General features: G+C 39.7%; 1 protein-coding gene and 1 pseudogene across 1 annotated transcript; one reads left to right on the forward strand and one right to left on the reverse strand.

Annotated features, from left to right (window-relative positions):
• Positions 1 to 11790: 11790 nt before the first annotated feature.
• On the forward strand, positions 11791 to 68527 carry HNRNPLL (heterogeneous nuclear ribonucleoprotein L like). The gene is made up of 13 exons (XM_027865490.1): positions 11791 to 12037; positions 27397 to 27515; positions 35098 to 35335; positions 44764 to 44849; positions 46545 to 46641; positions 46727 to 46799; positions 50548 to 50619; positions 60954 to 61171; positions 63052 to 63173; positions 63853 to 64054; positions 64627 to 64684; positions 64771 to 64869; positions 65418 to 68527. Exons 1-13 carry the CDS (start codon positions 11858 to 11860, stop codon positions 65471 to 65473), a joined length of 1620 nt encoding a protein of 539 aa, XP_027721291.1. The 5' UTR covers positions 11791 to 11857; the 3' UTR covers positions 65474 to 68527.
• A 38987-nt stretch (positions 68528 to 107514) lies between these two features.
• On the reverse strand, positions 107515 to 109137 carry LOC114045176 (annotated as a pseudogene).
• Positions 109138 to 144179: the final 35042 nt, after the last annotated feature.

The following is a 144179-nucleotide window of genomic DNA, read 5'->3' on the forward strand; positions in this document are numbered from 1 at the left end:
TAGTGGAAGTCTGGAGGCTATACAACTCACCGAATCTTTTCCTACTGACTATACATGTTTCTATATGAAGATGAGGGAAGTGGAGTCTACTGAAGCTAAACACTTTGTACCTTGTTGAATATCCTTGCTATGTTAGGGTGAAGTAAACTCTCCTTTTGTTAACTGTTTAGTATCTGTGAGTGCCTCATTTCATCCTGACATTGAACCTGAACTAATAGGGTGCAGATATCAGCCCTGCCACTACAAGCAGAGGTAAGTTGTAGCATATTTCTGATAATAACCTATGTTCAAGAAATGACACAAGGAATATCATTGTGGAAGTAGATGACTGGAAAGGGAAGTGGGGCCAGTTATGTGGCATGAGCAAAGGACAACAAATGAGACATTTTATTTATAATGTAAAATTCTTAATGGCAGGAAGTATTCTAGTTTTGTCTTTGTATCCCCTGTACCTATCACAGTGTGAGCACATAGTGGGCACCTAATAAATGCTTGTTGAATTGAATAGAACTGAATTGGTACCTTTGGAATGGAAAAACAGCTTTTAGGAAAGATGCTAACATGTAAGGTGCACCAACTCTCCCTCCACTTTAGTGTTGGCTTACAGCCTTTTCTACTTAATGAATTAACTATCAGTGCAGTAGCTGACCTCGATGCTGTTTTTGTCCTTATTGAAGGCATCTGACAACATAATGGAAACATAATGCTAAAAAGCAAGGGAGCAAGCACTTAGCCCTGCTTGACTCCTTTGTTGACTGGGAAAGAGCATCATCCATTATCCAAAACCCGGCACAAACATGCCATCATGGAACTGGCATATAATACTGATGAATTTCTCTGGACAACTAAATTTTGCCATGATCTTCCATAAGTCCTCACAACTGATAGTTTCAAATGCCTTGGTCAGGTCGATGAATCTTGTATATTGAACTCTGTTCTGCTCCTGGCATTTCTTTTGGAGTTGTCAGGCAGGAAACACCATATTGACCATTCCTCGGCCCTTTTAGAAGCTGCACTGGCTTTCAGGTAGATGACCTATGAAGAATCAACCTAGTAAGGAGGACTCTGGCAAGACTCTTGCTGGCAGTGACTAAGAGAGAGCGAGCCTCCTGTGATTGTCACAGGACAACCTATTTCCTTTTCCTTTATAGAGATGGACAATGGAAGCATCCTTGAATTTCTGGGGGATAACCTCCTCATGCCATATAACCCAGAAAATTTCAGTCAACTTTTGTATGAGCAGTGAATCCCCTGTCTTGTAAATCTCAGCTGGAATAGAATCAGCACCACATGCTTTGCCACAGGAGAGGAGCCTAATGGCATTCAAAACGTCTTCTTCAGTTGTAAGTTCAGCTAGAGAGAGATTGACTTCAACCTGATGTACATGGTCAATACCTTCAGCATTGGTTGATGGTAGTCTGTTGAGAATGCTATGTAAGTGTTTAGCTCATCTCTCCAGGATCATGTCCTTATCACTAATCAATGTGGCTCTATCAGCACTGAGTAGTTGAGATGAACCATAGGTCTTTGGCCCATAAATAGCCTTCAGGGCATCATAAAAGTGCTTTGGATTGTTAGCATCAGTGTCAAACTGAATTTCATCTGCCTTCTTACTGGGCCAAGAATCCTGCATCTCTCTAAGCTTTGCATGCACTTTCCTTTTGATAGAGATTTAACTCCTTAGCTGCCTTCTTAGAGACAGACAAACTATCCTGCTTGTAAACCCTGTGGAGTTCTCACTCTTCATTTAGTAGCTTCTGAATTTCCCCATCATTTTCATTAAACCATTCCTGATGTTTGCAAATGTTCTGGCCCAGATGAGTAAATGTAGTACTGTATGCCAAATCTCTGAAAGCTGTCCACTCCTTTTCTGCTCCACTGTTGCCAGCTGTTGGTTCAGCTTTCCTTCCAAGTCAGTAACAAACTGTTCACACACAGAGAAATGCTCTAATCTATTGACATTAAGTCTTCTGGTAGTTGTCTTGCCTGCCATTTTTGTTTTATGCAAATGTTTGTCTTGGAGAGGATAAGTCTATGATCAGTCCAGCAGTCTGAACCACACACTGCATTCATCACTCTCACATCCTGTCTGTCTCTTCTCCTTACAACAACATAGTCTATTAAATGCCAATGTTAGGTGCATCCACAAAATTTTATTGCATTTAGGTAAATGGAAGACATTGTAGGTGATGTTCTGAAGGTCATAAGATGCACAAGTCTTCAGGAAATAGTGACAATTGTTCTTATTTTTTCTGACTCCATTCCTCCCAAGGACTGTCTGATGAGTCTGATAGTCTGTGCCTACTCTTGTCCTCTTTGAATACATTGATGATGAGTATCTACATGTCTTTATAAAATTTTCCTTTGACCTCATCAGGGTTTGTCATGGTGGGATCATATGTACTGATGATGGTGGCATGATGCTTTCCTGCATGTGGCAATCACGTTGTCATGAGCCTGTCATTCACTCCTTTCAGGAGGTATACAAACTTGCTGATTAGATTAGTTTTGATTGTGAAACCTATGCCAGCTTCATGGCCCCATCACTGTAACCACTCCAGAAAATGTGTATTCAACTCTGACTTTAAGTTGACCTTCATTTGCCAGCTTTGTTTCACTCAGGGCTTCTATTTGTATGCCATACCTACTGAATTCTCTCACAAGAAGAGTTGTTCATCTTTCAGGTAAATTGGATTTCATGTTATACGTAAATGTGTGCATATTCCATATACCAATGATGAGTAGAATCATCTTTGCAAAAGCCTTTGTACATTTTTTTGTGTTTCATCCACAGGGTAGGATCTTTGCCTGTCATGGTAAGCAGGTCAGGGTTAGGTTAGTTGAAGTAGACAATTTTTAGGACATGTATTCTAGTGACCCTTTCTCACATCAGGAGATAAGCAATGTAGTACTTAAAAAAGACTACTCAGGGGGCAGGTAGGTGGCGCAGTAGATAGAGTACTGGAGTCTGGAGGACCTGAGTTCAAATCCAGACTCAAACAACACAATACTCACTAGCTGTGTGACCCTCAAGTCACTTAACCCCACTGCCTAGCAAAAAAAAAAAAAAAAAGCTACTCAGACACCGAAGGGGCTGAAGAATCCCACTGCTACTTCAGTCTAGTGAGAAGACACCCTATAGACTGGGCCACCTGTGTGCAGGGTTGTGACTACTACACCTCCTGCTTCATCACTTGCCTGTCACCACAGGACTTTGAAGTGATAAAAATGGCAGAATGGTATGGGCAATGTCTTTTGACTCACCTATATATTGGATATAAGTGAGGCAGAGTTACACAAAGTTGCCAGCCTCACTGTCTCTTCCAGAATCACTGGAGTCCATTGGAGACAAAAATCAAGATGATTGGCCATGACTTGGGATGCAGTGGATGAGCTTGGTGTCTTCAAGGTCTAATCAATCTCTAAGTGCTCCACAGTGCTTGCTCCTGCCACTTTCATGGCTGTTACAAAATTTTCTCATCTGCCCATTCTGCCAGAGAAGTCTTCACATGCTTGGGGTAGACACCCCCCTAACTTACCAATGGGTTTGAAGGTCCTTGTTACCCTCAACCTAGTTTAGCTTATCTGTCACCATGGTTCACTGGAGTGTGGCAGCTGCACATGCTACAACTTCTTGGAGCCACAGGTGACAGTTGGGTGTAGGTAGACACCAAAGGTAGAAAGCAGCCCTGAAAAGGGTTCAGCATCCCTCACATCAGAGGACTGGTCTTGCCCAAACTGCCTACCAAATTGAAGGTCTACAGAGCCATTGTGCTGTTCTCATTGCTGTATGCTTGTGAAACCTGGCCAGTAATACCAGCAGGTTGCCAGGAAACTGAATTTCTTCCATTTGAGTTGTCTCAGGAAGATTCTGAAGATCGCCTGGCAAGATGAGGTTCCAGACATTGAGATCCTTTCTCAAATTAAACTGCCAAGCATTCAAACTCTACTGTAGAGAACACAACTCCAAAGGGTTGGACATATTAATGCAAGCTTGCCTAAAAGACTATTTTAAAGAGAACTCACACAAGGCAAGCACTCACATGGAGATCACAAGCAGCGATACAAGGACACTCTCAAAGTCTCTCTGAAGAACTTTAGAATTAAATATGAGATGTGGGAGACACTGGCAAAGGACCACTCAGTGTGGTGTGCCCACATCAAAGAAGGCACTTGCTGTAAAATGAGGTAGAATTGCAGTAGCTCAAAAGAAACACGAGATGTGCAAATTTAGAGACATCTCCATTCCAAATGTTCATGTGGACTATTTGTGCCCGACCTGTGGTAGCACATTCTGAGTTCATATTGGTCTGATCAGTCACAGTAAGACACGCTGTACCTTGACCCTGACATATGATGTTATTTGGTCCTCTTCTAGCAGGAAGGATGATAACTAACTAGCACGTAAGGTGTATATATACATACCTACATGTATACATATTGTTTTGAGTAGAGAGCAGAACATGGACGTGACTCACAAAGGATGAAAAGGTATGGCTAGAATGAATTTTACATTGATGGAGTAATACCCACATGGATGGGATCCCAGATTCACTGAAGTATAACCCTAATGTCTGGCATAGTGCCTTGCACATAGTAGCACACAATTTTTCTTCAATAAAATTTATTTTAACATATATTTTTATTTTCTAGTATATGTATTAATTTGCAAACTGGACAATGAGAAGTAAATAAAAAACCCTAGTTAAGGAATAGTCATAAAAACCTGGTCAGTTTCTCTAATTAACCAGAAGTTCTTCAATAAGTATTTCAACACTTTGTGTGAAATGTGTCATTGTTAATATGCTGCATTTGCTTCATGCCCACCACACAGCTTTTCATTCCCCTTTGGGTGATCAGTAACCACTCTACAATTTCTTAGTCTGCTCTCACTCAAATCTTTCTCACTGCAAATTAGGTCATTGTCCTCTAGCTCCACTCTCAGAAGTTGGTTGGTTGGTTGTTCTTTGTTCTGGAAGAGGACCAAATAACATCATATGTCAGGGTCAAAGTACAGCGTGTCCTACTGTGTCTGATCAGACCAATATGAACTCAGAAGGTGCTACCACAGGTTGGGCACAAATAGTCCACATAAACATTTGGAATGGAGAGGTCTCTAAATTTGCACATCTCATGTTTCTTTTGAGCTACTGCAATTCTGCTTCACTCACAGAGCAAGTTCCTTCTTTGATGTGGGCACACCATGCTGGGTGGTCCTTTGCCAGGGTGTCTCACATCTCACATTTGATCCCAAAGTTCTTCAGAGGGACCTTGAGAGTGTCCTTGTATTGCTGTTTCTGAACTCCATGTGAGTGCTTGCCTTGTGTGAATTCCCTTTAAAATAGTCCTTCAGGCAAGCTTACATTCGGTATTTGAACGATGTGTCCAACCCTTTGGAAATGTGTTCTCTACAGCAGAGTTTGAATGCTTGGCAGTTCAGCTTGAGAAAGAACCTCAGTGTCTGGTACCTTATCTTGCCTGGTGATCTTCAGAATCTCCCTGAGACAATTCAAATGGAAGCAATTCAGTTTTCTGGCATGGCACTGGTATACATCCAGGTTTCACAGGCATACAATGAGATCAGCACAATGGCTCTGTAGACCTTCAGTTTGGTAGTCAGTCTAATACCTCTTCTCTCCCACACTTTCTTTCAGAGCTTCTCAAACACTGAGCTAGCTTTGGCAATGTATGCGTCAACCATATCATCTATGTGTATGTCCCTGGAAAGTATGCTGCCAAGGTTAAGTGAACTTATCCATGGTATTAACATTTCTGCATTTGCTTTAACTGATGATTCCATGTATGGATGGTGTGGTACTGGCTAGGGGAGAACCTGTGTTTTCTTGGTGTTGATTGTTAAGCCAAAATTAGCACAAGTAGCAGAGGACTGATCCATACTTTGTTGCATCTCAGCCTTAGAGGCTGCATTGAGTGCCCAATCATCTGTGAACAAAAAAGTCATGCACCAACACTCCATCTACTTTAGTCTTGGCTTGTAGCCTGTCCAAGTTAAATAATTTACTGTCAGTGTAGAAACTGATCTCAATGCCGTTTTCATCCTTGTTGAAGGCATCTGACAACATAATTGAAAACATCACAAAAAAAGCATGGGAGCAGGCACACAGCCTTGCTTCACCTCACGGCTGACTGTGAAAGCTTGAGAGCATCATCCATTATTCAGAACCCATGCAGGCATGCAATCATGAAATTGATGTACAATACTGATAAACTTCTCTGGGCAAATTTTGAGGAGAGAGAAGGCAGCTAACTAGCTACCATATTCCTTATTCTCTGGTGTTCTACAGGGAAGCTGCTAGCAAAAATGACAAGAATTAGGATCTCACTCCCAGCTAGTATAGAAAATAGAGAGAATTTTCAATGACCTGAATAGGGTCTATAATGGTTGTAGATTCACAGTGGCCAACTGACTGTTATCTATACTTAACATGCAGATTGGTTTCCTTCATAGAAAAGAGGGTAGAAGGGCTAAGAATGGCCACTCTAGTTTTCAGGTTATAGGAGAGAATGAAGTGTTTCTTCAGAAAAGGAAGAAAGTCCATTTCACAAAGAAATGATAAAGAAGGCAAAGGGCAAACCTGATTTCTGTCAGGAAGTTGGAGGTTAGAATAACTTCACAAGGGAGTAGAGAAGGAATACTTAAATTGAATACTTAAGACAACAGCATTTATTATGCACCTGTTAAGTATGTATAAGGCACTGTGCTAGGTGTCTTTTTAAAAAAAGTAAAAAGTTAGTCAATAAGCGTTTGTCAAATGCTTACTATCTTCCAAGTAGTGTGGCTAAACCTGAAGTTACAAAGAAGGGCCAAAAAAAAAAGTCTCAGTTTTCAAGGAGTTCACAGTCTAATGAGGAAGAGAATATGTAAACAACTAAGTACAAAAAGATATTTACAGGATAAATCAAAGATTATTGACAAAGGGAAGACAATGGCACTAAGAGAGATTGGGAAAGGCTTCTTGTAGGAGGGATTTTAGCTGGGATTTAATGGAAGACAAAAAGGCGAGGACATGGAGATGAGGAAGAAGAAAATTAAACGTCTGGGGAAAGCCAGTTAAAAGGTACATAGGCGATGGAGTATCCTGTTTGAAGAATAGGACATTTGAAAGAGGCCAGTATCATTCAGTAGATTATAAAGTATATCAGGGTGAGCCAGTTTGTAAGAAGACTGAAAAAGTAGGAGGGGGTCAGGTTATGGAGGGCTTTGAACTCCAAATAGAGCATTTTATATTTGATCTTGGAGGACAGAGGGAGCCATTGGTTTATTGAATTGGATGGGGTGAGGTGACATGGTCATTCCTGTGCTTTAGGAAAATCAATAAGACAGTTGAGTGGAGGATGAACTGAACAGAGGAAAGATGAGACAAGGAGATCAACCAGCAGGCTATTGCAATAGTCCAGGTGTGAGGTGATGAGGGCCTGGACCAGGGTGCTGAAGAGGACACAGTATCAGAGGAGGGAAAGGGAAAGAAAAGGAGATTTTACGAAGTAAAATTAATATGACTTGGTAACAGATTGGACAAAGAGATTACATTATATTGGATGGAAGCAACCTGTATGCAAAATATTAAATACAAAATATATACAAAGTAATTTATGGAAGGAACTGGGGACGTTGGGATGGGCTTCATGTAGGAGGTGGCATCTTAGCTGAGCTTTGAAGAAAGCCAGAGAAGAGGTGAAGGTGGGGAGGGAGTACATCCCAGCTTTAGTAATATCAATTTTTCAGACACGTGGAATAAAGAAGATTCAGGGAGCAAAGTAGAAGTTATTGCAGTAGTCCAAGTAAGAGGTGATAAGAGCCTGAATCAGGGTGGTGATGATGATGTGAGTAGAGAGAAGGGGATAGACTCAGTGTGAAAGTAAAATTGACAAGACTTGGCAAGTGATTGAGTATGAGGGGCGAGGATGAGTGGAAAGTGGAAATATCTCTGAGGTTTTGAACCCAAGTGGCTGGAAGAATAGTGGTATACTCAACAGAAGCAGACAAGTTAGGAAGAGAGGCGGACTGGGGTGGGGTGGGGTGGGGGTGGGGGAAAGAGAAGACAATGAGCTATGTTTTGGACATGTTGAGTTTGAGATATCCACTTGAAAATATCCAGTTAGCAGATGGTGATGCAGGATTGGAGTTCAAGAGAGATACTAAAACTAGATATATAGACCTGGGAGTTTCTACAGAGAGGTAATAGTTGAACCCATGGGAATGGAAGCAAGAGAGGAGGGGCTGGGGTAGAGCTGTGTGGTCAACTCACACATACCAGATGGGATATGGATGATGATCTAGCAAAGTAGACTGAAAGCAAGCAAATAGACATATAGGAGGATAACCAAGAGAGAGTAATACCAGGAAAACCCCGGGAAGACAATTTCTAGATCTAGGAGGAGGAAGTAGTCAATAGTGTCAGATGCCTTAGAGGAAGCAAGAGGAATAAGAACTGAGAAAAGGCTTTCATATTTGGTAAGATAGGTGGTTACATTGGGTTCCCACTACTTTAAGGTCTTTACGCAAAAGCTTCATGACCACTTTTCAGGCATTTTGCAAGAAGGAATTTTGTTCAGGGATGGTTTGGACTTCTAAGGTCCTTTCCAACTCATAGAGCTGTGCTTCTGATTACAAAGTATATGACCATTTATAGGTCCTTCAAAAAAAAAAAAGTGTTTGCTGAGTTTTGACTTTATAATATGTTCATTTTTGGTGTTAGTTTTTCATCCTTGGAGTGTTTTTGAATTTATAGATTTGGCTTATACTTCTGATTTGTTGCTTGTATAGTAAACAAAGTACAATACTCTAATTCTTATCAAATAATATGAGTTACATTTTACCTAGGTAATAATCCACTCACTGAATCGGGGGTTTGAAAATGCTCTTCATTTCAAAGGAAGGAAAGATCACTTCTGCTTGAGAGAAAGGGAAGTTTTCATGGAGGATTTCCAATATGAATTGAACCTTGAAGGACAGGCAGGATTTATAGGTGGTAGGACTTGTGAATAGGGAATTCCAGGTATGTATATATGGGTAAGTTTGGGAAATACTTTCACCATGATAAGAAATATTTTGAATTTAACTACTATTCATTATCCTAACTGTACCGATTTGCCAATGACATTTCCTCATGTATGGTTTTCTCTTTATATGTAATTTAGCTCTTAAAAAAAACTCCTTGTCCTTCTCTTGTCCAGTTTCTTTCATCTTGTTTTTATATCAAAAGCTTAATTGCTTCCTGTGTCCCTTGTCAGTGTGCACCTGCAGTCTCATGAAAATGATTATAGTTGTGTAGTGTTGTATAAAGAGTATATGATTGGATTTAAATATGATAGGCAATGGAAATTATAAAGCACAGAACAATTTATAGCAAAACATTGTCAACAGTGAGGGAGACATCTTTTTCAGTGGAAAGGAACTGCTTTGAAAAAGAACAGAAATATAGGCTGTGGGAGAAAACACCTAAAAACATAGTCCAATTAGTCCGAGAAATTGGAACTAGAAACCCACATTTTAGGGAAGAAATTGAGGGGCAATGACAAAGAGTCCTGATAAGACTCATTTTTGTACCTGTGATATTCCCCTAGTGAAAGACTGTTTCCTTTTTTGTTTCTGTAACCATAGCTCAAGGCCCAACACTGGGATCATAAATGTGTGTTTAATTGCTGCTGTTGGTGCAACTGTATCTTCTGTTGTTGAGGTACAAACAATTTCTCCCTTGGCTCTTGTGATATTTCTTTAATTCCTACCAGTGCCAGGCACTGGACCAGGAATTAAAAGGCATACAATGGAATAGCACTCCTAGTACCCCATACTTTATAGGACCTAACTAAATTACAGGCAAAATCAACTTCAGTCAATAAACATTTATTTAGCCCCTACTACGTACCAGGCACTGTGCTAAGCACCGGGGATACAAAATGAGCCACAGACACTTCCTGCCCTCAAGGAGTTTACAATCTGATGGATTTATAAGATTCTTTTGGTATTTCACTAACTAAAAGTCTTTGGATAGAATCTAAGATGAATCCTCTTTGCATCAAATTCCCCTTGAAAAGGGGATTGATCGTGCCTCTTTTCAGTGATTCTGGTAAGCGGTGGAAGGTAGGTGTTGGAAATGTCAAACAGGATCTCAGATCTATTACCATTTTGGAGGGTAACTATAAGAAAGTTCCTCCAGTACTTGAAGATCGGTAATTTCATTGGTGTGGGCCCCTCCTCTCCCCTTAGAACCACAGCCCCTGCATAATTTTATAGCTTGTCTTCAAAAATTACTCCTGCCAAAGCATTCATCACCTTGCAGCTGGCCAGGTTTAGGTAGGCGGTCCACTGTCAGCCGATCTTGCTCCAAAGTCCTTCCAGTCTGGTAGCTGGAGCCCCTATTGACCTTTAAGAATCCAGGGTCGACTCCATGAAAGACAAAAAAAAAAATCAAGGAAAGAGGCTATAAAAACACTTAAAGCCAGTTGCTGATTAGGTGAGTTGTGGCTAAAGGAGTCGAGCCAAAGAGAATTTTTTCTCCGATTAAGAAAAAGAAAGAAAGAAAAAAAAACAACCACTTGATGTCTGGGGTTGATTACTGAATTTGAATTTTGTCTCAGACATTTACTATCTGGGTGACACTGGCCCAGCAAGTCAATTTAACGTCTCCGCCTGCCTCAGTTTCCTCGTCTGTAAAATGGGGGTGATCATTGACCCCTCCCTCCCAGGGTTGTGAAGATCAGAGGAGTTGACATCAGTAGATAGGAGCTCTGTAACCTTAAAGCCCCACGGACATTCCATTAGCAATCGCCGCCAGTCTAGAGCAAAGCCCCAAGTGAAGTCAGGCGGATCGGGTCGGAAAGGAAGATGCTTTGTAATCCCACGCAGGAGGCGCGGACGGGCGGGAGGGACACAGACAGCCCCGGGGCGCAGAGGATGTGGCTTCATGAAAGGAGCACCTGGCATCCGACAGGCGGAACCTTCCGTTTTAGGAATCCTCGGGAGTGGGGGGGGCGCGAAAGGCGCTGAGTGGGTTTCCTCGCCCTTCTTTGAAGGCAAAGAAGCCCTCAGAACCCTTATTTAAATAAGCGGGAGAGGCGGTTAACCGCCACCATCCTCGCTCCTCGCTCCTCTCCCCGCCTCCCTTCGCATGGTAGGCGCAGCTCCCGCCCGCGGGGTCGGCGCCCCGAGAAGGGCCCGCGCGCTCGGGCACCCGGGGACCCAGGGACCCGGGGACTCCGAAGCAGTGTCACCATTGCGATGCCAAGGTTTCCGCGCCCGGGGAGAAGGATGCGGGGAGGGCAGAGGGGAACGGGATGGAAAAGGGAGGCTTTGGACAAACAGTCCGGCGAGCCAATAGAAGGACAGGTCTGTCACCACGCCGGCCAATAGGAGCAGGGATCCCAGCAGGAGGCGTGGCCGGTAAGGCCGGGGCTAGATTAGGATCCCCGGCGGGTGGCTGCTGGGATTCAGAGTCCCGAGGGCGGGGGAGGAGGGAAGACCGGAAGCTGTTGTCTCCAAGTCACCCCCCCCCCACCCCAAGTCCCGTCGCGTCCCCTAGGGCTAGGAGAGGAGGAGGAGGCCGCTCGGGTCCGTTGGCGCCGGTAACCAGGGGGAGCGGCCTCTCCGGAGGGAGACTCCTCCCGGGGCGTCCCCCTCCCTCTCTCCGCCCCTACCCCTCTCCATCCTCCGGCCGGCCGCTCGCTCGCTCGCTCCCTTTGCCGCCCTCTCGTGCGGATCATTTTAGGCTGCGCGCTTCGACGGCAGCGGCGGCGGCGGCGGCGGCGAGAGGCCGGAGCGGAGAAGCCCGGGGGCGGCGGCGGCCTGCCTAGCCCGGCCCAGCCGGTCCTTTAGTCCCTCGGCCCTGCCGTCGCCATGTCCTCCTCGTCCTCATCTCCAGGAGAGTCGTACGAGGAGCGAGAGTACGAGAGCCAGGCCAAGCGCCTCAAGACGGAGGAGGGCGAGATCGACTACTCGGCTGAGGAAGGCGAGAGCCGCCGGGAGCCCGGGCCCCGGGGCGGGGGCGAGGGAGGCGGCCGGAGCTACTCTCAGCCGGTAACAAAGCGCGGCGCCCCGACCCTCCCGCCCTGCCTCCCTTCCCTTCCCTCTCGCTCTTGCGCTTCACTCCTCCCGCCCCCCAAAACGGACCCTCCCCGCGCCCCCCTCCCCCCCCAAACCCTCCCGGAGCTCAAAAGTGCACCAGGCCGAGCCGGAGCAAGTGCTGTGGGTACGGGTGTCTATCCCCCTCCCCCCACGGGCCGGTGCTGTCTGACCTCGGGATAGGGACTTCAGTGCCGTCATTAATTAATTTATTTTTGGTGTTACCCAGTGGGGGAATGGGTGAGACCGAGGGGGGTGAAGCCTTTGTTAGGCTCCTCCGGATCTCTCTGCCGTAACAATAAGGGAGACAGTCCTCTCCCTTCTGCTCTTCTATCCGCACGATTCATTCTGGGGGTGGAGTGTGTGTGTGTGTTTGGGGGAGGGGGAAGAGAATGTGTTTGCGTACAACCGCCTCTTTGGTCGAGGTTGGAAAAATGGTTTGCGTGTTGTTGTTGTTGTTGTTGTTGTTGACGACTGTCGAGTGGCCTAATTGCTTTGGTCCTTAGCTGAGGCCTGTATCTAAATGGAAGATCTTGGGCTGGTCTTTTCTCTTCCACTTTCATTGAGGGGTTCTTACTTTCTTGCGTTAATAACTAGCAACCAGTGCCACAGCTTGTTATTGCCGAGTAGAGCCGCCCGCAGTTTGGGGTTTTGTTAAACGTTTTAGAGCTTAAGGATAGCAATAAAAACTGGTGCTGGTGGAGACTCTTTTTAAGTGCATCCTTACCCTAAAGTGAAAGGAGACTCCAAGGCGTTTTAATAACTAGCATCAGTTGCCACGGTTTATTATTGCCGGATAGAGCCGTCCACAGTTTGGGATTTGGTAAAGGTTCTAAAGCATAAGGATAGTAATAACTGGTTCTGGTAGAGTCTCTTTTTATGTATATCCTTAAAGTCAAAGGAAACTAAACCATCTGAGTTTGACTGTTTCCAAATTTTGCCCCAAAGGAGCTGAGTTTGATTTGTAGGGTAGTGATGAGGGATTCCAGTGGTAATCAGCTTTTATGCTAGATTCCTCTTTTTCTTTTTGGCGGAAAAAAAAGAAAGAAAAGAAGAAAGAAAAAAAAAGAAAAAGGAAAAAAAGGCAGTTATTGGAAGAATGAAATCTAAAACGTTTTGGAGACAAATGGTTACTTAGGAATGTGAGAGAGTATTTTGAGATGTGTGTAAGAATGATATCTGTTTAATAAAGGAACCATCTTCACCTCATTTTTAAATTGTCTTTTGCTATTTTGGACTTAATAATCTGCTTTAAAAACGTCCAGCAGCTTCTTAAATTTTGAATTATTTTTAGCCTCAGACCAAAATATTTGACAGTAAAGTTCCTTTTATGGCATATTTACAATAAATAATTGAAAATCTTTCGTATTTATTAGCACTTTTGTGTGGAAAACATTTCGGTCAAATAGGCCCTTCCACAGCATCCTCCAACTCTAGTTCACAAATAATGTACATTAACATTTACCTGTTAAAGTCATAGCTGCTTTAACTGTGTATCATTCCGCCCCCACAAACCCTTCATGCCAGAAAAGGTGGTACCGTCCAGTTAAAACAAAACTTGTATTTTGTGCTGTAATTTTCCAAGTTAAATGCAAATATGAATAAAGAAAATGTGAGAGGAAATTGATATTTTAAAGTGTTTCAACTTAAAGACAGCTCCTTTGTCTTTGTAGTGTTCTTTGTTTTCATAATCTTTTAGGTAGTTATTTAGGTATATTAGATCACCAGTGTAGCTTTTAGCAAAAGTCTTACTTAGATTATGCTGTAGCAGAATCAGACTTTTTTTTGGAACCCTTTGCAAGAATGATACTCTAAGTGAACTTTTCTTGTGGTTAAAAAACTTTAGCAACTGTTGTAAAAAGACCTATTTAATCATAAAACAGCATTTTAAATAGCCATTCCTCTCTGTATATATGAAGTAGGAAAGAGTAAGTGTTAATTTATTATACTGCCTATATATTTTATATGTATATATTTTTTTGAGGAGAGGGCAAACTGACTTTATTTTTGTAGGCAGGTAGACACTCCTTTATGTGGTTGTGGCAGAGCCACATTCAATTAAACACATAGGAACTGATTTTTCTTAGTACTGTATTTAAATTTTCCCCAGATTTCAAAAAAGATCAAAATGAAATTACATCTGTGGAGAGGAAAAATAGTCATTAAAAATGTATTACTGTGAATTGTATTTCCTTTTTTTTTTTAAAGTTGTCTGTTGCTTCATTATTTAGAATTATTGTACCTTCAATTTAAGGGAAGTATGTATGATGAAACCTTATATTTAAAGTATTCAGTATAAAGGAGAGAAACCTATGTAGTAAGCCCTTTAAAATAAATAAACATGAAAAAAGGCCTTTATGGATAATTATAGTTTCCTATGGAATTTACAAGTTTAAAAATTAGAAAGGGGAAGAATTTGTATTTTTGTTTAGTAATACTTGTTAATGAAACAAAATATGATACCTTTTTAAGGACAGTTTGGTGGTTTTTGTGTTGCTGTGCAAAACGGTCCATTCAGTAAATATTGATAGTGAATTGATTATCTTGAATGGTGATGAGAGTTTAAAGTGTGGTTGTAATATAACATTAAGGACAATTGTGGTATGTGTGAGATTGATTGTGACATTAGCTGTACTGTATGTTTCAATTTTGTGATGTATCTTCTGGCACCTAGTCTGAAGTGTCAGAGATTCCTGGATTGTTTAGTTTCACTTGGCTGCTATTGGCTATTGTTGCAAAAATTTACTATTCAGTAGGATAGAGTTATAATCTTTTCTGCAAGATTCTATTCTGGGGCAAAAAAGCTTAATTCATATTTGATTTAAAACTTTGAAATTCTTAATTTAGATTTAAAGTAAATAGTTGAAGATAGAAATATGACTTTAGGTTCTTAACTTCTTAAGGAAGCTTCACAGATTTACTTTGAATTTAGGAACCAGCCCCCAAAGTCAGGAGTCAGAGGAACTTTCCAGTTTTCAAGGAAAGAAAAACAAAGGGAGGGGAAAGAGAAAGGGCACCATGTTGTCATAGTTTGTTATTTCCCAATGTCAGGGACTCAGTTAGGAACATAGGGTGGTTTACTGAAGGACTTCTGAAGAGCCTTGGAAAAGATTCAGAAGCAGCACAGAATAGCTGGCCTTCCTGGGCCAGATACTGACCGGGTAAAGCCCTGTTGGCAGAACCCAAGCTGGAGATGAAGTGGATATGATAGAGTGTGACTGACCAGCTTGGTCCTCATGATCCCTGAATCCAAGGATTTATGGATTGCTTTCCAAGTTGTGATTGAAAAATATGCAGGAAACTGGATAGCACTTAAGCTTGTAAGAAAGCAGTCTCACTAACAGCATGTGAATACTTTACTGTAACATATTGTTTGAGCATCCTCAATGGGTTGATGGGGTTTTCGGGAAGAGATTTGAAGGTTTTTGACTATTCTTATCAGACAAAATTTAGAGAATAATTTTTCTTTTCCTCTTGTATTGGACAGTTAGTAAGCAAAAGAATCACTAAATATAGTTAATAGTTTATTGAAGTTATAAAATTAATTAGTGTGAAAACTTGTTTCTTAACTCTTTATATATATATATATATACACACATATATGTAGATCTATACACATATATACTTAAAAGAGAACAGACAAGATAAAGATCCATAATTTCAAATATGGGAATTCACCTTATATAGAATATGTCACTGCTTGGATTCAGAGTGTCTGGTACACTCGAATAGGCCTAGGTTGACATAGACATTTACTGCTAGTTGAGATGACAAAGCAGGCCAAGAAATCTGGATAAGGTATGGAACAGAGATGTTAGTAGAGTTCGTTTTGTTAACCCAGATCTTATTTTTTTTTTTTATTGACAGATTTTTTTTTTTTTGAGAGGCAGTTGGGATTAAGTGACTTGCCCAGGGTCACATAGCTAGTAAGTGTCAAGTGTCTGGTCTGAGACTGGATTTGAACTCAGATCCTCTTGACTCCAGGGCCAGTGCTCTATCCACTGAACCACCTAGCTGCCCTAACCTAGATCTTGTTGTAAAAGTGCAAAGCCACAGAAACCCTCAACAACTGTGTTTCTGGAAATCCTCCTAGACTGAGGAGTAATTGTTCATCAATGAGGCCTAATCTGGTTGAGAGTTGGCAGCCTCAGGACTGAATCAGCATTGCTCTTCCATGGATGAACTGTATTATTGACTGAAGATTACATACCTTTTGAAGAAACAGATAAGAGGTGGTAGCTTACATAGTTTTGAATTTTAGGATCATTATAGATTGTTTAGTGCTTTTTGTGGGAAAAAAAATACTTATTTTGAAGAAGTGACTCAACTGCCTTACCTGCTTTTTTTCCCCTTTTAGTTCTTGTGCTATTTGAGGTCAAATATGTCTAAAGCCCTTGGCAAAGAAATTAAGACTATGTTTTGTCATAGATCGGCTATATTGCTCTTTAAAATCAGCAGGCAGAATAGAATTTGAGTAGCTTCTAATCCTCAATTAAGATATTTCATTCAGTTTAACAAATGTAAGCCTAATGACAAATGTGTGGATTTGTTTTGCCTTATTATGCTTATTTGTTGCAAGGATTGTGTTTTTCTTTTATTATTTGAAGGTGGAAAGAGGAGAGCTAGCAGTAGAGTTGCCTCCCAAAAAATTAGAAAAGAAAGAGAAGTGGGCCTTTGAAGCATTTTAAAAAATGTATATAAGAGAACTGAAGGAAGTTTAGAAGGGAACAGATTAAGTAGGATAGCTTTGAAGTAACATGTTAAACTTATATAATTAAAAAAAAGAAAAGCTGTGCCAAGAGATTCACATTTTCACGTATCATCTTTTTCTTTTCTATAGGAATGCTCTTTTTTTTCTATGGGAATGTTCTTTTTTTGGTTTCATTAAATTTTGAATACTTTTTTTCAAAAAACCCCAAATATAGGCTTACCCTGTCTAACTTGGTTCATTGGGACTAGAAAAACACTTTAGGGGAAGTGTTTCATAGAGAAAATATAATAAATGTTGATAGACGAAATGATGTTATATCAGGGTTTTGTGAGTTTGCATTTATACTTAAAGGAGGCAAAGTAAAGAATGTATACTCTTTGCTACATGGTAGTAGCAATCATCTGTCAGGTTAGAATTTGAGTCCATATTCCATATTGCTGCAGCTGGTTAGTCCTTAGCAGAGTGGGTTGGGGCAGAGGCCAGAGGTAGCAAGACTGGTATTGGTAGTTAACACAGTCTTTGAAGGTGGAGGGTTGAAAGGAAGAGGGAGGAAGCTTGGGCTAGAGGTGATCCTAGAAACTGTGGTGGTTGTTATGAGCACTACATCCTCCACATTTTTTTTGTCCATAGTCACTAATGCTTGCTGAAGCATTCTTTAAAAACAGAACAAAACAACAAACTTGTATTTCACTTTTTCCTCCAGTTAACAAACACTTATTTTACTTTCCCCCCATTTAACAAAACATTTCTTCCTCCCATGCCTCTCCGGCAGGGGGAAAAAAAAGGAAAACAAAACCTGTGTAACCAAATATTCATAGTCAGGTGAAACAGATTCACACATTAAACATGTCCAAAAATGTATGTCTCTTTCTTCATCCTGAATCCATTACTTCTCTCTCAGGAGGAGGGTAGCGTACTTCATCATCTTGCTCTGAAGCATTGTAAAGACTTGTGGGTTTTTGTGGATGATACTTTGCTGATACTTTGGGTTGGATTTATGTGGGAAATCATGCAGTAATTTCAGTGATTCTAATCTGCTGTCTAATACAGTACTCCATTTTTCATGTGTGTGTGTTAATGACTTCCTCTTGATTTGAGGGCCTCAGATATACTTTATTTTTTTAAATGAAAATTTTTATATGTATTTTTTCAGTTAGATGTAATAAAAATTTTTGACATTGGGTGACCCAGTAGCTAGAGAATTGGGCTTCTTGGAATCAGGAAGACTCATCTTCCTGAGTTCAAATCAGGCCTCAGACACTAGCTATGTGACTCTGGGCAGATCACTTAACCCTGTTTGCCTCAGTTTCCTCTTCTGTAAAATGAGCTGGAGAAGGTAATGACCAGTCACTCCAGTATCTTTGCCAAGAAAATTCCCCAAAAGGGGTCATGAAGAGTCGGACATGACTGAAACAACAACAGTTTTTAAAACCTTGAGTTCCAAATTCTCTCCCTCACTTCCTTACCTCCCCACTCCTTGAAAAGGCAAGTAATTCGATATGAGTTATACATGTGCACTCATGCAAAACATTTCCATGTTAGCTATGTTGTGAAAGAAAACACAAAAAAAACCAAAACCCAAACCCAAACAACTGCATTTAGACTCCATTAGTTCTTTAGCATTTTTCATCACAAGTACTTCAGAATTATCTTGGATCATTATGTTGCTGAAAATATCTAAGTCATTGAGTGATTTTGTTGTTACCGTATATAATGTTCTGGTTCTGCTCACTTCACTTTGCATCAGTACATATAAATTTTCCCAGGAGTAACCCATTTTTCTAATGTCAGTATTCTTTTGGTGATATTATATGGCTGTGGGTCTTGGAACATAGTCAGTCTCTGAAGAATCAAAACTATAGGCGACTCAAGAGCAATGGAGAGAGATGCATGCTAAGCCAAAATAATAATAATAATAATAATAATAACTGATATTTACTTAGTGCTTTAGTGTTATCACCACATTTGTATCACAGAATAATCCTGTGAAATAGGTACTATGGGTATTTTTATAGCCATTTTACAGATGAGGAACTGAAGCTTGAAAGTTATTTGACTTGTTTGTATGTAGTATCAGATGTGTGAAGTCTAGGTCTTTCTGACTTCACATTAAACACACTATTTACTACACGGTGGTGCTGTTGTATATTGCTAGTGATCAGTTGTGTGTTAGGAGTGATGTAAAAGATATCTAGGGAATTGTACCTGAAAAGACTCTAGCATTTTGGGTAGATTTCCCTTTGAGGACTTGTGGGAAGACACAGAGAAGAATTATACTGGATAAGATAGTTATGTATGGGTTATAATTGGAAGAGTGGGAGTAACCTCCCTTGAAGAAATGTCAGAGGAAGTTTTAGACAGCAGGTGGTAAGAATTTGGTAAATAGGATTGTACAAGTGAAAATTACTCTCAATTTGAGAGAAATTGCTTAAGAATAGATTCACTGAAGGTTATTAAGGGAAACTTACTATTAGGTAATTAAGGGAAATTAATTAAGGTAATTAGATTATTAAGGGAAACTGAGCTATTTGGAACTGTTATCTCTTTAACTTCTCAAGCTGATATTAAAGAGGATACCATTCCCTCATACAGGAGCATCTTTATATACTGATGTCAGAAAATACTGGTTTGATGGATTATGGGCATGACTGAAATGGCATTTCTAGTATTCTTTTGTCAGCTCTGATTTGTCCAGCCTAAGTAAGTTGTCAACTTTCCCTTTTCTAGAAATATAGTTTTTAATGGAATAACTGTGGTTCTAGCTTATCCTATTAAACAAGAAACTCCAGATTAAAAATCAGATTTCATGAGACCTTTAATTGGTTCTAGAATCCATTTCTTTGTGAGAGGATTTATTTTGATCTAAAATTATATTTCCTTTATGATGCTGGAAATTATAGTGTTAGTATCACTAAAAAATTTCTAGCAATAGTACTTAAGTATGACTCATTCAGGTAATAGGAGATAATTGACTAGTTTTCTAAGATTCTATCTTAAGTTTTAATTTTCAAATTATTTTAGAATAAAATTTATTATATTTGAAATATAAACTCTAAGGCTAGTGCTACTTTATGCTTTTCCAGTGGCCTTATTTTAAAAAAATAATAATTTTGTTCTTTCAAAGATTAATGGTGATAGTATGAACTTGGTTTTAGCTGACTGGTTAAGAATGGGTTTGGATAAGTAACTGGAATTGACTTGTTTATACAAAGTGAGGAAAATTGGGGACTTTTATGTAAAAGCTTAAACAAAATCTGTTTATTATGTTTTAGTTATCAAGATGTAGAAAATATTTTTTTACATATAATAGCATTAGAAATAAACTTCAGACATTATTAAGAAACTTTGTTGGAAAAAAATTTATTTTCCCTCCCTATGTATGTGTATATATAGGAAAAAATCTGTATTACATATACACACCTTCATTTACATACATTTGCTCTCATTTGTGTATATGTGTGTATCTATGTATGTCATTGTATATACACATATACATACACACATAGATAGGTGTTTTGTGGTTTTCAGTCATGTCTGACTCTTCGTGAGCCCACTTAAGGTTTTTTTTTGGCAAAGATACTGGAGTGTTTTGCCATTTCCTTCTCCATATATGTATGTATTTATGTACAATACACACAGGCATTCTTAACCTGTGTGATTCTTGCCCATGTCCTCCTGTAAATCCTCCATAGGGGATTTTCACCTTATGTTGGAGCCATTTCATCTACTTTCCTGAATATGTCTTTTATACTTCTTACACATAACCCATTCTTGGCAACATGCTATAGCATTGTGGCAGAAGAGGTAGCATGCTAGACTTGGAGTCAGGATGTATTCCTTGCTTTGTAACATAAAGCTCTGTGTTTGTAAAATATTTTGACCTGTTATATTTGATTTCAAACATATAGAGTTCATTTAATTATAGTGGAATATATTATTAATGATCCTGGACGTATGTTCTCATTTATACATTCAATTTCTACTTAGTATATAGCAAAGCTTAGATGAGTTGTAGTAAGAAAAGACAGGTATGACTTCAGGTTTTATAACAAATAACTTTTTTTTAATTATAGGAGCCATTAATCAATATAAAGTTAAGAAAATCTAAGAAGAAAGAAACTCTAGTCAGAATTATCATTTAGAAAGGCCTGAGTTTTAAAGTATACACTTTAAAATTTTATAAATAAAGTGGTAGCCATGACTGGCTTTTTAAGGGTTTGAAGCAGTTGCTTCTGTTAAAATTTGATAGAATTTTTAATCTGGATCTTTCCTCTTCATTTGGCAATAGAGTCTATCAGATCTCTTAAAATAACTATATAGAGATTGAATTTTGCTAAATTGAGTTAAAAGGTTAGTAGATTGTGGAATCATAGATTTAGAGTTGGAAGAGACTTTTCTTGTTCACTCATTTCAGTTGTATCCAACTCTTTGTGACCCCATTTAGGGTTTTCTTGGCAAAGATACTAGAGTGACTTGTCATTTTATAGGTGAGGAACTGAGGCAGAGTTAAGTGACTTGCCCAGGGGCACATAGCTAGTGTCTGATGCCAGGTTTGAATTTAGGAAGATGTCTTCCAAGGACTCTATCCACTGTGCCACCTAGCTGCCCTGGAAGAGACTTTTAGAGGTCCCCAAATCCACCTTCTTAATTTTGTAGTGAGGAAATTGAAGTTTGGAGAGTTTCAGAGAGCCCAGAATTACATAGCTCTTCAGACTTTAAGCTGGGGATTCCACTCCAACTCTCAGGCTGCCCCTGATGCTTTCAGAAGAGTTAAAGGAAGATCAACAGAACTTAAAAATTGCTTTAGAAGAGACTTAAACTTCAAATCAGAAAAGTATAAGTAATTGATTGGAACTGATTTACTGAATATCTCGATCCAGTAAGGATCTTCTGTAGACAAAAAATAATTAGAGGAGGTGTAATTCTCACACAAGCCTGGGAGGAAACCCAAGACAGTGTCCTGGAACTTCCCTAGAAAAACTTAGGATCCTTTAAGAAAGAATGTTTTTGCAGAATGCTAGTAGCTTTGGGATGTAGAATATTTACTCAATGAATCAGCAATCATTTATTTAGTTCTCACTGTATTGCCCAGCATGTGCTGGGTTCAGGGGACAGGTTAGTAGGCAGGGAACTTCCAGTTGAATGAGCAAGTAGGTACAGCATATACTTCTAACATGAGGAAGATTGTGGGAAATGTGCTAAATTAGGTGATAATGACCATCCAAATCCAGTCTCAGGCACTTCCTAGGTGTGAGACCCTGGACAAGTCACTTAACTCTGTTTGCCTCCGTTTGCTCATCTGTAAAATGATCTGGAGAAGGAAATGGCCAAACACTTCAATATCTCTGTCAAGAAAACCCCCAATGGGCTCATGAAAAGTCAGACATCATTGAAAAATGACTAAACAATAACCGTGACCAAGTGCCATAATACCATATTTTGAGACATGTGTAGGCAAGGTGGGGGGTATTTGGAAGAAGTTGACCAGGATGGAAGAAGGACATACCACATGAGGATCAGTTGAAGGAATTGGGTATGATTAGCTGGGAGAAGAGAAGACCTAAAGAGGATGTGTAGATGTACTTAAGTATTTGAGGATGTCTCTTGGAAAAGGAATTGAACTTGTTCTGCTTCGCCCTGTTGTAGAGCTAGAAGCAGCAATGGTTGGAAGCTGCAAAGGCCAATTATTCTGGGAAAAAAAATAGTAAAACAAACTTCCTAACAGGTAGAGCTGTTCAAAAGTAGGAGATAGGAGATTCCTGGCTCATTGGAGAAAGCATAGATTAGATGATTATTTGAGAGGTGTTACAAAGAGAATTCTTGAATAGATATGGATTAGAATAGATGATCTTTAAGGTGCTGTGGTCTAGCTCTTAGATTCTATGATTGACAGTAGTTTAAGTGCCCTTTGTTGTTGCTATCATCAGATGAGTAAAAAGAAAAAAAGGCTACAGAAGGGAGAGAGGAGATTCTTCTCCCTTCTCCGCAGACTTTCAGACGTTACTTTTCAGACCCCATTTTTAAAAAAAGTGCTGCTAGAAACGTTTTTGTAAACTTGGGCCCTTTCCTGCTTTCTTTTGACCTTTTTGCAGTATATGCCTGGTATTGCTGGGTCAAAGGATGCGTGTAATTAATGATTTGGGGGGTATAATTCTACATAGTTTTCCAGAATGGTTGGGCCAGTTCATAGGTCTTCTAACTACCTTTTCTCTTCTGACTGCCTCCATACTAGTACAGGTCCTCATCATCTCATCCCTGGATTATTGCAATAGCCTGATGGTAGGTCTGCCTGCCTCAAGTCTCTCCCCATCCTAGATTCAGCCACTAAAGTAATTTTCCTAAAAGGCAGTTTGGATCACATCAGACCTGCCCTCCACCCTCCTCCCTCCTCCCCCCTCACCCCCAGTAGCTTCCTATTGCCTCCAGGAGCAAATACAAAATGTTCTGTTAGGCATTCAAAGCTCTTGAATGCCTAGTTCCCTCCTACCTTTACACCTCTCCCCACCCCTCGCCCCTTCAATGTACTCTTTGATCCAGTAACATGGCCTCCTGGCTGTTACATGAACAAGACACTCCATCTCTTAGCTCTGGGTGTTTTCTCTGACTGCCTGCCCCTAAGCCTGGAATGCTGTCTCTCTTCAATTCCAACTACCAACCTCCCTTTCTTCCTTTAAGTCCCAACAGGAAGTCTTCCCCTCTTAATTCCAATATCTTTCCTCTGTTAATTATCTCCTTTTTATCCTGTCTGTAGCTTGCTTGGTGTATGTGTTTGCATGTTGTCTCCCCCATTAGACTGTAAGCTCCTTGAGGGCAGGGACTGTCTTTTGCCTCTTTTTGTATTCCTAGCACTTAGCATAGTGCCTGGCACATAGTAGGTACTTAATCAATTTTTATTGATTGATTGATTCCTTGATCTTTGCTAGAGTGGTTTTACATGAAAACGGGACTACCAACACTGTTTCTTCTCCTTTACTTTCTGCAACATTCTGCACCTAAAGGCTATTTCACTCTCTACTGAGAGAAGTAAAGTGAGCTTCATTATCTATTTTCTGGAACCAGTTTAGTAATTGCAATTAATCAGTTTGTCTGACTTTTAGTATTTTCATTTATGTTATGTTATTTTCATTTATGTCATATGTGTGTGTGTACATATATACCAAGTTTTGCTTTACAATAGTTAATAATTCTTTTAATGTTTTTCTGAATTTCTCATGTTCTTTATGGTACAATAATACTTTGACAGTCCTCTATCATAATCTATCCATATCTTTGTTTGCAGGTTTTTTTTTTTGCTACCATAAAATTTTATCAAGTTACTACTTAGTTTTCTGATGTATCATCCTATAAAACCCAGCTCATGCTACCTTCTAAAGGATTTTTTTTCAGATCACATCTGCTAGTGGATCTTTTTCTTTCCCTTCCTCTCCAATATCTCATATTACTTTGTATATATTTAGCAACAATGCTTGGAACATAGTAAGTGCTTAGTAAATGCTTATTGACATGTAGTTAAATATGTGTGTTTCTCTCATGAAACAGCACTTAGTAGTTAGTTAATAAATGCTTGGTTAATTGTTAGTCTCATTTTCCTAACTAGATGATACATTCTTTGAAAGCATAACCATATCTTTTTAAAAAAATTTAGTTCCAGATTCTCTCCTTCTCTTCAATCCTGCCCCCACACATTGAGAAGGCAAGAAATATGTTACCCATTATACATATGAAGTTAAAACATGACCATATCTATATACTTCTTTTGTATTCTCACACTGGCTAACAGTACTGAGCTCATAGTATTTATTAAATAATTATTTGTTGGTTTATTAATGCAGTTAGTCATCTGGTTTGGAGGGGGGTGGAATACACATCACAGCAGGGCAGATGGCATGATGTCCAGGGTCGATGTTTGGATGGGATATGTTGCATGGCCTGGGCTAGCTCCATGCTGTATGCTGGGATAGGTAAATTTATACTCATTCACTAATCCAAACTACTAAACTCAGTTGAGTAGATTCATTCTCCCAGTGCAGGTGGGGCATGGTCAATGAAGCTGGGTCTAGAGTGTGATGTTCTAAGTGAGGAAAAGGGGGCAGTGATAGCAAGATACTTAGAGTTGCAAAGATAGCAAGATACCTGTTGATGATTAAATGAATATTTTAGTATATATAGAACTTTTCTGTCTTATTTATATATGTTATATTTATATATATATACACACACACACACATGTTATTGGACTTTTATCAACAATGAAAATGAGACCCAAGTCTTATTAATTCTACCTCCACATAGACTCAAATCCATTCTCTTTTTTCCACTTGCACCACCCTAATTCAGGCTCTTTTTAACAATTTCTGGACTACTGTAATAACCTTTGAATTGATCTCCCTTCCTCCACTTTCTCCCTTCTCTAGTACATTCTCCACATACCTGCTAAAGTGATTGATGTTCCTAAAATATATGTCTGAATATGTCATTCCCTTGCTAGAGTTTGGAGGTCTACTGACTTGCTGTTGCCTCCAGGATAAAATATTCTGCTTGGCATTTAGAACTTTTCACAATCTGCCTTTAGTCTGTATTTTTAGTCTTATTACTCATTATTTTTCACACAGTCTAATCCAGCAATACTGGTCTCTGTGCTGTATCTCCTGTACAGCATGACATTTCCCATTCTCCTTGCCTTTGCGCAGATTGTCTCCCATTCCTGGAATGTCCTAATCTCCTCTTAGAATCCTTAGCTCTCTTCATGTCTCAACTTAAATGAAATGTTCTGTATGAAACCTTTTTTGATGCTCTTCCCTCCATCTGCTAGTACCTACTTTGAAAATACTTTGTATTTACATTGTGTATATTTTGCTTTTAGTTATGTACCTGTTTCCCCTGATAGAATTGAAGCATCTTAAGGGCACGAACTGTTTCATTTTTGTCTTTGTGTCTCTAACATCTGGCACATACTCAGTGTGCTACTGCTTTTGCTCCTGGTTCTTTTCTACTCACTTTCACAGACCCACTTTACTATTTTGTAACCAGTACCAAGTTGATTTATAATATAGTTGAGATTTTTTGGTACTGAGTATTTTTTTAAGGGCCAAATGAATGGGAAAGACAAAGTTCTGAATCAGATCAGAGGAGGATCACTGATAACTGGGGTGATCAGCAACAGGTATCATCCAGAAGGTGGGATGGGACCATATTTAGAGACTAGGACTTAGTTAAGCAGAAAGGAAAGAGATAGGTCTTCTAGCTAATGGGGAATGTGTGAGCTAAGGAAAAGAGATGTCAATGTGCAGTCTATTAGAACAGAAGTTTCATGTAATGGAGTAGTTGAAGACACAGTAAACAGATTTGATAATGGTTGTTTCCTGGGTATCAAAATATTTTCTTACAATCTGCTTCATAGTTTCATTAAAGTCATCTGTTTTTAAAGCATTTTTCATAGATGAAGATGCTGCATGGTATGTATAGATAGAAAGAATGCTGGGTTTAGAATCAAAGGACCTGGGTTCAGATTCAACTGTGTACTGTTGGTCAAGTCTTTTTTTTTTTTTTTTTAATGTCCCATAGTCCTAATTTCCCAATTTGTAGAATGACCAGTTGGAGTAGATTGCTACTAGAGTCTTTTCTTTGTCTAGTGTCTGTAATTTACTTTACATTCAGCATTTTTGAAACTCCTTATTTATATTTAAATAGTTTGTATTCAAAGATTCATAGTATCCCTGCTAGGCGAAGGATATATTTTCATAGAGGAATCAACCGGGAGTATTCGGGGCTGCATGCTACAGTATAAAGAGTATTTGACTGAGAATAAGAACTTGGACCTATATTGCTAATTTGTGTACCATGCACAAATCATTTATTTTATAAATGCTTAACTCCTTCCCATTTCCCTCTTTCCCCTCTAGACCTTAGTTTCCTTATCTATCAAGTGAGAGGGTTGAACTAGATAATTTTTTTAAGGTACTTTACAGCTCAAATATTTTATGATTCCTTTCCATTGACTAGCAGGTTTGAGTATTTAATACTCCTCAGGAAAGATAGAAACATGAAATTATAGGTTGTCATGCAAATTGGTCCCTAAGTGAGCTATTTCCCAAATTGTAATGGGACCAGATTATTCCCTAGTTAATTGATTAATGATAATGATAAATACATTACTACTATAGGAGAAAAACAACTGAGAAAGTATGTTGTCAACATCTTGAGTGGTACAGTATTATTTGGTTAATGCCATCCAGGACAAAAATGGGATTTTTGATACCAAAGGTTATTTAGAATTTGGGTTTTGAAGGAAATAGAATGAAGGTAAATAGTGAGATGTAGCCACAGTCAAGTTATATCAAGATATCTACTTGAAATAGTATCTGTGACTGTAGGCAGAGTTGAATTCTGAAGTAATTTTGTTTTGCTTTCAAGTCGAGATAGAAAGTTATTTGAGAACTTTTGAAAACCCAATGTTTAACTGAATAATTTTCTCTTAAGTAGTCTTACTAATCCTTCATTTGGGGATATGATCTAAGTTTTTAAAAGCAGAAATTAAATTTGCAAAAAGTATGATATTTAGACTTTAAAAGATATAACCAGAAATTTATTTTTCCCTTGCTAGGAGGCAGGTGGAAGTCATCATAAAGTTTCTGTTTCTCCTGTTGTTCATGTTCGAGGGCTGTGTGAATCAGTTGTGGAAGCAGACCTTGTGGAGGCTCTTGAAAAATTTGGAACAATATGGTATGTACAATTGACAATAACTGCAACTTACTTGAAATATTGGGATGGGTCTGTAGTGCCCTAACATAATAGATGGTAAGTTTGGGAGTGACGTAGTTTCAGAGTCCTTTAAACCAATGCTTTTGGGGTTTTGTGTGCACATTTTGTTTTCCTTCCCTCTGAAGCTTATGTAGGCATCTTTCATCCAGCACAGATTTAGAGCTGGAAGGGATGTGAAGGGCCACAGAAATTACAAGATCTGAAAAGCTGAAAGGGATGTCAGAGGCCATCTAGCCTCACTTATAACTGAACGTCCTCTGTATAGAATATCCTCAAAATAGTCATCCAGCCTTTGCTTGAAGACCTCCAGTGGGGGCTACTGGCGGGAAGAGAATCAGATTGGGGCCAGCCCATTCCACTCTTTAAAAGCTTTGATTGTTAGGAAGTTTTTTCTTAAATGAAGATTAAATTTGCCTTTTTGCAATTTCTACTTGTTCCTGGTTCCTAATTTTGGAGCAAAGGAGAACATGTTTAGTCCCCTTTCCACTGACAGCTCTTTTAAAAACTTGAAGACAGCTATAATGTTCCCCCTAAGTTTTCCAGAATAATTATCCTCAGTTCCTTCAGTTAATCCTCACATGACTTGAATTTGTCCTTTACCTTCCCAGTGGCTGTCCTCTGGACATATTCTAGTTTATCAGTGTCCTTTCTAAAGTGTTCCCAGGACTAAACATAGGTACTTCAGTTTTCATCTGACCCAGGCAGAATACAGCAATCCTTCACTCATCCTCATCTTAGATATTGCACATCTTTTAATACACCCTAAGATTATATTAGATTTTCTGGTCACCACAACACAGTGTTGACTTCTGCTGAGCTTACAGTCCATGAAAACTCCTCTGACTCTTTAAGATAAATTTATACCTAACCATGCCTTCCTCTTTTTGTACTTGTGAAGTTGACTTTTTTGGAGCCAAATGTTGGACATTTTTTGGGGGGGGTGAACCGGTACATGATATTTAGATGTTATCTTTTGTCCCTCGAAAAATAACATTATAGATGAAAGAAAAACTGAACTTGTATTGATTATTTACCCTGATAACAGTATGGGCTGTAAAATCAATTTTGGTAAAATTAATAGGAAACTCTTAGTCTCCATTAGGACCTTTAAAGAAGAATGGAGAAAATAGTATTTATTTTTCTCAAATGTGAAACCCTGCTTAAGGCTTTTATAATTCCCCCCCTGAGAAATGAATTTTGTTAGGAAAAGATGTTTGTATTTTTAAAAATCCATTAAAAACTGAAGTTCAGGTTAGTTTATAGTGCCACTGCTACCTCAGTATATTTTAGCTCTTCAGCCTTTTTTTCCTCTTTTCACATACTCTTCATAGGTCATTTAAAAAAATTAAGTATTTGTTTTCTTTTTTACCTTCCCCTCAATGAAAAGCAAAAGAAAAGAAAAACAAATTCATGTAACAAATAGGTATTGTCAAGCAAAACAAATTACCACATTGGCTATGTAAAAGTATATTGTCTCATTCTGTAACTTGAGTCTATCATCTCTCTCAGGAGATGGGTAGCATTTTTCAATATCAGTACTTTGGAATTGTGTTTATTCATAACGTTGATTAGCATTCTTAAGTCTTTCAAAATTATTTCTTTGTAATGCTGTTTATATTGTTATCATCTGCTCACTTTACTCTGCATTAGTTCATACATCTCAGTTTCTATGAAACCATCACTTTTATATTTTCTTGTGGCATAATAGTATTTGTTTTATTACATTCATAGGATAGAATTTGTTTAGTCATTCCCCAGTTGATAGACACTCTTTGGATTCTAGTTCTTTGTCACCACAAAAAGAGCTGCTGCAAATATTTTTGTTTATATGGGTTCTTTTCTTCTCTGTGATGTCTTTTGGGAGTATAGGTCTAGTAGTGGTGTTGCTGGGTCAGAGGATAAGCACAATTAAGTAACTTTTGGGCGATGGTTCCAAATGGCTTTCCAGAATGATTGTATCAATCCACAGCTCCACTAGCTGTAAATTGATGTGCCTGTTTTCTTGCAGTCCTTCCGGCATTTCTAATTTTTTAGGTGTAAGACTTTACATCTATCTCTATTAAATTTCATGATAGATTAGGCCCAGTATTCTAGCCTGCCAAGATTATTTTGAATTCTGACCAATTACAATTTGTTAATTATCTTTACCAGCTTTTTGTCATCTGCAAACAAAGTAAGTGTGTCATTTACATCTTTATTCAAAGTCACTGACAGAAATATAAAACAGCATAGGGCCAAGCACATATTCCTAGGGCATTGCAATGGAGATGACCTTTGAAGTTGACATCAATCCATTGATGATTATGCCTTGAGTCTGGCCATTGAACCAGTTCAGAGTGGTTAAGTGGTTAATTGTACTATCATCTGGCCCACATCTTCATCTTTCCACAAGAATATCACAAGAAAATTTATCAAATGCTTTGTTAAAATCTAAACTTTATCTACACCAGTCTCTTGAATTTGCTTACTCTGTCAAATAAAGAACATGGGATTAGTCTAGCATGAACTCTTCTTGACGACGATGCACTGGCTCCTTGGATCACTACTTCACTTTCAAATGTTCGCTACGCATCACCGTAAATAATGTTTCAGAATTTTTCTAGGTATTCCAGTGGGTAAAATTTGTTAGGTTGTAGTTTATAGACTTCTTTTTCCCCATTTTTTGAAAATTGGGACATTTGTCTTTTCCATTCCCACCGTGTTTCTCTCTAATCCTTCACAGCCTTTCATATATCACTGACAATGACTCAATGATCACATTTGCCAATATTTACGGTATGCTAGCATATAGTTCATTTGGGCCAGGAACTTGCAAAAATCGTCCCAGCCCAGTCATCTCATTTTATAGATGAGCATTCTGAGATCCAGAGATGTAGCATGACTTGCCCAAAGACACATACCTAATAAGTTGCAGAACTGATTGCTAGTTTGTGTAGATTTTTATGTATATTAGAAGTGGTCATGGGTTAAAAAAAACTTGGCATATAAGGATTGTTTTCTAGGAAGGTATCAAGGATATTAGGTTTGTAGGATCTTAAGTCCTATGATGATGATTTTGAGGATGTGAACATATTTGTGTGTGTTCAAGGCAGAGTAGAGTTGCAGATCATGAGAGTTAAGGAGTTAATGATGACCTGGGAAAGGCTAGAAGATACCTTAGAGGCTATCTAGTCTCTGTCTGTGTCTCTGTCTCTGTCTCTGTCTCTTTGCAAGGCAGTCAGGGTTAAGTGATTTGTCCAGGGTTGCACAGCTAACACGTGTCTGAGGCTGAATTTGAACTCAGGTCCTCCTGACTCCAGGGCCAGTGCTCTATCCACTGCACCACCTAGCTGTCCCTGTTATCCCTCTCATTTTGCAGATGAGTAAACTGAGGCCTAGGGAGGTTAAGTGACTTGCTCAAGGTCACAGACTAGATTTCAACCCAGGTTCTCTAACTACATAGTCTTCTCAACTGTAGCAGCCCTCTCCTTGATGAATTATTAGTCATCCATGGGTAGATTCTGTGTAACCATTTTTCAGTCCTACAGTTCCTGGCTCTTCACTGTATTGTAGTAGAAAGAGTCTAGATAGGGAACCAGAAGGTTCCTGGGAACCATTTCTAGTTCTGGCTTTGTAACTTAATAGTTATATAACTCAGACAAAACATTCCTCATTGACCCTTATTTTCCTCATTTTTAGAATGAAATCAATAATACTTTTTAATACTTTACAAGATTCTTTTGAGAAAATTGTTTTGTGAACGATAAAGTGCTATGTAAATGGATTGTTAATTGAAACAGAACAGTGAATCTTTGCCAAAACATTCACCTTCTGGGTCTCAGTTTCTTCATCTGTAAAATGAAGAGATTGGAATAGATGTCTTCTAGGGTCCCCTTTGCCTTTAAATCTATCCTTTTACCTTTAAATCTGTGTTCCTATATACTGTATTCCAAAGCTGTGTAATAAATTATGTTTTAATATTTGTCACTATTCTTAATATGGTCAATTGAAAGTTGAGTTGATTATATTTATTTTTTGACAAAACCCTTATTTTCTAGTTTGTAGGCATCTGAGATGTAAACCAAGCTGAAAATAATATTTGATATTTATAATAGCCCATTATGGTTCACCAAACCCTTTATGTACATTGTCGTTTGATCCTTATGACAACCCTGTGAGATAGGTGCTATTAGTATTCCTTTTACAGATGAGGAGATAGCTCAGAGAAGGTAAGGGACTTGCCTAGCTTCACAGAACTCAGAGTGTCTGAAGTACAATTCAAACTCGGGTTTTGTGTTCTTTCCACTATGCCACATTGCTCCTCATAAAACGGCAGATTCAGTAGAAAAATTTTAGCATAATTTGTGCTTTTCTTGCTTTGAACAGTAAAGGTTTCTGGGAAGTAAGTGGACATTCAGAGTATGTCGATGGCATTAAAAATAGCTAATGAGTGCTCAGAAGGTATCTAGCAGTAATAGGTTCCTTTTTGAAGGAAGTGGCCAAACAGAATGAGGTTGAGCCTTTTATTATGCAATAGTAGCACGTTATGAAAGTTGAATACCTGAGAAAGTGTTATTCTCTTCTCCCCCCTCTACTCTGAAGTCTGTTATGGCTCTGTTTCAGTACTGATGGTTCAAGTTGAAACCAACGAAAGCCAAGGGCAGTTTTCTTATGTTTAGAATAGGTGCCAGGAGCTTCATGTCAGTTTCGACCTTTTGGAGTTCAGATAGAGTAACTGTTAGGAAGGTAGAATTGTTCCATGATTGAAATAGTCACTTGGGCCTATTCTGAGGAGACTCTGGATCGAAGCAGATGTCTGGTCATAGCAGATAGTAGACTTGAATGCAAGTAAAATGTAAACATCCCTCCTAGAAGGCAAGACAATTTCTTTTTCATCAGGGCCTGCCATAGTACTGGCACTTGGCATTAATAAATTCTTTTTTGAATTGAAACCTTGGTGTTGGCATTGGACTGTGGGAATCAGCTGGCCAATGTGTTGATAGTGCATTCTCATCAAGCAGCTGCAAGAAGCAGGCAGCTTTGCATATTTCTCTCATCCTTGGTATGTGAGCCTCTCTTTGTAGCTGTTTATCGCTAAGAAATGTTAGAGCTGTTGTCTAGAGATAAGGTGTTGGGAAAATTAAATGTGAAAACTTTGAAAACAAAAATTGAGTTTGATATTGGAATGATTGTAACATCATGAAATGTAGGAAGCTAGAAGAGCAGGACCAATTGTGCACAGTTGTTCAGTGCTAGGTTATTGTAGAGCCATTTGGGGGGAAATATCCATCAGTTCTGTAGCTAATTACGGCAAATTCTTGCCATCTAGACATCAGTCAGGAAATATCTGTTGAGCACCACTTTGAGGATTCTAAAGTTCTGCCCTCAAGATAGTTGTAATCTTGGAGACAAGACACATATTAAACAGAATAAATCAGTATAACAAAGAGCTAAATTGTATGGTACAGATGAAGATATTTTGTTATGATACCCTGACAAGAAAGAAGAAAGTTTATTTTTCTTTCTACTCTTAAAAGTAGGCATTAGATTATAAAGTTGTTCATTCCAGTTTAAATCTATTTTTGTTTCTTCTGGTCTGAGTAATAGAAAGCAAAAGTCAGTAAGGCCAGGTGTATAATAGGCCTATGAAGAATTCATCACTTAGCCCTTTAGCTTATTTGGTTCTTTTGTCCAAAGAAGCAAAAGATGTTATTTGTATGTTATTACTAACGTGGTAGGATTAATATTAAAGGATATAAAGTCAATCCAGATAGGTAGATAGGGGTAGGAGGTTAATTTTCCTCAGTCTTTTTTTCTTGGCAGAGCTCTGAGTCCAGGGTGCTATATAAATTCTTGTACACTCTTTCTTCTTGAAGGCTCTCCTTTTCTAGAAAATCATCTTTTTGTTTCTTCTGAAGATTTGTATTCTGCCTTTATGTTTAGTCACTCTTTAAATGCACTGCCTTACTTTCTCCAGATTCCATTGTCTTTTTAGATTAGGATGGCCAGAGTAAATAGGACCTCATTCCTAGCATATAGTAAGCACTTAATAAATATTATTGTTGATACAGTGGAAAGAATATTGGCTCTGGAGTCAGAAGATCTGGGTTCAGATTATGGCACTGACATCATCTGTGTGATATTGGGCATGTCCCTGGGCTTCAGTTTATTCACCTGTAAAGTGAGAAAGTGGGACTAGCTGAGTTTTGAGGACCCTTCCTTAGACCCCTTCTCTGAAAGCCTTTTTCCTTGTTGTGTGTAGGGGACTCTGGGTTCTTAAAAGCTTTGCCATCAAAGAGTATAAACTCTTGCAAGTCCTGCCGGTTTGCAAAGTCTTGGAGTTTGAGACTGGTGATGGATTTTATGTTTATTGTACAAGGACAAACCTGACTTCAGAAAAGCTCATCACCAGAGGTTGGCTCCAGGGTGATGAATATTTCAGCCACATCAACTCTCAAAGACAACTTATATTGTAAATGTGTTGTGATATTTATTGGTAGAGGGAGTACCCACACTAATGAAATCAGACCCTTAAAGTATTGATTGAAGTCATCCTTCCACATAATAAAGGAAAAAAAATTTTTTTTATCTTGTTTGCCCTGTGCCCCTTAATTTCTTGTAGTGATACCAGGATGCCCTGGTAACCTGAGTGTGAACCATGGCTAATAGTGTACCAAGAGTGAGAATCATGTTTTTAAACATACTGGCTTTTTCTAGGTACCAGGCTGAACAATGGATGCATCTTATAAAATAGGGTTTTTTAGTGTAATTTAAAAAATTTTTTTAAGGGGGAAGACAGTAGTAAATATTTAAGAGAATGCTATACTTTAACATCAAAAATTTGATCATTCCACAGTGACTCATTTTGACCTTGCCAAACATTTTGGAAATGTATGTTATTATTATCAACAACAAAATTACCATGTTGAGTCTTAATATAAGGAGTTCCTGATGCTAAAATTCCCTTTACCAATGCATATTTGACTATTGTTTTGCAACTTTTAGTTTAGAGAGTTACCTGGGTCACTGTGAGGTTGAGGATGTTATTACTACCTACCTGATATGTAATAACCTACCTGGTATTGAAGGCTATTAGGTCAACCCAGATAAGGCAGGGAGAGGAGGTTGATTTTCCTCAGGATGATATCAGTCTGTTTTTCTTTGTATAACTTTGACTTCAGGGTCAGGTTAGGTTTCCATATTAGGGTGCTATCTGCTATTATTGTCTGAGAGTGGCATTCTTTCCTTTGCCTGTTAGTGAAGAATATCCTATTAGGTCCATCACCTAGTTAGGACTTTCCTTGTGAATGTGACCATAATTCTGACCCAGGGAGGTAGCAGAAAACATTTCTAGGAATAGGATAACTCAGAGAAGTAAGTGCCTAAATAAACACTTCATCTTCGGTGTATGTGATTAATTCTACAGTAGATTAATGTTGAGTAAAGATAGTCAAGGTTGTGATCTGATGTTTTACTAAAGAAAAACTATTAGTACTTGTTCTGATGTAAAAGAGTCTGGAAACTGCACATGAACTCACACTTTTCTTTCTTTTTTTGAAACTAGCTATGTGATGATGATGCCATTTAAGCGCCAGGCTCTAGTGGAATTTGAAAACATAGATAGTGCCAAAGAGTGTGTCACCTTTGCTGCTGATGAACCAGTTTATATAGCTGGCCAACAAGCCTTTTTCAACTACTCTACAAGTAAAAGGATCACTCGGCCGGGAAATACTGATGATCCCTCAGGGGGCAACAAAGTTCTTCTTTTATCCATTCAGAACCCCCTCTACCCAATCACAGTGGTACGTATGTATGGATGTATGTGTATATGTTTTCAACATCGCAAATCTCACTGATCCATGCTTCTGGATTTTTAAGTTTCCCTCTAAAGCAGAGGTTCCAAAACTTTTGTCCTACTGCCCCCTTTAAAAAAAAAATTACTCGGCACCCCCCTGGAAATCTACTTTCTTTAACCCTTTAACAGTTTATTTTTTTAAAAATTGTGTCATTTCAAAAAAAAATATATTAAGAAAAAATCTTAAATTTAATAATCTATTGTAAATTTGTGATTTTTTTCTGCATTGAAATTTTGAGGATGCAGTATTGCATCATGTAACCAGATAGTATTGTATTTTAAACAAGTCATTACATGTACATATTCCTGCTGATGCATGCGGGACTTTTTGACAATGCGCCACATACTCAGTTACCAACACTTGCTTGTTAAGACCTGTCAGCAAACTTGACCACTGATAGGTTATAACTTGCATTTTGTGTGTTTATTTGGAAAATAATATAATCACTATGACTTTAACTCTGTTACACAACGGATGAAACATGTATGAACAGTTTTTCAAAATTTTCTTATCTTCTCTTCTTTTCTTATGCTTCCACCCCCCCCCCACTCCCTACTTATTTTTATTTTTATTCAACACTCCCCAGTTGCACCCAAGGCTACTGCCATATCCTTGGATCATTCTAGCACCTCCCAGGGGGCAGTGGGAACCTGTGCTCCAAAGTGAGGATGGAAAGGTTCTCTTCAGTTTGTTTATGTAATTGTAAAATTTAAGAAAAAAATCTTAATAATGGCAGGCAAGAAAAACTTAGGTAAATAAAACAAGTTATTTGATAAATGCTATTGATCATCACTGTTGTCAGCTCAGTTTTTGAGAATAAGAGAGAAAACCAAAGGGCAGGGAATATAAGGCAGAGAATGCTTTGAAGACTGTTAGGCTATCTCAGATGTTACCTTATGAGGGAAGAACCTCACAATGGAGAAGGCAGAATGTTTGCTTAGGTCAGCCACACAATTCACCATGTTGAAAGTTGAAAATGATTTAAACAGCCTGTTAAAATAATTTCAAAACTAGTTTTATTGAAAACTTTAAATTTTATCTTTCTTGTTTTCTTCTAATTCACTTGAGTTTTCATTGAAGCCTAAGAAATAAGCTTTTCATATTTTGGTTTTATATAAAATTAGGATTTTTATAGAGACAGCATTAATATTATTAACAACAATATTATTAATTATAAATTATTCATATTATTGGGAAAAATCCTAGTAGTTAGAATTATTATAACTAAGGTTTGCAAAACACTTTACAAATACTGTCTCATTTTATCCTCACAATCCTCCTGGGACATGGATATATATACCAATTATATATAATGGGTTATGCCTATTTTCTATATGAGGGAACTGAGGCAGACAAAGGTTAATAAGTTACATGCCCGGTTTACATAGCTAGTAAGTATTTAAGACCAGATTTGACTTTGAGTCTTCCTCACTCCAGGTCTAGTACACTGTGCCATCTAACTGCCTTTTATACATTAAATTAAAAAAGGAACTGTTTAGAGACAAGCAAGTGAAAGAAACACTTGAGTTTGACTAGACTAATAATATAGAGTAAGGGAAGTCTAAGTTAGTATAGCTTTCTACCTTAAATCTCAGGGCTTCATGGTAGTTCACATCACATTGACATTTCTTTATTCAAGTTCTTTAACATTTTAGCGTTATTAATTTGGTACTAGACTCTGCTGAGGTATCTAACTTACCTAACTTTAAGGTCATCTTTTTTTTTCCCCTGAGTATGACCTTTTCCTCCACTAGATGGCAGGTTGAAGTTTAATTGTTTGGTAGTTGGAGGAATAACCATGATCCAACTTAGTTATTTTCTTTATGACGGCTTGTAATTTCTAGGCTTTGCATCTTGAGAATTCCAGAGAATCACAGTTATGCTACTTTTTAATCAAACAATTATTTCTTGACCTAAGTATTTATAAAATTATACATTACAGAGAATGTTTGAAAAATTTAAATATGTACTGATGCATTATAATATAAAACCATATATTGAATATGAATTATAACAGATTTAATTATTATCTCTATGCAGATGAATCTCACATTTGTTTTAGCCCTAACCTGTCTTCTGACTTCCAGTCTCTCATATACAACTGCCTATTTGATATCTCATATTGAACATCCATAGACTTCTTAAATTCAGTATGTCTGAAATTGAATTCATTCTCTGTCTCTCCAAATCCTTACCTCTTTCTAACTTCCCTATTACGACTATTAAGAGTACCACAATCCTTCCTAATCATCTAGATTCACAGCCTGTCATCCTCAACTCCTTACTTCTTTCTCACCCCCTCATGTCTAATCTCTTGCCAAGACCTGCCATTTCTACCTTCACAGTGATCTTTTAAATATGCTTCCTTCTCTTTTCTCTGGCACTGCCATTTCTCTGGTATAGGCCTTCGTTATCTCACACTTGGACTATTACAATAGCCTTCTTTCTAGTTGGTCTCTCTGCTTCAAGTCTCTCCCTACTCCACTCTATCTACCACAACTGGCAAAATGGTCTCTGTCCCTCAGTCATCTTATGTCTTACACCCTTCACTGTACATGTGTCTTCAATCCACTGATACTGGCCTCTTTACTGTTCCTTGTACTTGACACTCCATTTCCCAACTGCAAGTGTTTTCGTTGGCTATCTCTCATGGTTGGAATGCTCTTCCTCCTTACCTCCATCTCTTGGTTTCCCTGGTTTTCTTCAGATAGCAGCTAAATTCTCACCTTCTGTAAGAAGCCTTTCTTTATCTTTCTTAACATTCGTGTCATTCCTCTGAGGTTATTTCCAACTTACTCTGTATATGCCTTGTTTATACACAGTTGTTTGCTTGTTGTCTCCTCCCACTAGAATGTGCTTCCTTTGAGGGCAGGAATTCTTTTTGCCTTTATATATATCCCCAGTATTTAGCACAGTACCTGGCACATCGTTGGCATTTAATAAATGCTTGTTGACTTAAATATAATACATTATTCTAATAAGGTTATAATATTGCACTATTAATATACTGTAGGATCCTTTTCTAGTACCTGCTTGCCCGAAATCTCAGATAATGGGCCACTTAGGGACCTCTTTCAAATGTGATCAGATAACTAGCCCTACTCTAATGGATACTTAGAATCTCAATTAGGCAGTTTGAAAACTTAATAGATAGAACTTTGGAATTGTGTGATTTGGTTTGGGTTGTGTGACATGGGAGACACTGGCATAGGTGTGCTCTCATCAGAGAAGGTGCTGTGCTCAGTGAGCACAGCAGAAATGAAGTAGCTCAAAAGAAATGTGAGATGCACAAATTTAGAGGCTGCACCCAAAATGTTCACATGGACTAATTGTGCCCGACCTGTGGTAGAGCATTCCGAGCTCGTGTTGGTCTGATCAGCTACAGTTGGACACACTGTAACTTGACTCTAACATAGTGATATCATTTTGGTCCTCTTTGAGAACGGACAATAACCAACCAACTATTATCTTGCGGTAACTTTAAAGAGCTTTACTTGCCATAATTAGTCATTCATTCTTTGATTCAGTATTTGAATCTTTACTATGTAACCATCACAGCTAAAATTTCTGTCTTCCTATCTTTGAGTCTAACCACAGACTGCTTCCCTTTCTGTAAATATGGTTTCCTTAGGCCCTGTGACTCACTTTTTCCCAGTCTAGTTTTTTTGACTGATTATCAGTTCATTTCAACAAGTATTTATTAGAGCATGTATAAGTGAATCCAAAACAAAATAGAAACAATTGAATGTCACTGATAACTGTGGGAATTAGCAGAGGCACCTGCTGGGAGAGTTGAGTTGGGAAGAGAACTAGGTCTTCCAAGAGGCAGAGGTAAAGAAGGAAAGTGTTTTGGGTATAGGAAACAACCTACACAAAGACAGAGGTGGGAACTGGGATGTCATTTATGGAGCATAACAAGGACATCAGTTTGGCTAGTGCAGAGTGCTAGGAGGAAGAGTGAAATCAGCTGGAGTAGGATTGTGAAGGACTTTAAATGCTAAGCAGAGGGATTTGTATTTTATCGTAGAGGCAATAGGTAGCCATGGAGAGTGGCATGGTAAGACCTGTGCTTTTTGGCAACCAGGTGGAAGAAGGATTGGAGAGGGAAGAGGCGAGTGAGAGGGAAGCCATTTAGAGGGTTATTGCAGTAGTCCAGGTAAGGTAATGAGGGTCTGAATCATGGTGGTTGTGGTGTGAGTGGAGAGAATACAACAGACTTGAAAGATATTATGGTAGAATGGGCACGATTTGGCAGATGATTGAATATGGGGTCTGGAGAAAGGAAGAAAGAGGAATTTAGGATGGCTTTGAGGTTGCAAACTTCTACCTCCTCCACTTTCACTCTTTTCTGAACCCTATGCACTCTGATTTCTGACCTCATTAATCAACAGAAACTACACTCTCCAGTATTACCAATAGTCTCTTAATTGTCAGCTTTTTGATGGCTTTTTCTTGGTCCTCATCCTTGACTTCTTGGCAGTATTTTACATTGTCGTTGACACTGTCCTAGATATTCTCTTCTTTCTATGTTTCCATGATATCGTTCTTATTTCTTCTACCTGTGTGATTGTTCCTTCTCAATCTCATTTCTTGGATCTTCATTCCTATCCTACCCTCTAACCATAGGCATCCCTTTAGGTTTTGTTCTGAACCCGCTTCCTCTTTTTTCCTCTATACTCTCTCTCGGTGATCTCAGGAGCTCCCTTGAATTCATTTGTCATCTCTATGCAGGTGACTGCAAGATCTGTGTATTTATCCTGAGCTGTAGTCCTATATCATAAACTGCATGTTGGACATTTTAAACTGGATATCTCAGGGGCATCTCAACATGTCCAAAATAGAACTCATCATTTTCCCATTTTTCTTTTGAATTTTGCTATTACTGTTAAGAGCATCACTATCTTTCTAGTTACACAGATTCATGACCTCAGTGTGTTCCTCAGTTCTTTACTTTCACTCTTGCAGCGTGTCTCATCAAATCTTGACGTTTCTATCTCCAGAAGACTTCTGTCATACGTCCTCTTCTATACACTCACATAGTCACAACCCTAGTGTAACGCTTCTCATCTGGATTACTGCTTTAGCCTCCTAAATGATCTCCCTGCCTCAAGTCCCTTCCTACTCCAAACCATCCTTTAGAGAGCTGCCAGATGGATTTTCCTCAAGTTCTAGTCTGACCATGTCATCAGCCTACTCAGTAAATGCTAGTGGTTTCCAGTTACCTCTAAAATCAAGTACTTTGGCATTTAAAGGTCTTTGCAACTTGACTCTTTTCTGTGGTTTTAGTCTTATTACATGTACTTTATGTTCGACCATATTGAGCTTATTTGTTGTTCCTCACATAAATTGCTCCATCTTGTATCTGCCGTGTATTTGCCCTGTCTTGCATGCCTAACATGCACTTCATCCTCATCTCTGCCTCTTAGAATCCCTGGCATCATTCAAGACTTAGTGATACCTGCTGCAGGAAGTCTTTCCTGATATCCCAGGCTGATAGTGCTATCTCTGTAAAGTTGCCTTGTATTTACTCAGAATATATCTTTTATATACCAGTTTCTGTTATGTGTTGTCTCTTCTATTCAAATACAAACTCTTGGAGGATAGGGATTGCCTGTTTTTTTTTTATCTTGATGTTAAATGCTTAATGAATGCTTGATTTACTGATTAGAAGAATGGTAATATTCTTTTTTTTTTTTTAAGGCAATTGGGGTCAAGTGACTTGCCCAGGGTCACACAGCTAGTGTCAAGTGTTTGGTCTGAGGCCAGATTTGAACTCAGGTCCTGCTGACTTCAGGGCCCGTGCTCTATCCACTGCGCCACCTAGCTGTCCCTTGTATTCTGAATAGAAGTTGGGAAGTTAGGATGAAGAGTGTGTACAAGGGGAAAGAAAAGTAAATTTGATTTGCCTCTGGCTGTTGGCAGTATGGGACTATAACTCAGAAGAGATGTGCTTGGAATATTCTCCTTTCTTATTCGTTACCTTTTTGAAATCCCTAGTTCTTTCCAAGACTCAGCTGGGGTGACCTCTGCTACAATATAACCTGGGAAATCAAGGAAGGGTGGAGTGACTATAGGTTGAAGTAGGGAGAGAGAATAGGTTTAGGGGGACATAAGGGACAGAGTCAGAGGGAAAATGAAAGGATAGGGAAGATCTGGGTCAGATGCCAGGTGAATTTGAATTGTAGATTTTGATTCTGGAGGTGATTTCCTGTGGGTGATGATGAACTCAGAGGCATGATCATCCCTGTGTATGACTGAGGTGAAGTGAAGATACAGACCATAAGAGTTGAGGTTGATGAACTGGGAAATGAGGGTGTTGGAAAAGAGCAGAAGTATTAAAGTTGAAGTCCTCAGAGATAAAGGGTAGTATTTAGGTTGGAGATGTATATTTTAGGTTCCATTCAGCTTTGTTTCAGTGTGTGGTAGTACTGCATTAAATATCATATGGCTTTTCCTATTCATTTCTGAAAGCTATCAGTTTTCACAAAAGCTCTGGATAACAAGGTCTAGGTAGTTAGGGAGGTTCATGTTATTATTACTCTGGATTTCCCCCCAGAATAATAACCTCTGATTTTTGTAATGGACTTTAATGGACCAACTGCATTAGCTTGATATACAAATTTTGGAATAAAGGAGATATGATCTTATTGCGCTTGTTAGGGATATTATGGAGAGGATGCTTGTTCAGATGCAGATTGAACTAGGTGACTTCTGAGTTTCTTCTAAGTGTAAGCCAGGTACTAAATTCCTTCAGAAAGGAGAGAGAATGACCCAAGGCCAATAGATAACTGCCACTAGGCTCTGGATTACCAGGCTCAGATTGTGTCTGGATGGAGTGAATATCAAAGGAGCCAAAGTTACTGAATGGCACTGGTAGGAGGAGTGTCTTCCTCTTTGGCCAAATGTGTTGAGGTCATCATCATCATCTTCAGTAACTATTTATTAAGGATTTACTGTGTGCCAGCCATTGGGCTAAGTGCTGGGAATGCAAAGAAAAGCAAAAAGGAGTAAGCAGCTCACATTCTAATGGGAGAGAATGTGCCAGCAACTCTGTATGTACAAGATAGAGACAATGTAAATGGGAAGTAATCTCAGAGGGAAGGCATTAGTAGTAGTGGGGAGGAGGGAACAAGAAAGTACATCCAGATGGCCAGGGACACAAGCCAGGTTTTCATGATTGCAGTAAGGTGGAGTGATCATGAGAGGAAAGTGTCTAATATGAAGGCAGTTTTAAAACAATAGAACAGGGGTTTGTCATTAGGTATAGGGAAAGGTAAGGGTACAGCTGACCTGGATGGGCATTAGAGTCAGGGAGTGGTAGTAGGGAAGGCAGGATAGACTCAATAAATCCCAGGGATTCTGAGTTGAGGATAATTTGCTAGCCATGGGAAAAATTGTCACACCCCTTCCGAGGAATGATTGTTGAACCTCAAGTCTTTGCCTAAAGTTGATTTGATTAACATTTCCCAATGTCAGAGATACTGCTCTTCCTTAGGAGTATGGGATAGGTTTTCCCTCATTGTGGCAGCTCTCCTCCCTTTCTTCAGTAAAATTTACCAGAACTATTCTGATTGCTGGACAGGTAGGCTAGGAGCTTGACTTAAAATTAAGTATAATATTTTAACAGTTTAACTTTAGTACATTCATTATGTTTTTATTCACAGACATGAAAATCCCATTCCTTTCTATTATGATCCTGTGTCTCTCATGTAAGGATTTGTTTTTGTCCTATAAGGATTCCCTTCTAGAAGTAAAGAAAAACTAGTGGGGAAGAGAGAGTTAACTTAAATTAGGCTCTTTGCAAAGTTGCTTCAGAATTGAGGGAAAAGATATTTTATGGTAGTTAATTTTGTACAGTAGTTACATATTTGTAATATTTACATTGTTAATATCTGTAACTTTAGGCTACTTGCTGTCCCCTGTATAGGACATACCATCTCCTGTTTCTCTTTTGAACAGACTGTCCCTAAGGCCCAGAATTCTTTCCTTCCTCAAAACTTTTGGAATCTCTGGTTCCTTTCAAGGCTCAACAGAGGAGCCCTACAAGAGACTTCTCCAGAGTTCCTACAATTTTTAGTGCTTCCCCTCCCTCAAACACTCACTCCACTAATCTGAGTACACGTAAGCTTCATGAAGGCAAGGACTGGTTAGGGTTTGTCTTTGTGTCCCTGGTGCCTATCACATAAGATGTGCTTAATAAATACTGGTTGAGTTGAATTGTTGAACAAGGGGTTGGGGGTAAGCCATACCTTATTATCATTAAGGCAATGGTTTTGATTGCCTGCTACCATATCCCACAGTGTTGATTAAAGCTTCAGCAGCTCTCAGGCATATAAAGGAGACCAAGAGAAGTAGCATTAGGCACACTATTTACCAAGTTTACAAATCTGTTGTAATATGAGTTCAGTGCTCCATATTTTACTCTTAAGGGACACAACTCTTCCACACCACTCTTTGCTTACCATTTGCCTCTGGAGTATAGTTAGTAGATATCTTAAGCAATTGGTAGTTTGTCTTCCTGAGTAATTAAAGATAAAAGATCATCACTATGCACATCTTAATATTAACTTATTCTCTATAACATTTGAATATCCTTTTAAGTAAGATCCTGGACACAGACTACTATACTAGCTGTCCTTTGTAGATGGTGACCTGGTTGATGTGCTATTATAACTCGTACTTTTAAGTTTTGCTGGCAGTAATGGTAGATTTGTATTACTTTGTCTACCCTCAGCTCTTGTTACAAAGGCCATGTATTTTCAGACTATCTGGGCAGACAGGTCAGTCTGTAGCCATGAAACAAAGCAAAGTGAATTTGTCTATCTGAACCTCAAACCAGGGATGTTCTCTTAACAGTGAAAGTACCATGGATACAGCAATTCAAAGAATCTCTAGTCCTTATCTTAACAGAGTTGACATTTTGAAGAAGAAATAAGTGGATAAATGCATAGCATATTTGACATTATTTTTTCTGTACAACATTTGTTACTTCAATTTTGTTTGACAGAAATACCCATTTGGATCTCATGACCTTATTAATTACATATCCTTATTGCCTATACTTTGTTTATTTTCTCTTAACAGTAATTTTAGTTGAATGTACTCTTTTGACAATATTTGGAATGACAAGAAACATGGCTGTGTTTGTATTTAGAGACATTTTTGTATATCAGATTCATCTAAAAATTTTAAAATACTTTTGTAATTTAGAAAATTGGTATTCCATGTATTGTCAGTAGAAGTAATTGGTTTTGTTATTATTTTTAAGGGATAGTAGGGCTATTCTAATTTCCTTTTAATTATAATAATAATCTAACTGAATTTTATAGCATGAATACTTTGATAAATCCAAAGTTTTTTTTTTTCCTTCTTAGGATGTTTTATATACAGTATGCAATCCTGTTGGAAAAGTGCAACGGATTGTCATATTCAAGAGAAATGGAATACAAGCAATGGTTGAATATCCTTTATTTTATACTTGTACTCATTTGTAATTTGTAACTCTGAGTGTCTCATCCAGATGTTCATCGTAGTTTTACTTGCTTCAGTACTTATTAAAACAGTTTGATATTTCCTGTTTTGTTTCAGAAAAGTTTACATATAGCATACTTTTTTAAAAAAAAAAAGCACAAATTTTAGATTTTGTGACTTTAATACAGGGTGCTTAATTAATTGTAAGATTCTAATAGTAACTTTAAAATAAATCTCTTATATTTTAAATTTTTAATTTTTTCCAATTATAGGATTTCTTTTTATAATAATTAGATAATCTGTATACTGTCCTCCCTTGAAGTTCACTGTAAATTAACTTTATTTTAAGGCCTTTGGAATCAGTAGTAAACAACCTACCAATATGACTTATTCAGCATTGAGCAGCCTACTTTGTGACCAGAGAAATTAAAGCAGGATCTCTATCTCACTGGGTTGATGTGACTGTCTAGTGAGATAAGGTGTGTCAAGTACTTCACAAATCTTAAAGCTCTGGATCAGTGTAAATTATTATTATTATTTGTTTAGGCCTTCACCACTTCTCTTAGACTTTTATAATAGCCTCCTAGCTGGTTTCCCTGCTTTTAGTTAGTTTTCTCTAATATAACCTTCACACCACTGCTAAAATATTCCTTACGTGTAGGTTTGACTATGTCACTCTCCTGCTCAGTTTTCAGTGACTTCCATTATTTATCTAGTAAAATGTAAATTTTTTGGCTTGGAAATTCAAAACCCACCACAACTTTATTCTAAACCTGTCTTAGTTGTCACACATTACTTCCTTTTATACTGTGGAGTAGAGTGCCATTTCAAAATCTCATCCTGCCCCAATTTCCTTATCACAGTTTGATTTGAATTGGTTCTCTGTCTGCCTCTGTGTATTGCCCATGTCTGGAATGGCCTTATGTTTTCACCCTTTAACCTCAGCTCTGAAATCCTTCCCTTCCAAGTCAGGTATAAATTTGATTTTTCTCCTGTCCTTCCAATTAAATAGTTTTCCCCACCTTGAGTTTCTTAATACCACTTTGTTTAGATCTCTTAACTAATTGTAATTTGTATTGTATTCACCTATGTGTTTATAAGAGTTAGAGTTGGAAAGACCTGTCTCATTCTTTTTACTAGATAGCAAATTATATGAGGGTACTGATTGTGTATTGCTTTATTTTTGTATCCTTAGTGCCTTGATACTTTAACAAATGATTGTTGGATTTAACTGAAGCACATAAGCATATTGTAATCCATATTTTTAAAAAAAATCCTTTTGGTTGTTTTTCTTTTAGTATTTTCTATCTGGAAACCATGCTTTACATACTCTAGTAAGATTTTAGAAACTTTAAATTAGTCACAGGTTTTATCTGTATAATTCTTCTTATGTTATATCTCCATACAATTCTATAAATACTTTCATTGATGATTTTTGTTGTTGCTGTTTTAAATTGGAATTAGAAGAATAGATGGGAAATTAGGTTGCCTCCTTTGTGTTTTGGGACTCCATACATTAAAAAACAACAACAACAACAAAAATTTCCTTTTAAACCTTTTCTAGCCACTTTTGCTTAGTGAAACATTTCCCATATATGTGAGAGATTTCAGATTTTGTTGTGCCTTTTTCCAGGAAAGGAGAACAAATAAACTATCTTGAACAAATTTCCTTAATAAAACTTATGTTTGAATCAGTTCTTTGTGCCCAGAAAGCTAAAGCAGCACTCAATGGAGCAGATATATATGCTGGATGTTGTACACTAAAAATTGAGTATGCAAGGGTATGTATTTTTCAGCTATAATTTTTTCAAAGCAGTATATGTTTTAACCTCAGTCTTTTGACTTACTGTCATTTAATCTCAACAGCCAACACGCCTAAATGTTATTAGGAACGACAATGACAGTTGGGACTACACTAAACCGTACTTGGGAAGGCGAGGTAGGTGTTTGTGTATTATAAAATGTAAATGTGTATGCTGGCATTTTTATATACATTTAGTTTTCTTTTTCTTGGCAATGAACTATAATTAGTTCAAATGAGGTCTTGTTGGTGAATGCATTGTTTCAAAAGGCTATCATGTAATCCTGGAGAAATTAACATTGAACATTAGCGCCCCCTCTTGGTGTGTACTGAGCTATCATGTAGTTCAACAAGGAGCCCCCACATGCAGGCACGCCCGCAGTTCCAGGACTTGCATTTCTCCAAGCAGCTCTCACTCTTTGGAGGAGAGGAAACTGATTCAGAATATTCCTTACAAACTTGCACACTGCTTCTCTATGGAAAGGACTGTCCCCCCAAGCTGGACAAGGCATTAAGAAGGATAGAGGACTCCAGCAGGCTGACTCCACACCTCATCATGCACAACATCGGCATCAGCAAAAGCCCTCTGAAAAAACTCAGACTTGCAATTCACCTTGACTGCATACTGCACGCACCACCACCACCAGTCTTTAAAGGAGGACACTTAACAGTGCTTCAGACTTGCATGGGATGAACACCCTGATAGACTGTGCCCATGTATTCAATTGTGTGTGTACTGGTCTAATCTCCCTGAGTTACAGTTGTAGAGCTTGACATTTCGTTAAAGGAACGTCTGCCAAATGCAGAGTTTATCTACAATGTTGTAAATAATTTTGCACATTACTGTAATTAGTTCTTTACAGTTTAGATTAAAATTGTTGTGTGGTTAATGGTTAGGATTAATTTACCCAAAGGCCTGGGGCTGGGAGAGGGGTGGATAATACTTCTTGAGTCCACACGGGTGTATTAAAGGTAAAAGGAATAGGAAGGTGCCCATTTGGTGCAATTAAATTACTTTTATTGGCATAATCTTAACTGTGGACATTGAACAAGAATTTATCCTCACACAGTAATTAAAAATATGCATCATTTGTAAAAAAAAAAAAAAAAAAGACAACTTGCTGTGTAGATTGCATTTTGTAAAGTGGCTGTTCATAAAAGTTGTCACTTTCTGTAACAGTTCTTAGTAGTCATTACTTATGTATAATTTGTATAATTTTTAGAAATTTAAGAGGTTGAAAGCATGTCTATTCAAGGTAGAATATATTTCAACTATAGATAAATATGAAAACAAAGACTTTAACTCATCTGAGATGCATATTCAGCTATTTTATAGAAATTCTGGATTTCATCAAGATAGACTTTATTCATAAAATTGTCAAAATAACTGTGGTAATGCTGGAATATACAAATTAAAATGTGCATCTTGTAAAAGGCTAACAAGGGGGCTACAGTATTGGCTAGCTCTTATCTGGACTGTCAGCATTTGAACAAGATTTTGAAATTTTGTTTTAGTAAATCTACAAAGTAAAAAAAAAAAAAGCAGATTCTGTTATGGTATCCTAACTACGTTGGGTGGTAGGTACTAAACAGCATAATCTAGCAGAAAAGATTAGATTATTTTTATCCATTTATTTACATTTTTTGGTCCCTTGAATGATAATTGGCCCATAACTTTAATATCTAGAATCTTAATTTGCATGTTCGTGGGGTTACAAATAGTTTTGTTTTGTTACTCAGCTTTGACTGAACCCCATGTTTTCCTGCTCAGTATAGGTTGTGGCATGGTTAATAAAATGCTGAAAAATTCTTATTAATGCAGATATTGAGATGAGTGGTTGATGAGAAACCTCTTATTTATGTCAATTTTCAGAGTTTAACTGAATAATTATTACTTGTTTAAGAGTATAGATTTGTGTAACATGGAATTCCCAACCCTTCATGATTATCAACTAGATCTTTTATTTATATTCAGTTGCCTAAACTACCCATGATGAGATCATAGGATCCATTGAAGTATAAGCATTACAACATTATTTATAGATTTGCATATTTTTTTAACTGCTTGCCTCTGTCTCTAAGGAAGGCTTATTTACTCCAATTTAATTGTTTGTTAGATATTTAAATAGTGCCCTGCTAATCTACCTGAGGGAAATGGGGAAAAAAGAGTTATAGTTATTCTTTGAAAGAGAAATTTCTCAATTTTTGAGTTTTTAGCTCTATATTGTTTATAAATAATTTGGTAACTTATTTTTCTTCATTGTTTTTAGCTTTTATAGTAGGCACTGGAACTGTTTTAGCTGTTGCTGTTTTTAAAAAAAACTTTTTTTGAATTTCTCTGTAAAAGAAATAAGAGCCCATTAATATCTGAGCTTATTTCTTTTTCAGTATCCTTTTAAGTTCTTACTACGTTTTTAGAAATTTTTTTTCCCTGAATTTTCTTTTCTTTTTTTTTTTTTTTTGGCTCTGTGCTTTTTCAACTTTTGTCCTGTTTTAAGTGTATTCATGGAATTGCTGGTACTGATGTGAGAAGTCCACAAATAATAAATAATAACTCAAATACATAGAATCATTAAAAAAGGAGGAACTATAGAAATCATCTAATCTAATTCCTTATTTTTTAGATGAGGTAACAGAATAGAGTGGTTAAATAATTTAACCAAAATTCCACAGCCAAATAGGCAGTGCTAGGACTAGGTTAATTCAGTTTAATTAACTTCCTGTCTTCCACATTGCCACTTTTGACATTATTAGAATTGAATTATTCAGTTGCTGGCTGTAATTTCTGTAAAATTTATTAGTCAGTAGTATGTTAAACTTCCACTAGATAAACGAGGGGAGAGATAGCTCTCCAAACTTAAAAAATTGAGTTTTTCTCATCTTCCACGGAACTCATTTGCTCAAAGTATATTAAGTATTATACTGGCAAAAACCTAAGACACAGTTAGAGGCTTAAATATTTATATTGAATCAGACTGATCACTATCTTTATTTGGTCAGCAAATCTTCTGACAATTGTATAATGAAGTTTTTAAAAAATCTGACCAAATGTTGCTGAAAATTTTATAATCAGATTTTACTTTAATGACTAGTTAAGTTTGGGAAATCTGATATAGCTTCTCTGTAGTTTAGTAAAAATGCTTTGAGAGTATATTATTGCTCTCATCCAATAATGTTGACCCCTTGGTTAGCTTTATCTGGGTATATTTAAACTGGGGGTTGTTCAAGGTGTTGCCTGTTGTTAAAGTCAATAGAAACTGAGTTTTGGTTATAGTTGAAATCCTATCCCATGGTACCATATGGGCTAGGAATGTGCAATTTTCAGCATTCTCATAAATCACTAGGTATTTGTAAATATGTATATGTACATATAAAATACTCTCTGTTTACTGATTGTGAAACCATGTAATACAGGTTGTTGTTGGCTTATGCTGAAACTTCTTGAAAGAAGCCCACTTTGAAAATGTGTTGCTGTTGAAGCTAATAGTATGATTCAGGTACTGTCTTTCAAAAGTCCTGCACTTACAGCTTGTTTTAAAGACATACATTGGTAAACCCTGTATGATGTTAACCTTTAGCATGGCGTACTTTGCACTTTCTGAAAATTATCCAGCCTTCCATTAAATTCTAAAGTGTTTGTATCTGCTATTGGCCAAAAGATATTTTCAAGTTAAGTGGAATTTGTTAGACAGAAAAAAATTATTTATCTAAACTTTTGGTGTTAAACAGATATGATTTGTGTTTAAATTGGATCTGAATGGTTTTTAGAAGTTAACCAGAAATCAAACTTCTTTTTTTTGAATTGTAATACTATGTGTCCGGTATGAGAACGCTATCAAGTGCACAGGTCCAGATTGTTAAAACCTCTTTTCTACTTCTGTATTAGATAGAGGAAAGGGTCGTCAGAGACAAGCCATTTTGGGAGAACACCCCTCGTCCTTTAGACATGATGGATATGGTAAGTTAATGAAAGCAGAGGGAATGTAGTAGAGAAAATTGAGAACTGATTCTTTTTTTAAGAATGTTTTATGTCTGGTGCAGAATGGGGTGTGTGTGTGTGTGGGTGTGTGGGTGTTGTTGTCTCCTTTAAATGTAAGAGAGATATTGTGGTATAATGGACAGAGAACTGGTCTTGGAGTTGGAATGACCTGGGTTCAAGTCCTGCCTTTGATGCACATTGACCGTGTGACCCTGGGCAAATCATTTAACCTCTCAAGTTATTCAGTATATATTTATAAATGTATAGATTATTTTCTCTGATAGAAGTAAGCACCTTAAGAATAAGAATTGTTTCAATCTTTGTGCTCCCCAGCACTTATTACAGTGCCTTGAACATAGTAGGCACTTCTTAAATACAGTTTTCCCTTTCACATCATGACTTTACCCATCATAGTTTCAATATATCATGAGTCAGCATAAGAAATTAAATAGGAATTTTTGGGGGAGTTTTGTGGAAGCTGCAGATGACACATGAAAGCCAACAGATGACACAAAACCTGTGACCAAATACTTAACCCAGATTTTACAATGTGTTACTGTAAACACCCCATAAAGAAAAAGAAAAACATCATTTAGACTTCTTCTCTGGTGTGAAGGGAGGGCCAAAACGCACCGCCCCCCCCAACCCTGCCACGTGGAAGGGATAATTTATACTGTTCAGTCACAGTCAGCCAACTCATCGAGTCTCTTAAGTTGCACAGGGGTAGCTTATCTGCATTGGTGGGGAGGATTCCTTCACTGGGAGCTCCCTAAGTCGGTGAGATAAAAGATTCGGATCAAACTCCTCCTCCTTAACCCTACCTGCCACCCTCAATCTTGGAGGTAATGTCGCTGTTACTCTCTCTTGATCTGTATTTATACAGGTCCTCTATTATAATGGACTCTTAAGAAGCTGTCTATATTCTTTTGTAGTGTTAAATAACATGCTTGAAGTAAATGGGCTTCTGATTGGAATCTAGAAATCTTAAATGGTATGGTTTCATAATACAGCCTTTTTTTTTTTTAAACTTTTGGGATGATAGATTAGAGCTAGAAGAGACCTTTAAGGCCATCTAATTTAGTCCAGCCCCCTCGTTTTATAGATGAGAAAATTGATTTGCCTAATATAACACAGATAGTGATGGGCAGGATTTGCAGCCGGGTCTCTGACTCCAAAACTAGTAGTCTTTCATTATATCATGCTGCTTCTTCCAGTAGGTAAAATCTCATCTGGTTTAAGTTGTTATTACTGCCCCTTCATAGGCTATTCTTCTGTCAGCATTTTTGACACTAGAAAACTTTGGGTGATACAGAAAGGAAGGATGAAATGTTTGTCAAGTAGAGGCTATATCATAAGTATCTGGCTTTCTTCTTGCCAGCGGGAAGTGAGGAATGCTATTGATAAAATGCTGTATTGAGATTATACAAATTGGCATTTGAAGTTACTACTTTATACGTTAAGTACATTTCAGTTTCTAGCAAAATACTTTCATGATGTTATTGTGGATTTCTTTTATGAAATCCATAATAAATTATCATTTAGGCATCTATGCAGTGTAGCAGAATAGATATAGAATCCTGGACATGGAGTCAGGAAGATTTAGGTTTGGATTTTGCCTCAGACACTTAATAGTTTTATGACCCTGAGTTGGTCACTTAACGTCTCTGATCCTCAGTTTCTTGAACTGTAAAATGGGGAATAATAATAGTGCTTGACTCAGGTTTATTTGGAAGATCAAATGAGAAAATAAATATATGTGTGTGTATATATATATGCTTTATAAGCTTTAAATCACTCCATATAAATGTTAGCTGTAATTCTGCTTTTGTTTATAACATCTCCAGTGACAAGATTTCCTGTCCCTTCAGTTTCCTGGTTATATTCCTCCTTTGCTCCAATTTGCTGATATCTTTCTTAAAATTTAAAATTCTGGTGTGATACTTCTCTTAGTTGGGCCCATGATTGCACTATCTTTTTGGGTAACTGTAACACTCTTTACTCATTGAGCTAGTTAACCTGAGTCTTTTTCCCAACCTGTATTTCTGCCCCCATCTGTACTTCATATACAATTGATTTTTCAAAAAATCCAAGGGCAGGGGCAGCTAGGTGGCGCAGTGGATAGAGCACAGGACCTGGAATCAGGAGGACCTGAGTTCAAATCTGGCCTCAGACCGAACACTTGACACTAGCTGTGTGACCCTGGGCAAGTCACTTAACCCCAATTGCCTAAAAAAAAAAAAATTCAAGTGCAGGATTTTTCATTTATACCAGTTAAATTCCATCTTGTTAGAATGGACCTACTGTTCTTGCCAGCTAAACTTTTTACATGCTGATTCAGTCATCCAATTTAATAGTTACATCTCTAACCCTTTCTTCCCTCACCTCACTTTGTTGTCAAATCTTTAGATTTGAGAAATGTACCATATATATTTTTCTCCAGGCCCCAGAGCAGGAGCTTTCTACCACTAAAAAAAAATCCATCCAGATTAACATCCATCCATTAATCAACATTCTTTGGTTTTAGTCATTCAGTCAGTTATTCAGCAACCACAGAAAAACCACTTATTAAATGACTACTGTGTACAAGGCACCATGCTAGGTGCTGGGTGGATCCACTGTACTGTAATATTCAGTGCACTTTTCTCTCTGCACATTATCCATAAGGCTATAGTAAGAGACTTTGTCAAATGCCTGGCTGAAAATCCAGGTATTCTGTCTATGACATTCCCCTGGCCTACCAACTTAATCTAGTTGGCAACCCCCTTAAAAAAAGAAATAAGGTTAGTTTGGCATGACTTGTTCTTACAAGGTGACCTCATGCTAGCTCTTCATTATCTCTATTCCTCCAACTTTTCATGAAATCTAGAATTTTCCCAGTGATGAAGGTCAAATTCATTGGCATACAGATTGCAGTATCTTCATCTTTTTCCTTTTGAAAATTCAGACATCTGCCTATTTCAAATCCTGTGGCATTTTTGTCATTATCTAGGACTCCTCAAAGATAAGTAGCCCTGGTTTATCAGTCATATCTGGAAATTATTTTAGTAGCTGCAGTATAATTCATCTGGGACTAGGTTACTTGAACTCTCAGTTACTTTTTCAGTCAGCAAGTATTTACTAAGTCCCTCTTGTATTCCAAGCACTGTCAAGGCAGGGGTTCTTAACTGGGAGCCCTGAACCTTGGAGCTTTCAATATTTTGATAACTATATTTCAATATAATTTCTTTCCTTGCTAACCCTGCATGTTTTATGCATTTAAAAACTTAGCATTCTGAGAAGGGAGTCCATAGATTTTATCAGATTACATAAGTGTCCATGACATAAAAATGGTTAAGAACACATGCTTGAGGAATGCAGAGATAAAAATGAAAGTCTCTTACTTCAAGAGCTTCCAGCCTGTCAAGGGAGACAAAATGTAGATATATAAGTATATGCAAGGTAGTTTTGGTGGGGGAGTTATTAGCATCTGAGAGGGATCAAGAAAGGTTTCGTATTGAAGGTCATGCTTGACCTGAGCTTTGAAAGAAACTAGGAATGCTAACAAGTGGCAATGAGGAGGTTCTATGTTTCAAGAATGGGGGAAAGCCTCTACAAAGGCATAGAGACAGAAGATAGTACAGCATGAGAAAATCAGGAAGAAGGTCAGTTTGACTGGATTCTCTAGTGTGTGAAGGGAATACAAAATGTTCAGTAAGTGTGGAAAGGTTGGTTGGAGCCAAATTGAGATGGACTTTAAATAACAAATAACAAAATGGAGGAGTTTGTATTTGATTCTAAAGGCAGTAGGGAATCATTCGAGTTTATTGACCAGGGGAGTGATATGGTTAGACCAGTGCTTTAGGAAAATCACTTTGTTAGCTCTCTGAAGGCTAGAGGGGAGAGACTGGATACAGAGAGATCTATTGTAAGATTACTGCCCTAATCCAAATTACAAGTGTTGAGGGCCTGAGATAGGGTGATACTCAGTGAGTATAGAGGAAGCCAAGGATTCTACAGATGTTGTGGAGGCAGGGTTGACAAGACTTGGCAACTGTGTGGGTATGTGGGAGGTGGCAGCATGGTACTGTGGAAAGAAGGCTGAATTTGGAGTCAGAGGACTAAAATTGTGGCTCTGCCTCTTACCTGTGAGACCTTGGGTAAGTTGCCTAACTTCTTTAGGCCTCAGGTGCTTAATCCATAAAATGAAAGATTGAACTACATGATTTCTGAGGGTCCCCTCCAACTTTACATCTACAATTTTTCGAGTTGAAGATTGCTAGGCTGCAAACTTATGTGGCTAGAAGGACATTACTGTCCTGAATAGAAATAGGGAAGTTTGAAAAAGGGGTAGGGTTAGGGTATGGAGGTGGCAGGAGAAGATAAATGAATTCCATTTTAGACATGTTGAATTTGTGATTCTAGTAGAAATGTCCAATGGGTAGTTGGTGTTGTGGGATTGGAAGCTAGGAGAGAGATTGGGTCTAGATATACAAATTTGGGAGTGATCTGCACAAATATGATAATTGAATCCATGAAATCTGGTAAGATCACCAAGTGTAAAGACAGAAGATTAGGGAAGTAGGACAGAGTCCTGGGGTATCCTCAGCAGATACGAATGAAGATCCAGCAAAGGAGAAGGAGCAGTCAGAAAGGTAGGAGGAGAACCAAGAGGGAGAGAGCAGTGTCATGCGTACGCGCGCACACACACACACACACAACAGCGAAGATGAGAGTGTGGTCCTAGTGTCAAATGAAGTACAGCAGTTAAGGATTAAGAAGAGGCTGTAAGACTCGGCAGTTAGGATATCATTGTCAACTTTGGAGAGAAGAGTTTCTTTCAGTTGAGTGATGAGGCTGGAAGCTGTATTGCAGAGGGTTGAGAAATGAGAGGAGAGAAAGTGGAAGTTTCAAGTGTAGATAGCTTTTCTGTTTTGCTCTGAAGTGAGTAGTGCTCACTTCAGTGAGTAGGAGGATAATTGGAGGGGACGGCAGGGTCAAATGAAGATTTTTTTTATGGGCACAGGAGAGAAAGATTGAAGTACTATTTTATTATCTTTCTTTTTTTCATGAAGTTTCATGAGTTCACTCTTTTAAGAAATTTTTTTTCAGTGAGCAAAAAATTTAATTTTGCTGTCTTCTGCTTCCCCTGATTTAAAAAAAAAGTATGTAACAAATAATGCAGAATCAATCACAACATTCTTGTATTGGTCATTTCCAATGCGGTGTCTTATTCTGCATTATGATTCTGTCACTTCTCAGTCAGGAGACTTGAGCTAGCATGACAAGCGTGCTTCGTCGTTGGTCCTCTGGAATCGGATTGGTCATTGCATTGGTCAGAGTTGTTGCCATTGTAAGAAATTGTTCTGGTTTTGCTCACTTCATCTTGCATCAGTTTATATAAGTTTTCCCACATTCTCTGGAACTCTTTCATAATTTCTTACAGCATGATTATGTTCTGTTACATTCACATACTATAATTTGTTCAGCCATTTCATCCCAATTCTTGGACACCTCCTTAGTTTCCAGTTCTTTGCCTTTACAAAAAGAGCTGTTATAAATATTTCCTGCCATATGGGTCCTTTTCTTCTTTCTTTGACCTCCTTGGAGCATATACGTAGTAGTGGTATTGTTCTGGGTCAAAGTGCAAGCACAATTTAATAGCTTTTTGGGCATAGTTCCAAATGACTTTCCAAAATGTTTGGACCACTTTACAGCTGCACCAGCAGTGTGATAATGTGCCTGTCTTTTGAATAGTTCCTCTAGCAGTTGTCATTTTCTTTTTGACAACTTTGCCAGTCTGATGGATGTGTGGTAGGATCTCAGAGTTGCTTTAATTTGCATTTGTTTAATTATTAGTGATTTGGAGCATTTTTTTATATGCTATCCATAGGTTGGATTTCTTTAAAAACTGCTTGTTGAAAATCTTTGACTGTTTTCTCAGTTGGAGAATGGCGTTTACTCATAAATTTGAATAAATTCCTTATATGTCTTGGAAACAAGACTTTTATCAGAGAAACTTGCTGCAAAGATTTTTTTTCTGCTAGTTTCCTGCATTCCTTCTGAAGCCTATATTATTTTTGTGTATGCAAGATATTTTCAATTTTGTGTAATCAAAAATGCCCATTTTATCTTCTGTGATCCTCTCCATCCTTTGTTTGGTCGTGAACTTCTCCCCTGTCTTCCCCTATAAATGTGAAAGGTAAATTTCTTCCTTGCTTCTCTGATTTATGATGACACCCTTTATGTCTAAGTTTTGTATCCATTTGGAGCTCATCTTGGTGTACGGTGTGAGATGGTCTGAACCTAACTTCTCCTGATTTCTGCCAGACTGTTTTACAGTTTTCACAGCAGTTTTTGTCTTATGTTGAGTTCTTACTCCAGGAGGTCTTTGAGTTTATCAAATACTAGATTCCTGTGTTTGCTTGCATCTGTATATTATGCCCTGATTTATTTTTTTATTTTTTTAAGGCAGTTGGGGTTAAGTGACTTGCCCAGGGTCACATAGCTAGTAAGTGTGAAGTGTTTGGTCTGAGGCTGGATTTGAACACAGGTTCTCCTGACTTCAGAGCCGGTGCTCTATCCACTGCGCCACCTAGCTGCCCCATGCCGTCATCTATTACACTGATTTCTCTGATTCTTAACTAGTACCAGTCATTTTTTTGGGTGGGGAGGTGGCAGAACAATTTAAAAGATGTATTATATTAGTACCAGTCATTTTTGATAATTACTGCTTTATGGTATAGTTTAGGATCTGAAACTGCTAGGCCTTCTTCATCCCCACTTTTCTTCATTTCCTGTGAGACTCTTGACCTTTTGTTCTTCCAGATAAATTTTTTTTTTAGATCTTTAAAACAGTCTTTTAGTAGTTTGGTATTACACTGAATAAGTAAATAATTTAGGTAGTATTATCATTGTCATATTGTCTTAACTGACCCTTTTAATTTACTCTCAGCCATTTTTGCTTTATCCTTTTCAGTCTGAAGATTGTTGACCATTTTAGAGAAAACAGAAGTACTTTATGACATCCATTAACTGACCCATCTACTCCAAGTAGCAAGCATATCATTTCAGCCCTAAAAGTTTTTATTGCCCTTTAGTATTTCTTCATAACCTGTGCTAATTCTGGAGTTAGCTTTCCTGTGTTTTTTCTTACAGGGCCATGTCCCTCTTGTATTCCGTCCTTGATTACATGACCTTGTCTGTATGTCTGAGTTCATTGGAGGGTGTACGTGGATAGTCGTATCAGTTTCTTTAGAGCAGAAAGGGACATTGGAGATCCTCTCTATGAACACTTTCATTTTTGCAGATGAGAAAATTAGGACCCAAACAAGTTAAGTGACTTTCTTAAGGTCATGTAGATAATGAATAGTATTGACAAGGACCTAGGTTTTCTAACAGTATTTCTGTTTCATCATGCTTTCTCATGCCCATCTATTGAGAAACATCTAAACTCCATACCCTAGCATTTAGGGACCCTCTGCCATCTGGTTTCATCTCACTTTTCAGGCTTATTTCATGTTGCCTCCCTCCACATTTGCCATGGTCTATTCAAATTGAACTACTTATCCCCAGACCACACTTTGCAGTTTCCTGCCTTCATTCCTTTGCCCACATTTTTATGTTTCTTGACATGGCCTCTTTTTTGCCATTTGTCTATTTATAATTCTATTCCCCATGCCACTTTCCATGAAACTTTTCCTGTTTCTTTCTCTCTCCCCCTCCCTTTCCCTCGCCCCTTGGGCCCTGAATCTACCTCACTTAGCATTTTGTTTCCAGGTCTTTACTAATTTGATACATTTACATTTGTGTCACATATCAAAATAAATTCCATGAGGGCAAGGGCTTTTGTCTTAGTTAAATTTTGTATCATCCCAAGCACTAACTGTAAGCTTCCACTTGCAACCCCTTTTCATGTTTTGACTGTGTTGGTTGGCATTGCACACCCTGAGGGCATGCACACAGTGCAGAGTGCCAACACTTCAGTTGCTCAATGCCACACAGGTAAGCGCTGCCAGAAACACCTTGGATTCATTACGCTTTTGATTTTGAATTTTTGGTGGTTGTGCGTTCAGAAACCTTGTGCTGTTGCCACATTTTTCCTGCAACCCCATGGGGTCATGACCCCCAGTTTAAGAAGCACAGCTTTAGATGGTAGATGCTGCTTAAAGGTTTGTCTTGAGTTGTGTCAAACATCTGAGGCTTTCCAAAGGACAGGGCTGAACTTTCAAATGACATTTCCCCATTTACATTTTCATAGTGGTCATTTGGGATTGTGTTCTTAGAATTTGATTCTTGAGAGTGTTGCATCCCTCTTGAACTGTATGAATCATGGCAAATAGTATAAAACCTAGTTTTTGTTTGCACTTTTTTGAAATCCACATCTCTGAAGTCTAGAGGATATACAGATTATGTTCAACCTTCCCTTCCTTGACTATTCTGAACTTTAAGATGATACACACCTAAGACTTTTTTGATTTCTATGTCACCAGCCAAATCAGGTCCATGACCTTACCCCAGTTCCATCAGGAAGTTAAAACAAGTAGTAGACCAAATCAAAGATGTTTTATAACCTCTGTTTTTAACAGAAAAAAAACCTCCAGAAGATGCCTGAAATCCTCTCTGTGTGTCGGCAAAGTGGGCAGTGTGGAAGCCTTGGTTGAGACAATAGAAGTAACCATAATTCAGCAGCACTCAAAGGATGCAGGAGTTTCTCAGTGTGGGGAGACTCCCAGTGTAGAAGTCCTGCCACCAGCAGATTGCAGCTTGCCTATATCTTTGTAGATAAATCATAGGGAGTTGTTTCAGGCTGCTAATTAAATGATTTGCTAGTGATTGGTTGCACAGCTAGTACCATAGATGGAATTTGAACTTGACTCCAAGGCAAGACTTTAATCTACTAGGGCCTAGGCCATACTATCTCAAACAGCAGTAAGGCAGTGTTAAGTACAGAAGTTTGTTTACCTTGATTACAAGAAGAATCTTCTATATGTAAGCTGCTAGTGAATGCTTAACATCTTTGATTATAGTTATCAGACAGGTTTTTAATTCAGAGATGAAGACTACCTTCAGGGAACTTATAATAACTCATTACTTAGCTGTCATTGTCAGAGAATGACTAGTGCCACATAAATGAATTTTCCAAGTAACTGAAGTTTTATCCTTCTAAGCACTAATTTTATTAATTTTAAACAGTTTTGATGGAACTTTCCTCAAAATCTGTTATATTTTTGTTAGCCCTCTTTAAAACAGAGTTTATATAATATAATTTAACCTTGTCTTGGTGATCTCTTATTATGAAAGTCATTAGTTATATTAAACTGTATAGCATGAGTATATAGGTATGTCTTCTAACACTATTGAAGGGAAACTGCACTGCATCAGAGGACCTAGTTTCAAATCCCACTACTTGTTGAACCTCGGGCAGGTCACTTAATCTCCATGGACCTCAGTTTCCTTATCTGTAAAATGAGAGGATTCAGTACAGTAGTATCTGAGGTCCCTTCCAAGCTGTAGATCAGTGATCTTGTAAGCGTTGAAAGGTAATTACTCTTTTTTTTTTTCCAAATTGTCCGATGGCGTTATGTTTTGGGTTATTGTGTCTGCTTTTTATAGGACACTGTGTTTGTTCTGGCTGTTTTCATTATTTCTGCCTCTGATAGCTCCTTAACTTTCACTCCTGCTTTCTTATTGACTTGATGCCAATCTGCTGTGGGTGGGGTGATCAGGTAACAAAGTTCCTTAGGATAGTATCCACAATGTGAAGAAAAAGGTTCCAGTAAATAGAGCTCATATGCTTTAGTGCAAGCAAGTTGTGGTCCCTTGTTTGACTGCTTAGAAAATTTCAGGTTCTAGGTAGGTAAGGCTGTCCAGATAAATTAAATATAATTGCATTTGGTACCCATAACTTTCTTAGATTTAATATTAGTAACAGAACCCAGGGGAAAGTTCATTGCAGTGACTTCTACTCCAGGTAGCTTATAGGGAATTAATTCCTCCAGTACAGCACTAAGGTGGCCAAAGATCACCTTATAATTGAAATTATTATCAGAAGATTCCTTTGTAGGATATTAGTTATATTATAAAAAATATTTAATTTGTAGTTTAATGCATTTAGGTCAGTGTAGAATAGACATGATATAAATGAGTGGAATTTTTATATGTTTAAATATATGCTTTGAAAGCAAGCCTTCAGAAATATGTCATTGAGTAATTATATTTTCTTCATGATAAACTGATTCTAGGAAATTACTTTTTAATAATGAAGTATATCCACTGAAGCTTTTACAAAATGAAATAAGTAATAAGTGCTTTTTTCCCCCCAACCATTTTTGTAGGTTCACATGGTCCATTATTGCCTTTACCAAGCCGTTACCGAATGGGCTCCCGAGATACGCCTGAACTTGTTGCATATCCCCTTCCACAGGCTTCTTCCTCCTATATGCACGGGGGAAATCCTTCTGGTTCAGTTGTTATGGTTAGTGGGTTACATCAACTGAAGATGAATTGTTCAAGGGTCTTCAATCTATTCTGCTTGTATGGAAATATTGAAAAGGTAAACTTCATCAAATGACCATTTGTTGCTGCACTATCTAATTAGAAGTCCTGAAACTAATCCAAATATACAGTGCCCTCTTCCTCATTTATTCTTCCTGTTCATTCATATTAGGGCAGTATTATAAAGGTAACAAATAAAACTTCTTAAAACCACAATAGATCTTTAGCTTAGGTCCTAATAATTTTACTCAGGGTAGCTAGGAGGCAGAGTGTAGCTAGGCCTGGAGTCAGAAAGAACTGAGTTCATATCTGGCCTCAGACACTAGTTGTGTGATGCTGGACAAGTCATTTAACCTCTATTTGCCTTATTTTTCTCAAATGTGGGTTGTGAGTCTCACATGAGATATTTGTATAGTGGTGTTATATAAATGCCTATTCCCTACTTTTCCCTTTCTCTAACTAAGCCCTGAGAATTGAATATTTGACAACTAAGTGACCTTCCAAAAAATCATGCTTCAAGATGAAGTTCTGGTTCAGTGATGGACTGGCTATCTTTTAGCTAAGTTTGGAAAGGCTCATTACTTAATTTACTACAGAATGATGAGTTTTTGGCCTGAGTTGCTCTCAAAGACCATCTCCCGAATCAGAGGGTTTTTGATATGGGTCAGTGGAAGGAGGCCTCACCTCTACAAAATCACTGATCTTTGAAAAACTGAAGGAGGTGAAGGGAGCCCAGAAAAATTTCCTCTCTCTACATTTATCCGTGCTCACTCTAATTTTATTTCAGTGCTTCAAAGATCAGTGATATTTTGGGGCTGGGTTCTCTCAATTCCACTGAAACCCTCTATGATTTGGCATAAATAATCTGACTTGATCAGGTGTTCATTTTGTAAGACAAGTGTTAATTATCGCACATGTGTGATTCAGTGGTCCACCACATTTGATTGAATTAATTTTAAAAACAAACTAAAAAACCCAAACCTGCCTTTTCTAATAGTATTTAATTGGTAACTTATTTCAATTCTCTCATTAATTGAAATCTTGAAGCCTTAATATTGAAAAGTAAAGCACATTAAGAATATGCCAGTGTAATCTTTAATCATCTGTATGGTTGCCCACACAGATCTTTTGAGATTTATTGGTATTTAAGAATATGTCATTTTTCCTTGGTGTCTTAACTTCAGATTTTGGGGTGGACATTAATTAGCTAATTTAAGGGAGAAATTTTGCCCCAAACAAGTTATAATGGGATTTTGTCATTACTTTTCACCATGTAACTTTTTGTGTGTATGTATGAAGCATATGTCATATCAAAACTCAAAAATAATAGATTATTGAACTAAAATTTAAGAGAAATAGGTGCTTAATAACATATTTTCACCTTTTTTTTGTTTAGACCTATGGTTTCATTTATGGAGGAAACTCCTGGCATGGATTTTCAGTTCAAATTGAGGACTGTTGGGGCAGCTAGGTGGCGCAGTGGATAGAGCACTGGCCGTGGAGTCAGGAGGACCCGAGTTCAAATGTGGCCTCAGACTCATAATACGTACTAGCTGTGTTGACTCTGGACCCCAGTTGCCTCACTCTTCCCCCCCCACCAAAAGAAGAAGTTAAATTGGTGACTATTATGCAGTTCAGAGTTTTCTAGGGTATTGAAATGTTGTGTAACTTGTCCTGGGTCAAGACAAGAAAGTAAATAGGCTACCCATTTATATGTCATGTCATTGCTGGGTAATGGCTGTAGATTTTAGTCTAACGTTACTCGCTTTCCGCTGGATTTTGGTGTAAGTGAAGCAAAAATGTCAGTGGCATGCCAGAGTAAAGTGAAAGTTCAGATGATCTTCATGCTTGGTCTTTAACCACTTACTCATAGTTTCTTTAAGTTTGATATAGAATTGTAGAGTTAATTGGTTGCCTTTTTTTCTTTTATATTGACAGGTAAAATTTATGAAAACCATTCCTGGTACAGCATTGGTAGAAATGGGTGATGAGTATGCGGTAGAACGAGCTGTCACACATCTTAATAATGTCAAGTTATTTGGAAAAAGACTTAATGTTTGGTAATTTATTTTAATAAACATGTATTAAATGCTCCTTCTCTAGTCTTTGATAGTTCTGTAGTTTTTTAAAATTGGAATTGTTTTAACTTAATTTTTTAGAATTCAAAGCATATCTGAAATGAGTGTCTTGTGGTATTTTACACTATTTGTGTTAGAAAACTTTTTCTTGGGCTGACCTTTTAGTCTTATCACAACAGACTATACTAAAATGGCAGCTTTTAATTTGATAGATATTTCTTTAAAATATGCTAATGATAATTAGTGCTAATGAGCATGCACATGCACCTCTGAAAAGGTAGAGAACTTGTGATGCAGACTATTGCATGTGATGTCGGACTTGATTGATTTTATTTGCTGAACTCTTTTGTTTTCTTTTTTAATCTCTGTTATAAGGGGGAGATGTTGGGAAATGAAGGTGTATAAAAATAAAAGGAATTTGTTTAATTGATTAAAAAAGTATTCTAATATAAGAAAATATTCAGTAGATTTGCGTAAGCAAATAATAAGAATAATCAGAACCTAAACTAATTACTCATTTGTTTAAATAGCTAAATTTACTTATGATTTGTTTTCCTTAGGGTTACTATAAACATAGTATATATCCTAATATTTTGGGGTAGGTTACTTAACCTTTATTTAACGATGTGTGTTGTGTATTTTTTTTCTTTTTGATATTTAGTGTATCTAAACAACATTCAGTTGTTCCTAGTCAAATATTTGAACTGGAAGATGGTACAAGCAGTTACAAGGATTTTGCCATGAGTAAAAATAATCGCTTTACAAGTGCTGGTCAGGCATCCAAGAACATAATCCAGCCACCCTCTTGTGTACTGCATTATTACAATGTTCCATTGTGTGTTACAGAAGATACGTTTTCAAAGGTAGGAATTAATTGGCTGCTAAAAATACAAATGATAAGTGTAGAATTTGTGTAATTTGCATCTCCAAATCTTTGTTCTTCTCTTCGGTATTTCTTTGGAATGTTAAAACACTAAGAAACCGAAATGAGATCACCTACTCCCCCCTTCTTTTTACTTTTATGAATTTTTGGCTAAATTCCTTTACTGGGGGGTGAGGGGGGGGAGGATGGGATAAAATGTGTAAGCTTCTATACCAATAGAATTATTCATTTTCATCTGCTTAAATTTGTCCTGAAGCAAAATTGTGCCCATCCTTATTTTAGGAATTGCTTCCAGAAATTACTTGATCTCTTAAAGATAGATGGTATTGCTATATATTCTAGAAAATCAGAGTACATAGTATTTATCATTGGTTATTCAGTAAGCACTAAGTTGGTTACTTATGCTGTTTTTAGTCTTTCTACTTGATGATAAACACTTAATTGTGAGATCCTAACCTGTACTCCTTAATACTGTTTATTTTCTGGAAAGGGGATGTACTTTTTTTAGATGTACTTTTCAGAATTTTTTTTCTGTTTTTGTTTCCTTGGCAGTTATGTAGTGATCATGAAGTTCTCACATTTATCAAATACAAAGTGTTTGATGCAAAACGTAAGTACATTTTTTCTATTGTTTTGGGTTTTTTTTTTGAGCTGTTGATTATGACAAGAAAACAACAATTACATTTTGTCTTATAGCTTCTGCCAAAACACTCTCTGGCCTATTAGAATGGGAATGCAAGACGGATGCAGTCGAAGCCCTTACTGCCCTTAATCACTACCAAATAAGAGTTCCAAGTAAGTCAGACAGTTCTTATGTCTCTGTGTAATTTGTGCCAGATTATGGCGGTGCTGTAGGACAAAGTTATGATGTATCGTTTTAACATAAAAGTATTTTCACGGATGCACTAAGTGTCTCGTGAGCTCGGGGTCAGCCAAGTTTCCTTGAGGATCCGCTGATGTTCTGAGGTCAGGCCAAACCTTGTTCCAGGGTAGAGTGGATCATCTGCATGCCTTTTCTGACCTCAGCCTGCAACCTAGGGAAGAAACTGAGCTGTTTGGGGGTTTAGTGTTGGTGGTGGTCTCACTTTTTGAAAAGTAATATTTGATTCAGAGTAAGCTCAGGGAGTGGCAAGCAGAAAGCTTAAGCTTGACCTTCCTTCTTATTTCAAGGAGGAGAGCAAATACAGTAGACTTCTCCTTACCCTAGGATTTTTGCTTCTTTTCATTCCCTAGATAAAGAGGGTCTGTAGACTTGTACAGGAGATTCTAAAAGTTAAAATGCCAGTTGTGTAGGTAAATCAGTTTCAGAATTAGCCATTAACCTTAATTTTTAATTTTTACAGATGGTTCTAATCCCTATACGTTGAAGCTTTGCTTCTCTACTTCATCCCATTTATAAGAAGAGAAGAGGATAGCATGTCAGGAGCTACTTTCATCTTTCTTTACAATTTTCAAACTACACTTCATTTTCAGAATCTAAAGTGGTTGATCTAATGTTGCCTTGCTCTCTTTTAAGACCTTGTATCTTGTTTTATAATAAACAGATTTCTTTTGGCCTCAAGTGAATTTGTTGTAAGCTGAAATACTGTTTTCAATTTAAAATAGTGTAACTACATAATATGTAGAGTATCTGCTTCTGCATTGTAGATTATGCCATTATATTGTTTCTAATATTATAATGATTTTTTCCACAGTTGGAAATGTATTTGCATTCTTAATGCCAAAGACTTGCAGATATCTTTCCATTGTGAATGAAATAAATTGGCAGGTGAAAGTCTTGCTTTCTAACATGGTAGAATCCAATATTATCTGTCTAGTTATTTAGGTATGTCACAGTTATCCACATGAAATATAACTTGTGTTTATAAAGTGTGCTCATCAGGCTTCAGGATAACACGACACATGGCGAATTTTAAGTACTATAGGTATACGTGATTTCATATTTCCAAGAGGCTAACAGACACATGGATACCCTTGTACAGTACTCACTCAAACTTATTTAAATCAGTGTATTTTTTTTAAGCCATTGTCCATTTGTATAATTAAAGTCTCCACATTGAGTTAGTGCGTTCATCTTCATTTGCTGCATGTGACTTAATCTTGCATACACTTTCAATGCTTGTTAAGAATTTAATGTAGAAAAAGCTGATGACTATCTGGAAGGAATCCTATAAGGCATTTATTTTATATGCCCTTTGCACTTTGAGTCTATGCTGCTGTGAATTTCAGATTGTGTGAGGTGTGCCTCTTCCCCATGCCCTCTCATCCCCACGGGCTAATACAATATGTATTCAGAACTTGAAAGTGGGAAAGTCCTGTGGTGGATTTATTTCATTCAGTTATTTTTATTTCACAGAGGTAAAACTAATCATGATTGTCCCGTGATTAAAGACTGTTTTCAGCAGGTGGACTGTCTTCGAATAAGTTAATGTGGTAGATACAACTTGGTTGAACAAAGTATGTGGGTTACTGTTCTTTGGAAAAGATGTGTGCCTTCCACGTGTCTGCAAGTTTTATCCAACAACTAAAAAGGAAGGGTTAAGCATTGTCATTTTAAGCTTGTTTGAAGTAAGCCTACACAGTTTTTTGTTTGTTTTGGAAAAAGAATGCTGTCATATAGCTGTGCATAAATCTTTCATAGCAATTAATTTTCTTTTGAAATTACCTGATATACAGTTAATTAAAATGTGGTCCAAAGATTAAAGACCAGGTGTTAGGAGACTAGCCTGCTATTCTCAGGTTCATAGTGGTTGTATCTGAGAGAATTAGATATATGTTGTTCATCTTTTTAAAGGGGTGAGAATATGTTATATGTCTGGGGAAAATACATGTCTTTGGTTGGCAGGAGCTATTTTGTAATGACATTTTCTCTTAGATTCATATAGGTAAATGCAAACTCCATTTAGATCTCATGTAAAAATTAATTTATTATGGTTGCTATAATTAAAAAATATTTCCTTACTAATGAGATTTCAAAATACTGGACCCAAGGTTCTTTTAGTCCTTTAAGGACACTGGAAATCTCAAGTTCACACTTAGTACCTCTCCTAAAAATGGGGAAAAAACATGTTTAGCCAAGTGTAACTTTGGCTAGATCAATAACCAGAGGGTACTGAGCTGCCTCAAACATAGCCATTCATAACTGGATCAATATCGCAAATTTCCCTCCATTTATTTAATATAAAATAAACTGTAACCCCATTAGAATACAGTGTTTTTGTTTTTCTTCTCTATTAACTCATGTTTCTACCTAGTTATTCTTAAAATAAAATTAGTCTGGATTTTCTAAAGTGAACTGGTGGATTTATCTTAACATTTTCTCTATTAATTTTTCCTTGGTATTCTTGCTTTCAATATCAACACGAATGCAGTTTACCGATAGTATTGTTCTGTTGTGCCTATGACTTTAGAAAACAAGGCTGAAGGAAATGGGGAGAGTTCATTTGATACATAGGCTTGCTTTAAGTGGTGCCTGTGTTGAGATACGTTAACGAAGGCTCCTTACCTCCTGTGAAGAGGCAAGTGAGACCCTGACATGTAAACCTAATTATTCTGTGAGTTCTGTGACTCCATAGTGAGCTGAGCACAGGTGTTAGTACTAGACCAGCCGCTGGATCAAATGACTTTTATAGATTTCATTGGAGAGTGATTACCATTTCCTGAGTCAGCTCTGGGAAGAACTGGTTGTTTCCCCTAGATTTGACTCTTAACATATTCCACCCTGATAGCTTGGTGTTTCTGATATTGAATAGAAGCCTGCAGCAATTGCTGCTACTGAGAATAAAGGGGGAAATAGCTTCAAATCTGCATTGTTTTTAAAAAGCCCTCCAAAATAAAAACAAGCCCCTTAATTGCTTATTACTTACTGTGGCAGATTAAATGATGATGGCTGCCTTTCTAAATCCTTTTGTTGTGGCTGAATATATCAGCCAGTTATTAATGTTTACAAAAGCAGCATCATTAGACTTAGGATCATTGATATGCTGCTTAACTATGACTAAATTATCTCAAGGACAAGGATAGAAATAAAGAAATGGGGTCAACTGTGTCTACAGTTATCTTTACATTGCTGTCTGCAGGGATGAAGGTTGCTAGGTAACCACTCCACTTTACTGTTTGTGAGTAGCTTTTAGATGAAATCAGTCCTTGGAGTAAAGGGGTCGTGAGTTTAGAACATCCTGCTGTAATTAGGAGCATGCATGGAGAACCCAGGGAGCTCCACCTGACTTTAAATTCTCCAGGTCATACAGTTTTCACTAACAAACTAGCTGCCATAACACCTCCAAATGGTTACTGTTCGACTAAAGAGGTTTTCAATCCATGGAGGTACATCTCCATAATAGCACATAGAGAATAAAAAGCCCCTCTAGTCGTTGTACCACCAACTTGTCCGTATTATGAAACCTATTTTACTGTGATGTTAAACTCAATAAATCAAAAATGCAAATACAAACTTTCTCTTCATCTTTTATCCTTCCCTCTTTGATCCCTCCTACTTCCTAAAGGATTTCAGCGTATTCCTGGTGTCTTCCCAAAGGATGGCCAATGTGTACATATTTATTGCCAGTGAAGGTGAAAACAAAAGTATTTTGAGGCCTGAGATGCTAGTGGTTATTTTTTTCTACTATGGTGTGATTTCTTATACCTTTAACTTAACATTGATTAGAAAACCGGGTAAGACATGAAATGTTTTGGGATTAATTATTCATTCTCCTGGGCATTTGTTCCTACCTGGGTTTCCAAGGCACAGACTTTTAAGCAGGGTGTTGCTTTAGTATTAAGCAGCCTCATTCTATGGAACCCTGAATATGAGAAGATAACGATGTTAACTTTTCACAGCCTTTCTTTGGCTAAAGGAGACCTTGTGAAGTAGCAAGCTGTATCTGCTTTTCTGTAAAAAGAGGATGGGTGACTATAGCTTGTACATCAGACAGGGGTGGAATTTAAAACCATCAGGCATTGGTTATATTAAATGGCACTTTGGTTACCAAAGTACAGATCCTTCTTTGGGGACAGGGACAGATCCTGATTGAGAACCTTGCCTTGGTCTGTTGCTGTTATGTGACAAACTAGTCAGCTCAAAGAAGTCACTAATCTGGAAATAATGAACTGATCTAACTATCGAGGCCCATTACAGCATCAGCCCTTGGTCAGTCACAAAACATTTGACTGAACTGAATAGCAAGGGAAAAACAAGAGCTAATGTGGACTTATGGGCATCTTTCTTTGGAGTGGCTATGCCTTATTAATGGGCTTGAAAGATAAAATCAGTAAGTATTCTAAATTATTGCCTATGTTCAAGATGCCTGATCTTGATACATTTCAGGCTTGACCTATTTTATACCAAAATGCTAATGTAATCAGTGCCTTTTTAAAAAAAATTTTAAACAGAATAAGAGATCATATATCCTGAGAGTGAAATAAAGTTCATTAAGCCCCCTGCTTTATGTTGATACTTGTTTGGTTCACCCTTTACAATGAGGCTCTAAACTACCTTATTATATAGATTTTACATTCTGTACAATACTGATTCCCTTTTACACACTCTACTAAACTGGCCATATTCTTCGTTACTACACAGGACATTCCATCTAAAAATACCTAGTTTCCTTTGAAAACTCAAGCAACGCTATTTAAATGAGGCCTTTCCCCATCACCCCTCCCATTAACTTGTTTTTGTTTTGTATATATACTTACTGTGCATCAGATCTAACTTCCTTCAGGGCAGGTGCTTTCGTTTTTGCCTTTGTACCTGTAGCACGGTGCCTGGTACATGTTGTTCAGTCATTGAGTCGTGTCCAACTCTTCATGACCCCATGGAACATAGGCCCTTCTGTCTTCCACAATCTCTCAAAGTCTGTCCAAGGTCATGTATGTAGCTTCCATGACACTATCTGTCCCTATCCTTTGCTGTCCCCTTCTCCTTTTGCCTTCAATGTTTCCCAGCATCAGAGTCTTTTCCAATGAGTCCTGTCTTCTTATGTGGCCAAAGTATTTGCGCTTCAGCCTGGTACATAGTCCGTGCTTAGTGATTGAAAGAGGTATGAATCTGAGTTTCTAAGTCATTAGTGACCACACCTGGAGCAACCTTTGTTTTAGGAGAGTAATAAAATTGGAGGTACAACAGACAAATCACAGAATCAGAGTTGGGTGGTATTTTTAGAGGCTGTCTAACCCATATCTGTACAAGAATCTTTGTACACATCCTAGCAAAGTGGATATAATGACAACAATAGTAATACTTAAATAGCGCCTAATGTGTGCCAGGCACTCTGCTACTTAGTTTTAGCATTGTAAAAGAACAACTATATTTCCTGAATTTTCCAATGAAGGTAATGGTATTTTGTGCTTTTTATTAAGTGCCCACCATGTGGAAAGCATCAAACTAGATGTGGGGGACATAAAGAAAAATAAAACCAGTCCCATTCCGTAAAGGTAGGAAGAGTGGGAAATTCATAGAGTCCAAACATTGGAGTTGAAATGGTTTCTTTGAGACCAAGTTGAGTTACATCATTCTATAAGCAGGAAAGTGGATTTAGAGAAGGGTAGAGTCAACTACTTAGTGTCAGAAATGATACCACAGTGTTGGGCTCATGATACCTAGTGCCTCTTCCAGTTCCCATGCCCCAAGATACAATCAAATCACTTAGTTTGTTAGTAATAGTAGCACTTTTATAGCTCAGTAAATTTTACAAACTGTTCTATAAATATTTTAACCTCACAATAACCAGGAGGTAGTGCTATAATTCTCATTTATAGAGGGGGAAACAGAGACTGAGAAAGGTCAAGTGGCTTTTCCAGGTTCACACAACAAGCAAATTGTCTGAGTCAGGATTTGAACTCATCTTCTTGACTCAAAGTACAGCGCTTTTCACTGTGCCACCTAGTATTTAAGCAAATTGTTAAGTGTAACTTAAATCATAATACAGGAATCCAAAATAGCTGTGATTGTTGCTTTTTTGCAGTAACTTAAAAGTATAGTCCAAAACCAGTAGATGAACTGAATGCCTGTGGCCCCCAAATCATTGCAACTTCTCAAAGGATCCTTTCCAGAGTAATAACAATCTGAACGTATCTTTGCCTATTCAGCTCCAGTTTGCCAGCGGTTGTATGACAAATTCTAGTTTTCAGGAATGAATAGATTTGTGACCCGAGGGATAATAGAAATAGCCAACCTCACATAGGGCTTTTAATGAAATAGCCCCGCATCCTGAAACAACTGAATGTGACTGGATTTATTCCATTGATAAATTCCATTATAACTCGATATACAAATATTATCCAACTTGTAAGTAATGGTTGTAGATTTGTTTGCTTTTCTTTACTTGCTCCAATGCTCTACCTCTAACCAGCCTGGGCTTTGGGTCAGGTGTTCTGATGACAATCTTTTAATTTTTCAGGGCCTTAAGGTTCAGTTCCTGTCACTTTTAGTGCTCCTTCAGTGCCTCCTGGCACTGGATTTAAATGTTTACCAACAAATACAGGTTTTTAGGTAACCAAGGAAAGAAGCTAATCAATTGAAAAGGGCAGGTTCAGTTGAGGCCACTTGCCTTATTTTGTTGAGACGCAGACTGTGCTAATTTAAATTAGTCTTAAACACACACACACACACACAAACAGAGCATTAATCCCTCAAAAGACTTTAGGCTTAACATTGCATTCCTAAGAACTTTAAAAAAAAAATAATAATGTCAGGTGGCTGAATAGATGGACCTGTCTTCAGGAAGACCTGAAATTCAAATCAGACACTTAACTACTGTGTGACTCTGGGCACATTACTTAACCCAAATCAGCTTCAATTTCCTCATCTGTAAAATGGGGATAGCAGTAGCACCTGTTTCTCTCTCTCTGTCCCTCCCTCTCTCCCCCTCTCCCTCTCCCTCTCTCTCCCTTTCCCTCTCTCCCCCCTCCCTCTCTCCCGCTCCTCCCTTTCCCCTTTTCCCTCTCTTCCTCTTTTTCCTTTCCTCCCACCTTGATCCTCCCCCTCAATCCCTCCCCATCCCTGTACTTTCCTTCTCTCCTTCCTCTCACTCCCTTTCCCCTTCCCCTCTTCTCCTCTCCCTCTCCCCTACCCCTTTCTCCCTCTTCTCTCTCCTTCCCTTTCCCTCTCCTTCACCTCCTCTTCCTCTCCCCCCACCCTTCCTTTATGTAACTAAATATATATATATGCTCACTAATGTTATAGCTATTACCTAATGCGGTTAGCATCTTCTGTGTTTGAAAATTGCCTGGCAGAACCCAATACTACTACTGCTACCCAGTAGAAATTAATTGATTGGATGAGTCAGTTGCAAACTCAATGCACATAGATTATAGTGGATTTTTCGTTGCCAGTGGATGCTGTAACAATGTGACTCAGTATAGTTCAGTCAGTTGTCACTGAAACCTTCCCCTTAAGAGTCCTTTTAGGACCATTATTTCCAGACCTCAGGTAATGCCAATATATTTCTTAGCAAGAGAACGAAATTGGTAACTAAATTCTGCTGCTGAACTATAAAGTCAACAAGTGTTTTTGCTTACTATGTGCCAGGCACTGTGCTAAGTGCTGAGGCTACAAAAAAAAAAAAAAAAAAAGGCAGCAGAGCGAGCCCCTGCTCTCAAGAAGTTCACAGGCTAGTGGGGGAGACATGCAAACAACTGTACACAGACAAGATGTAGACAGGTTAAATTGCAGATAATCTCAGAGAGAAGAGACGAGCATTAAAAGGGACTGAGAAAGGCTTCTTGCAAAAGGTGGGACTTATAGCTGAGACCTGAAGGCAGCCAGAAGGTGGAGAAGTGGGAAAGAGTTGTGGGTATGGAGAAGAGCCAGTCCAAAGGTAGGCAGTTGGGAGGTGTTGGGATGGTGGAAGATGGTGGGATATTGGGTGATGTCGGGAAGGTCGAATTCAAGGAACAGCCAGGAGGCCAGTGCTGCTGGATTGAAGAGGACTGGAGGGGTATGAGGTATAAGAAGACTGGAAAGGTGGGGGGGGGAGGGGGAAGTGTTACTTTTTGAAGGGCTTTAAAAACAAAATAAGATTTTACATTTGATCCACTTCTCCATTTATAGCTCCTCATTCTCTTGCTGTATAATGCTGAGGAATTCACTCTAGCTCCTGCTAAAGCCATCAGTTGACAGTATCACCAAAGCTTCTTTCTCTTACCTTGGCTTACACTAGTGGTAATTCTTGGGGAAGGAGGGTGGAGGAAGTGGAAAAGAGGTGATGAGGATTCTACTGCCAACAGTCGAATGTAAGGGCCTACTATGTACCAAGCACTGTGCCAGGCTTTGGGAATACAAAGACAAAAATGAAACAATCCCTGTTCTTAGAGAGTTTACCTTCTGTCATAGCATATTACACACATATGTATGTATGTATGTATATGCAAAATGGGTGCAGCTAGGTGGTGCAGTAGATAGAATGCCAGGCCTGGAGTCAGAAAGACTCATCTTCCTGAGTTCAAGTCTGGCCTCAGACACTTACTAGCTGTGTGATCCTGGGAAAGTCACTGAATCCTGTTTGCCTCAGTTTCCTCATCTGTAAAATGAGCTGGAGAAGGAAATGGCAAACCGCTCCAGTATATTTGCCAAGAAAACCCTAAATGGAGTCACGAAGAGTAAGACACAACTGAAAAATGACTAAACAAAATATGCAAAATAAATACAAGGTCATTGTAATGATTGTAGTTCTTAGAGATAAAAAAGAACAAATGAACTTGTCTCTTTGAAGCACTGACTTCCTTGAGCAGTGGTCACCACACTTTTTTTGATGTTGTACTTATATCAGTAAAAAAATTTTTGAGCATGTACCCCCTACATATATATTTATAAACCATATAGATGCTATCATTTATGTTTATTACAAAATTTACATGAAAATATAATTTTTAAAAGGATGAACTAAAGATGAAATTTAATCCTAGAGCTAATAGAGAGCCATTGGAATGAATATTGAGTAGGGTAGTGATGTTGTCAGATCTGCACTTCAGGAACAATCAATTTGACATCATCAAATATAAAATCCTCTGTTTGGTTTTCAAAGTCCTTCATAACCTACCTACCTCTCTCTCCTTTTTCATTGTCCTTACACTTTTACATTACACCCTACCATGTACCCTATGATCCAGTGATCCTTATTCCTTGAACAAGACATTCCATTTCCCGACCCGGGGCATTTTCAATGACTTCTTTCCCATTCCTGGAATGTTCTCCCTTCTCTTTTCTATTCCCGAGCTTCCTTCAAGTTCCAAATAAAATCCCACTTTCTATAGGAAGTCTCCCCTAATCCCTCTTAATTCTAGTGCCTTCCATCCATTGGTTATTCCAATTTATCCTATACAGTAGCTTGTGTGTACATAATTATTCACACATTATCTCCCCCCTTAGGCTGTGAGCTCCTAGTGAGCAGGAACTGTCTTTTACCTTTCTTTGTATCCCTAGTGCTTAGCACAGTGCCTGGCACATAGAAGGTACTTAATAAATATTAACTGTCTTTACAATACTATTATTATATAAATTATTCTCATGGGTTCTGCTCACTTCATTCTTTATCAGTTTATAAAAGTCCTCAAAATCATTCATTTTATAATGTTGCTGTTGGAGTATAAATTGTTCTGTTTCTGTTCACTTCATTCTGCATCAGATCATATAAATCTTTCCATGACTTTTTGAAATTATATATTTTTTCCATTTCTTACAGCACAGTAGTATTTCATCACATTCACATAACACAACTTTTCAGTCTTTCTTCAATTGATGGGCATCCCCATAGTTTCCTTTTTTTTTTTTTTTTTTGCTATCATTTGAAAGAGTTGCTAAAAATACATAAAGGATCTTTTCCTCTTCCTTTGATCTCTTGAGTATAGGCTTAGTAGTGGTATAGCTCTGTCAAAGGGCACACACTGCTTAGTAACTTTTGTTTATAATTCTAAATTGTTTTCCAGAATAATCGGACTCATTCATGGGTCCAACTGACCCATGTGCCATCAATGTGCCTGTTTCCCCATAGCCTCACCAATATCTATCATTTTCCTTTTTTGTTCCTTTGCTACTCTGATGGATGTGAGGTGGACTCTCAGAATTGCTTAATTTGCGTGTCTCTAATTGGTAATAATTGGGAGTATTTTTTTTATAAAGCTATAAATAGCCTGAGTTTCTTGTTTTGAGAACTTCCTGTTCATATCCTTTAGACCATTTGTCAATTGGTGAACAGCTCTTTTCCTTATTTTGAATCATATATACGTATATATACATGTATATGTGTGTATATGTTTATATATATATCTTTATCAAAGAAACTTGCTGCAAATATTTTTTTAGTTTCCCTTTTATTCTTAGTTTTATTTGTGCAGAAGCATTTAAATTTTATATAAAAATATCCGTTTTATATTCTGTGGTCCTTGTTTGGTCAAGAACTTTTCTCTTATTCATATATCTAATAGATAATTTTCCCCATGTTTCTCTCATTTGTTTATGATATGATCTTTTTAAAAAAATCTAGGTCACATATCTAATTGCAGTTTATTCTTTGTATGTTATGCATATTGGTTTAAATTTATTATAGATTTAAGTACAGAATGAGACAGCTTTTTATATACAAAATATACATTGAGGGAATTTGTTTTGTTTGATTATGCATATTTCTTTCCTTTTTTTTTTTTAAAGGGAGTTGGAGTTAAGTGACTTGCTCGGGGTCACACAGTAGTAAGTGTCTGAGGTTGAATTTGAACTCAGGTCCTCTTGACTCCAAAGCCAGTGCTCTATCTATTGCACCACCTACCTGCCCTTATGCATATTTCTTACTGAAAAATTTTTTCCCCAATGAGGTAGGAGGAAGATAAAATAGATTTCTGTTAATTTTTAAAAAGTAGAAAGGTAGGGGTGCTACAGATGTGAAACGCTATATACCCTTTCAGAGGAGGTCACCGTATTACTAATTTTATTTAACTATTTTCCTTTGTTACGAGAAACCTTTCACGAAGTAGGAATAATCTGTAAATGTTTGTGATGTAAAAACAAAACTTATCAATAAAACCTAGAAACAAAACAACATTAACATTAAAATGAATAAAAAGTATAGGGGAAAACAAAATAGCTTTTATACAAACAAAGTTAAATCTAAATAATTGAAGTAATATTGTGTAGGTAAAGCTAATATCATAAAAAATGACAATTTTACCTAACTAATCTATTTATGTAATACCATCCCAAATAAATTACTACAAATTATCTTACTGAGTCAGAAAAAATAATAACAGGGTTCATTTGGAAGAGCAGAGGGTCAGGAATTTCAAGGAAACCAGGGGAAAAAGATATGAAGGAATTAGATTCAGTAGTATCAGACCTTAAACCATATTATAAGGTGAGAGCAGGGCCAAAGTGTAAAATGGATAATTTTGATAATTTTAAATAAAAAATTTCCTGTATAAATAAAACCTGTGTGTACAGCCAAGTACAGCCAAGGTAAGAGGGAATGCAGAAAAATTGGGGAAAAAACTCTCATAGACAAATGTCCCAGATAGAATGTGATTGAATCAGATTGTTGTTGTGATATAGGAAATGATGAGCTGGTGGATTTAGAAAAATATGGAAAGACTTGGACTTATAAAGAAAGATGCTATCCACCTATAGAAAAACAGTTGACAAGTGGAAATAAGCATAATGCGGTCTTAGTGTGTTTGAGTGCATATGTGTATGTTTATGGATATGTATGATAGATGCATATGTATATATATGTGTATATGTATATGTATGTATATATATATGTGTGTGTGTGTGTGTGTGTGTATAATCCACACTTAACTGTAGCCTTCTTGGTGGGAGGCAAGGAGGAAGGGGAAAAAATGAAGTAAAAAAATATATAGAAGAGGACAAAAGAAAACATTCAAGGAAGCAAAGAAGAGATGGGCAGCTTTGAAAATAATGTGTAGTATTCATTATATAGATTTTCTTGAAATGGAAATTTATTGCTTTATGTTGAATCCTCTCATATTCTGCTGTGTACATGGCAGTGCTTTTTCTTTCTTTATTTTGTATTTAAGTTTAAAACAAATTCAAATGTAATGAAAAAAAATATAGAGGAGTACCACTAGACCTTGGAAGATCTGGAAAGGATACATGTAGAAGGTGATGCTTCAGATAAATTTTGAAGGAAGTGGGATTCAAAGAAGCAGAGGTGAGGAGGTAGTGCATTCCAGTAGAGACAAGAGATAGAATATCCTGTGTGAAGAAAGACAAGATGCCATTTTGGCCAAATTACAGAGTGTGTGAAAGGAGCAATGTATAATAAAGTTGGAAAAGTAGATTGGGGCTAGGTTGTGGAGAAAAAAAGGACATTCAAGAGATGTTATAAAGGTAGTTTTGTTAAGACTTGGCAACTGGTAGGGAAAAGGACCCACATGTACAAAGATATTTATAGCAGCTCTTTTTGTGGTGGCAAAGAACTAGAAATTGAGGGGATGCCTATCCATTGGGGAATGACTGAACAAGATATGGTATATGAATGTAATGGAATACTATTGTGCTATAAGAAATGATGGGCAGGCGAATTTCAGAAAAACCTGGAAAGGCTTACATAAACTGATGCTGAGTGAAGTGAGCAGAACCAGCAGAACACTGTATGCAGTAACAGTAATGTTGTGTGGTGATCAACTTTGATAGACTTATCTCTTCTCAGCAAACAATGACCTTAGACAATTTCAAAAGACTCATGATGAAAAATGCTATCCACATCCAGAGAAAGAACTATGGAGTCTGAATGCAGATTGAAGCATACTTTTTTTTTTTAACTTTTTTTGTTTTTTCTTTATGGTTTTTTCCCTTTTGTTCTGATTCTTTTATCACAACATGACTAATGTGGAAATATGTTAATATGATTGTACATTTATAGCCTATATCAGATTGCTTGCCATCTTGGGGAGGAGTGAGGGAGAAAAAAATTTGGAACTGAAAATCTTATAAAAGTGAATGGAAAAAACAAAGTACTATTAAGTGGAAAAAAATAGAAAAAACAAACTGTACTATTAAAAAAAGAAAGAAACAGGAAAAAGCCAAAAAAAAAAAAAAGACTTGGTTACTGGTTGATTATGAGGGCAAAAATATCCTTTGTCTCATATTTCCAACAAAGATATCCTCAATATTTTCGTAAACCAAACTCATAAAGATACTATAAAGATAAGAAAGTAGGTGTGTGAATCAAGTGATTGCTGATCTCTTGGTTGCCTCTTTAAGGAAAAAAAACCAACACTGTCTGATTTTTTTCCATTCTTTTAGACCGTCTCTCCTTTGAGATATCTTAAAAAATAGGTCCCTGACTACCTTAAAGATTGTGTTGTCTCCATCGTTGATTTTTTCCCCACATTTATCTGGTCAGATTCAGCTGCTCTTGTGATTTCACCCTATTAAATTGCATTATTACTTCATGACATGGCACACCAGGGGCTGAGGCAGTGGTTCCACTATTATCACTGATCAGAATAGATGCCTTGAAACACTAGCAGACCTGTCTTACTTTATCTCTATTTGTTTTCCTCTTTCCAGTTTTATCTGCAAATACTGTTAAGATGGTTTGGCTTAGCTGGGCTTTATATAATCTTCATACATATATCCTTCAATGCCTTTTTTTTTTGGTAAAGTAATACTACTTATAATCATCCACCTGCTTTCTCTGCAATGTTTTGTAAACTAATTTTTGTTTTGTCTATGGCTGCATATCTTTTTTGCTTCTTGAGGGGCTCAAATGTTTTCTGGCTGAAACAGTTTCAAGTCTCTTTTGGCCTCCTTTTTGCCGAGATTGTTTTACACTGGTTAATTTATCTAAGAAATGATGGAGTGGACTTGGGAGGAAGAGGACAGCCCACTATGTGCTAGGCACTGTGCTAAACACTTTATAGATATCTCGTTTGATCCTCACAACAATGCTCTGAATCAGGTGCTATTATTCTCCCCATTTTGCAGTTGAGGAAAGTGAGGCATATGGAGGCTAAGTGACTTGCCCACTGTTAAACAACTAGCAAGTGCTCAGGTTGTTTGACTCCAGATTCAGTATTCACTATTCACTTTGCCATTACTTTTGTCCATTTAAGGGGAGCTGATAGCTTCTTTAAAAAGTTTGGGTTGGAGCTGCTATAATTGCATGCAGTGATGTTGTCTCATATGTATCTTTTTAAATTTGATAATGATTTTTGACCTTTGCTCTAACCTAACAGATGAACTGGCAGTGTAGTCTGCTGATTCTGAAATCACTTCTATGTTGTTAACTAGTTGTTTCTTGTCAAAATATAGTCAATTTCATATTTGGTTGTTTGGCATTCTGCATGTCCAAAACTTTCCAACTTTCTTCTTGAAGAAAGCTTCATGATTATATGAGTGTAAAGTTCCCAATAGTCCCATTTCTTGATTCCTTTTCAGGTCATATTTTCCAACATCTCCATCAGCTTCTTTGTATCTACCTTTCCACTGAAGTCTCTAATTATCAAGGTAAATGTTGACTTAGTTTGGTGAATTTTGTCAAGATTTTTGTAGAATTTCTCTATTCCTTTGTCCTCAGATATTGACTCATAAACTGCAGTTATTTTTATTGGGTCCATTTGCTTTTAATTGATTCCATTTTTTTGTGCTTTTCATTGAGTCCATTTGCTTTTTATTGAGTTCATTTTCATCATGAGCTCAATGCAAGGTGAGATGCCAAGATGTGTCCCATTAAATGAAGTTTCTTGTTGTCTTTGTGTAGATGATGGAACCAACTTCTCAAGCTCCTTCATCTCCCTTGAGAATGGGCCCAGAGATGCACTATAATCGGTCAGTCAGCAAGCATTTGTTAACATGCTTACTACATGCCAGGCACTGCACTGAGCACCGGGGATAAAAAGAAAAGAAAAGATAAAGAAAAAAAACCCACAGTTCTTGCCTGCAATGAGTTTGAAGGATTGTAAAAAGTTTACTGTGTAATGAAGGACATGTAAGAAACTAGGTACATCCAAGGTATATAAAGCATCTATGGAAAGTAATCTGAAAAGGGAAGACATGAAGAGGTGGGAGGGATTAGGAGAGGCTTCCTGGAGAAGGTGGGATTTGAGATGAGTTTTGAGAGAAGACAGAGAAATCAAAAGGTGATAGTAATGGGGTAGAGCATTACAGGTGTGGGGCATGGGCCAGTACAAAGGCTCACAGATGAGAAGTGGAGTGACTTGATTGAGGAACTGTAAATAATAATAACAATTAATAATTAGCACTTATATAGGGCTTTAAGGTTTGCATAGCACTTTACAAATATCATCTCATTTGATCATTACAACAACCCTGCAAAGTAGGTGCTATTCTCACTCTATTTTACAGATGAGGAAACTGAGGCAGACAGAGGTTAAATGATTTGCATCGGTTCACACGGCTCAGTGTTTGAGGCTATATTTGAATTCAAGTCTACCTGACTGCCAGCCTAGAACTCTGGGACAAATAGATCAATGTTGCTGGAATTTAGAGTGTGGGGGAGAGTTAAATGTGAGAAGAATGGAGAAGTAGGAAGAATTCATATTTAACAATAAAAATTTATTAAGCGTTTGAAGTGAGTAGAATACTATTCTAGGCATTGGGAGAGATACAAGCTTATAGAGAGAATATGATCCCTGCCCTCATGGAGGTTACAATCTAGTAGGAAGATCTATGTTGTTGCTTAGCTGTTTTTAGTTATGTCTGAGTCCTTGTGACCCCATTTGGGGTTTTCTTGGCAGAGAGACTGGAGTGGTTTGCCATTTACTTCTCCAGCTCATTTTCTAGGTGAAGAAACTGAGGCAAACAAGGTGAATGAAGTGATTTGCCCAGGGTCACACAATTCAGAAATCTGAGATCTCAGGGATCAAATCTGAGGCCAGATTTGAACTCAGGAAGATAAGTCTTTCAGACTTCAGGCTCAGTGCCCTATCCACTGCACCACCTCACTGCTCAGAGATAGCTATACAAATATATATATATATTATATATATATTATATATATACACATATACACATATATATGTATATATTTGTGTGTGTTTATGTAAGTGTATATAACAGACTAGTATATGACATGTGTATCAGTGAGATGCACAAACAATATTATAGGAAGGGATCAGGAAAGGTTTCCTAGATTCCTCCTCCTAGGGAGGCTTCTGGGTTGGGCTTGAAAAGATAACTAGGAATTTAGTAGCGACTAAAACGGGGTGAAAGTGAGCGTATTCCAGACGTGGGAAATAGGATATACCAAAGAGTGGATGCTGGAAAATTATTAACTTCTTACTATTTTGGGGGAGGTGAGGCAATTGGGGTTAAGTGACTTGCCCAAGGTCACACAGCTAGTAGGTGCCAAGTGTCTGAGGCCGGATTTGAACTCAGGTCCTCCTGACTCCAAGGCCAGAACTTTATCCACTGAGCCACCTAGCTGTCCCCTAACTACTTATGATTTACTATAATGCTCACAACTATGTTTTTAGAGAATTATCCAGAATAGATAGCTACACATTTATTAGGGCTACAAATACAAGTAAGCAAGATGGTCCCTACAGTTCCTACCCTCAAGGGGCTTATGTTCTAATGGATAAAGACATGCAAAGGGGTGCTGGAGAAGGGGTAAGAGGAAGGAGGGAGAGCATAACAAGGGGATAGCTGGAGTAGGAAAAAGCTCAAGTCCTCAGTAAGGAAAGATGAACGCTCTCCTGTGGGAGCTGGGTAACCCAGGGTTGGGGTCCAAGTTTCCAGTGGAGATGTTTAGAGAGCAGAAGGGGTGTAGGGCATGTTCAGGGAAGACTAGCACCTCTGGTGTGAAGGCTGCCGAGCCCTTTCCAGGGCTGCTTCCCACCTTTGGTGTCCACCTGATCCACCCAACTCTCACCTGTGGCTCCAAGAAGCCGTAGCATGCATAGTGGCCACACCCTGATAAACCGTTTCTGCAGATGGGCTAAACCAGGTCGAGGGTAATCAAGGGGTCTCAAACCCACTGGTGAGTCAGGGGGGTGTCTACCCCAAGACTTCCCTTGGTGGAATGGGCAGATGAGAACAATTTGTTCCAACAGCCATGAAGGCAGCTGAAGCAGGTGCTGTGGAGTGCTTAGAGCTTGGTTAGACATCAAAGACGCCAAGGTCGTCCACTGCATCTTGAGCCATCACCAGTAGTCTTGATTTTGTCCTGGCGCTGGACTGTGATGACTCTGGAGGAGAGAGTGAGGCTGACAATTTGTGCAGCTCTGCCTCGCTTAAATCCAATTTACGCACGAATCAAAGGACATCACTCATACCACTTTTTTGGAGAGTAGGGCCATAGTAAGGAGACTGTTGGGACTTTTCAACACAGAATGTGACATACATTCTTTTTTTTTTTTATTTTCGAGGTAAATAAGGGCTTTGAATGAAAAATATGCCCAAGCTATACTTTCTTTGGTAGGGAATAGGTTCCTCAAGGTAGGTAGGAGGTTATGCTGTTTGCTGTAATAAGCTGAATGAAACATAGAGCATGGGTTGTTTTGGGGTAGGTTGGCCCTACTAGTTACTAGTAAGGACAGACTAATAATTAAGCAAGGATCCACAGTTAGCAACCTAATAGGCCAACAATTAATTAATTAATTATAATTTATATATATGTATATATTTGTAATTTATATTTATTTGGTCAATAATGCAACGTCAATACAAAATTAACTCAGGAAAACCAATTGCTTTGATGGAGACACTCCTCAAACTGCGGCCTTTCATCATAGAATCATGGAATTTATTCTGGACATGTCAGGGCTGACTTTGCCTTTCTGATCTACTAGAGTTCACACCCTGTGCTGAGGCTATCAGATGGGCATAAGGAGCAAGCAAGAACTACAAAGCCATTGACCTTCAATCCTTTCCCTTCTTTGTCCTTGATAGGCTGACTGTCAGATTTGTAATCAACTTTATGGACGGGAGTCTTATCTTATATTTCTCTTTTTCTCATAACACTTAACACAATACTTACACATAAGAGTCACTTAATAAATGCTTGCTGACCTGACTTAGAGTACCTTGCATAATAGGGGAAGCTAGGTGGCTCAGTGGATAGAGCATCAGGCCTGGAGTCAGGAAGACTCATCTTTCTGAGTTCAAATCCAACCTCAGACACTTACTAGCTGTGTGACCCCGGGCAAGTCACTTAACCCTGTTTGCCTCAGTTTCCTCATCTGTAAAATAAGCTGGAGAAAGAAATGGCAAACCACTCCAGTATCTCTGCCAAGAAAACCCCAAATGGGGCCATGAAGAATTGGACACGACTGAAAAATGACTGAACAACAACAACATCTTGCACAATATAGAGCACACAGTAATCACTCAATAGGTACCTGCCGATTGACTTATGTCTGATAATAATAATAACTCACTATGCGCCAGGCACTTTATAATTATTATTTCAGTTGATCCTCACAACAACCTTAGGTGGTAGGTGCCACTATTACCCCCATTTTACATTTGAGGAAACTGAGGCAAACTGAGGTTGAGTGACTTTCCCAGGATCACACAGCTAGTAAGTGTCTGAGGCTGGATTTGAACTCGTGTTCTTAACTTGAAGTCCAGTGCTCCGTGCACTTTGCCACCTGGCTGCCTCACTGCCGTAAATACTAAATAACAGTTGCCATCTTTATCTGTGTGACACGGTACTATGATAAACTTTTCTCCACTTGGCCCCAGTGTTTAATGGAGATACTGATGCTTACTAACTGGCTCCACAGATTCCTATCTTTTCTTCTTCATGGTTGTTGACAGGATGGGGGCAAAGGCAGTGATGATTTTGGCACAGTTAGGGCATTCAGCACAGAATATTTTGTTATAGGATACCAGTTCATTTCTCAGGAACCCACGCAGGCTAAATTTTGTCTGGACTTTGGGGTTTTAGTTACTTGAAATGCAGTATTTTGTCCCTTCCCCGCCCCCGCCTTGCCCTTTTCTTCCTTGACTACTCTCTTTTTACGTTGTCTTGATTACTTTTCTTACTGTTATTATTTTTTTAAACTTTCCTTTGTTTCTTGGTAGCCAAATAGCAGTAGCAGCAGCAACAAAAACAAGCAACCCTCACCACCCACTCAACCCTTTTTCCTAGGCTCTCAAAGAACTGAAATCTTGTATTACCACTGGGATAAAAAGCTCTTCAGTTAGCATCCGGAGGGAAATGATTAAAGAGCAGCTGGGGAGAGGGGGACCTTAGAACTAAGGAAGCAGGCTCTGAGGGATTGCAGAGGGGAATGCTGTCTGAATGCACATTCACTTTGGTATCCTGGCTCTTTTCCTTAAGCCCCACTTGACATAACTATTCCAAGGCTCAAAGCACCATTGCCAGATAGCTTGGAACAGTGATCCCATTCAGGGAGCAAACACTGGTATGGCTGTATAGCTTGTTAAGACATCACAATGCTGCCACTGGCTAATGAAAGCCCTTTTCTGAGGAGAGACCGGGTGTGTTCTATCATATACTAAATGGTTGTAGAAGCTACTTTCCTCATGAACTCCCTGAGCACAAAGGGAAGCAAATACTGGTCTCTGGACAGTTTTTCATGCTTGCCGCAGAATCAGTATGAGATTTAGTTAGCCCGGTTCTACATAACTTATCACTAGGGCTTCTTAAAGAATGAGACCTATCCTTCAGGGCCTCTACCACTAATGGGTCATATAGACCCATAGGTTTCTGAAGTATATGCAATACCCCAGTGAGTATGCAAGATAATCCTTTGTGGGTACAGGAAGAAAATGAGTGCTTCTATATATTTATTTTACTTTTTATCTAAAAGGGAAAGGGATTAAACTTTACTTGTATGGAATATACAGTTTGAGACTGGTGCCCTTACTCAGTCTGTATCTGAGATAGTCACATGTGTCCCTCATATTGAGGGAAGAGGGAACTCCATGGTGCAGAGAAGTAAAATGAGTAAGAAAGTGGGTGGGTGGGTGGGGTACCTACCTCACAGGGTCGTTGTGAGACTCAAATGAGGCAATTATATGTAGAGCACGGTAAGGACTCTATGCTTCAAATACCAGCTATTATTATTAGCACACCCTTTGCCTCTGCATCTTCTTTTGGAAGTCTTTCCAACAGTTCTGTCAGGTACCTTAATTCTAGCAGAATGGGTATGCCATGTTGTTAACCGTTTGTTGCCCTCAAATCTATAATAAGCATAAATGACAAATGGCAAATCTGATTTCTGTTGGAATATTGCCATCCTTTGACGCATGCTTAACTGGATTGATCGTCTCATTGAGGATGACAATCCGCCCATGCCAGCTTAGCCTCTGTGACTCTTATTCATGTCCTTCTGTAAACCTATCGAAGGGGTTCCACTTGATGTGCTGGGGTCATGTTTAAAGATTTCTTGATATTGTGTGGATGCCAGCAGAACATAAAGACTGTTCATTAATTATTCCTTATTCTGGCTTTGGTTTTATAACAGCACTAATTAAATTCCATGTGTATTCTACAACCACTTCTGCCTAGGCTGGCGATGTGCCGTGTTCTAAATTAGTTTCCCCTTTCCCAAGCTCAGTAAGGATTTATGGTCTTTTAAGTTATTAAGGCAAGTCAATGAGCATTGATTAAGTACTTCCTGTGTGCTGGGCACTGTGCTAAGTGCTGGGATGCAAAGGAAGGCAAAAACAATTCCTGGCTTTAAGGAGCTCACAATATAATGGGGAAGGGGGCGGGGGAACAACATGCAAAAAATGATGTACAAACTAGCGATATACAGGATAAATTGGGAATAACCTTAGAGAAAAGGCACTAGCGTTCAGGGGAATGAAAAAAGGTTTCTTACAGAAGCTAAGACTTGAAGGAAACCAGGGAATCCAGGAGGAGGAGATGAGGAGGAAGAGGATTCCAGGCATGGGGAGAAGCCAGTACAAAGGTAGGGACTAGAGAGATAGCATATCTTGTGTGAAGAACAGCCAGGACACCAATGTCACCAGATCCTTGAGTACAATGAGAAGAATAAGGTATACGAAGACTGGAAATGTAGGAAGGAGCTAGGTTATGTAGATCCACTTTGTTGTAACTAGATTCCATTGTATCATGGAATTGTAGAATGTCAGATCTGGAAGTAACTTTGAGGTCATATGGTGCAATCCTTATTCTGCATGCAAGGAAACTGTGACTAAGAGATGAAATCAACTGCCTAATATTATATCCTAAGTTAGTGGTGAGGTTGGAACTAGAATTCAGGCATTCCTTGACTTCTGCTGCATGGAGCTCAACAGCCTCTCCCCGGATCTTTTATCTTGGATAGATGATGGAGTTAAATGGGTCCACCAAGCTCTGGTGGGGCAGGACCCCAACTCCCTGGTAGGGAGGCATGAAGATGGACAGGAAATCTGGAAGGGAATATAGGCAGTTGGTTCCCCTCAGCTCTGGGAAAGAGACATTGAGAGTTCACATTGCTATTCTTCAGATACCTTTAGCAAAACTATAAACACGTACTTCAGAGTGGCTTGGGAGGGTGTGAACTCTAGAAGATCAGAAAGGCAAAGTCAGCCTATCAAGAACAAAGAAGGGAAAGGATTGAAGGTCAATGGCTTTATAGTTCTTGCTTGCTCCTTATGCCCATCTGATAGCCTCAGCAGCACCCTACAGTATTGTACTGAACACAACTCAGCTTGTAGAAATCAATCAAACAGGCAATCAGCAAGCATTTATTAAGTGCCTACTGTGTCCCAGGCATTATGCTAGGTGCTAGGGATACAGATACAGAGAATGAAATAATTTCTACTCTTAATGAGCTTACATCATCCACAAGGCTCTGTGTGAGTTGGTCTATGTACTAGATGAACTGGGACATCCGTCAGCCTACCTTTGGGTCTTTTTTATGGAAATTTCATCCCATCAAGCTGATTTTATATACTTTCTTCTTCTTAATCACTTCTGTCCCTGACTAATCATTGATACCTATAGGATCTGCTTCTCAGGTTTTACAGCACAATGGAGAGCATTTGGGTGATAAAAGGAGGCAGAAAATTGATTTTATGTAAGGAGACTACTTGGACAGAAAAAGGAAATAAATGAGTCAGTGATGAAAAAAAAAAAAGAGAAAGTAGATAAGCAGATTATAAACCTGTCATGGAGATATACTGTATTAGTGGTGGGACGTAAGTCATCTGTATATCTGCTGGAATTCTCTGCTAACAATTTCTTGACTTAATGGTAATTTGTCTTCCAAAAGGTAGAAGAATCAATGAGTAGAACTTCTTTGCCACTTGTGATTCTCAGTAACAACAAGGTTCTGGTTGCTAGAGCCAAAATAATGTACCTTTTGGGAAAGAGATCATGAAAACCTACTTGCTTTTTTCTAAAATCCTTGAAATCTGCTTTTTAAATTTCACTTTCCACAGTTTCCCTATCACAAGTAATGGAATCTGCAAACTATTTGTCATTTCCAGTCATGTCTAACTCTTTGTGACCCCATTTGGTGTTTTCTTGGCAAAGATACTGGAGTGGTTTGCCATTTCCTTCTCCAGCTCATATTACAGATGAGGAAACTGAGGCAAACAAGGTTAAATGACTCGCCCATGATCACACAGCTAGTAAGTGTCCAAGGTGGGATTTGAACTCAGGAAGAGGAGTCTTCCTGATTCTAGGCCCAGCACACTATTTACTGCATCACCTAGCTGCCCCGGCAAAATATAGGCTGGTGAATTTAACCTTGATTTCTGGAAAAAATTTTGAATTTATGGTTAAAGGGATGATTATTAAACATATAGACAATGAAGCAATGACCATAAATAGCCAGCATGGCTTCATCTAGATAGGTCATTCTAGACCTACTTTATTTCCTTTTTTTGGTAGAGTGATTAGACTTGTAGATCAGGCAAATGCTATCAACATAGTTTTTGCTAGCTTTCAGCAGAAAGTAGTAATTGATAATTTAATGTCCACTTTCAACGAGGTCTTTAGTGGAGTGCCCCAGGGATCTGTGTTTGGTTCTGGGCTGTTTAACTTTTTTCCCCCAATGACTTGGAAAAAAGCATAGAAGGTGTTGCTTAGCAAATTTTCAGGTGGCACAAAACTTGAAGGGATAATTAACACCCTGGATAACAGAGACAGGGTCAAAAAAGTTCTTGACAGGTCAGCATATTGGGTCAAATCCAATTAAATGAAATTTAATGAGGACAAATGTAAAGTCATACTTGGAGAAGCAGTCATAGAGGTGGTACAGGCTTTCAAAAATGTGGTCACAAGAAAGGGTAACTGTGGCTGAGTGTTGGAAGTCCTTGAACCCACGAAGTTGGGAAGACCTGAGTTCAAATCCTGTCTCAGACATTTACTATCTGTGTGTGGTCCTGAGAAAGTCATTTAACCTCTGTTTGCCTCAGTTTCCTCAACTGTAAAATGAGGATAGTAACAGCACCTACCTCATAGGGTTGTTGGGAGGATTAAATGAAATAATATTTGTAAAGCGCTTAACCCAGTGTCTAGCACATAGTAGGTGCTATATAAATGCTTATTCCCTTCCCCTTTCCCCTGTTCTCCTGGAGGAGTGATGAGAGTTCCTGAAACCTCAACCTTTGGAGAAGTTTCCAGACCAACCCAGCCCAGCCCAGTAAGCATTTATCAAGTGCCTATTATGGGTCGGGTACTATACTAAGTGCTGCGATACAAATACAAAATGAAAAATAAGGAAGCTCAAGGATCTTCCATGATACTGGAAACATTAAGGATTGAGCATGTGGTGCTCATAGCTGGAGGAGCAGCAAGGGACTGAACACAAATCGGAACTCTGTCTTCTACCATGATTGTACATTATTCATATGGCAAATGTGTAATGGGAAAGTGATTGCCTCACTGACAGTTTCCAGTTCGTTTTCCTTCTAGAGGAGTTCAAACTATAGAATGACACTATGAATCTGTGGCACCAGGAATTTGGAAGACTATATAGAGGGCTGGGGTAAGAAAGTGAGACTCAGGGATTGCTTTTCTAGCAACCTCCAGTTCTTTTCCTTCTTAGAGAAGTTCAAAACCTTCAGAAAGTACTAAAAGACAGGAAGCCTGTAGGTCCCTGGGGTTAAGGGGAACTCATTGGACCATTCAGAGGTTGTCTCTCTAGAAACTTCAAGTTTATTTACTTTCTGAACTACAGAGTGGAGCCATGAGTCTGTAGGACTCTATAAGTCCTTAGAGTAAAGGTGGGATTAACTTGAAAGGGGAGGAGAATTGAAGTTTGACTGTTTATGAGCTTCTGTGAACCCTTTGTGTTTATGGAATGAAACAAGGCTGTCCTATATCTGATATGCATTGTTACCTCGAATGTTTGCATGGGAATGGCAAGTATTTACACATGTAGAGATAAAGACAGCCGGATTAGATAGATAGATAGATAGATAGGTAGATAGATAGATAGACAGATAGGTAGATAGATAGATGATAGGCAGATGGAATAAGTATTTATCAAGTGCTTAACACATGCCAGGCACCATGATAAGTACAAGGGATACAAATGTAAGCAAACAAGATAGTCCCTACCCTCAAGGAGCTTATATTCTAAAGTTAGAAGGAGGGGAAGACAACACATAAGAGGAGTGAGTGAAGGTTGGACTTGAGTAACTACACAGGGCCGAGGCAGATGAAGAAATACAGAGAACTGAGCGGAGTCAACAATGAAGAAATGGTGGTTCCAGCTAGAGATTCACCAATCAAAAGAATGGACCTTAGGGCAGAGGTCTCTCCAGGGTAGGAAGGCTGCTGTTGTGGAGATGGAAATCCAGATGGTAGCCATATTCCGAGGTTTCCAGAGGAAACTCTGGATGGGAGCAAAATAAGTCAGGGTTATGAATTGGAAACATAGCCCTCTGAGATTAATAAAACCCAATCTGTGTAAACCTAGAGTGTAGAGTTCTGAACCATGGGTTACAGGTCCTCCATATTGTCTTTTACTCAGACATTTCCTCATTTTTCTCCCCATTTCACAAATCTGCTCTGCAAACAATGACAATGTTGTCTATATTTCACTTCCAACCCCCTTAACTTACTCATCCTACAGTTTTTGACCATCTCTAAAATAAACTTAAAGGTAAAATTCATTCAGCATTTTGCCTTACCAGTGCCTATGTGCCATCTAGTGACAAAAGTAGTAATTGCCTGTAAAGTCTTTTTAACCCAAAGATTATCACATTTTTCAATATTATATTTTCTGATTCTGCCTCTAGAAATGTATCATGGTTAAAACTGGCACTGAGTATAATGAGTCCCTGCCTCCTTCCTTTGTTTTTTAGCAAAGCACCCATTCTGAATTGCTTTTCCAGCAACAGTGAAAAGTTTGTGTTGATTTGTTCATTTTTCCTGACCTTGTGCCAAGTATGGCAAATGGGACAGATATCCTAGTTAGTCAATCAATGTTAGGGGAACAACGTTTGGAAGAAAATCCTGTAACAGAGTTAATATACTTGGCCCTGATAGGAGGGTAAACCTTTAACCTTTGTCTCATTGGCACTATGCTATGATCAACTGAGCTAACCCTGTTTTAGCATAGATGGGAGCTCCCTCAAATTTCTACTTTGTGCTCCCCCAATCTTTCTCTTTGCCCTCTGAATATTTTAAATAACATTCAGCTAATAATTTAGTTTACTGCGAAGATGTTCTAGGTCATTAACTCATGGTATTTACATATTTACTTCTTTGCCCCAATATTTTTATTTTATAAATACTGTGAAAATCTAGTTCAATCACAGAATAAAAATTTTAAGAAGAAAATAACAAGGGGAAGATTTTGTGTATGAAGATATGATACTGCAAACTTCCCTTCTTTAATTTTTATTAAATGCGTACTATGAGCAATGCATTCCAGTTCGTTTCTGAGAAAAAGAGGGTGAGAATGGGATCAATGATTTGTAAAATGATTGAAAGAGATTTTTATAGTCAGGACTTTCTCTCCTTTTACTTTTTACTTCTTTGTCTGAAACACCATTGGTCCAATTGCTGTAGCCTTAGTTGACTAATTTTGTGTTTTTCCATGGGATTGGAGGTATGTTGGCATCTCAAATAATGATCATAATAGTATCTACCTTGCAGGGTTCTTGCGAGGACCAAATGAGATAAAAATTGTGAAGTGCTTAACGCAGTGCCTGGAACATAGTAATCACTATATAAATGTTCATTATTATTATTATTATGAAGTTAATGATCAGGTTAAAAACCTAAGAGAGTAGGATGAGAAGTAACTGAACTGGAGGAAAGGGGTATACACATAGCCAAGGGTTGTTTGCTGCCTCTTACTAACACCTGATAAGACAAAATGTTGTAGAGACAAAGTACACTCCACTTTTATGTAAAAAAAAAAAATGCAATGTCTTCATGGAAGACCCAGAGGGACTCTTGGTTGATATGCTTATGGCCCTAGAGCACCCTCTCCTGGCGGCATAATTAATATTTCCATGAAGGAAATTGTATTCATGGAAAAAAATTTTTTCTTATCAAAATATAAGGTTGGATACATGTCAGTCAGTCAAGAAACATTTATAAAGCATCTACTATGCGCCAGACATTGTGCTAAACACTAGGGATACAGAGAAAAGCAAAAGACAGTCATGCTTTCAAGGAGTTGACAATCTAATGGGGGAGATAACATACAAACGACAATGTATGAACACTACATATACTGGATAAATTAGAGATAATCAACAGAGGGGAGACACTAGAATTAAGAGGGACAGCATAGGGAAAGGCTTCCTGTAGAAGGCAGAATTCTGGCTGGGACTTGGAGGGGGCCAGGTAAACCCAAGAGGTAGAGATGAGAAGAGAGAGAATTCCAGGTCTGGGGGACAGCTATTGAAAATGCTGGTAATTAAGGGACAAAGTGTCTTTGTATGGAGAACAGCAAATAGGTCAGTGTCACTGAACTGCAGAATTTGTGGGTGGGTGGGGTATGGGAATGTAAGTATAAGAAGACTGGGAAGGTGGGGAGGGAGAAGGAACAGATTATGAAGGGCTTTGAACTGAAGATTTTATATTTGATATATAAATATATGCATGACGTATTCTATTTATAATATAATTATAATATATAAATATTTAGAATACATGATTACAATATATTATAGTCATACTATAATATATTTATTATGTATCATATATAAGTATATGATATATTTGATGTATATGTGATCCTAGAAGTGAAAATAAAAATATTAAATACCAACAGTTTAAATAATTAAAGGAACTTTTAAAACTTCAAGTATTTTAAAATCAGTTCCAAATGTGAAACAATTTATAGATTTAGGCTTTGATTGATCAACTGGGGAAGAGATTTTAAGAAATGCCTGGGGTATTCTAAATTGGATCAAGAGTACCTGCAGAACAAGCCAGTCTAGGAGGGGCTAGAGATAAGAGCTGGATCAGGCCTTTGGGCATTGTAGATGACAAGGTCAGTGATTGTAGAGGGCATAGCAGGGACACGTGAATATTGTAACTCTGGAGGATTATCTGAGTTCATGGTCTAAGAGTTGCATGTACCAGGGAGAGAAAGGGCAGGAAAGAGATTTCAAGAGGCCAAGGTCAGAGTCTAAGGCTTTATTTCAAATAGAGAATAGAGAGAAAAAAATGTTTTAAATAAGCAGAATGAAGTCCACAGCTAAGATTGCAGAGCAAATAGGGGAGGGGAGGGTATGATGAAAATTAATTTTAGACAGGGACAATAAGTTCAAATGGAGATACAGGCGACCAGCATAGAGACTTTGTTGTTGTCATCGTCGTATTCTGTTGTGTCCAACTCTCCATGATCCCATTTGGGGTTTTCTTGGCAAAGATACTGGAGGGATTTGCCATTTCCTTCTCCAGCTCATTTTACTGATGAGAAAACTGAGGCAAACAGGATGAAGTGACTTGCCCAGGTTCACACAGCTAGTAAGTGTCTGAGGCCAGATTTGAATTCACCAAGATGAGTCTTCTTGACGCCAGGCCCAGAACTTTATCCATTGCACCACAAAAACAGCATAATGGGGTTATAGGCACAAAGTCAAAGATAGACTTCAGCTATAGAGCCTCCTTTGTTCAGAGCACTGTGCTAATCAATGGAATATTAAATAAGATTAAATAAGATACAGGAGTCTACAAATTCTAAAAAAGGGAATGTAGCACATATAAAAATAAATATAACATACAATGATACACGATAAGCACATAAGAGAAGTATAAAACCAATGTCCAAGAGAATCTCATTGATTCTTCTGAGGCTCATTGCAAACTGAGGAGAGGGTGGGTAGGGCTGGGGAAGGCTTTGGAGGAGGCAGCATTTAAACTGGGCTTTAATAGATGAGTGGGATTTCAATAGGAGAATGGGGGAATTGGGGTGGGGGAAATGTTGAGAAATTTAATTTAGCTGGAATATAGAATATATAAGGGGACTAGTTTGAGATGAGCTGGTGATGCTCAACAGAACATGGGATACTTTGAATGCTGGTCTAAGACGTTTGAACTTTTTTTGGTAGGAGTAGAAAGTGATTAGGGGTGGGGAACTGGTGGCCTCGAGGCCACATGTGGCCCTCTAGGTCCTCAAGTGGGGCCCTTTGACTGAATCCAAACTTCACAGAACAAATCCCCTTAATAAAAGGATTTGTTCTGTAAAACTTGAACTCAGTCAAAAGGCTGCACCCAAGGACCCTTGTGGGCTGCACATTCCCCACCTCTCCGAGGGTTTTAAGAGGAGGGGTTTAAGACATAATGAGATCTGTGTTTAACCACCAGATGGCATTGCTAGCCATTAACATGATCCTATTAATAACAAAACAAAAGAAAATGAAAATCCCTCAAGCTTTGGAGAATCAGCACACTCATTCCGGTGGTCTTTCGCTCTCTGCTGCTAAAGCTGGAGGTGCTGAGTAAGTGCTAAGCTCTTGATTGTTCTGAGAACTCAGCCATCCTCTATCCCCCAGCTCTCCCTCGTCAACGAACATTTGTTAAGTCCTGACTCTGTGTCCATGCTTATTATCCTGAGTCAGTCGTGTCAAACACAAATAGAAACAGATTCCTATGGGCCACATATTGATTTAGAAGATCACAAATTAAACATTACTACATTATATTTGTTGTGGGGATATTTAATTTTTTCTTTTCTTTGATTAATTTTTATTATTTGTGGAGAGCAGTCAGGGAAATTTCTCCTAGTTAGGAGGTTATTGAGCTGGCTAAAATCTGTCCCATGGAATGTGAAAATTTATTTAAGACCCTATACATTCCTCAGCTAAGAAGCCAAAAAGAGAGTCAAGGCTTCCCAAGGAATTTGTCTTGAGGAAGGGGTTCTACTGATACTGATTCTGTAAGCATGTAAATTTCACCTCTCAATAATTCCTTTGAGAGCCTTCTAAATGTAGTTTAATCTGTAACCTGACTTAGTTTACCTGTAGAGTCTGTTTAATTAGTTTTATTTCCTTAATGGATATATTGAGATTATGATTCTGCTTAACTAAGCTTGTTCAGCTTTCATGACATTGAAAGAAGCATTAAGAATCTGTCTTTAAAAAAAAACCCAACTTTTATAACCTAAAAGAATGTATGAGATTGTAATATGTAAAATAATTATTTCTTGGTCACTTTGATGTAATTTTTGTCTATCAGAAACCTTGATAGAATACTAATCAGGGTTCAGGGGTTATTTTTCTAAACCTCTGAAGCTGTGCTTAAGCATAATAAAATCTAGGTTTTTACTTCTATAATTTCTGCATTGGGGTAGATCTATTTGGGCAGCAGTTACCTACCACATGAGCTTTAAAAGAGATATTTCTCCCACAACATTATAGTTTATTTATTTTGTTAAACATTTTCCGATTACATTTTAATCTGCTTGGTCTACACTCTGGACTAGCCTATGGGCCACAAGTTGGACACTTCTGTTAAGTAATATGGTTAGTATGGATTTACCTATAAAGAATAGCTCTGAGCCCCCCTCTGCTGGAAAACCTTGCCTCTTTGATGAGTGTGCTATATTTTCACTAAGTGTAGGGAAGTTGGACAGCATTGGATGGGTTTAGGTTTATGTGGTATCTTTATTCCTTGTACAGATTCATTAAAAGTAATCACAATACACAATAGAACATCTAGCATGTGATCAGCTAATTAGAAAAAACTTGTGCTTGACTTTCAAGAGAAATTTCTATTTTTGTCCAGACCTCTGATACGTTCAGGAATGGCTAGGTAGCCCAGTGGACAGAGTGCCAGGCCTGGAGTCAGGGAACACTCATCTTCCTGAGTTCAAATCTGGCCTCAAACTCTCATTAGCTGTGTGACCTTGGGCAAGTCACTTAACCCTCTTTGCCTCAGTTTCCTCATTCATCGCTGGAGAAGGAAATGACAAACCACTCCTGTATCTTTGCCAAGAAAACCCCAAATGGGGTCACAAAAAGTCATACATGACTGAAAAATGACTGAACAACAAATGATATCTTCAGTGTGGCAGATCAGGATCACTGCAGATCTGACACTTGTAGTGTTGGAGAATTGCCTGGGAGTTATGGAGATGCTAAGTAACTTACTCATAGTTATATGAATTAGTACATGTCAAAGAAGTGACTCCAACCCAGGTCTTCCTGATTCTAAGGTCAGCCCTCTATCTACCATGCCACGCTGACTTTCATGACTGGCTCTAACAACCTAAAGAAGAATAATTTTGTTTGGTTGTTTTTCTTTTTTTCCTATTGTTGTTTCTTATATATTATAATAGTGACAATCGATGTATTGCTTGGAAGTCTTGTAACAGCCTCCAAAAAAACACTACAATGGCCTTAAAAGTTGTTGCCTTGAAAGTATTGTCTCTTTGTCACCCAAAAGATCAAGTCCAAAGCAATGGGCAAGCTGAAAGCTGACTTCCAGAGCTATGGTCCTGGAAACCTGGTGGTCTTTAGCGTCCTGGTTCATTCAATTCTTACACATAATGACCGGCCAACACTTGTTGAATGCCTGCTGTATGTGAGGAGGTGGGTGGATTATAAAGACTTGCGGTAGGTAGAGTGGAAAGAAGATAACTCACCCTCAGATCTCAGTTCTGCTGCCTCTGCTCTTTGGGGGATCTTGACCAAGCAGCTTGACCGTTTTGGGTCTTAGATCCCTCATCTGTAAAATGAGGGCATCATGCCGGATCTCTAAGATCCCTTCTGGCTCTAAATCTGTGATCCTAAGACACAAATAATAAAATACGTTTGGATTCATTCTCTAGAAGAGGCAATAATGATGATAAATCTGTAGAACTATGGCTTTCTAAATAGTTTTTTGTTGTTCAGTCATGTCTGACTCTCTATGACCCCATTTGGGATGTTCTAGGCAAAGATACTGGACTGGTTTGTCATTTCCTTCTCCAGTTCATTTGACAGATGAGGAAACTGAGGCAAACAGGGTAAAGTGACTTGCCCAGGATCACACAGCTAGTAAGTATCTGAGATTCAATTTGAACTCAGGTCTTCCTGATTCCAGGCCAGGCACTCTATCCACTGAGCCACCTAGCTGCCCTCTTAATAGCTTAATCAATCAAACAATCAATATTTAGTAAGTGCATGTTATGGGTCAGGCACTGCTTTAAGTTCTGTACTAAGCAATGTAATATTATTAATAAGATTAACTACAAGATGTCAGTCTTCACATCATTGCCACCACATTAGTCCAGGCCCTTGGCACTCTTTGGATTTAATGATTTCAGTAGTTTCCTAGCTGGCTTCTCTGACTGCAGTCTTGCTCTGCTGACTGTATCTTCTCTTTGAGTCCCACATCAATGGAGGACATCTTTCATACAGCTTCTCCTCTGTAATTCATCCTGTGTTATGTGCTTAGCCTCATTGTGCACACCACATGCCTTTCCATTGTCTTCTGGGTGAACTTCATTTAAAATTATTTGGAGACTAGGGTCCCATAACTAATAGCCATATAGCAATGCTGGAAGAATATTGGGATTCAAAGTTGGAATAGGGACAGGGCCTGTGATTTCATAGATATCTCCTGGTAAGGAAACTCTCCAGATGGAGGCTGTGCTTTCTCTGTGACTTTGTAACACTGAGAGCTTCAATGACTCACCCACAGTCAGAGAGCCACCATAGGTCAAAAGCAGGACTTTAACTTTGGCTTTCCTGACTTTGAGGCTGATTTACTGTCTATTAGGCCATGTGCCTCTTCTTAAGAAGGTTGATATTAAAAAGGTTTTGTTCAGGGAGAAGATTGGCAGCATTAAAAGAACTTTGTGATTTCCCAAAGGCACCCTAGCCTGCTTTCCTCCTCCTGTGCAATTCTGGGTCCCGGTCATTGTCTCATTGTCCATTTGCAGGGACTGTCCAAGATATAACCATATCCTATCCTATCCTATCCTATCCTATCCTATCCTATCCTATCATATCCTATCCTATATCATATCATATATCATACCATGCAATATATCATGTCATATCCTATCATGTCATGCCATGTCATATCATATCATATCCATATCTGTCCATGTTCACATCTATATCTGTGTCTATATCTATACCATCGATATGGAGATATACATACACATATGTATATATATGTATTTATACAGGAATATCATGTGCACATATAAATATGTACATCTCTGTACATATAATAACTAGAATTTATATAGCATTTTAAGGTTGGCAAAGATCATTACAATTATTTTATGGTTAATTGGTACAGTGGATAAAGAACTGGGCCAGGAGTCAGGAAGACCTATGTTCAAATATGGCCTCAAGGGCAGCTAGGTGGCACAGCGGATAGAGCACCAACCCTGAAGTCAGGAGGACTTGAGTTCAAATTCAGCCTCAGACCAAACACTTGACATTTACTAGCTGTGTGACCTTGGGCAAGTCACTTAACCCCAATTGCCTTAAAAAAAATTTGGCCTCAAACACTTACTCAAATCACTTAATCTCTGACTATCTCAGTTTCCTCAGCTATAAAATGGGGATAATAACAGCACCTACCTCCCAGGGTTGTTGTGAGGATCAAATGAGATCATAATTGTAAAGTGCTTTGTACAGTGCCTGGCACATAGTAGGCACTATATAAATGTTAGCAATTATTATTAGTAGTAGTATTTGGACTCAGACACTTACTTTGCTGTGCAATTCTTGGCAAATGATATCTCTTTCTACCTCAGTTTCCTCAACTATAAGACAAGGATAAAAATGTCCCTTGTTTCTTGTTTAAATAAGGATCAAATAAGAAAATATCTGTAAAGCACTTAACATAGTTCCTGGCACATAGTAGCTACTTAATAAATGCTATTCCTTTCCCCTTATTGTCACAATAATCCTGGGAGATAGGTGCTATTATTATCCCCGTTTATATATGTATCTATGTACAGATATATACATACCTGTACATATATACATATTTATACATATACATATACATGTGCATAACTATACATGTATACATATATACACACATTGATTGCTGAACTCTATAGATTTCAGCTGAACTGTTTATCATCTGGACAGTAGGCATTCTTCATACACACATACGTGTTCTGCCTAGAACTGCTTGATAATTGTATCACTGTGACTGACTTTGATAGGCTTAGCTCTTCTCAGCAATGCAATGATCTAAGACAATTCCAAAAGACTCATGATGGAAAATGCTGTCCACATCTAGAGAAAGAACTCTGGAGTCTGAATGCAGATGGAAGCATACCATTTGCTCTCCTTTTCCTTTGTTGTTTTGTTTTGTTTCTTCTTTCTCATGCTTCCTCCCCTTAGTTCTAATTCTTCTTTACATCATGACTAATGTGAAAAATATGCTTAATATGGATGTATATGTAGAGCCTATATCAGATTACCTGCAGTCTTGAGGAGGGGGGAGGAGAAGGAGAGGGAAAATTTTAAAACTCAAAATCTTATGGAAGTAAATGTTGAAAACTAAAAATACTTTATTAAAAAAAAGATAATTGTATCACCAGTGGGTGTTCATCTTATCTTTACAACCTAAATTTCAAATTTCTGGAGTGTAGGGGGCATAAACATTACAATGACTAGCACAGTTATCAGATGTATAATAAACATCCTGCAAATAGTTGTTGATACACTGGAACAGAAAGCCGTGATAGCTTTGCATGCTCCCAGATTTCTGCTACTTTGTTGCTTTCAGAAGTTACGCAGGTGCTCTGTGCCCTAACAAAGCTGCCCAGGGGGAAGGATGGCCCTATGCCAGTTGTATTCCTTTTTTACCCAAACAAATCTCTGTGGGTTTTGAATAGAAGATTTCCTGGCTATAAATTAGACCCTGTGAGAATTCAAGTCTGAAATCCTGAAGGCCTGAGAGCAGCCCATAATAATCCTATATGACCTCACATGCTGAGAGACTGGTGCCTTCAGTATTCCTCCCAGAGATAGTGTGATGTACCCTGCAGGAGAGAAAACTTAGGCGACACCTTGTTTTCATTTCATTTGGTTCCTCCATCAGTCCCACCACCAATTCACTTTAACCCATTTATGTGTATAGCCCGAGGTCTCTTCAACATGGGCTCTAGAAAGCACCACCAAGTTTGATGCAAGCTTGGGTCAGCATTTAATCAAAGCCCTAACTCATGAGCATCTATCAGTTGTGGGTTATTTTGTTTTGTTTTTGTTTGTTTGGTTGTTTTTTTTTTGTTTTGTTTTTTGGGCTAGGCAATGGGGTTAAGTGACTTGCCCAGGGTCACACAGCTAGTAAGTGTTATGTGTCTGAGGTCGTATTTGAACTCAGGTCTTCCTGAATCCAGGGCTGGTGCTCTATCCACTGTGCCACCTAGCTGCCCCGGGTTTTTTTTTTTTTTTTAAATGAACCAAACCAGAGGGCGAGTTAAGTCAAAGCAAAGCAAGCATGAGAGCAAGGTAAATACCCAGGAAAACTCCTATGCACACTCATACTTATAGGCACACACATAGATTGCCATGCCATGGATGGGAAAGCGAATACATCTAGCCCAAATTACTCATGCTTCTAAGTCTGTGCCCCAATAGGAATATCACTACCTTTGAAGTTGCCACTTCTACCTCTCCTATCAACTGGTTTCCACTGCTGGTGGGCAGATGGCATTTACTTGTTGCTATGCTGTTATTATGGTCAAAATAGAGTACACTGAGGCCAAAATTCTGAGCACAATCAGTTTATTAGTGAAGCATTAATTTACCAGTAAATAAGATTTTAGCTTCCTCTGCAAATCTAAGACCCCAAATGAGGGGGACAGCTCCCTTTTATAGTTTTTGGGCAGTGCAGAACAAGGAACAGGACTTTGTAGGTGGGGAACCAGTTACGATTGGTTGCAAGAGCTTAACATCATAAATGGCAAAATCAATATGATTAGTTACAGAACTGGGGTGTAGGGAACAATATGATTGGTTCAAAATTGGGAATGAGGGGTTAGCATCAACCCCCTCCTTCCCTCTTGTGACTGAAAAATGATCATCGATTCAGTTCACCTGCAAGGTTAGAGATGTTGGACCAGACTTATTTGGATAACAAACCAGACATCCCGGAAGGGTAGCATGGTGGTATATCAGACTCCCTCGTGTCCACCCACATCCGTCAAGGATAACAAACTTCCTTCAGGCAAGAATAGAATAGTGATTGGCAGGAGAACTGGATTTCTAAACTTAACTCATTACAGTCCAGCTGAATTTCTGAGTTAACTTCAAAGAACCGTAACTTAGGCCAGGGATAAGGAACCTGTGGTCTTGAGGCCACATATGGCCTTCTAGGCCCTTGAGTGCGGCCTTTTGACCAAGTCCAAGTTTTACAGAATAAATTCTTTTATTAAGGGGATTTATTTGGTGAAGTTTGGATTCAGTCAAAGGGCCCCACTTGAGGACCTAAAGGTCTACAAGTGGCCTCGAGGCTGTAGGTTCCACACCCCTGACTTAGGCAGTAACAGTACAAAATCAATTAATTGTAAATAGGGTCAATTAAAAAAAGACACAGGATCAATTTGATCATTTCATGATGCTGACATCTATCTGCTTATTATCCACTAAATTGCTACTGACATCTATCCGCTGGTTTTCTGTCAGATTGAAATTGCTAGATTCCCTCTTTCTCTCTTTGCTAGGCAATGGGGTTAAGTGACTTGCCCAGGATCACACAGCTAGTAAGTGTTGTGTCTGAAGCCACATTTGAACTCAGGTCCTCCTGACTCCAGGGCTGGTGCTCTATCTACTTCGCCACCTAGCTGCCCCAATTCCCTCTTTCTCCCAAGGGAGTATTAACAGCACTTTTGTGAATCTACTCCACAGCTGCAGAGACATGTCAGTTTTTCTGTGAGCCAGACTCACAATCAACCCCATCTGCCACGGGGGAAGTTCCTGAAATCTGAGGTTTTGAACTGGTTTTGCTTCTCCGCACAGCAGCTCTCTTAGGTCAGCCTGATCTTCAGGTTAGAGTGAGTAAATACCTTTCAACTGCCTTCATCCAGCACTAGCTAGCTTAAGAACATGAAGAATATTTTAGAACTTCAATGAGAAAGACTGGAGGGGATAGGGCTGAGTGGACAAACGGTTCTTAATTCCTGCAGCTATAATCAAATTTCTCTTCTCCCTACATGCATTTAAGCATGGAAGGATAAATTAAAAATAGTCATGGGCTCTGAGGTCAGAGCCCTTGGCTTCCTTCTATGGCTCATATAAACTTTGTGTCAGGTTGGGGAAAAGGATTGGATGGTGACCAAGGGCAGAGGGGAAATGCTAGAGTAGAACACTTTATTATGCTTCCTTCCTTTCTTCCTTCATTCTTTCCTTTCTTCCTTCCTTCCTTTCTTCCTTTCTTCTTTCCTTCTTTCCTTTCTTCCTTCCTTCTTTCCTTTCTTCCTTCCTTCTTTCCTTTCTTCCTTCCTTCCTTCTTTCCTTTCTTCCTTCCTTCTTTCCTTTCTTCCTTCCTTCCTTCCTTCTTTCCTTCCTTCCTTTCTTCCTTCCTTCTTTCCTTTCTTCCTTCCTTCTTTCCCCCCTCCATCCCTTCTTCCTTCCTTCTTTCCTTCTTTCCTTCCTTCCTTTCTTTCTTCCTTCCTTCCTTTCTTCCATGTTCTTTTTCTCACTCTGCTTTATTAAGACACCTGGAAATGGGAAAGAAATCTTCTCAGATTACAGCTACAATCATTGCCACAAATGCTGCCATCAATAGGTGGCACTACTTGGTGGAGAGTCACAGGACAGAAGACCTGAGCTCATGACCCAGCTTCACCATTTGTAGCTGTGTGACCTTGGAAAAAACCAAAAAACAAAAAACTCCTCTGAGTCTCAACATCTTCATCTGTAAAATGGGAATAATAATACTTGCATTACCTGCCCACCTGGCTCATTGTGAGGTAAGCACTTTGTAAACCTTAAAAGTGTTAGAGAAATGGGGCCTTTTTCTTCCCTTCCAGGGCTGATGTGAGGATCCCATGAGGCACCACGTTTGAATGCCTTGTAAACTGTAAAGACTTTTATAAATGTGAGCTATTATTATCAACTTTGAGCCTTAGCAAAGAATCTCTTGTTATGCAATTAATACAAGTCCAAGAGAAAGTAGCATTTGGTTTACAGAATTACACTTCACAGGCAGTAACACACATCCCTGTTGTATACTGAGGGACACCTGTTTTGGAACAGCTGGTGATTACATTGCACTGATCCAGAGACATGCTCCGCACATTCCGTTGGTTGTTTAGATGCCTGTGGGTTTTTTTTTCTTCTGGAAATTGAAATGAGCACCTCCTGTTCAGCCCTCCCAGATGATTAATGATGTTGATGAGAAGTAGCACTGTGGGCATCCTTTCCTTCTCTGCATGCTGGGACTCAGGTGGGGACCCCATGTGCTATAGATCTGCTGTTCTCCGGTTCCCAAGTCTGGTCTGGCTATGACTACGGAGTGCTAAGGGTAAATACTTAACTGACAGGCCCCGGCCTAGCAGAGCTCCATTTGTTCAGTCCAACTCATCTATTTTTTGTCTGGCTAGCATCTAAAAAAGTAGTTTTTTCCTGTTGGCAGGGTTACTGTTTCTATTACGTGGGTCATTAATGGGATCGAGCAAAGGAAGAATCATCTCCTTTTAAGGATTCTTGTAGCTCTCTTACCAGGAGCAAGATTCTGGGCTCTGCAGCTGCTGTTTTATTTTGCTTCCCAGGCCCCTTCTGTTCATTACGAAGAAAAGGAGAAAGACTGGACTCATAATTTCTCTGGTAGGAGGAAGTCCTGGATAAAGCAATTTCCTCTGCCAGGAAGGTAGGCAGCTAGGTGGTGCCTGAGGCAGGGCCATATGTATGATACATCATATTACCAATGGTGATGCACACAAAAAGTGGCATGGGGGGACCTAGGTGACTCAATGGGCAGAGAGTCCGACCTGGAGTCAGGAAGATTCAAGTTCAAGTCTAGCCTCAGGCACTTACTAGCTGGGTAAGTCACTTAACCTCTGCCTCAATTTCCTCAACTGTAAAAATGGGAAAAGTAATAGTACTCCTCAAATCTGGCCTCACACACTTGACGCTTAACTAGCTGTGTGACCCTGGGCAAGTCACTTAACCCCACTTGCCTCACTAAAAAAAAAAAAAATAATAATAATAGTACCCCTCTCTTGAGGATCAAATGAGAGGATATTTGCAAAGCGTCTGGCACATGGTGATGGGTGTTTGGTGCTGCAAACCCACCACATGCTTCAAAGTTTTCAAGTGTGCCTTTGAAGCATTAAAGATTCATTTTGGAGCTCCACCATCCAGACCCAAATCCTCTGCATTCATAGCCAGGCATGTATTTCTGGCAGACCAAGCCCTTTGGTGACTGCCCAAAGAGAAGCATGGGAAGCTAGAGAGGGCCCTGAATCTGGAGTCAGAGGACATGTGTGAGTCTCTTCAGCTTTGTATGATTCACTGACAGGTATAATGGGACCAGGTCAATGGTGTGTGAAAATTTAATATAAATGGGGGCTATGTGACCTTTCACAAATCACTTTCCCTTTCTGGGCTTCAGGTTCCTCATCAGTGAAATGGGATAGTTGGGCTAGATAAATGAATGCAAAAAGCATTTATTAAGCATTTACTATTCTAAGTGCTGGGGATACAAACATCAAAGAGAGACAGTCTCTGCCTGTATGGGATTTATATTCTGAAGAGACAAAATACAAAGGGGAATGATAGAGAAGAGAGCTTTGGTTTGGGGGGTCACTTGGGTGGTGGATGGACCCATAGGGCAATGGACTGAATTATTATTTCTACAACAAGAAGTGTAAAATGTGTGTGTGTGTGTGTGTGTGTGTGTGTTGTGTGTGTGGCAGCAGGGGACCCATCTCCCCCCACCTTTACCATCCCTGAAACTATGCAGGTCTGCCTCCTCCTGAGACACAATAATGACTACTTGCTACTCCTCACACCCTCCTCTGACAGAATATCTGAACCCAGCTCCTCAGGACTTTTCTCAGGGTTTGCCAAAGGTGATTCCTTTGAACCTTAAGGGTCCTTCCTGTTATGTACTCTTAAATCAACCAATCAGCGAACAATTATTTCTTAAAGGCCTACAACATGCCATACAACACCACCAAGCTATCCTTCAAGGATTTCTGATTTGCTGTCCAAAAACGTCTAGTTCGTTATCTCTGTGTCAGAGAGGCAAAGACAAAAATGAAATTGTTCCTGCCCTTGAGAAGCTTACATTACATCAAGGGAAACCACATATTAATAAATATAAAATGTATGCACAGGATGTATAAGGTAATTTTTTTTGAGAGGGGGGTAAAAAGTGGTGAGACAGGCTCAGGAAAGACCTCAAGGGGGCGGTAGTACCTGAGTTAAGATTTGAAGAAAAGTAAGGATTCTGAGACAGATGTGAGAAGGGAGCGAGTGCATTCCAGGCACAAGGGACATGTCATCTGTGTGAGTGCACAGTGAGAGGAGATGGATTATTTTTGAAAACTCTTACCCGTATGCCACTGAGGTCATAGGATCATAGATTTAGCGATATAGAGGATCTTAGAGGTCATTTAATCTAGTCCCTCTTATTTTACAGATGAAGAAATTGAGGCCCAGAGAAGTTGTGACACTGTTAATAGTTGGCAGAATCAGAATTCAGATCTAGGTTCTCCGACTCCAAAACCAGAGCCCTTTCTACTAAACCATGAAACATGGCATAGTAACGTTTTCTAGTAGACAGTCCAATGAGGAAAACCCCCAATTGTGCTTTGTAGTCCTCAAAAGGATCTAATTGAAATAACCAATAGATTGGTCCTGAATCCTCCTCAGTAATTCTCCTTGCTAAATTGAATTAGAGAAGATGTGGGAAAGCACTGATGAAAAGCCTCATCTTTTCCAAGAGTGAGCCTGCTCTACCAACTGCAGTGGAAAGGCCCCTGAATGATAATGGGCTAGGTCCATGCTTCAGTGCAGAGAATAGCCCTTTGCCCAGGGATGCCAAGTCATGGAGACAAAGGGATTCTGAGGGCACTAAATTCAAGCCTTTTAGTTTCTCCTGAATGCTATGAGAAAGTTGTGGGTTAGGAGGGAGCAGAGAGAGGTGCTGTATATTGAATTGATCCTGCAACATTTATTTATTGAGCCTAGTTACAATTAATTGCTTTTGTCCTGTAATGCTGAAGTCATAGTTCTCTGTCTCTGAACTAAGTTCAGAGATTGAGCTGGCCTGTAATGGATTAAATTATTCACTGCTAATAACTGCTAATCACTGATCTGTTCTTATCTCAAGGAAATTAGCTGACCTTGGGGGATGGTGTGAACACAACGGAGTTGGGTCTAGTATCTTAACACCACCAAGCTATCCTTCAAGGATTTCTGATTTGCTGTCCAAAAGGGTCTGGTCTGTTATCTCTAAACCTTTCAGTTGGACTCAAAGAACACTGCTTAGCCCCAGGAGAGAAGAAAAGCCATTGCTACCCCCCATTACCAAACTTCCAACCAATCATACTGTTCCCTGTGCCTCAGCTCTGTAACCAGTCATGTTGTCCTCAATCCCACAATGTCATCTACTCTGAATTTTGTACTCCCCCAAAACTATAAAAAGGGGAACTGTCCTTTGGTCTGGGGTCTTTGGCATAAATGGAGGTGAGCCACTGACCCATTTATTGACAGACAGCATGTCCTTATCTTTCTTGGAGAATTGCCTCAGTTTACCCTTTTGTTAAATTTCACCCATGACAAAATAGAAATTAAAATATTATCCTAAATACCGTGTGACCCTTGGTAAATCATTTAACCAATTCAGGCCTTAGTTTCCTCATCTGTAAAAGACAGGGGCTGGACTAGATGACTTCAAAGGTCCCTTCCAGCTTTAGATATATGATCTTATGAATACAGGGCCTTGTCTCCTTTGAGCCTACTGTGTGTGAGGTCAAGGACAGTCAGTCAATAAGCATTTAGAAAGTGTTTTCTATGGTCCAGGCACTTGCTAAGCATCAGGGATACAAAGAAAGGTTAAAACACAGTCTCTGCCCACATTCTAATTGGGGAGAAAACAAGTAAACAGTTCTGTATGAATAGGTTAAATGAGAGATCATCTCAGAGTGAGGTAATAGCAGTGAGAAAAACCTCCTGCAGGAATGGGAATTGAGCTGGGTTTTGAAGGGAGCCAGGAGGCAGAGGTGAGGAGGGGGAGCCTTCCAGGCCTGGGAAAGAGCACAGCTGCACCACTTCCCCATTGTAGGACCAGCTCTGAACAATGGCTCCATGCTCTGTGCTGGGGGGGCCACTGAGTAGGGCCAGGGTTGGATACCAGAGCTGGTTTGGTGGCCTTGAAACAAAGCCCTGAAACCCAACGTCAATGAAGGCCTGTCTGTGGGTAGACTGATCCTATAGACCCAACACTAACTCAACCTTCCTGGCCTAGAAAATCTTCCTTCCACTGAAGCAATAGTAGAAATCTTGCGTCCAATTCAGAGACGTGATTTGCCCTGTGTCGGCCAGATAGCTTCTGGAACACTGTTAGTTCTAGATGCTTTATCCAAGTTCTCTTGCTCCCCTCCAGGTCTCTCTAGAATCACCTTCAAGTACCTCTAGCAAGCAGGAACAGGGGCAGCTTTTGTCCCCTGAGAAGGAGTGGAAATGAAATTACATAGGAGTGACTTTTTTATTTTGCACTTAAGGGCTGAACTAATAATACCTTATATTTTTAGTGCTTTTACCTTTTCAAAGGGCTTTACGTAATCTCATTATGCTCACAACAACCCTGGGTTTGCTAGGTATTTTTGACAGCACTTCATGTGAAAAAGGGTTTAGGAGTTGGATTGGAAGCTCAATTTAAACTCACATTGTGACCCAGCTGAAAAAAAAAAAAAGAATGCTGGTGCAATGTTAGACTGTATTAATAGAGTTATAGAGCCTAATATTAAGGAGGTAATAATCTCATGGCATTCCACCCTAAATGGGCCACATCTGGAGGAAGTCTTGTGTTTAATTTTGAAGGCCACATTTTTTTCTTTTTTAAATAGATTTTTAAAATATCTTTTGCCTAAACTTGTTCCTGTATCCCTTCCCCTCCTAGAGAACCATTCTTTATTATAAGGAATATATTTTTTTTAACAATTTGTCTTTTTATTGAGCACCTTAACAAATTATACCTTCACAGCAAATTTCCGAAGGGGATATAGGCGCTCCTTCCTCTGCTGTTTTTTGGTCTTCAGGCTTTCCTCGTGCTTATAAAGCCTGCGGCGCATGGCACGGGTCTTCTTGGGCCAAAGGTCCAGGGGCTTATACTTCTTGCCGTTATAAAATTTCCTGAGGTTCTCTTTTTGTGTCTGGTTGATAACAGTCAGAACTCGGGCAATAGATTTTCGGACGACTCGGATCTTAGAAAGCTTGGATGCAGCTCTTCCAGTGACCTTGGCCACTCTCAATTGGGAAAGTTCCACTTTAAATCATCTGTTTGAGTAGCTCCTCCTCCTTCTTCCCACAAAGATCCCTGGCCTTGATTTTTGCCTTGATCTCGGAACAACCACACCGCGCCACCGGCTCCTAGGGGAAAGACAGAAATATTTTTTAAAGAAAAGAAATTCAGCAAAACCGATCAACATAACCAAAAACTGACGTAACATGTAACATTCCATCCCCACGGATTCCCACTTCTGCAAAGGAACAGGGAGTGCAGGCCTCCCATACCTTTTCTTTGGGGCCAACCTTGCTCTTCACTTTCACATTTGAGTAAACTGGGGTGTTAAGAGGTGAGGTGACTTATCCGAGGTTACACAGAAAATTAACAACAGAATCGGGAACAGAGCTCAGGACTCCTGACTTCTAGATCCTGGTTTTGTCAGAGTAAAACTTAGTCTCTAGCGATCCTAATCCGTCTTTATGAAGGAATGTAGGATTTAGCTCTTAACCCCAGAAAGCTTCCCTCATGTAATTGTCTCCTCTTCCAATCTCTCTCTATTCAATTTGAGAACCCCATTGATCTACTCATTGTGATTTTTGATATGTGTGTCCTGGAATCTATCTGCCCGTCTCAGAGCTTATTCTTGGCTTAGCTCGGGGTTTGTTTGGTGATGTTTTTGTTTTCTGTCTCCATGACCTACTTTCCTAATGTCTATATCCATAGTCTGCTTGATTATGCTCGTATTCTATGGAATTAACTCCTGAGGTAATTAGGTAAGTGGGTTACTTAAGGCTTTCACTGTCTTGCTGTGAGCTTCGACATTGTGTAATGGCTAGGAAGTTAGATTCCATGTCCGTCGGAAATAAATCTTGCTTATGATATTTCCTAGCTGGGTGACTGAGCCAGTCATTTCAATCTCTCTGATACTCAGTTTTCTCATCTGTAAAATAGGGATAATAATACCCATGGTGTCTACTTCAGAGGCTTGTTGTTAAACCAAGTGAGATGATGCATGTGAAATGTTTTGCAAACTTTAAAGTGGTATGTTAATATTGGCTCTGTGGATATCTTAGACAGATACTACAAATGGACAATGAGTTGACTCTCATGTTCAGAGATGGTTGATCTTTAGGAAATTGTAGCATTCTTTGAATGACCTCAAACTTTCCCCTGAAACAAAGGCTCATCTCGTTCATACCAGCTGCCTTGTTGTGATGCTGTATGACCCGGAATAATGGGACATGATGGCAGCTTCTGAAGAACTGAAATTGAGGATCACTAGAAGGGGTGATGGAGAAGTACATGGGGGTATGTGAGCTGACGATAGCATGTTACCATTAGGAATCACAAAGACAAAGCAGTGTAAAGGAGGCAGTCAAAGAAATGTGTGATCAAAAAGAAGTTGGGTTAGTCATGTGAAAAGAGGGAAGAATGAATGATAACAGTCCATATGCAGGGAGGATGGGGGAAGACGAGGATTGAATGGGGAGATGGAGAACCCTACACATTAGGATGGGAAGGACAAGTTATGTTTGATATCTCTTGATATCAGAAGAATTCAAAGGAGGCACCTAGTTCATTGAGAGGAACCCCTGTGGTGAATTTATGGGAGGACATGCACAAAAGTCACACAAGATAGGCAGGCATGCATGGGGGCAATCGACATTATTGCAGAGGATATCCACTTCAAGGAGACCACTGTGGTACTTTTATTACTATTATTACTATTTTGTTCCTAGAGAATGGATTCTGGTCCAGCCAACTCTCTACAGTGGTCCTGTTATAACAAGTTCTTGTCTTAATGCTGATTGTATATTTATGCCTGTTTTGCCTCTTAGTCTGAGCACGTGAAGGAAGGGAATGAATCTGATTATTACTCTGTTCCCTCCCTGGGTCTTAGAAGGCATTACTTACCCTGTGACTATCCAATAAATATTTGTCTAGTTGACTTGGGCACCATTCTTCTTGACTTCCATGAAAGGGAGCAGGGTTCTGCCATGTCAGAAGACATCTCCATTGTCACTACTCCTTTGAGCACAGCTCCGGGGGGGTGAAGGATTTGAAAGGAGTGATTCTTCCCACATAGGGTTCTGTTTTTAACTTCATGTGTTTATTCAAGCACCTAGGTACCATGGTGACAGGTGCCATAGAAATAGGAGGGAGGATGGGCAAAGCAGAAGATGGAATGAGGAGAGATCAAGGACCTTAAACAATGGGGTGAGGGCAGGGAAAGTGATGTTTTTATCACATAGCTGGCTAGTGTAGGTTGGAAATACCATGCATTAATCAATCAATCAATCAATCAATGTTTATTAAGCACCTACTATGTGCTTAATAGCAAAATAGCACTATGCTAGGTGCTAGGGATGTAGATATATAAAGGAGACAGTCCCTACCCTCAAGGAGCTTACATTCTACTGGATCATACAGCAAGTCACAGATATATAAATTGAGGACATACACAAAGTAAATGCTCAAGGGTAGGGGCAGGGGTTTAACAGATAAGGGAAAGGTCTCTTAGAAGAAATGGTGCTGGAATTGAGCTTTGAAGGGAATTAGGGATTCCAAGAGGAGGAGATTGACAGCCAGTGCCAAGTTCCAGAGGCAGCAGATGGAAAGTCATGTACAGAGAACAGCAGGTGCTAGGCAAGTCTGATTGCTTTTGTTTTTTAAAATGACTTTCTACGCACATAGCAGTTAGAGCTGGGGGATCTTAGGCTTCTACTTCCTTATGTATATCGACTATGAAGGAGAAAGCATGGTATGGAGGAAAGAACTCTGGACTTGGATTTTGGACTTGGATTTTTTTTTTTTAGGCTAGGCAATGGGGTTAAGTGACCTGCCCAAGGTCACACAACTTGTATGTGTCAAGTATTTGAGGCCAGATTTGAACTCAGGTCTCCTGACTCCAGGACTGGTGCTGTGTGGACTTGGATTTTAATCCTGGCTATGTCACAATTCAGGTGACTTGGAGCCTCTGAATTTCCTTATCTATAAAATGCAATGGGGCATCTAGATAGCATGATAGAGTACCAGATCTGGAGTCAGGAATACTCCTCTTCCTGAGTTCAAATCCAGCCTCAGACTCTTACCACACTGTTACCAGCTGTGTGTCCCTGAGCACGACACTTCACCCTGTTTGCCTCAGTTTCCTCATCTGTAAAAGGACCTGGAGAAGGAAATGGCAAACCACTCCAGTATCTTTGCCAAGAAAACCCCAAATGGGGTCAAGAAGAGTCAGACATGACTGTAGTGACTGAACAACAACAAATACAATGAAGGTATCAGACTAGAAAGTTTGTAAGATGTCTTTCAGCTCTAACATGGGGTCTAGAAAGAAGGAGAATCATAGAAATGAATTGCTTCATTGTTTACATAAACAGGGACGCTGGTACAATAATTTTTAGTGCTTGAAAAGAGTTTGGTCAGTTAAGTGAAATAAACATCGGCTCTAAGCTTGGCTGTAGAGTGTAAGCTCCTTGAGGACGGGAATGGTTTCTTCCTTTTTCCTTTGCAGCTCTAGCACCTAGCATAGTACCTGACACATAGAAGGTACTTAATAAATGCTTGTTGAAGCAAAAGTAATTGAAACTGAATATTATGAAATTACAATGATCAAGTTTGTCTCCAATGAGAAGGCAGTTCCCTGCCTGCTTTGCAGAGGTGGAGCATTATTATATAGAACACTTTGTACGATGTACAACTTTTATTACTTGGTTAGATTTGCTGAACTTTTTTCCCCTTCTTTTTTGCTTTTTGTTATGAAGGATGACTCTCTGGGAGTGGGAGGGAAGAAGGATACATTGGGAAATATAAGTGATATAAAAACAAAAGCTATAAATACAAATTTCTTTTTAAAATAAATATGTGTTGAATAGGAAAAAAAAAAAGAAACAAAACAAACCTGAGAAGTTAATTGCTTGCCTAACCCTGCTACTCACCACTCTTGTATTGTTACTGTGGGAACACAAGATTCAGGAAAATCTGTTTGTGAGTAAATAGACCCTACCCAGCATTCCTCAGGGTTGATCAGCAGCTATCTGGTGCAGTGGAGAGAGTCCTGGGCTTGTAGTCTGGAAGACGAGTTCAAATGAAGCCTCAGACACTTACTAGCTATGTGACTCTGGACTAGTTACTTAACCTGTTTGTCTTAGTTTCTTCCTATGTGGGATAATGGCGGTAATAACAGCACCCACATCCTGGGGCTGTCGTGAGGATCAAATATACATGTGATAATAGGCTCTATAGATGCTTATCCCCTCTCTGTGTTGCCCTTGACCTTGAATAGACTGGGAAGAAGGAAGCAATGGGCTTCAGGAGAGCTGATAGAGGGGGAGTCAGAACAAGTTGCTTGAGCATGGAACAAAACGTTGGGCAGGAGCCACCTCGCAGTGGGAGGAAGCAGAGGATTTGGGCTGAGGCTGAGCCGACACCTGAAGTCCTCAAATTTCAGAGCCCTGAGCTCACCTTAAGTTCCATTAGGATTGTTGAGTAATGACATCTCTTCACTGCTCATAATGAATGGTGCAGGACCGCCTCACCTCACTCCTGGATTATTGCAAGAGCCTGCAGGTGGGACTGCCTGCCTCAAGTCTCTCCCCACTCCTGTCTATCCTCCATTCAGCTGCCAAGGTGATTTTCCTAAAGTTCAATTGGATCATTTCACTTCCCCCCACCCCCTAAAAAACAAAAAGAAAAACAGAGAAACAACCAACCAACTCTAGTGGCTTCCTATTGCCTTCAGGAGCAAATGCAAAGCACTCTGGCATTCAAAGCCCTTCCTAACCTAGCCCCTTCTACCTTTCCAGTTTTCTTACACCTTACTCCCCAGCACTTATCTTTGATCCAGTGACGCTGGCCTCCTGGCTATTCTAATTTTTGGCTCCAGACAATCTCCCATGCCTACATCTCTCTCTCTCTCTCTCTCTCTCTCTCTCTCTCTCTCTCTCCATCAGTTCCAACTATTGACCTCCTTTAAGTCCCAGCTAAAATCCCTCCCTCTATAGGAAGCCTTCCCCAACCCCTCTTAATGCCGATGCCTCCTCTCTGTTGTTTCCTATTTTATCCTACACGTAGCTTGCTTTGTATGTGTTTGTTTGCATATTGTCTCCCTTATTAGATTGTAATCTTCTTGAGGGCAAGGACTGTCTTTTGCCTCTTTTTGTATCCATAGTGCTTACCATAGCACCTGGCACATTGTAGGTGCTTAATAAATGTTTATTGATTGATGGATTGAACTAGCAATTTTTGCACCTGAGGCAAGCACCACAAACCACTCCTAAAGTAAGTATTCCAAAGTGTGCCTTTGCTCATCTGAGGTAGATAGACACCCATGGGATACCTGCTGCTGGAAAGATGGCCATGTTGAGGGAGATTGTACTAAACGCTAATCTCTATATCAATTCTACTGAAGGACCACAGAACACTCCAAGAATCTTCTAAATTTGGTGCCTTGTGACAAAGTTCCACTTGCCTTGCTCTAGTTACAGCTCTGACATTTGGCAATTACCCAGTGAATTTAGGAGCGTGGACAACAACTCTGAATAAATCCAAGGGAGTATAAGGCTTGTTTTAGTCATGAAAAATAACTGGCACATCTACACAGAGCACATAGTTGAAATGTGATCAACTGCAGGAGAGTTTGTCTTATTTTATTCTCACTTTATGCCTTCACAAGCCATAAATGTATTTCTGTGCACAGGGCTGCTGTCATCTGGAGAGCGGGCTCCTGGGCTGGATTGGTGGACTTTAGCAAGCCTTTGCTTTACTTGTCTTAAGTTAAGTAAACAGGAGTGCTGAGAATAGACCCAGAGTCATCTTGGGTAAGTTTTTCTTCAAAGTGGAGCCAAAGACAAGGTGGACACAGTCCCAGTGGCTGGGCCAGGCAGCAAAACACCAAGAGAAACTGAACCCTGGAGGATGAGCCCACGTAACCCATCTGCTGCCAGTAGGGGTGAGCAGATTCCTGGGAAGCCTGGAGTCAGGTTCTTAGGAGGATGACTGGCCTCAGGCAACATAACAAACTAGGTAAAGAAGGTCTTTGCTACAACCTGCCCTCCATCTTCCTGAATAGGTCTCCCTCCTACTCTTTTTTCCAGTCCCCCTCCCCCATTTTGGTTCCCTCATGTTTTTTTTTCTTTTTGCCAGCTCCTGAAATGGAATATCACTCTCTGAAAGGGACCTTAGAGATCTTTTAATTAGACCATGGGCAACTAGGTGACCTGTTGCTGGGTCTGGAGTCAGGAAGAACTGATTTCAAATCTGGCCTCTGGCTGTGTGACCCTGGACAAGTCACTTCACCGTGCTTATCTCAAATTCCCCATCTGTAAAATGAGCAAGAGGAGAAAATTGCAAACCACTCCATTATCTTTGTGAAGAAAACCCCAAAATGGGGTCATGAAGGGTTGGATACAACTGAAACTACTGAACAACAACAAAAGCATTGATATAGCACTTTAGGATTTATAAAGCACTTTATAAATATTATTTCATTTAATCCTCACAGCCCTATAAGATAGGTGCTCACGGTCGGACTAATATTTACCAGTGTCCTTCCTTGTCCCCTACTATTCTCCTCCCTGCTAGAACATAGGAAGTTCTACCACCCCCCCACCCCCAGTCATGGACTTGCCATCTTGGTGGATGTGTGAAGCCCATTTGAGTGATGGATGTATGAAGACCTTTCAAGTTACCGTATCCTTTCCTGCTGACCAGACACACTTCGATCCTGAGGGAAACCAAGGGTGAGAAATTAAATGAACTGCCCAGTACCGCACAACTGATAAGGGTCTAAATCAGAACTCAGGTATTCTTGATTCCAAGGTTGGCACTCTATCCACTATGTCTCTGACCACAGCTGCTTTTGTTCCTATTTTTGCCATCCCCAATCACTTCTCTCCCGGTGCTGCTCCTGAAGGGGGCCTGGATGGGACTCATGGAAGTTTGGACTTCTGGCCCACCATCCAACTATCTTCCTTTTTTCTGAAGGAATGTGATTTTGAAAAGAACCTGTCAATTTCTACTTGGGGATTATGTGGTGATAGCTATCCTCATCTCCTACTCTTCTTTCACTCTTCAGCTTCCTGTGCTGGGACTAATAAACTTCCTGGCCTGACTCCCTGCATGCCTGCATTGTGGGGCTTTGCTGCTCTGAATCTGAATCTCAGCCTCTAATTAAAGCTAAATGTAAGTAGAGAGAGAAAATGAAAAACAGGCAGATGTTAAATGTGTGTGTATAAAGCAGATGATTTTCTTGCCAGGGGGAAATGGAACCATGTAGGGTATATAAAAATGGAAAGGGAGAGAACATGGATTCCAGAGTTATGTATGGAATTAGAAGATTACTGCTTGCCTTCTGAGAGTGGCACCCAAGGGCAGCCATCCTCTGCCTTCTGCTGAGAGTGGTACCCAAGGGTAGCTGTCCTCTGCCTTTTGAGAGTGGTACCCAAGGGCAGCCATTCTCTGCCTTCTGCTGAGAGTGGTACCCAATGGCAGCCATCCTCTGCCTTCTGAGAGTGTACCCAAAGGTACAGAGGTACATCCTTTGCCTTCTTCTGACTCTTGTATTCATTTTCAGTACTTCTTCAGAAGTGTTAGTTGGGGTCTGGACTGTGTTTTCATTAGGATGCCAAGGAAGTAAGACTCATTTTGCTTGGCCACCAAGGACAGAACCAGGAGCAATGGGTAGGAGTGGCAGAGGCCAATGATGACAGGGAAAATGTGCTTGCTATGAGAGCTACACAAAAGTGGGTTGGACTGCCTCAAGAGGTGGTGGGTTCCCCCTCCTTGGAGGCCTTTAAGCAGAGCCTGGATGACTGACCACTCATCAGTATGTTATAATGGGAATGTCTTTCAGGTTTTTTTGTTTTGTTGAGTCATTTCAGTCGTGTCTGACTTTTCATGACCTCATTTGGGGTTTTCTTGGCAAAGATACTGGAATGGTTTGTCATTTCCTTCTCCAGCTCATTTTACAAATGAGGAAACCGAGGCAAGCAGGGTTAAGTGACTGGCCCAGGGTCACGCTGCTCATAAGTGTCTGAGGCTGGATTTGAACTCAGGTCCTCCTGACTCCAGGGCCTATACTCTGTCCACTGTGCCAGCTATAGCTCCTCTTTTCAGTTTTAGGTTGGACTAGATGACTGCTAATGTTCCTTCCTGATCTCAAGTTTTACTGATGAAGAAATCAGCTCCAGAGAGGTGTGACTTGTTTGGAGTTGTATGGCTCATTCATGTAGACCCCGGATCTCTAAGGCAGTTCTCCTGAAGCCAAATCTGGGGTTCTTTCTCTACTTTGTTGTTCATAACCTCCCCTCGAGGCAGGACAGTGCTATTAAATCACCCTGTAAACACAAAATTTGATATAAAGATCCCCCCGGAGATTCTGCCCCCTCCTGACACAACCTGGATTCAGTTTTCAACAACTCTTACTTCCCTCTGAGAGCTAACGTAAATTTCCCCTGCTGTAGTTTGAAATCTACTAGCCTCTCTCTGCGGAACAGCTGGGCGCCACCAAACACCTAGAGACGGCACAGTCTGAAAAGATAAGGGTCAGTGGCCCTTTAAATAGCCAATAAGGGCCAACAAATAATGCCTATTTACACACAGAAAAGGGGGTAATGGGGTCTGGGGCAGGAGGCTTATTTGAAGCAGTAGCCCTCTTCTACGTGCCGGCTTCTTGGTGATGAGTGACCGAGAGGCACCCAGCTCACCGCAGGAAGGATGGCAGCTTCCAGGGGCTCTTGGCAGGACCCTACTCCACCCTCATTCTCTAGGTCCCACTTCCACTATTATATCAATCCTCAACCTTTTCTTATTTAGCCCAGGAGTTTTTAATCCTTTTTGTGCGTCCTGGACCCACTTTGGAAGTCTGGTGAAGCCTATAGACCCTCTCAGAACAATGTTTTTAAATGCATAAAATAAAATGCATGAGATTACAAAGAGAACCAATTATATTGAAATCTGGTTATCAAGTATATACCAAAAAATAACTTGAAAGAGGCCAAGAACCCCTGCTCTAGGCTAACTAACCTGAACTCCCTACTGGGCCATAGTGTGTAGAGTGCTGGGTCTGGAGTCAGGAAGACTCATCTTCCTGAGTTCAAATCTGACCTCAGACACTTACTATCTGTGTGACCCTAGGCAAGTCACTTAACCCTGTTTTGCCTCAGTTTCTCATCTGTAAAATGCCCTGGAGAAGCAGATGGCAAGCCGCTCTAGTATCTTTGCCAAGAAAACCCCAGATGGGGTCACAAACAACAACCACCACCAGCTTCCTACTCTCTAAGCCCTTTAATCAGACCCTTAAATTTCTCTGGGGGCCTTGGCTCTGCACTGAGGCACTCGGGACACATGGCAGCCTCTTGAGTCTATGTAAGGAAAGCATTTGCTACCAGATGAGGTTAACATTCCAGGTGTTGGCTTTCTGGTGTAAACAGACTGCCCTTACAAGACTATCCTGGAGATATTACCTTGCAGGAACAGGGCCGTTGATATTTACAGTCTTCAGTTACATGATAGCCGACTCCATGGGAATTAGCAAAAGCTACCTCAGAATAATTACAGAGGATGATCAAGAATCATATTATTTTTTCCCCCTATGGCAGGCCTGTATAAATGAATTGCATCTTAAACTCATAGAAGCAACCAGGTGGTGCAATGGATAGAGTACTGGACTTGGAAACAAGAAGATGCTGAGTTCAAATCCTGCTTCAATCACTTATGGGTCATGTGACCCTGGTCAGGTCTCTTAGCCTCAGCTTTCTCATGTATAAAATGAGGATTATGAGTACCTTCCTCAGAAGATCAAATGGGATGACACAGAAAAGTGTTTTGTAAACCTTAAATCATTATATAGATGGTATTATTATAGTCTACAGGCCACTAGAGCTCGAAAGGACTTTAGGGAGCAAGTACAAACCCTCCTATTTTATAGATGGAGAGAGTGAGGCCCAGTGGAAGTAACTTTCCCAAGGTCACGCAGCTAATTAGGGGCAAAGCCAGGACCTTCTGACCCCCTGCTCTTTTCAATGAACTGCCCTGGTCTCTTAAGGTTCCACTTGTCAGCAGTGGGAATCATAAAGATCCATGTTCCCAAAGGGATTGGAGCCTGTGACTGCTCACTCACCTTCCTGCAGCTGAAGTGGAAAGGAGGCTTTTGTGAATAAAAGAGGAGAATTAGGATGGAGCACGAAGGAGGAATAGAGGGGTCTAAGTAGGAAAGGCAGGACTGGCTGGGATGCTAGGCCATCCAAGTCTCTCCCCTCTTGGCCAAGGGCTCTCTCTGTCTCTGTCTCTCTGTCTCTCTCTGTTTCTGTTTTTCTCTGTTTCTGTTTTTCTCTGTTTCTGTTTCTCTCTCTATTTTCTCTCTTTCTCTCTCTGTTTCTTTCTCTCTGTTTTCTCTTTCTGTTTCTCTCTCTGTTTCTCTGTTTTTCTCTGTCTCTTGCTCTGTTTCTCTTTCTCTGTGTTCCTTTCTCTGTTTTTTCTCTCTGTTTCTCTCTCTGTTTTTCTCTCTGTCTCTGTCTGTCTGTCTCTCTTTCTCTCTTTCTCTCCCTCTCACACACACACACACACACACACACACGCGCGCGCGCGCACACACCCCTTCCTTTGTCTCACAATTTTCAAGAATACTAAGCTTCCTCTATGATCACCTTTCGTCATGGGCACCCAGGGCCCTCATGATGTCCCTTCCCTGTCTGTGTCCTGAGCCACCAAAGGGCTTTCCTTTTCCACACTTTCCTTTCCCTCCACCCTGACCTTCACACACAATGAAGCTTCTTTGTCCCAAATCTGACTCCCTCGGGACCCAGGGTGTCACTTAGCAATCTGATAAACTAATTTCTGTTAATGAGAGAGAGCTACAAGACGACTTCCAGGTAACCCAGCACCAAGACAATGTTCCTGTCTTTGTTGTCTGATCCATTAGCGACTCCAGTCTAAGAGTATCATTAACTTGCTCCAGGTGAGTCAGAATTACTGGGCTGGAAGGCTTCTTAGAGATCACCTACCCTCAACCCTTTTATTTTAGAGATGAAGAAACCAAGGCCCACCCCAACCTTGTGTTGTTTTAAACATAAATAACATCAATGAGTTCTTACAAAAGGATATTTATTTCAAAGATAAAAACGAAACAACTTTCTCCAGCTTGTACAACTAGCTGATGACAGGCATACCACTTTAGTATCTTTGCCGAGAAAACTCCAACACAAATATTTGGACACAACCAAAAACAACTAAACAACAATAGATAATGTTCTCTTGTTATCTTCCCTTCTCCTCTAAGCATCCTTAACCCCCGAGCGGCCGAGCCTCTCTGACTACTGACACTGGGTCCCTTGGGTTTACTTAAATGCTTGGGCTCCCAAATCCTAAAGGAGTTCCCTGGGCAATAGCTACCTCTATGCAGACTGATTGAAAGCTATAGGATAGCCATGGCAGAGCAGTCTAGAACCAGAGCATCTGGGTTTGGGTCCACCTCTGGTACCTTTATGAACTCGGATAATCATTTCATTGCTCTGCCCTTAGAATTCTCATCTGAAAAGGTAAGGGCATTGAGGGATTAAATGACTTCTAAGGCCCTTTCTTTTTTTTTTTAATAATATTTTATTTTCTCCCTAATTACATGTTAAAGACAATTTTAAGTATTTTTTTCTTAAAGTTTTGAGTTCCAAATTCTATCCTCCTTCCCTCCTCTCCCCTGTCCCTGAGACAGTAAGTAGCCCGATATAGGTTATATATGCTCAATTACATAAAACATTTCCATATTAGTCATTTTGTACAAGAAGACTTGAACAGAAAAAGAAAGGAAGGAAGGAAGGAAGAAAAAGGAAGAAAGGAAAAAGAAAGGAAGAAGGAAGAAAAAGAAAGAAAAAAAGAAAGGAAGGAAGGAAGAAATAGTATGCTCTAAGGCTCCTTCTAATTTTAAATTGCTATGACTAGCAGATTTTTTGCTCCAGTCCAGATGAGCTATCTATTCATGCCAAGCTAAAAGTTATTCCCCCTCATAACACCTAACTTCATCTAATTGCCCTGAACATTCACTGCATTCACTGTCCGAATGCTGATTGTTGTAAGTACTGAGTCAGGAGGCCTAGGTCTCCTTGTGTTCCCTGTTGAATGACTGAGCAAATCATCTCCCTCCCCTCGGCCTCATCTGTAACATGAAGTCGTTAGATGATCTCGGAGGTGGCTTCCAGTTCTAAAAATGTGACGATTTTATGTGCGACTATTGGAACTTTGCTTCTGCCTTCTTCCATGTTACTGTTGGGGGACGAAGAAGAAATTCCTTTGCTTCCTCATTTTTAGGCTTCTGGAAAGTGAGTGGTTTTGTTGAAAATAAACAGGATGCTTGGGGCGGTGGGAGAGGACGGTGCGAGTCATTTATGGCATAACAAAACGATTAAATCGCCATGTCTGTCCTTAGCTCGGCTTCCCTATTCACGTGTGTGCTCTTCTTATGAAGTTTGTGAGAGGAGAGACCAGGACTGAAGTGTCTAGGGAAATTAGATCTGGAGCAGAAAAAAGATGAAATTGTTTAGCCAGCCTGATTCCACCAGGCTTTATCTGGGAAAGAAGAGCAACCACGTAGGATTGCTGTTCCTATCTGGCTACTATATATAATGACATTTGCCCTATGTTCAGTATTTAAAGCCTTTCATAACCCATTCCTTCTCTTCTAATCTTTTTTTGGAAAATTTTATTTTTAATTTATGGAATAAAACAAGCATTTCCATAACAGTATAATAAAACAAAGATGATTATACAAGAAATTGCAAATCTATTATGTATAATTTGCTATTTTAAATATATAATAGTTGTGTGAATTTCTTTTTTTTTCTCCCTCCCTTCTTACCCTGCTCTAGAGAAGGCTGCCATTAGACACAAATATGTATATATAGGTAAAATCATTTGATACGTACTTCTATTTATCAGTTCTTTCTCTGGATGCAGTCTTTTCACATGTTCATTGCTGTTTTTTGCATGTGATTCTCCGTCTCTTGACTTAGCATCTTTCACTGACTGTCCCCTATGCCTGGATCCTCATCTTGGGCACTTCCTTGGCTTTCTTTCTGACTCAGTTCAAACATCTACCTTTGGCAGGAGGCTTTCCCGCATTAGTGGCACTTAGTGTATTTCCCTCTGAGATTACCTGTGTGCATATAGTTATTTACTTATTGTCTCCACCATTAGAATATGAGCTTCTTCAGGGCAGAGGCTGTATTTCTTCCTTTCTTTGCATTCCCAGGGATTAGCCCAGTGCCTGGCATACAATAAGTGCTTAATAAATGCTTATTGACTAACAGAACTGATGACAAACAAGTCATGTCTCTACATGACTGCTGTTTTTGAGAAATCTTACAGAGAGAGCTACTGTTTTCTTTCCCAGTTAACTTGGATGTATTTATGCCCCCTGATCTAGCCTCATACCTTTAGTCAGTTAGTTTTGTTATGCTGAGATTATGTTGCTGCCAGTGACTTATTCTGGAGGAAGAAAAAATGGGGTAGAGGTATCAGCATGCTGGTAATTGTTTAACACCTGGCTCTCAAAAGGGAAAACATATATATGTATATATATGTATATATATATATATACACACACATATATGTATATATGTACATATATATACACACACATACACAGAGAACACAGTTTTAAGTTTAACATTATTTTTAAAAATTTTTATTATTTAATTTTTAATGTTATTAAGATTTTCTCCATCATTTTCTTAAGTCTAGACAATCAATAAAGCAATCATTCAAGCCAATTTGTTGCTTTGCTGATTTCCAAGGTGTAAAATGCTCAAATCCTAAAATTTAACAGTCAGCTCTTGAGAGTCAGTCTGAGCTGACTCCCGCACACCCCCAGTAGAGGCCATGTAGGGCGAGCTGAATCCCCACAGTCATAGGCTCACAGGACTTTGATCTCACAGGAAATCATCTAATCCAATCATCTAATCTAATCTTTATTTCATCGATGAGGCTTTGGAGACCCTGAGAATACATAGCTGAGCTGGAGTCTGAACTTTGGTCCTTCAGTTGACATGGCTGAACGGTACAGCAAGAGGTGGAATCAGAGGACCTGGGGAGGGTCCCAGCTTCGCCATTTCCTACTCATATAACTTCTCTGGGCCCCAGTTTTCTCATTTTCCTTTTGAAGGAGTTAGACTAAATGATCTCCCCAAATTCCTGTGAACCTATGGCTGTGAAGAAGGAAGGGAATAGGCATTTATATAACACCTACTATGTGCCAGACGCTATGCTAAATACTTTACAAATATTATCTCAATTGATCCTCACAACAATATTTCAAGGTAGGTCCTGTTATTATCCCCATTTTGCAGTGGAGGAAACTGAGGCAAATAGAGGTTAAGTGACTTGCCCAAGGTCACATAGCTAGTAAGCGTCTAAGATTTGAACTCGGGTCTTCCCAACTCCAGGCCCAGGGCTCTATCTGCTTTACCCTCTAGATACTTCAGTCGATCCCATGTGAGGTTGAACTAGATAATCTCTGATGCCCCTTCCAGCTCTAATTCATGATCCCATGATCCTTTGAGACCATCAGTGATGGTCTGAAGCTGGCTTGTACTGGCTTGTGAGAGCTGATTGATAAATTTTTCGTATGAGCATTTTTACGTGAGAAATAGGCAAAGGAAAACTACCTGGAGCAGTGGATAGAACATTGGGCCTGGAGTCAGGAAGATTCATTTTCCTGAGTTCAAATCTGACCTCAGACATGTCCTAGCTGTGTGACCCTAGGCAAGTCACTTAACTATTTGCCTCAGTTTCCTCATCTATAAAATGAGCTGGAGAAAGAAATGGCAAACCACTCCAGTATCTTTGCCAAGAAAACCCGAAATGAGGTCTGAAAGAGTCAGACGTGACTGAAATGTCTCAATAACAACAAAACAAATCATGGCTTGACTTATTATTTTATTGATTGTCTAGATTTAAGAAAATAAGGAGAAAATGTTAATATTGTAGATTACATTTAAAAGTTGTCCTGCATGCATTTCTGCCCCCCCCCACCAAAGCTGGTAATTAAACATTTACCAGCATACCCCAGGACCAGATCCACCCCCCCCAAAGCTGGTAGTTAAACATTTACCAGCATATCCCAGGAGCAGATCCATTTCCCCCCCAAAGCTGGTTGTTAAACATTTACCAGCACACCTCTGGACCAGAGCCATTCATGGTTTATTCTATCCCTGCATATCAGCTCTCTCCCAGAAAGAAACCCTCAGGCTATGTAACAAAGCAGGGAGCCTAGAATTTGGTTAGGGGTGAGACTAGATGGCCTCCAAGCTCCCTTCCTGAAATTCTAAGATTTTTTTCCATTCCATTTAGTATCAATTTTCATTATCTGTAAAATGAGAATGTAAAATTTAATTTCTGTTGACTTTTGGGAAATTTCCTGAGAATCAATAAGGTTTATGTATGGAGTACATATCAAATATATATAGTCATTTAAAAAAATGATCAGCAATTATGCCAGTGGCTTCTAAAAGCAGAGATACTGAGATAACAGAGCAGAATCTCTTAGAATTCTAAGAATTTCCTTATAGGCAACTGATGGAAGTAGGTTAGTTTAAAAAAAGAATCCTGAGAACAAATTGGACTCTCCCTGTTCTCAGCCTGTCATCATGGGATGAGGCGCAGCACAGGGCTGTCTTTAAAAATACTGCAATCCACATCTTGGAGAGGGGTTAGCTCAGTTAGTTAGAACCTTGTGCTAATGAGGCCAAGGTTGTCAGTGTGATCCTGACACGAGTCAGCTAGCTAGCTTCGCATGTCTGTTATAGTCATCTCCCTATGTGATGGAGGTAGAAGAGGTTGAACCAGCTGATGAGGTGATGGACAGGTGAGTCTTTGGACTCTGATCACATCTCCTTTTGGAGGAGGTGGCGAATGCCTGTTTTTGTCAGCCTTGTTGAGAGACTTGAGAAGCTCCTGGGTATTGAAGATGGCCTGGCTGGGCTAAGAGGTTATAGCACTGCCTCTTCCCTGCTGGGGCCAGGAACGTGGCATTCAGCACCTCTTCTCTTGGACGGGTGGGTGAGAGCACTCATGGGGGCAGGGGTGGAGGCTCTGAGCATGTAAAATTTTTCATTCATCTTCCTCCTCCTTTTCCTCCTTTCTTCTCCACCCTTATGTCCCACAGTCTGTTCTTAGCTCCGCTGTTCTCCAATCTGAGCTCTGCTCTCAGCATCTCTATGAAAAAAGGGACTGATTCTACAACTGACTCTCATTTTTCTAAGCTTAGTACAAAAGGATTGGCTCTGATCCAAAACAGCCTGATTCAGCCTAATTATCCCCCACTGCAGGAGATGTCCTTAATCTTCTCAATGAGGCTTTCAAAGTGACACAGTGGATAGAGCTCTGGGCCTGGAGTCAGGAAGACTTGAATTCAATCTGGCCTCCAACAGTTACTAGCTGTGTGACCCTGGGTAAGTCACTTAACCCTATGTGCCTCAGTTTTCTCATCTATAAAATGGGGATAGTGATAGCACCTGCCTCAGCATCAAATGAGAACATATTTACAAAGTGCTTAGCACAGTGCGTGGCACGTAGTAAGTACTTGGTAAATACTTATCTCCTTCTCCTTCAGAGGGCATGCACCATGTCTCTCACAGGCAGATACATTGGGAGACATGAACCAAGGCTCATCTTCCTGTATCCTCATCAGAGAAATTCCCTGATCAAACCCCTTATAGGGGTATTAATATCCCAGTTAACCAGAGATCATGCTGGCTAATATGGCTCTGAACCTATCACAAAGCATTTATTTGCACTAAGATCATGCATCTCACTTTCTTAGCCTTCATTCCTCCTCCTTTTTCCTTCTTCGCTTTTCCCCCTTCCCAAATAACTTTCTTCTACAGTAGGAGTCTTTTTTGAAGGGGAGCTGCTTAAGATTTTATTGGGAATATGGGGAGTGAAAAGGGAACAACCATGTATTAAGTGCCTGCTATGTGCCAGGCACAATGCCAGCATCTCACATTTAAGCATCCCCATTTTACAAAAGCAGACAAAGGTTAAGTGATTTGCCCATTTAGTAAGAGTCTGAGACTGGATTTGAACTCAGGCCTACCTGACTCTAGGCCCAGTGCTCAATATACCCATATAATTCTAATGGTGAAGCTAGTTGGTGCAGTAACTTGAGTGCTGGAACACCTGAGTTCAAATCCCACCTCAGATACTTACTAACTCAGTGACTCTTGGCAAGGCACTTTACTCTGATGAACCCCTAAGATGGGCAGCCGGGTGGTGCAGTGGATAGAGTACTGGGCCTGGAGTCAAGAAGACCAGCCTCAGACACTTCCTAGCTGTGTGACTCTGGGCAAGTCATTTAAACCCTATTTGCCTTAGTTTCCTCATCTGTAAAATGAGCTGAAGAAGGAAATGGCAAACCATTCTAGCATCTTTGCCAAGAAAACCCCAAAAGGGGTCATGAAGAGTCTACTAAGCAACAACAAAATGAGAATATAAAGTGCACCTATCTCATGGGGTTGTTGTGAGGATCAAATGAAATAACTCAGGTAAAATACTTTGTAAACATTAAACTACTATATAAATGCTATTAGTTAATTTATTTTAGGCACTGTTACAGGCCAAGATGGAAATGTTTCTGAGCAGATGGGGTTTTTCTTTTCTATGCATTCTTAATTCTTTCCCTCCCTCTCTGTTTTCTTTCTTTCTTTCTTTCTTTCTTTCTTTCTTTCTTTCTTTCTTTCTTTCTTTCTTTCTTTCTTTCTTTCTTTCTTTCTTTCTTTCTTTCTTTCCTCTTTCCTTCCTCCCTCCCTCCCTTCCTTCCTCCCTCCCTCCTTCCTTCCTACCTCCTTCCTTCCTCCCTCCCTCCCTCCCTCCCTCCCTTCCTCCCTCCCTCCCTTCCTCCCTCCCTCCTTCCTCCCTCCCTTCCTCCCTCCCTCCCTTCCTTCCTCCCTCCCTCCTTCCCTCCTCCCTTCCTCCCATCCTCCCTTCCTCCCTTCCTCCCTCCCTCCCTTCCTCCCTCCCTTCCCTTGAAATAATATTTGATGGTCCAAGAGGAAGCCAGGTCAAAACCAAGAGAACCATCAAATGGAAAGGGAGGGCTATTCAAAGGTAGAGTTAGAGCCTCAGGAATCAAAGGTTTGGTTCCAGATGAACAACAGACTGTTGAACCACATCAGGAAAATCTCAGTTTGTCACACTCAGTGATGTCCCTTGCAAATTTTGAAAGGGAATGAGGGAAGGGAGTAAGCATTTATATATTGCCTACTATGTGCCAGGCACTGTGCTAAACTCTTTTTTTTTTTTTTTGCAAATATTATCTCATTTGATCCTCACACCAATCCTGTGAGAGCGGTGCTGTTTTATACTTGAGGAAACTGAGGCAGAGGTGAAGTGACTTGGCCAGGGTCACACAGCTAGGAACTATCTGAGGTCAGATTTGAGCTCAGGTCTTTCTGATTCCAGGCTCAGGGCTCTATCTGTTCTAGCTTTTCCTAAATTCCCTTCAGCTGGAGCGATTCCCGCCTCTTGTTGCTTCTTCCCCTTTGACTTCCAAAGCAACTATGGAACTTACGTGAAGAGGACATCATAGTGCATGCCCCATACTCGAGAACAGTGAAGATTCTTCTGAGGCATGTCATACTTGCATTATTACTCCTCACTTTTTCTCTGCAGTGACTGCTCTGGTCTGACTCTTTCCTAGTAGGGAGGGCTATGTCTCTTCCTCAGGCTACCACGTGATCTTGCCAATTTCTTCAGAGACACCTCTTAGGAACTGGGGTGGCTTCCTCTAATGTCCTCGGCTTGAGTTCCCGGTCCAGGATGTTCCCCCACTGTTAACTGCCATTGATTAACATACCAATTCCATTGAACCAATAAACATCAATTAGCTTTTACAAAAGGATATTAACTTCACAGATACAATAAGAACAGAAGTACATACATTTCCCCCCAATACCTGGGGTCTACACTCCCCTTTGTCAGCTTGGTTTCCGGGCAGAGCAGGCTCAGACTTAGTACTGGCTCTGAATAACATTAGGCGCATCATTTCGTGTCCAAATGTGGCATCAATGTTGGATGAGTCCACGTGTCAGCTACTAACAGGCAGGATCCTGAAAGTCATTGCTCTGGGCTTTAGTATGGGACCAGCTGGCCACAAAACTCAGCTTGGACTCCATTCCTGGACCTCCTGGCGACTCATTCTCCTGATCTTCTGAAGCTCACAAGGTCGTAGTCTAGATCTGCAATCTCCTTCCCCCAAAACAAGGGGAAAAAAAAGACATAATAGCAAGAGAAGCGTCTTCTGCTTTGTGCCAGCTTGTGCCCGGGAGCGGGCCCAACCCCCTTTCACTCCTCCACCCAGAGGCCCTTAGCAGCTCATCCTCCTTCTCCAAGGCAAGCAAATCTGGAAAGAGTCCCTGCCAAGAGGCACTAGGTCTCCGGCTTTTTGAAAGCCCCTCAGTGCCGGCTCTTTATAGCTAATCAAAGAGGTTCTTTCTCATCATGTGGCTAGCAGACCAGAACCAGTAACAGAATGTCTGCTCATGCTCCAAATCTCTCCAGGGTATTTCCACTACACATTCTCCTGGCTCTTAGGAAGAGAGCTCCCCAGCCTCCTCCACGTGGGATTGCATCAGCTGAGTACATCTGCTGCCCGGTTCCCAGTCTCCTTTACGCTTCTGATAATCCTGTGAGCTAGGGAGTACAAGCATTACTATCTCCATTTTACAGAATGGGGAAGAAAAGAAGCTCACAGACATTAAATGATCTGGTATCTCCCAGACCAGAGGTGTCAGACATGGAGGCCTGCAGGCCAGCATTGTGGCAGCAACAGTCCGAAGTGTAGCCTGAGCCAGATTAAAATGTAACTGAGAAAAATAAAAATACAATACAACATAGATAATGTTAATATGGAGGCAGCTAGGTGGCACAGTAGATAGAGCACCAGGCCTGGAATCAGGAAGATCTTAGTTCAAATCTAACCTCAGACATTTGCTAACTATGTGACCCTAGGCAAGTCACTTAACTCCTATTTACCTCAGTTCCTCATCTGTAAAATGGGGACACACTGGAGAAGGAAATGGCAAACCACTCCAGTATCTTTGCCAAGAAAGCCCTATGGACAAGTCCATGGAATGATAAAGAATACTACGGAATGACTAAACAACACTGTTTATATGTGATCTTTTAAGTCAGTATGAAGCATTCTTGGATCCGTCAGTAGGGTTGAGCGGTCCTGGTTTCTGTCTGAGTTTGACATCACTGCTGAGTCCATTCCAGGGTGGGTCAGCCAGCTGGGATTCTAGCCTGCACCAGTAAGGGCTCCCAGGTACAGCCTATGGCCTGGCCTTGATCCATCTCAGCCATGCCCTTGTGAGGCTACTTGTGAATAATCACAGGTCACATTAATATCGAGTTTTAAAATCTGTAAAATGCTTTGCATACATTATTTCCTTTGCTCCTGGCAAAGCCTCTGTGAAGTAGGTATGATTATTATCATCTTCATTCTACCAATGTAAAAATGGGCCTTCGGAGTAGTTAAGTGGTTTGCACAGCTAATGAACACCTGAGGTAGTATTTAGACCCAGGTCCTCCTGAAACGTGCCTATGGGAGAAATCTCTCCTCTTTGAGTTTGTGTGGAAGCTGAAATAAAGCTAACGCCATGCAGACATTATGAAGGTAAAAACCTGGGTTTTATTATACTTAAGCGCAGGTTCAGGATGCAAAAATAATAATAATAACTGAACAAAGATTAAGATTTAAAATAGGCTTTTTATAGAGAAAATTATATCAGAGTGACAAAGAACTAATTCTTTCACATATTGCAACCTTGTACATTCTTTTAGGCTATAAAAGTTAAAAGAAGACAGCTTCATAATCCCATGCTTCCTTCAATGTCAAAGAAGGGGAACGGACTTAAACAGAATCATGATGTCCTATATCCCCTAAGGAAACAAACCTAGTCAAACAGACTCTCTAGGTAAACTAAGCCTGGTTACAGATTAAACTACAGTTAGAGGGTTCATAATGGGTTGATTGAGAGGAGAGATTTATATGCCTACAGAGAACCTTTCCTCAAATAAGTGAATTCAAGATGCTTCTGAAAGCCTTTCCTCCTCTGACTTCTTATCTGAGGAATGTTTGAGGCCTTTAAGTGAATTTTCATATCTCTGGGACAGGTTTTAGCCAGTTCAATAACCTTCTAACCAGGAAAAATGACCTTGACCACCCTTCCCTCCAGCCCCCCTGCCCATAATAAAAATTAATAAAATGAAATAAAACATGAAAGGTTCCCTTTATAGTATGAAAAAAGGCTGGGATAGTCAATTGCAGTCAGACTGTGGAGGGACTATGTATACCAGAATAAAAAGCTTATGCTTTATTCAGTAGGGAATGAGGAATCACTGAAGATTTTCTGAGTCGAAGGCCTTTCTGAGTCTGTTTCCTCATCTGTTCAGGGGGGTTGGAGGGACTAGAGCAAAAGGTGTCTAAGGTTCCTTCCACCCGTGACATTCTGAGATTCTCTTACCCACTGCTATTCCATTCAGTATTATAGGTTGGTGCTGGCTTCCTAGGTCCAAGGCCCTCTCTGCTGTTCCATGTTATAAGAGTATTCAATGGGGACACAGAGGTGGTCATCTATGGGTACTTGGCAATTCTGTGCAGCTGTGAAATGCAATGTTCTAAATTGCGTGTCTTTTATGGAGCCAGTTTCTTCTTGTTTGTCTTTTTGAAGGCAATCAGGGTGAAATGACTTGCCCAAGGTCACACAGCTAGTGTCTGATGCCGGATTTGACCTCAGGTTCCCCTGACTCCAGGGCCAGTACTCTATCCACCATGCCACCTAGTTGCCCTGTGTCGATTTCTTCTTGATAACTCTTCTATGTTGGAAGGAAGCATGGTATTATAGAAAGGGCACTGAGCCTGGACCCAGAGGGTCCTAGGTTCAAATGCTGCTTCTGATGCTTACTACCTGTGTGACCTTGGGCTAATCATTTAACTTCTCTGAGCCTTTCTTATAAACTTTCTTATAAAAACTCTATGGCCTCTGAATTTCCTTTTAGATCTAGACCTGGGTCCGAGACCCATTTTTAGGGATACCCTGGATTCTTTCTTATTCTGGGAGGTGAGGGGGAAAAAAAATCTGACCACAATCTTTATTACTTATAAATAAATGATGATGTAGAATCATTCCTTTATGGAGCACAGCAATTACTGAGACATTAGTGCAGAGGCCTGGGAATAGGCTACTCTCCCAGGAGAAAGGGCATTAAAGGCAGCCAGATGCCCTGGATGAGTGAAGTCCCAGGTCCTCATGGAATGATGGGAAGAATGCCAGGAAACTTCAGGTCTAAGGCTGCCTGGAAGAATGGAAAGAGCCCCAGCTTTAGGGGCCTGGCTTTGAGTCTCAGCTGACGTTGCTTTGGTATGTGTCTGTGAACAAGTCACTGCAGCTAGGGGCTGGTTTCCTCAACCGTAAAGTGGGAATAATAACACTTGTATTAAAACTATTAAAAGATTGGGGGGAGGGTTGGTGGAAAGGCCTTTGAAAACCTAAAGCCCTTTATAAACATGTTATCATTCTTTTTATTGTCTCCATCCTTTTTCTAACTAACAGTGTGATCTCAAAAGCATTTAACTTCTCTCTGCCTTAATTTCTTCACCTGCAAAATGAGGCTAATTAATAGGATGTCCCAAAAACCTCCTCTTAGTTTCAGTCACCTTGTATATGTCCTACCTACTTCTTAGAGTTTTTCTAAGGACCGAAAATAAGATAAAGGTGTGTGAAAACTCTGAAAAATGAAAAGCAGAGAAGGGCCTGAGATTTATGGGATTGGGTGCTGTCTAGCACGTATAATACCCAATGTATGCTGGATGCAATCAGCCTGTGAACCCAGAGTATCCCCCTGAGAATAATAAGAGCTAACATTTCTATGAACACTCATTACATGCCAGGTATATGTTAACAGCTTTATAATTATTGACTCATTTGATCTGTATAACAACCCTGGGAAGCAGGTGCTATTATTATCCCCATTTTACAGTGAAAGAAACTGAGGCAGACATAGGTTCAGTGCCTTGCATAGGGTTACACAGCTAGTAAGTATCTGAGGCTGGATTTGAACTCAGGTCTTCCTGATTCTAGGCCCAACACTGTCAACCTAGCTGCCTTATGAATAGAAGTGAAATTAGCAAGATCACTGGGACAAATCAGCCTACAACATTTTGTGGCCTCCCACTTTTCTTTCAATCAGTCAACATCTATTAATGTTTATTAATTAGCCGGGCACCGTGCTAAACACTGAGAAGAACCAGGGATTGGCTTCCTAGGATCCCATACTGGTTCCTGGCTGGCCCCATTCGTGTGTATATGTGTGTGCACCTGCCTTGCAAATTATATCCCCAGAGAGTTGCCTATGGGTACTGAAATGTTAAGCGACTTGATGGCTAGATGGTGAAGTGTATAGAGCACTGGACCCCCTAGGCAATTAACTTAACCTCTGTCTGCCTCAGTTTCCTCAACTGTAAAACAGGAATAATGAAGTGATACCTATCTCCCAAGGTTGTTGTTAGAATCAAGTTATGTAATATTTTTGAAGTATTTTGTGCAGTTTCTGGCATATAGTAGGTGCTTAATAAATGCTTGTTTCTTTCCTTGATTTGCATAGCTAGTATATGTCAGGTAGGACTTGAATCTAGGTCTTCCTAACTTTGAGTTGGCTGGGAAACTAGACCGCTCTCCCTCCTGCTTAGAGACCCTTCCTTAAGGACCTAGGTTATGCTGACCAGAAATTCAGTCAGACCAGAAGACTGATGCAAAGAGTTTTCTCACAATTGTTTATCTTAAGCAATCCATATGACTCATCCGGAAACTGGCCCAGTACTGATCAATCAGTTATTGTTTCCATGTTCCCTTGATTGTTTACAGACAGTTGGGGCAGTGATTTTAGGGAATTATACCTATTCACTCACCCTCTCCCAACTTGGAAAGTCCCTAACCTTTCCTCTAATTAGAAATCAGATTATTTAATTTGTATTGTCTCCTTTGAATTAATTGGTCTTATTTGATTGTTTTTAATGTATAAAAGTCCTTCTCCCCTTGTATTTGGGGTCCATGCCTAAACTGAGGAAGTCTGGTCCCATTTTGTTGTGCAACTGGCATGTATTTCTTAATAAATCAATATGCTCAGAAGATCGAACTTTTATTTTCCTAGGTCATTCATCTTTTACCCGCCACAAAGCCCATAACCCTGCTCTCCAGTCAGAGGGCCCAATCAGAGGGACAGAAGGGGTCTGGGGAGATGTGAGGACGAGGCAGATTCAATCAAAGTCAGGGTAGTGGGTGGGAAATGAGAAGTGCCAGGCACCATGCTTCAGGCTGGAATGTAAAAGCAAAAAAATTAACTGGTTCCTGACATTAAAACAGTATCTATTACTGGATTATGAAGAACTGGGTTCAAGTGTTATCTCCAAAACAAACAAACTGTGTGACCATGGTCAAGAAAGTCAGTTCAGGTCTTTTTTTTTTTTTCTTTTCATGACATTGGGCAGCTAGATGGTACAGTGGGTTGAGTGTTGCTGGACTTAGGGGTCACAAAAACTGGACTTTGAACCTCTCTGTGCCTCAGTTTCCTCATCTGTAGAATGAAGGGAGGGAGTGGATTTGATGACCTTTGAGTTTCCTTCTAGCTCTAAATCCATGAACTTGTAACTGAACCCTTTCTGTCAGATGTTTCCCCTAGATTCAGATGGTCTAATCTGGATAGAGTGCTAGCACTGGAGTCAGGAAGACCTGAGTTCAAATCTGACCTCAGACGCTTCCTAGCTGTGTGACCCTGGGCAAGTCACTTAACCCCCTTTGCCTCAGTTTCCTCATCTGTAAAGTGAGCTAGAGAAGGAAATGGCAAACCACTCCAGTATCTTTGCCTAGAAAACCTCAAATAGGATCGCCAAGAGTCTGACACGACTGAAATGACTAAATGACAACAACAATACCACCTAGGCTTGGTTGTTAGATCAAATTTGAGATTTCTACATGAGGTAGACATGGAATAATACAGACGCAAGGGGTCCCATTCTTTTGGAGTCTGCTTCCTAACTGTAGCTCCAGGTGTAGAAGACCCAGAATGGCTGGAGGCTTCTCCTCTGCTTCTGCCTTCTCCCCAAAATATCCTGCAGTCTCTCCCTGGATTTCAGACCCGTAAGGACCATCTAGTCACCTTCACCACTTATACTCTTGTTGGCAACGGACTAGCCGTGGCACAGCACCTCGCACATAGCAGACTTGGCAAATGTTTATTGATTGATTGAATTCAGTTGAATACAGTCGGGCCATGGAATTTGAGTGCCCTTGGGAAGGTTTGAAGATTACATCGCCTGCATTTGGAAACTGCCACCTTCCTGTTTACGTCTGCTGAAGGCTTGCAGCATTTTCTGACATTAAATCTGTACATTTGTAAAAAGTGATGAGAAGAGGCAGCTAGGTGGCGTGGTGGATAGAGCTCCCGCCTCAGAGTCAGGAGGACCTGAGTTCAAATCCAGCTTCAGATCCTTGACACTTACTAGCTATGTGGCCCTGGGCAAGTCACTTAACCCTGATTGCCTCACCAAAAAACAAAAACAAAACCAAAAACAAAAAGTCATGAGAGGAAGCCTTTTAGTGGGTAGAGAGGAGACTTGGCATCTAGAGGACCTAGGTTCAGCTCCTATCTCTAACACAAATTGGCTGTGTGAGCCTGGATCATAGGTTTAGAGGTAGAATGGATATTGGAGGTTGAGTCTAACCCCCTCATTTTGTAGGTGAGGTAACTGATGTACAGAGGTTAAGTGATTTATTTAGGATCATACAATGTCTGAGGCAGGATTTGAACTCAAATCTTCCTTACTGCACATCCAGTACCAGTATCTCTCTGCTTATACCATACTACCTCTGGGTAAGGCCAGTAACTTCTCAGTGTCCTGGGCAACTTTCCATGACTATAAGGTACAAAGCAGGTGCCAATCTGCACTGGTAGGGGGGGTTCCTTCAAAGGATGTTCCATTTACTAATGAAACCACAAACTGGTCCAAACTAAATAAAAAGTCATGTTAAAACTTATCCATTATTATGCCAATCCACCTTTCCTGTCCCTTCTGTCCTTCCCCTACCCTGCTAACATGTTTTGTGCCTTACAGATTTACTCTAGGATCATAGATTTTGAACTAAGAGATACTTTAGAGGCCATCTAGTCAATCCATTTTTTTTACAGATCAGGAAATTGAGACCCTGAGAAGTTAATGGGCTTGCCCAGGGTCATATGGGATATCTCGCTACCTTGAGAAAAAATACAGTGTAATGGACTTGGAATTAGGAAGGCCCGGGTTCAAATCCTACCCCATACTTAGACTTATCTACCTTACAGGGTTGATCTAAGGACAAAAGAAGATAATGTATGTGAAAGAAGCTATATGATGCCAGCCAAATCACTTAGCCTCTCTGGCCCTCAGTTTACTCATTTGTAAAATAGGGGTAATAGCATCTGTGGGGTTGTTTCGAGTTTGTGAAGCATTCCGCAAAATTTAAAATGCTTTATAGTCCTTGTTGGAAGTGAGTCCTCCAACATGCATCCCTTGTCATTCTCTTCTTGCTCCATGCTGCATAGATGGTAACCCAAAGGACAGTTTCCTGGCCTACAGAATCAGGCTGGGCTGAGAAAATCCAGGCCTGAGCTCTGTCTGGAAACTCTCCCTGGCCTGCCCATCCACCCTGCCCCCACCTCTGCCCTCTTTTCCAATGTCCCCGGTGCCTTTTCACATAGGGGAGAGGGAAAGGACACAGCAGATCTGGCCAATCAAGGAAGCTCATTCCTCTAATCAGGTCATGCAAAAGTGGTCCATCTAACCCAGCTGGCTTATCAGCCTTTTGCCTGGAGAACATTTTGTTTCATAAGAGTGGAGCTGACTTCCCAAGGCAATAGGAAGGGAGGCCATCCAGTACTGTGAAGACACATCAGTTTGTGTACTGACGTTTTCCCCAGGCAAGCAGCCTGCCCCGGATAGCTAGGGACATGGTAACAAGGGAGGGCAGCTGCAGCGGCAGGAGAGAAAGAAATCTGTCCTGCTGGCTCATGGCCAGCAGGGGGAGCCACTGTTGTGGGTCTCACCATGAGTGCTGGGGGTCATGGACGAAGGAGAATGGGGTCTGAGTTCAGAGCAGCATAGATTTAGAGATAGAACGTTCAACAGATTGTATTTGCCTTGGAGCTGAGATCCAGAGGTAGATGTCTAAGGCAAATACTTGTACTAATTAAATCCAATTTACACTGGATTTTTTTTTTATTTAACTCCAGAGAGGGAAGAAACAGACCACTTTTGATTCGAGATAGCCAGGAAGTAGCAAGTTTATTCTGTATACAATGTTTAAACTGACAGCAGCTGCATATAATGTAGAATTATAGAATTACAAAGGCATTTTCATTTGGTGGATTTGTACTCTGAGGGCTGGAGTTTGAATTCTGGCTTTGCCCTTCTTGACCTGCGTGACCTGAGGTCTTCTCTGGACCTCAGTTTTCTTATCTGAAAAAGAAGGGATTAGACTAGCTTCTCTTCTAACTCTAAATCTATGATCTTACGGAAAATTAACCAATCGGCAAAGCATTTTTAAAGTGCTGAGGCTCTGGGGACAGGAACTCAATTGGTGATTTCATTGTGATAGGGTTCCTGCCTAGGTGAAGAAATTTCTCAATGTAGGTCAGCACCTTTAGACAACCTAGAGCAGGGGTGGGGAACCTGCAGCCCACCCCGATAGAGCCTTAAGAAGTTGCTTAGAATGCTGACTTGCCCAGGATTGCATAGCCAGTATGTGTCAGAGAGGCAAGATTTAAGTTCTGGTCTTGCTTTAGATGAGGCCCACCCTCTCTACTCATGGGCAGCTAGGTGGCACAGTGGATAGAGCACAGGACCTGGAATCAGAAAGACCTGAGTTCAAATCTGCTCTTAGACACAATATCTGTGTGACCCTGGGCAAGTCACTTAACCCTGTTTTCCTCAGTTTCCTCATCTGTAAAATGAACTGGAGAGGGAAATGGCAAACCACTCCAGTATCTTTGCCAAGAAAACCCCAAATGGGGTCATGAGGAGTCAGACACGACTGAACAGCTTTCTACTCATGAAGCCAGGCTTCCTTTCCTAACTCTTTATAAATGTACATATCTAAAATTATGCCCTCTAAGGTAAGTGGGTATCTATTCTGTAAAAAGCCTTGTTGAATATATATTAGAGCACAGTTGTCATGCCTCCAGCACACAGTACATTTGTCTCTTGAAAAAGTAGCCCCAGAGAATGGATACCAGCTGAAGTCAATATTGATGTACTTCTCTGTGGGATATAGGTCCAGATAGACTATATCCTAGGCTCACGAAGAACTCAGAGCCCATGGTTCAGGGTCAGTCTTTTTCTTTCCAGGTTCCTTCCTGGGATGCTTATTACATTGGAGGAATCCCGGCGTTGGCTGGCGATGAAATTACAGATCAGCAGGGAAAGTCATAGCATGTGGTGTGTACGGTCAGATGAGATGAAAGGGGAAACCTCTCATTCTGAATCCCTGACCCTGGGAGCTTGTCCAGCTTTCTCCTCCTGTTTCCCAATTGCCTTCCAGATGAATGCTACTGATTGGCCAGTTGGGCGACTTCTTTTCACGTTGGAAATTTCCAAGGAATTTGCAGTACCCCCTTGTGTTTATAGAGGAGTTCAAAATACTTGTGACCTGCGTTGAACTCATGTACCCGCTTCTGTTCTGTGGGATAAAGGTGCCCTGCTGTCCTCTCTCCTCTGGGTGTGAATGGGATGGACTTTTTTTTTTTTTTTTTTTTACATCTACGTCCTCCTCTTGGTTCCTGCCTGAAACAGGGCACAGGCAAGTGCCCTTATCTGAAGGGGAGATTGGTAACCCTCCCTCCCCATGGAAACATCTATAGCAATGCATGAGAGGAAATGTGACCTAGTTGAAAGGGTACTATGCTAAGAGTCAGGAGAATTTGAATTTTAGCCCTGCCTCATCAGAAGACTCTCACTGGTCCAGTGGAAAGATCATGGGTTGTAAAGCCAGAGGATATGGGTTCATAATCCTGCCTCTGAGACTTACTACCCATGATCTTTCCACTGTACCAGTGATGAGCCATTTGGATGAGCCATTTAACTTTTCTGGGCCTTTTTTTAAGCTATAAAATGAAGGGATTAGACTAGATGGTCTCAGATCCCTTCCATCTCCAGATCTATGATCTTATGAATAAATACCTCTAGTTCCCTATAGCCTATATTGAGAGGACTTATGGAAAGTTTCAAATGAAATCATGACTTTGGAGTGCCTTGAGAAAGCAGAGCAATAACTAGGGTGGGGTGACTGGGGCTTTGACCTAGCATGCCAACACAAGGAGCACACTTCTTCCCCAAGGTGGGTGGATCATCCATTGCTCTCTCCCCTGTCATTGGCTGCTACTCCCTTGGGTCCTACCAGCATGACACTCCTCTCCTAAGTCCAATTTCCTGGCATGCACATCCTTCTTTCCCCACACCCACTGCTCCCAGAGTTTGGGAGTTCAAGATCTATTAGCCAAGCTAACAATAGCTTGGGCGTGCAGGCAGCACTTTAGAGGGGCACAGGCCCCCCCTCTCCTGGCATACTGCAGACAGTGCTCTGTGTCACTAACACCAACACCGCTTTACACCCCCCACCCCACATTGAATTTGCAATAATTCCTAGAGGTGGATCTGTTGAAAATCTAAAAATATGTGTTAATTATTTTGCTAAAAGAGCAAGTTTGGGAACCCCAGTTCTCAGCCATCCTTGTCTCTATTATCTCCCCCATAGCTAGAGATACAAACATACTCAGTCTGCTTGGCAGGCAGATATTTTTCCTTGCCTGGCTTTTGAATGGCAGTGTCCTAAGAAGCAACAGGTGAAGAGCAGTGACCCGAACACCGTGACCCTCAGCTTACATAACTAACCTCTTAGCCAGGTTGTCAGGCAGTCTCCAGTCACTACACAAAAAACCATCTGATACATGTCGGGGCTGAGGGCATAACACATAACTTTGCTTCCCTGCCAAATACCTGTCCGTGGTCATGAATGCGTTGCTGGCAAAGTGAGTCAGCCTGTCGGTGGAAGGGGATCTCCTGGGTCTTGGACCGTTCCAGTCGGCACTACACAAACACAGAGGGCGATGTGTATGGAGGGGGTGGAGCTAATGGGTAATAATGCAGCCGTGGATCTCCAGGAATGTAATGAGTCCATGTTGGAACTCCTGCTGGTAACCATACTGCTCCCTGGAGAACTGGGGCTGAGAAAGGCTGGAATAACTTAGCTTGAAAATGAAAAGAATATTGGAAAATGCTCGAGCAATTTTCAAAGTTCTGTATTCTTTGTCACCTCAGTTTTGCTGTGCTAGGTCGTCCTGATGGACCTCCTTGTGTTAGACCTGATTGATGCAGATATTTAGAGGAGTTTACTAGTTGTTCTGGGGAACGGCTTGGACTAGGAAAACAGATTTCCAGAGCTAATTCACCCCCCCCCCGCCCCCCAAGTCATTGTTTCTTTCTCTGTACTTATCACAGGATTACTTAGAGCTGGAAGACAACCTTAGAGATCACCTAGTCTCACCCCCACATTTTATAGATAGAACACTTGGACCCAGAGAGGATAAATAAATTGTCCAATGTCACAAAGGTAGTGAGAGGCAAAGCTGCGATCTGAACCCCTGACTCCAAATCCATCATTCTTTCCAGTGTGCTCCTTTGGGCTTGTGGCTTCCAGAGAATGGAGGTGGGTGAGAAAACAGCCTATTATCTTCACACAGCTCATTTCTGATTTAGTAGCTAAGACCCAGAGAGTTAATAATCTGAGGCATTGAGAGTTGGTAAGTCCAGGGTCACAGAACTAGCAAGTGTCAGAAGCAGGAAATGAATCCAGGTCTTCTCCACTTGAGGCCTTTTGTGAATAAAACAAACTCATGAAAAAATTTCATTTAGCCCATATGTCCCTGGTGCCATAATATATGTCTTCCCAACTCTCCCACTCCATTCAGAGAATAAAAATAATAATAATAAAAAAAATAATATTTATCATTTCCATAGCACTTCGAGGTTTGCCAAGGGCTTTACAAATAAGTCATTTTATCTTCCCAACAACTCTGGGAGGTGGGTGCTATGATCATTCCCATTTTACAGATGAGGAAACTGAGGCAGGCAGAGGGTAAGTGTTTTGCCCAGAATCACACAGGTAGTAAGTGTCAGAGGCAGGATTTGAATTCATATCTTCTTGTTTTTAGGTCCAACACTCTATCTACTGTTCATAATCTATGTAATAAATGAAGCCTGCCTTTTGGCAGCTAAAAATATTTGACTTTTATTCGGATGTGTTAAACTCTAGAAACATCAGCTGTAAAAACGATGGAAGTCCTATGGATACTAGGTGAGAAAAACTGTAAAAACAAAGAAATTATTGAGGCAAGAGAAGATTTTTTTTTTTTGTCTAAGATTAAAAAGTCAAGGACATTCTACCATAGGGAGATGCTTCTTTGCCTGTCAAAGTTTGACTTTGAGCTAGCTTCCCCTTATATTATATCGTAAGAAAATAAGATTCAGAGAAGTTAAGTTGATTTGTCTGAGGTCACGTAGGGAGGATGTGGCAGAGCTGGGAGATGAACCCAGTCATTTGATTCTAAAATCTAGTGATCCTTCTACTACATAGCCTTTCCTTCTGTAACTAGATTCTTTTAAAGGTCACTGTCCATGCCGGAGAGTTCAACTTGACTTCCTGTGTCTGGTCCAAGATAAATATCTCTCTCGTTCTGATCCCTACTACTAATATTTGGATGGGGTGAACAGAATGGGCTATCTCAGGTGTGATAGGAGCAATCCTACCTAACCCTAATCCCTTCCCCCATGAGAATTGGGCTAGTTTTCACCTGAAAGGGGACATAGCTGTTTTCTGGATTTGATTGGCTCAGACACTAGCTCAGGTTCAAGCTATCTCCTTTGAAACAGCTCCCCGATAGCTTCTGGCTGTATCAACAGCTTACCTAAGATTGTAATAAAGTCCACCAAGAGTTAGAATACTTTAGATCTGGCAATTATCCCAAGACCAGAGGAGTCACCACACCCTGCCTTGTTGACCACACTGGTTTCCCTATGGATACGTGGGCGACCGCTTCTCTCCAAACCAAGTGGCTGGAGTCTCCTTGTGGAATATGTTCTTTCTTGTCATGGCTAAGTAAACTTCCTTTTAGTAACTGTTGAATGACTACAAGTGCCTCATTTTTTGTTCCAACATTGAACCTGAGTTAGGATACTGCCCTGAGTCAGGTCTTCTTCTGATGGCCAGGATCCAGAGACTAGTTAGGCATGAAGAATGGGACAGATAATTGGAAAAATTCTAGGCACCACATTTTTGGAAGGACCAACAAATAAGTCCTTGTGAGAAGGGTGATCAAGATACTGAGGGGACTTACAACTTGGCTGTAGGAGAATTATTTTAAAGAAATGAAAACAGCCTGGAAAAGAGAAGATTCAGGGGAGATATGAAAACAATCTTTGAAGGCTTGCCATGTAGAAGAAGGATTAGACTTAGTCTTGGCAATGGGTGGACTTGTGGAGAAGGACTCTTTGCTGCAGACGCAATGATCAAACATCATGAATAAGAGTGAAAAAATGAAAGGGTGAGGCTTCAGGCAAAGAGCCTTGAATAGGCCTCAAAGCCTATTGTGTCTCATGACACAATGGCCTAAATATCTAGGATCACAAGTATGTATACACACATCCCACAATGCAAACATACAGATACATACATGCACAATATATGTATATATACATGTGTATGTATACATACATATACATAGAAACAGAAATATTAAAAACCTATAAATGTATATACATATGTGTATGAATGTATCTATTTATGTAGGTGTGTATATGTTTTTTATACATACATACATACATACATACATACAGATATATATGGGAGGAAGGAGGCAGGGAAGAGAGAGAGAGAGACAGAGAGAGAGAGACAGACAGACAGACAGACAGACAGGCTGGATGGGGCCTTAGAGGTTATCTAAGGGGTTTTACCCCTCATTTTCCAAATGGTGAAACTAAGGCTGTCACCTAGGAAGTAAAGTGGCAGAGCTGAATTTGAACTTAGGACCACTGACTCTAGTCAGTCAATCAATATATGTCAAGCATTATGCTAAATGCTGGGGCTATAAAAGCAAAAATACTGTCCCTTCCCTCAAGGAACTCACATTCCATAGGGGAAGACACTATGTATATACAAGATTTATACATTGTAAATGGGAAATCTCGAAGGGAAGTGAGGAGGGAAGGAGGGAGAAGCCTCCTGAAAAAGGTGGGATTGAAGTCTTGAAGGAGGCCCTGGAGCTACATCCCATCCAAAATTTCTGGGTCGCCTCCTTTCTCAGACCATTTATAAAATGGGGGTTTTGATACCATCCTCATTATGTCCGCTTACATTTCTGTCAGAGTGTGATGTTTTGAACAAGAAATAAGTTGTGAGGGCAAAAAGAATAACCCCCAAGAGACATCGGGATCTCCTAAGAGGAAGCCACAATCCTCTTCTCACCCAATCCCCCACTCCCCACCCTACCCCACACTCAGAATAATTCTGTCAGGAGAATGCCATAAGTCATTGTAACAGAGAAGAGTGAGCCGGATAATTAAATGGGATTGCTCTCAGACAAAGCCCTCCTGGAACTGGGGCACTGGTGTCTTTTGTAATCCACATCATGTAACTTCCTACTTTTGACTTAGCAGGACAATTGTCAGGACTTGAGCTAGAAGCAGCTGCCTCAAGTTGAGGCGGCAAAAGAATCTACAGATTTGCTTGGGACGTGATTTGGTGCAAAGGTTACGATATCCTCAGAGCAAATACCAGGAACTGGTCAGTGTGGCATGCAATTCATAGCTCACATCTGGGAATTAGGAAACCCTCGGCCAGAGCCGAGGCTGGCTGGCCATGAATGCTGCCATTGAAGACGGCACTGTAGCCAAGGGTGAGGTTACAGCAACACGGAACACCACATACAAAAGAATCACTCAAAATGCAGCAGATTCCTCTGCTTTGGATGAGACCATTTGCAGTGAATCAAGGACGGCAACTCTTGGATGATATGAATGGGATTTTCAAAATGGAAATCCTCCCCTCCCCCGAGGTGGAGTGATGGAGTTGTGCGCAGTGTGGAAGAAGGAGCTTCAGCACCCAGTGGAGGGAGCAGGTGGCTAGCACTGTGCTCTGAGCCAGGACTGGGGGGCTCAGTTCCTAGCTCTGGTCTCTATTGTGGTGGGAGCTCCCTCGTTCAGGAAGCACATTCATGAGGAGTGCCAGCAACCCTTTGGGGCTGTTCCTTCAGGGAGACCATGTGAGACTGTTTCTCTCTCTTCCTCTCCTCCCCCACCTTCATGCTGCTAAATGGGGTCAATGACAACTAACATTTCAGAGAGCCAAGGACCTAATAATAAAAGCTTGGGTGAGAGGAATGGACTGTGCTTTGCAAATGAAATTCTCTTTCATTCTTAGCACACCCTGAACCCAGGGATGGAATTTCTGCGTGGCCAGCAAAGACTTATCTTCAGGGACTTTTAAGAGAGTTTCCAAAGGAAAAAGGTTTTATTTTGCCAACTTTGGAGGAACCTTTACAATAAGAATAGATTTGTATCAATCTGGAATGCTACAGAGACAAACGTCTTTGAAATAAATTTTTTGTTTATTTTTTATTTAACGTTCATTAAAAAAAATTTGGTTTCAAATTCTCTCCCTCCCTCCAGCCCCTCCCCCACCCATTGAGAAAGCAAGCAGTATGACACTTATAAAATTAATTTTTACAAGTATCTTTCATTTTTTATACCAACAGAGCTTCTCCAGTGGCTCCTCCTTCCCCTCTCCCAGATGGCCATTCCATGAAGCAAATAACATTTTTAAAGAGAGAACAAAAGAGGAAAATGAAAAAGAAAAAAACCCTAACCAAATCAAATGGTTCATTAAAAGTCTGAAAACATATACTGTATGCTGTGTCTGTGAACTTTCTACTTCCTTAAAGGAGGAGGAGTGTCTTCTCATCTCTTCTTAGTAGTCCTTCTTGTTCTGTGTAATTCTGCAACATTCACTTTTGATTGTTTTATGGTTATTCTTTCTATACATTGTAGTAGTAGTATGTGTGTATTGCCTTTTTGGCTCTGCTTACTTCACTCTGCATTAGATCATGTCAATTTTTCCATGCTCCTTTGTATTCATCATAATCATCTTTTCTTACTGCATAGAACTATTTCAATATATTCTTCTACTACAATTTGTTTAGCTGTTCCCCAGCTGATGGGCATCTACTTTGTTTCCAATTCTTTGTTATCATAAAAATGTGTTGCTGTAAATATTTTGGTGTCTATGGGGACTTTCTTCTGATAAATGACCTCCTTCGGGTTGCCTGCCCCACTTCTTTTCACACTTTGGTTCATCCTCCAATCAGCTGCCAAAGTGATCTTCCGAAGGCACAAGTCTGACTGCATTCCTTCCTTTTTCCTCCCTCTTCCCCACCCCAACTTAATACTCTGGCGGTTCCCTATCACCACCAGGATCAAATATAAAATCCTCTGTTTGGCATTCAAAGCCCTTTATAACCTGTCCTCCCCCATCTTTCTAGGCTTCTTTCACCTTCTGTTCCTGCCCTCCCCCTCCCCCTACTCTGCAATCCAATGACAATAGCCTTTTTGCTATTGCACAAGACCCTCCATCTTCAGATCTGAGCATTTTCATTGGCTATCTCCTGAGCATGGAATGCATTCCCTTCTCATCTCTGCCTCCTGGCTTCCCTGACTTCCTTCAAGTCCCAGATAAAATCTCACCTTCTACAAGAAGCCTTTCCCAAGTCCTTTTAATTTTAATACCTTTACTCTGTTATTAATCTCCATTTATCCTGTATAGACTGGTTTTTACATAGTTATTTGCATGTTGTCTCCCCAGTTAGACTACGAGCTCCTTGAGAGCAGGGACTGTTTTTTGTCTTTCTTTGTATCCCTAGCTACTTAACACAGAACCTGGCATATAGTAGGTGCTTAATAAATATTTAATGACTGATAGAACTGACTCATTGGTGTATAAGCCTAGTAGTGAAATTTCTGTGTCAAAAGGTATGTACAATTTAGTAACTTTATTTGCATAACTCCTAATTGTTTTCCAGAATGGTTACTCTGACCATCAACTCCACCAACAATATACCAGTGTGCTGAAGCAGACTTTCTTAATGAGTCAGGGTGAGAATCTGTCCCTTTCTATACCACTTATGACCTTGGCCTGGTTTATTGCTTCTAGAAGTCAGAAACTGTTTTAGTTTTCAGGAGGCTGG

Source organism: Vombatus ursinus, unplaced genomic scaffold, assembly GCF_900497805.2.
Source record: "Vombatus ursinus unplaced genomic scaffold, bare-nosed wombat genome assembly UNPS02014778.1, whole genome shotgun sequence".
NCBI classification, from domain to species: domain Eukaryota; kingdom Metazoa; phylum Chordata; class Mammalia; order Diprotodontia; family Vombatidae; genus Vombatus; species Vombatus ursinus.

Bases quoted from the DNA above. Each gene is read 5' to 3' on its own strand.
- HNRNPLL (XM_027865490.1), top strand. From the start codon at position 11,858: ATGTCCTCCTCGTCCTCATCTCCAGGAGAGTCGTACGAGGAGCGAGAG. The intron at 63,174-63,852 runs GTAATTTATTTT...TTTGATATTTAG, and splicing joins GGAAAAAGACTTAATGTTTG to TGTATCTAAACAACATTCAG. The intron at 64,055-64,626 runs GTAGGAATTAAT...TTTCCTTGGCAG, and splicing joins CAGAAGATACGTTTTCAAAG to TTATGTAGTGATCATGAAGT.